Here is a 115,000-nt window from a genome sequence, read left to right on the forward strand (position 1 = left end):
AATTTTTTGTTGACAGCCAGCACATCAAGGTACTTCTTATCTTGTTGTTACCAACTGGTTACACATCTAACTAATAGGGTAATTATTCCTCACACGTTATCCTTTAAACTTAAACACTTGAAGTGTTCGTTGTAAGTGGCAGCATATAATGGAACTATTCAGACATAAAATTCCTGCCATACTTGAACCTGTGACTTAGAATTCTAAACCAAACAATTTCCATTGAAGATAAAATTCTATCTATTCACACATGTTTTGGTTCAGTTGATTTGTATGTCCAAAAAAATTTTTTTTTTAGACAGTCGCGTTTTTTTCATTTATCGCATTCCGCAACCATATCCCGTGCACTGGCCCGGCCCCAGCAGACAGACAGACAGACGTACGGTGTTTTATGAGAAGTGAATGTCCTGCCCGCCGGAACAAAAGATAACCCGGTGCAAGGGGAGAGAAAAAAAATGGGGGTGTGTCATTTCAGTATCTTCACCGCCCCGTTACGTCACCGTGTCTTTGCTTAGTATGCAAGTAGTCCGCGTGTGTCATCATCGCTAAAAATAGCCTGAATGTTGGACTCGTCCATGCGATACGACGGAGGGGTGCTGTACAGCATGGATTAACGCTCGCGTCCGAGTGCCGTGTGTCGGTAGTGTGTGTGTCGGAGCTGTGTGTCGGTGGTGTGTGTCGGTGCTGTGACACTAAGCCACCTGTCCCACGGCACAAAATAAACTCAAATATTTGCATTTTACTCTGTGTCACACATGCTATGAGATAGATTTCGGCCGGCGATGGGTCTTGCGGGATAGATAAGAACAGTGGTTTAAATTGTACCTATATGGAGACATATTGTTTGGTTAGGCTTTCGACTGCGGTATTCACATTGTTCCTGTAGACAGCTATTGCCCTAACCCTTACGATAACCCTAGCACTTGAGTGATGTTCGCCTATCAGTGGCGTAGGCAGGGGGAGGGGGTTCCCCATAGACCCATCGGTATATATATAAAAAGTATGAGGGGGGTGCAAATCGAAAGTTTGAGGGGGGTGCAAATCAAAAGTTTGAGGGGGGTGCAAATCGAAAGTTTGTCCCCGGGTAAAAATTGGACCCCCCCCCCCCTTGAGACGATCCTGGCTACGCCACTGACGCCTATATAGCGAACACGACGAAGTAGGGAAATATTTTTGTAACAAGATACAATCCCAACATACAAATATGGCGTCCAGATTTACAACCGGAAGTCTTTTTTTTTTTTTAAAGTGAGAACAACGCACCGGTCTATAAATAGAAAAGAATAGTTGAGGTACCGGCTACAAGTATTGGAATAGACGGCAATTCGATGGTGTAGATTACGGCTACATATATGCTGGTGGTGGTGTGGGTTTTCTCTGGTGTGTAGAGCATGGCATACAGCCACACACCACAAACAAGCAGAAGAACTCAACTGCTTGAAGGAAAGGTGGGATTTTATCAGGGGAGGTCAGTACCGGGTGATGTTGGTGGATATGTTTTAAAACTAGGGTTATAGTTCCTTGTAAATCATTGGACGTGACTGATCCATGAGCTTCTTATTCTATTGCTGATTTATTTTAAATTACTAAATACTAATTAGCTGTTTAGAAATAAGCTCTAATGGGTACCTGACTCACGTTATGAAAACAAAAGTGGCTGGGCATAGTGCTGACCACCTTGTATTCCGAGGTCATTGAAAGATGTGAACTCTACTTCATCTGCCCCGTGCGTCTTGGGCACTAACGGGGAAAGATGATGATATGAGACATTTTAGTACGTGAGTACAGTTTGTGTATGTTGGGGGGGGGGGGGGGGGGGAGAGGAAGCTTCTCACAGTTGAAGCTTATGCCTCCTATAGCAGCAGGTACAACTACCTACCTGACAGCCAGTCTACACCTTATCAGCCAGCTACCTGTACCACGTGATCTCTCCGATTTCGCTCACATCACACCCCAGCCCTTACTGCACTCATCGAGTTCTCGTCTACCATCGCTCACGTGTCTCAGCCAATCAGAATCTATTATACAGCCTCAGCCAATCAGAATCTATCATACAGCCTCTGTATTCTTTGTCTCATCCTAACCTTCACTTCTACCTCGCCATTTTTTATGGGATTTTTTATATATTTTTTTAATTTTTTATTTTTACAAAGCAGAAAAACAATTTTAAAAAATGATACACCTCTGTCAGAGGCGTAGCGACCCTTCCCGGCGCCCGGGGCGAACTTTCAATTTGGCGCCCCCCCCCCCCGCTTACATATATATATATATATATATATATATATATATATATATATATATATATATATATATATATGTGTGTGTGTGTGTGTGTGTGTGTATAATTATGTGTGTGTGATAGTGTGTTTATATATAAGCTTGTGTGTGGGTAAGAGTGTATTTGTGTGTGTAAGCGTGTGTGTAAGCGTGTATGCTACAGTCCGGACAAGGTTTAATAATTACATTGTATGATTTTCATTCCTTAAAACTTTACGACAATTTAATTCCCATTAAGATGCGTTTAACTTTTTTTGCGAAAGATTAGTAATGTCAGTAAAAAAAAATAAGCCTGATCTGTGTTAGAGGGTAGTTTGTAGCTAACGCTAATATGTTTAGACCAGCCTTTTATGTTCTAGTTTTGAACGATCTCTGTTGTGATATGGTACATAGTTGGATTCGAAGTTTGTTAGAGTAAGGACACACAAGTGACATACAAGAAGAAGTTATCAGAAATATTTATTGTTCACATTGGAATACGACATGGGTATTTCGTTGATTGGTTGATGGTATGACAAAACAAGCTAGAGAAAACAAACTGGAATCCAACGGATGTTAACAGCTCGTAGTCTTGGATTTCGCAGATTTGCCCTGCCTTCTCGCACACAGTTTCTTCCAGGCATCTTTTCGGGGGGACGAAGCCCCCCCTGAAAAATTTTTACGCCCCCCCCGAACGAAATGAAATTTATATAATTTATATATAGAAAATATATACTTTTAACAGTGTCCGCCCCCCTCCCCCCGAAGATTTCAAGTGCCCCCCCGGAGAAAAAAGTCTGGAAGAAACACTGATCAAAAGTATCTGATCTCTCACGTTGAAGTTGAGAGAATCGTAAGAATCTTACAAAGAACTAGTCGCGTCTTTTTTTTTAACAAAACTGGCTATTGAAATTGTACATTACGCGTTAATACACTTGGTTTCTTTACTAAGTGTTAAGAGAGTTATCTACTCACCAATCCAGTACAAATACTTGCGACCCCCACCCCCCACACACACTCATCACAACCATCTTGGACAAAGTTTGTAGAGCGGTTTTTAACGTAACTAACTTTTTTTTTTAAAATGTTACACAATTATACAATGCACAGTACAATTCGTTTCTTTCTGAGAGCTAAAGGTTGTTTACTTAGAATCCTGTGTAATTTTGCTATTTTATTTAGCCTAAAAGCGCCCCCCTGCACCATCTTTTACAGTTCAACAATCGTACAATACGTTTTAATACAATTGGTTTCTTTTAATAGTGGTAACGTTTATCGACTCAACAATCTAGTGTAAATTCTTCCGTTTTAAGTCTCGAAAAAAGCGCCCCCCCCCCCCCCCATCTAGGAAAAGCTTCAAAGCGGTTTTGCCGGTCACTGTTTCTTAAGAGTATATGTTTTACATCAAGAAATCAAGATGGAAAACAGTTAAATCAGTATGTAAATGCGTGTAGCCATTACATTTCTTAACTTAGACAGTTTATAATTCAAAACTGCAGCATAAAATCAGCTTTAAAAAAATTTTCCCACCCCTTTTGGCGCCCCCATAGGGTCGGCGCCCGGGGCGGCCGCCCCCCCCGCCCCCCCCCCCCTAGCTACGCCTCTGACCTCTGTAACTGCCGTCCAGCATACAGGAACTGATGTAAACTGGTAGTTTAAAAACTCCACGGTGCAGGTGTAGGTAGGCATCTAACCACCACGATCATTTGCTGTGGTCAATTAACCGTTGTTTCCTCTCGCTCCGTCGACCTGGTGCCGTGTGTCAACATCAACCGATGCCGTACAGGGCATCAACATAACGCAGAACTTGATCTGTTTTTTTTTTATATAACAGGAGTTTGTTGGTGTTGGCGTTAGTGTTAAGGAACTCGATTCGATTTGGTGAAATCGTTAGACTAGACCACAGCCCCACAATATATGATTGGAAGTGTAGTATCTGCCGGCGTGAATTTGTAAGCTGTGTGAAGTGTATTTGTATGTTGTGTGAAGTGTATTTGTAAGCTGTGTGAAGTGTATTTGTATGTTATGTGAAGTGTATTTGTCAGCTTTGTGAGGTGTATTTGTCAGCTGTGAGAGGTGTATTTGTATGCTGTGTGAAGTGTATTTGTATGTTATGTGAAGTGTATTTGTCAGCTTTGTGAGGTGTATTTGTCAGCTGTGAGAGGTGTATTTGTATGTTGTGTGAAGTGTATTTGTATGCTGTGAGAGGTGTATTTGTAAGCTATGTGAAGTGTATTTGTAAGCTATGTGAAGTGTATTTGTTAGCTGTGTGAGGTGTATTTGTCAGCTGTGAGAGGTGTATTTGTAAGCTATGTGAAGTGTATTTGTCAGCTGTGTGAAGTGTATTTGTCAGCTGTGTGAGGTGTATTTGTAAGCTGTGAGAGGTGTATTTGTAAGCTATGTGAAGTGTATTTGTCAGCTGTGAGAGGTGTATTTGTAAGCTATGTGAAGTGTATTTGTCAGCTGTGTGAAGTGTATTTGTCAGCTGTGTGAAGTGTATTTGTATGCTGTGTGAAGTGTATTTGTATGCTATGTGAAGTATATTTGTATGCCGTGTAAGGTGTATTTGTTACCTGTGTGAAGTGTATTTGTATTCTGTGTGAGGTGTATTCGTAAGTTAAGAGGCACGCTACAATAGTTACATAAATGCTAGACCTGCTTTAAAGAAAACAACATGCTTATTATTGCCGTTAATGAATATAAAAATAAAAACCCATAAAATCCATCCTTTTTGTATGCACGATAAAAGGCCGCGTTCTTAACGTAGTTAACCAACATTCTTCCCATACACTCACCGCGGCTTATAAAAGAAAACTGTCTGTTTATTGCTTTATTTATCTCGCACAACCTGGCGACGTAGCAGTTAGCGCGGCAAAAAACGCGAGATACAGAACATCTTATCTCGCATTCTTCACGATATCGCGTAATGTGAAACACGGTCGTCGCTCACACAATCGCGGGCTGCTCAGTTAATGTGACCCCTGTGAGTCACAGGTCACGTGTGGGGTCAGCTTGACCTGCGGCTGTCTTGGTGAGTTATGGTGACCTTGTGAATGGAACTTGAAATATCCTGACTCGGCGTCATGAGACTCTGTAATAACGGTCGTGTGACGCACATGCATGTCAAACTGTACCTGGTATTATATCATTAATTAGGTCACCGTGTCTCTAATTAGGTGTCGGCTGTGATCTATGTCCGTGTTTACAATACAGACATGTGTTTATAAATACGTCAAGTTTGTTTTGATTGTATCAACATATGGACCTAGCTGCGTTTAGCTGTTTTTACCCACACCAAAGACGCGTTAATTATCAAATATAGAAAATTTTTTTTTTTATATAGAACACCTAACACGTCCTAATATAAATGTTATCACTACATTAATTTTTTTTAAGTTTAAAGACTGTGTGTGTTTGTACCTGTTATATGTAAGTTAGTGTATGTTACTGTAGTGTGTAAGTTAATATATTGTCCTGTAAGTTAGTGTATGTTCCTGTTATGTATAAGTTAGTGTATGTTCCTGTAATGCAGGGGTCTCCAAACTACGGCCCGCGGGCCGGATGCGGCCCGCGAGGTCCTCTTATCCGGCCCGCGGAGATCTTTTGTCCACGGAAAAATGTTAGTTGGTGATGGCTGAGGAACTTCGCTCAGAAAAATCAAAGACATGCCTGGAAGAAATTGGCCCCCGAACTGAAATTTGATAGTTAATGCGGCCCTCGGACTGAAAAGTTTGGAGACCCCTGCTGTAATGTGTAATTTAGTGTATGTTCCTGTAATGTGTAAGTTAGTGTATATTCCTGTAATGTGTAATGTAATATATGTTCCTGTAATGTGTAATTTAGTAAATGTTCCTGTAATGTGTAAGTTAGTGTATGTTCCTGTAATGTGTAAGTTAGTGTATGTTCCTCTAATGTGTAAATCAGTATATGTTCCTGTCTTGACATCCGTGACACACCTCTACATAACGATGACATACAAGCATGTGTCTTGTACAAACATGTGTCTTGTACAAACATGTGTCTTGTACAAGCATGTGTCTTGTACAAGCATGTGTCTTGTACAAGCATATGTCTTGTACAAGCATGTGTCTTGTACAAGCATGTGTCTTGTACAAGCATGTGTCTTGTACAAGCATGTGTCTTGTACAAGCATATATCTTGTACAAGCATGTGTCTTGTACAAGCATATGTCTTGTACAAGCATGTGTCTTGTACAAGCATATGTCTTGTACAAGCATGTGTCTTGTACAAGCATGTGTCTTGTACAAGCATGTGTCTTGTACAAGCATGTGTCTTGTACAAGTATGTGTCTTGTACAAGCATGTGTCTTGTACAAGCATGTGTCTTGTACAAGCATGTGTCTTGTACAAGCATGTGTCTTGTACAAGCATGTGTCTTGTACAAGACACATGCTTGTACAAGCATGTGTCTTGTACAAGCATGTGTCTTGTACAAGCATGTGTCTTGTACAAGCATGTGTCTTGTACAAGCATGTGTCTTGTACAAGCATGTGTCTTGTACAAGCATGTGTCTTGTACAAAGCTTGCATTGAAAACTTTGCCAGGAATTTTGCCTTGGATTACAAAACTAGGTTATGAGACCTACATCACCCACATTCATCTTCGAAAACCTGCCCTTACCCTTCCAACCCTTCAACCCCCCCAGATCTTCATCTTCCAGCACTACCCTCCACCCCCACCCCCTAGATCCCCCTCCCACCTCCCCAACCCCTGTATCCCCCATCAAATCCTAGACGCGTATAATCCCAGTCCCCCCACACCTAGACCCCCCCCACCCCTAGACCCCCCCACCCCCAGCTCCCCACCCTTAGACCTGTATCCCCCATCAAATCCTAGACGCGTATAATCCCAGTCCTCTCCCTATCTCTGTTTTCACAGCTTACACCAGGCTCTTGTTACACACCGGTCACGTGATGTTCATATGCTAATGAGCTGTATCAGCATGTCAACGCGCTCCACGAAGGCCGCACTACACCTGAACCTGGGCTTTAAATTTAATTTGAAAATTTCAACAACGCAATACATCCTCTCCTCACCCCACTCCACATTATTCTTTAGCTCACATTACATTCTCTTCTCTAATACAGCATCCGTGGTTTACCCCTGCCCCCCCCCCCACCCCCACCATTTGTCTGGAATATTTTCCATCTACACCCCTCACCCGGTCCCCTCTTCCCCATCCCTTCCCACTTCATGACACATCTCATAGACCATACAGCATCATTACTGACCATCACTGACCACTGTATTGAGATTTATACACTTAGTTTTTGTTTTTAAAATGATTTCTGCGCTGGTAGCAGATTTGAGAGTTACGTTTGTGCCTTTGATGTCTTTATACAAACACACAAACGCCGATATCAACCAAGACAGCTGGTCTCTGCCCCTAACTTAGAACTGTATCCATCATATATAAACTCTAACCTAAACTTCTCCTGTTTATGGAATTACCCAGCGGGTTTTACTCGGTGATATCGTGGTGGATTGTGTACTGATTGGGGGGGGGGGAGCCTGGTGGGGGAGGGTGTTTCTGGTCGGGTGGGACGCTGAAGGGGGGGGGGGGTGAATAAGGTAGTAGGGCGCTCACGGAGAAACGTCAGTTGTAGGCGGAGCAGTGGGTTGCTGGAGGGGTAGGGATGATGACGGAGGGGGTGAGGGGGTGCAGATGGTTCTGTTGGTCCCCCCCCCCCCACATGGTGAGCCGCCTGCTTATATAAACACGAGCTCCAGATGCGTGGAGCCGAGGATAGAGCGAGGGCTAGAATCAGGTGCCAGAGTTCAATGCATCCAGATTGTTTTGGTGCCGGTCGATGTCGTCATCACTTGATGTTAGTGGAGGGAGGGAGGGATGGAGGGAGTTGTCTTCTGTTCTAGAGTACCTCATGTTCACGGCACTATCTTTTCCGGTCTCAGAACTTCCTCACTGTCTCAAACTCTCGACCCCCCCCCACCCGCGACACCCCCGTTCTTTAATTACCCCCTCCCCCCTTACCCACCACCCCCATATATTGAGTTTGCCCTCCCACCACACACACATCCCAACATGTGTGTACTCAAACCGACATCTTCTCAAGTATGACATGTAGTTTACAGTCACCACAATTACACTGACAACATCACCACAATTACACTGACAACATCACCACAATTACACTGACAACATCACCACAATTACACTGACAACATCACCACAATTACACTGACAACATCACCACAATTACACTGACAACATCACCACAATTACACTGACAACATCACCACAATTACACTGACAACATCACCACAATTACACTGACAACATCACCACAATTACACTGACAACATCACCACAATTACACTGACAACATCACCACAATTAAACTGACAACATCACCACAGTTACACTGACAACATCACCACAGTTAAACTGACAACATCACCACAATTACACTGACAACATCACCACAATTACACTGACAACATCACCACAATTACACTGACAACATCACCACAATTACACTGACAACATCACCACAATTACACTGACAACATCACCACAATTACACTGACAACATCACCACAATTACACTGACAACATCACCACAATTACACTGACAACATCACCACAATTACACTGACAACATCACCACAATTACACTGACAACATCACCACAATTACACTGACAACATCACCACAATTACACTGACAACATCACCACAGTTACACTGACAACATCACCACAGTTACACTGACAACATCACCACCTCTGCCTACGATTGTAGGAAAAAAGTCACAGGAAAAAAAAACACAGGAAAAAAAAACACAGAAAAAAAGTCACAGGAAAAAAAGTCACAGGAAAAAAAGTCACAGGAAAAAAAGTCACAAATATATATTTGCATGGGATTTGTTAATAATTTTATGTATTAAATATTCAGAGAGTGTAAATTAAATTAGGATTAATTAAATGTAATGTAATGTGTGTAGGTTGTATACGCATAGTAATTTTTATAATTCATCTAAAAATATGTAGTATGAATTATGTAGATTTTAATTATGTTAAACATAATATTTATAGCATTTAATGGAATGTTCCAGGTTTTCATTGTGTTTTTTTTTTAATTTAATTACCGTTAAATGGTAAGGTCATCTGAATTACTGCCCTTAACTCATCGCAACAATAGTTATGCTTAGTTCAACCATCTTTACTGCCCACATTGATCACGCTCATGACATAACAAAACTTAGGATAAAAACAGAGAGCCGACAAGGTTCAAAGGCTGTCATTGACACAAAACGTCAACAACACAAAATATGTTCGGACAATGCCTACTGAGGGAAGGCCGACCAGAGAACAGCCTACGGCAAAACATATGCAAAACACAATGATGTGCCTAAATTTCTTTTATAGTTAACTTTTCTACCGCGTATTTAACTAAATACGTAACAAAAGTTGAGATTGTTGTGTAAATTATCTTAGAGTATTTTTACTTACAATTTTTATAAACCGTAATGCTTTTAACGGCTATAAATAATTTGTGCTATAAAAAATACAACCCACATCAATAAAAAAAAGATGTGTGTGACTTTTTTTCTGTGACTTTATTTCTGTGACTTTTTTTCCGATAAAATTTTTCCATTGTGACTTTTTTTTTCCGTGACTTTTTTTCCTAGCAAAAACTGTGACTTTTTTTCTGTGTTTTTTTTTCCTGTGACTTTTTTTCCGTTTACCCTGCCTACACCAGTATGTCAACAGATTTTTCAACGCCATTTGCCCTAATCCACTAGTATCAACAGAAATAACAAAACCCCATCCAATGGATGCGACTTAATCCTGGATATAACTTAAGGTGTGTAACCCACTTTAACACCCCCTCCACCCCACGACCCGCCCTCTCTCCTGAGAACGGGACACCTACAGCTAAAAGTAGGTAATCTTCCACAAAAGACGCATTACATTAGATGTCAGCATGCGTATGTACAGAAAAGGTCATATGTCGACACATGTACAAATAAGGTCATACATATGTCGACACATGTACACATAAGGTCATGATATGTCGGCACATGTACAAATAAGGTCATATGTTTGCACATGTACAAATAAGGTCATAGATATATCGGCACATGTACACATACGGTCATATATATGTCGGCACATATACACATAAGGTCATAGATATGTCGGCACATGTACAAATAAGGTCATAGATATGTCGGCACATGTACAAATAAGGTCATAGATATGTCTGCACATGTACAAATAAGGTCATATGTCTGCACATGTACACATAAGGTCATATGTCGGCAAATGTACACATAATGTCATAGATATGTCGGCATATGTAGAAATAAGGTCATAGATATGTCGGCACATGGAATTATTAGGTTATAGACTTAGCCATAGCTCACCTATAAAGCATCATTTGCTTGGAGAAAATATGCCGTCGTTTTTAAGATTCCGGTTTTTCAAGTGCCATATTAAAACTTTCACAAGAGCCATTGGTCAACAGCGCCATTCCCGGACAACGCCTGCAGTAATTGTAGGCGTCCGCTACAGTTGGGCAAATGAAAGAATTATTTTTTCGGACACTCAAATCTTTGTGATTGATGATACACGTTAGTTAGGGTTAGGATTAAGTTTACGGACAAAATTATGAATGGGAAATTTTATAGATAATTAGCTAGATGAATGAGGGTATGGCTGAAATTACCAAGCTTTTTTATTTTATTGTGCCCCAGTTAGATAAACCTGGATCAAGGCTAGATTCCCCCCCCCCCCACACACACACGTATTACCATCGTCTGCTGAAAGAAAGGATATTTGAGTACCGCATTCAATAATTTAAAAATATAAAAATTTCACAAAACATTTTTTTTCACGAACTGCGCATGTCTGACCTAGTTTCGCAACATATTTCCCGTGATCTGACCTTGACTTTGATCTCCCGAGATTTAACGGTGCCAGAAACACGAAACAACTTTTCCTCCCCCTCACCCCAGCGCCCCCCCCCCCCCCCCCCCATCGCACCTTCCCCTTCTCCCTCGTGCTTGTTCACGTCCCCTCTTCCACAAACTACACCGCTCCTAAAAAAATAAAATAAAAAACTGTATCTTAAAAAATTATTTTAACCAGAGTGTGAGATTAAGCATGTAACTCCCCCTCCCCCCCACATGTCGTAACCCACCCCGGCCGTGTTATCTAGGTCAGTGGCACATGCTGTAGCTAGACCAGGCAGGGGAACGGGGAGCCGTCTCTTGTATGGGGAGCCGTCTCTTGTATGGGGAGCCGTCTCTTGTATGGGGAGCCGTCTCTTGTATGGGGGAGCCAAACTCACAGCTCGTAAACTATCTGGCCAGACAAGTTGCTGCAACATTGTCTTGTCATGGCATTATATCTGTCAGCATAATACTTGCCAGATTTTTGTCTCTTTGACACCGTTTTTAGAGAAACCTGTTAGCACAATACATACCAGATTTTTGTGGCTTTGACGTTTATAGAGAAATCTGTCATTAGAATAGATTTGTGTCGTTGAAACACTATTTTTTTTAGAGAAATCTGTCATTAGAATAGATTTGTGTCGTTGAAACACCATTTTTTAAGAGAAATCTGTCATTAGAATAGATTTTTGTCGTTGTGACACCATTTTTTTTAGAGAAGTAAAACACGAGGAAAAATTAGAGGTGTCGTAGGGAGGGAGTATGTAGGAGTGTGTGAGAGTTAGTGTGTGTTGGAGCGTGTGTGTGTGTTAGTTGTGTGTAATTGTAAGTGTGCGTGTGTTTGTATGTGTAACAGAGAGTTTGTGTTTTAGTCTGTATGTGTAGGTACGTTTGTGTGTCTGTGTTTGTGTTGGTATGTGAGAGTGAGAGAAAGAGAAGTGTAGAGAGCAGGACACGAGAGTGAGAGAAAGAGAGAGACTGGATAATGAAAGACATCAATCGAGCTTGCCTTTGAGTGCAGACATAATTTCCAGCAATCTTTCGCCGAGACTAATTTAAGGATGGCCTTGACCTCCTGGCAGTGCACGTGCCGATGTGCAAGCAACACTAGTGATAGTTGAGACAGCCCTGTCGTGCTCCCCCACCCCCACCTCCTTACCCCCACACACTCGACTCCCACATAACGCAATACTGAAACAACCCCACCGTAATACTTGTCCTAATTATCTCCCCTCTCCCATCCAAGATTTTTTTTTTTAACCCTGGGAATTGAACTTGCGGAGCTCAACAAAATTTACCACCAAGACACCTTCCCACCCCTCTCCCCTACCCCACACAAACACTACGTACACACAGAAGCCGCTCCACACATTTTTTTCTAGAAGCATGTCTCATTTTGTTTAGAAAAAAAAACGTTTAGAAATTTCTGAAAAAAAAGAAAAATTCGCCATCTTGAAAACTTGACATATTTACCTCTCGAGTTCAAATTTATTTCTCCCCAGAGTTCTATAAACACACAAATAGACAGCCATTTAAAAACCAACGTTTCTGTAAATAAATTTAGGGTATTTCAAAACTAAGCATCGAGAAAAAAATCAATGAAAATCTACATTTTTTATTTTTAAAATAAAAAGAGACATTTATTTCTATACCATTTTTTGCCTAAGCAATAAATTAATGCATGTAGGAATGCAAAAACCGAAGCTAGCATTTTAAACTAGCTTTCGCTAGCCGGCTGGTGGAGTGGTGGATGTCTCTGGTGGAGTGGTGGACTCCCCCCCCCCCCAACAAGAGCTACACAGTGTAGCCAAAATTAGCCGGCTAGTGGAGTGGTGGATGTCTCTGGTGGTGGACCCCCCCCCCCCTACAAGAGCTACACAGTGTAGCCAAAATTAGCCGGCTAGCAGTAAGGGATGAAGCATCTCGACGATCTGTTTTCAAATCATGTAAAAATGTCACAAGGGTGGTGCGGGGGGGGGGGGGAGATGATGGATGGGGGGGGGTTGTGTACTGGTCGGGGAGATCCAAACCATCCACAGGATCATGGGACATATCCAACTTTTTTGGGGAGATTGAAACCATCCACAGGATCATGGGACATATCCAACTTTTTTGGGGAGATTGAAACCATCCACAGGATCATGGGACATATCCAACGTTTTTGGGGAGATTGAAACCATCCACAGGATCATGGGACATATCCAACTTTTTTGGGGAGATTGAAACCATCCACAGGATCATGGGGCACATCCAACTTTTTTGGGGAGATTGAAACCATCCACATGATCATGGGACATATCCAACTTTTTTGGGGAGATTGAAACCATCCACAGGATCATGGGGCACATCCAACTTTTTGGGGAGATTGAAACCATCCACAGGATCATGGGGCACATCCAACTTTTCGGGGAGATTGAAACCATCCACAGGATCATGGGACATATCCAACTTTTTTGGGGAGATTGAAACCATCCACAGGATCATGGGGCACATCCAACTTTTTGGGGAGATTGAAACCATCCACAGGATCATGGGACATATCCAACTTTTTTGGGGAGATTGAAACCATCCACAGGATCATGGGGCACATCCAACTTTTTGGGGAGATTGAAACCATCCACAGGATCATGGGACATATCCAACTTTTTGGGGAGATTGAAACCATCCACAGGATCATGGGGCACATCCAACTTTTCGGGGAGATTGAAACCATCCACAGGATCATGGGACATATCCAACTTTTTTGGGGAGATTGAAACCATTCACAGGATCATGGGGCACATCCAACTTTTTTTCTTCTTTTGTCAAATTAGCTCCATGACGAACACATTAGCGCGGCACCGGTTGGCGCATCTGCGCCGGTTTCAAAGGGTTAATCGGGTGGGTGTCTGCAGTCGACCCTGCTGTGTTGGCGCATAATACCCCCACATCCCCCTCCCCACACCACAACACCACACAAACACACATTCCAGGATTTAACAAAATTAGATTCATATTCACATACACACACACACAAACACACAAACACTAACTCTAACCTACTGCTGAATACAAACACCACTGCCACTGTACATTTCTATGTGACTATATATCTCCCTCTCCCCTCTACCCGTCAACCCCCACATACATTTCTCCCTCCCCTTCTACCCCGCCCAACTCTACATACATGTCTATCCCCTCCCCCGCCCATTCCCACCCTTATGTATACCCCTCCCTCCACATGTCTCCCCCTCCCCCCCGCCCCCACACATGTCTACCTCCCACTCCCACATGTCTCCCCCTCCCCCCACATGTCCCCCGCCCCCACACAAGTCTACCTCCCACCCCTACATGTCTCCCCCTCCCCCCACATGCCCCCCTCCCCCGCCCCCACACAAGTCTACCTCCCACCCCTACATGTCTCCCCCTCTCCCCACATGTCTCCCCCTCCCCCCACATGCCCCCCTCCCCCGCCCCCACACAAGTCTACCTCCCACCCCTACACGTCTACCCCTCCCCCACATATCCACCCCCGACCAACCCCACATACACATACACCGCCTACGAAACTATTTTCCCAACTCCTGATGCACCTGTCGGCATATTTAAATTTTTTGGGGGGAAAAATAAAAGTAAGTAAAAAATAAAAGTAAGTAAAAATAAAAGTAAGTAAAAAATAAAAGTAAGTAAAAAATAAAAGTAAGTAAAAAATAAAAGTAAGTAAAACTAAAAAGTAAGTAAAAAATAAAAGTAAGTAAAAAATAAAAGTAAGTAAAAAATATAAGTAAGTAAAAAATAAAAGTAAGTAAAAAATAAAAGTAAGTAAAAAATAAAAGTAAGTAAAAAATAAATAAGTAAAAATAAAAGTAAGTAAAAAATAAAAGTAAGTAAAAAATAAAAGTAAGTAAAAAATAAAAGTAAGTAAAAAATAAAAGTAAGTAAAAAATTAAAGTAAGTAAAAAATTAAAGTAAGTAAAAAATAAAAGTAAGTAAAAAATAAAAGTAAGTAAAAAATAAAAGTAAGTAAAAAATAAAAGTAAGTAAAAAATAAAAGTAAGTAAAAAATAAAAGTAAGTAAGTAAGTAAAAAAAAAAGTAAGTAAAAAATAAAAGTAAGTAAAAAATAAAAGTAAGTAAAAAATAAAAGTAAGTAAAAAATAAAAGTAAGTAAAAAATAAAAGTAAGTAAAAAATAAAAGTAAGTAAAAAATAAAAGTAAGTAAAAAATAAAAGTAAGTAAAAAATAAAAGTAAGTAAAAAATAAAAGTAAGTAAAAAATAAAAGTAAGTAAAAAATAAAAGTAAGTAAAAAATAAAAGTAAGTAAAAAATAAAAGTAAGTAAAAAATTAAAGTAAGTAAAAAATAAAAGTAAGTAAAAAATAAAAGTAAGTAAAAAATAAAAGTAAGTAAAAAATAAAAGTAAGTAAAAAATAAAAGTAAGTAAAAAATAAAAGTAAGTAAAAAATAAAAGTAAGTAAAAAATAAAAGTAAGTAAAAAATAAAAGTAAGTAAAAAATTAAAGTAAGTAAAAAATAAAAGTAAGTAAAAAATAAAAGTAAGTAAAAAATAAAAGTAAGTAAAAAATTAAAGTAAGTAAAAAATAAAAGTAAGTAAAAAATTAAAGTAAGTAAAAAATAAAAGTAAGTAAAAAATAAAAGTAAGTAAAAAATAAAAGTAAGTAAAAAATAAAAGTAAGTAAAAAATAAAAGTAAGTAAAAAATAAAAGTAAGTAAAAAATAAAAGTAAGTAAAAAATAAAAGTAAGTAAAAAATAAAAGTAAGTAAAAAATAAAAGTAAGTAAAAAATAAAAGTAAGTAAAAAATAAAAGTAAGTAAAAAATAAAAGTAAGTAAAAAATAAAAGTAAGTAAAAAATAAAAGTAAGTAAAAAATAAAAGTAAGTAAAAAATAAAAGTAAGTAAAAAATAAAAGTAAGTAAAAAATAAAAGTAAGTAAAAAATAAAAGTAAGTAAAAAATAAAAGTAAGTAAAAAATAAAAGTAAGTAAAAAATAAAAGTAAGTAAAAAATAAAAGTAAGTAAAAAATTAAAGTAAGTAAAAAATAAAAGTAAGTAAAAAATAAAAGTAAGTAAAAAATAAAAGTAAGTAAAAAATTAAAGTAAGTAAAAAATAAAAGTAAGTAAAAAATAAAAGTAAGTAAAAAATAAAAGTAAGTAAAAAATAAAAGTAAGTAAAAAATAAAAGTAAGTAAAAAATAAAAGTAAGTAAAAAATAAAAGTAAGTAAAAAATAAAAGTAAGTAAAAAATAAAAGTAAGTAAAAAATAAAAGTAAGTAAAAAATAAAAGTAAGTAAAAAATAAAAGTAAGTAAAAAATAAAAGTAAGTAAAAAATAAAAGTAAAAAATAAAAGTAAGTAAAAAATAAAAGTAAGTAAAAAATAAAAGTAAGTAAAAAATAAAAGTAAGTAAAAAATAAAAGTAAGTAAAAAATAAAAGTAAGTAAAAAATAAAAGTAAGTAAAAATAAAAGTAAGTAAAAAATAAAAGTAAGTAAAAAATAAAAGTAAGTAAAAAATAAAAGTAAGTAAAAAATAAAAGTAAGTAAAAAATTAAAGTAAGTAAAAAATTAAAGTAAGTAAAAAATTAAAAAATAAAAGTAAGTAAAAAATAAAAGTAAGTAAAAACACAAAAATGTGTGAAGGCCCACCAATCCTAAAGGTAATTTTTTTTTTACTCGGCGATTTTAACATTTTTATACACACAAATCTTATATCAGGTTTTTGTAACAAGTTTTTATAATATGTTTTTCTAACAAGTTAGAAATAGAAATGCACTGGGAAAAATGTGCACACTGGCAAAAATAGCCGACTGTTGCTAGTGCAGATGGGGAATGGTCGGGAGGTGGTGTGGTGAATGGTGGTGTTTGGTGTCATTACTGTGGTGTTTGGTATCAGAAATGGTGGTGTTTGGTGTCGCTGGTGTGGTGTATGGTGTCAGAAATGGAGGTGTTCGGTGTCATCATTGTGGTATTCGGTGTTTGTAGTTTGGCGTTAGGAGTCTTTAGTGTGGTGTTTGTCAACATCACTAACATCAGAACATCATCGTTCACATCACCATCATCACACCATTGCCAGCTAAATCTTATACATGACGAGTATGACGTCACACAGACGTCACACCTACGACATCACAGCCGTTACATATGAACAGAACACCTGCGGCCAACTAGTCACGTGATGGGGTTCTATATCTCAGCATGAATCACGACTATTACGTCATGTAGGGGAAATATTTGTGGTCAGAAATCTTCCTATAGTCAACTATAGTTCTCTCAATGGCCCAGGTAGGCGCTACAGCTAGAGAGGGCTTTAGGGTAGGATGGTGCTCAAGAACTCAATGGGGCTACAAGTACTGGCAGATAATGACAGACTTACACCCGTATGTCAATATCATGTTGAAGTCATTTTAGAGAACCTGCACAGTGGGTCTTTTAAATGACCGCGAGTTTTTACCATCTTGTTCTTTTCTTCAATGAACAAGTCCTTTTCCCCATTTTTTCCCCCTATAAAATAACGTCACAAGAATAATCATAAAATCAACACAATTAAAATGATTAAATTTAAAACAAAATTAGAAAAGTATTTTGTCGAATTTCACAAACTTCTCAACAATGTATATCATCGTCACAACCCTCCCCCCCCCCCCCAACCCTTCCCCCAGCGCCATTTTCGTGAAGTCGTTTATGATTGGAAGGCACAATAAAGTTTACAAACCTGTGTGTATCATGTAGTACAACCCCAATGAAGCTGGTGACGTGTCATTGTGTGAATGTCTGTATGGTGTGTCTGTCGAACTGGGTACATTGTCTTGTGTGTGTGTCTCTGTGTGTGTGTGTGTGTGTGTGTGTCTGCAGGTCACCATGACCTAGACGGACACGTGCAAATACTTGAGCCGCGCTGAGAGTACCGTGGTATTTCCGCTTCCGTTCTTCTCTTACGTCACGTGACCAGGGGTCGCCATGCTCAGACCTGCTGACAGTGTTTACATGACATCAGACTGGTCACGTGTCTTTTGTTAGGGTGGGTGGGGCGGACACGTGAGCCGCGGGCCAGAGTTGATTGGGCAGACATGCCGGGTGTGTGTGTGGGGGGGGGGGGGTCGGGTGTTGCCGGGTCAGACGTGTGGGTCACAGATAGAAGGGTAAGACATCTGTGGGATAGACAACCACGTGGTAAATATGACGGGTGAGCAATAGTAGGCCAAACAGATATGCGGCAGACAGTATGAGAAACTTGTCATACGGGGTCAGAGTTCAATGGGTCAACATCAGGGTCAGACATCATGGTCAAGATCAGGGTCAGACATCAGGGTCAGACATCAGGGTCAAACATGTGAGGATTTTGGGCGGAATTTTGGCGGATTTTGTACTTAAAGATTTAGACTTGAATATATGAGTCGGTCTTTCCCTGTTGATTTGTTTCGTTGTTTCTTATACAGAGGTCATTAAAGTACCCACATCTAATTTTATTACCTGATTAGACTACAGTTTAAATAACTAACAATTTGTTTTCCCTTCATCCTTGTACAGTTAAGTTAGGGAAAGGGAACCTCTCTTCTTCAGTGTAACACTGTCTTGAAGATATATTTATGATATTAGTGTCCTTGATTTGTTTTACAACTTTTGTTTTCACTTATACATAGAATTACATAATCTACTCCCGAAGTTTAAAAAAGAAAAACTTTTACTTTCTCAGATGGTGAAGCCGCAAAGCACATCGACCTCCTGGCTGCCGTGGGTATCCCCGACAAAAAGAACACCCACCTGACCTACACCACGGGGTTGGGCGGCTACCCCACCTTCCACATCAGCAAGGAGGCGAGTATCCAAGCCACCGCCCAGGTCCACTTCCGTGAGGCGCTGTTCGCAGACTTCGCCGTGGTCACCACCTTCAAGTCCCTCACACCGGACGTCGGGTTTATCTTTGCCGTGGTCAACCCGTACCAGACGATCATCCAGTTCGGGCTGCTGGTGGAGGCAGGAGCCAGGGACCAGCAGAACGTGGTGTTGTACTACACGCCCAACTCAAAGTTCGCCGCCTCTTCGCAGGTTATCGCCAACTTCACGATCCCCGACATGAGCGGCAAGTGGGTCAAGTACGGCATCGCCGTGGACGGCACCGACATCCGGTTGTTTGTGAACTGTGTGGAGGCCGAGAGGGTTCAGTGGTCAAGGACGGTCAGCCGGTTGGACTTTGAACCCGGGTCGGTGTTGTATATAGGTCAGGCTGGACCCGCTGCTCCTGATGTTGGCAGGTTTGAGGTGAGTGATGGTGTGTGATGTGTGAGTGATGGTGTGTGATGTGTGAGTGATGGTGTGTGATGTTTGAGGTGAGTGATGGTGTGATGTGTGAGGTGAGTGATGGTGTGATGTGTGAGGTGAGTGATGGTGTGTGAGGTGAGTGATGATGTGTGAGGTGAGTGATGGTGTGTGATGTGTGAGTGAGTGATGGTGTGTGATGTGTGAGTGAGTGATGGTGTGTGATGTGTGAGTGAGTGATGGTGTGTGATGTGTGAGTGAGTGATGGTGTGTGATGTGTGAGTGAGTGATGGTGTGATGTGTGAGGTGAGTGATGGTGTGTGATGTGTGAGGTGAGTGATGGTGTGTGAGGTGAGTGATGATGTGTGAGGTGAGTGATGGTGTGTGGTGTGTGAGGTGAGTAATGTGGTGTGAGGTGAGTGATGTGTGAGGTGAGTGATGGTGTGTGGTGTGTGAGGTGAGTAATGTGGTGTGAGGTGAGTGATGTGTGAGGTGAGTGATGGTGTGTGGTGTGTGAGGTGAGTAATGTGGTGTGAGGTGAGTGATGTGTGAGGTGAGTGATGGTGTGTGGTGTGTGAGGTGAGTGATGGTGTGTGGTGTGTGAGGTGAGTAATGTGGTGTGAGGTGAGTGATGTGTGAGGTGAGTGATGGTGTGTGATGTGTGAGGTGAGTGATGGTGTGTGGTGTGTGAGGTGAGTAATGTGGTGTGAGGTGAGTGATGTGTGAGGTGAGTGATGGTGTGTGGTGTGTGAGGTGAGTAATGTGGTGTGAGGTGAGTGATGTTTGAGGTGAGTAATGTGTGAGTGAGTGATGGTGTGTGAGGTTTGAGGTGAGTAATGTGGTGTGATGTGTGAGGTGAGTGATGGTTTTAAAAACAAGCATTTATGTAATATTGCACTAAAAATGAGAAAATAAATGATTTTCTCCAAATATGCAATAATACACTACTATCTAAATAACTATAAAGACATTTTTAATTAATTCATAAAACATTGATTAGTCATTCAATTAATTCAAATTTGAAGTCTGATTGCATTGTCGCTGGGTCATCCCCAACGTGCCGAATTTCAGAGAAATTAATCTGTTACGAGTGCTCGAAATTTCACTCGCCCGTTTCGATCTAGACAGAAAAGACAGGGGAAGCAATTTAAATGAAATCTTGTAATAAACCGTCAATAACGTGGATTTAATGACACCTACAATTTTAAAATATTTCACGTTTGCTAACTTCACACATTTTTTAACGTCAACTCATCATTTTATCTCAGTAGAGATCTAGTTTCAATATGGTCAACTCAGCAGTTTATCTCAATAGAGATCTAGTTTCACTATCGTCAACTCAGCATTTTATCTCAATAGAGATCTAGTTTCAACATCGTCAACTCAGCAGTTTATCTCAATAGAGATCTAGTTTCAACATCGTCAACTCAGCATTTTATCTCAATAGAGATCTAGTTTCAACATCGTCAACTCAGCAGTTTATCTCAATAGAGATCTAGTTTCAACATCGTCAACTCAGCAGTTTATCTCAATAGAGATCTAGTTTCAACATCGTCAACTCAGCAGTTTATCTCAATAGAGATCTAGTTTCAATATCGTCAGCATTTTATCTCAATAGAGATCTAGTTTCAATTCCGTCAGCATTTTATCTCAATAGAGATCTAGTTTCAACATCGTCAACTCAGCAGTTTATCTCAATAGAGATCTAGTTTCAATATCGTCAGCATTTTATCTCAATAGAGATCTAGTTTCAATTCCGTCAGCATTTTATCTCAATAGAGATCTAGTTTCAACAATTATTTTCTTAATTAAGTCGTAACATATGGTTTCGCATAATTGCCTGTATAATTGGCTGTATGTGTCATTACAAACCTACGCCTACAGCCCGATATCTCCCAGCCAGTATCGACCTGTAAGGTGGGCATCCATTTAACACGTGACCCCATATCAACATGTACCCGTTTACATCCCTGCAAAGGTCACTGTGGACTGACCACGTAGGGCAGTGCGGACTGACCAGGTAACTCCGTTACACAACTTGCCACGCTGCACTTAATTAACAGCTAAAAATAATGACACGGTATTGTCTTACAGCCAATTTATCCTCAGACGTAACATATCGTTCGTTGGCTGAAAACGAGGCCAATATCATTCAAAATGGCGTCGCCTTTGATCATTGTTGATATGAAAACAAAACGCGGGATAGCAGGGGGGGGGGAGTTAATCCTACGGGATCACAACAAACAGGATATCATTGAATGTCGTAAAAAAACGTAAACATGGCTGGTTGCTTGAAAGTGATGACGTGTCTTGTCTTCCAAGTGTTTAGCCCGATACAGTAGAATGTCACCGTGACATGCGGACGAGGGCGTCTCTAGGGGGAGCGGGAGGGGGAGCGGGACACGACCTTAGAGAAGTGTGTTTGTGTGCGTTTGCCGGGTAGGGGGTAGGCAGGGTACACGGCCTAAATGTTGTCGGACATGTAAGTCTTTTTTTAAAAACTCTCTTTTGCGGTGGGTGGGGGGGGGGGGGATGGACTCGACCTACCCTTGTTAGACTGATCAATGCTGACATTGTGTATGTGCGCTTCAGATAAAAGGATGAAAGATGAAGGTGTCCCCTCTCTCTCTCTCTCACTAAAAGTATTAATAAATTGTACCTCTCTATTAAGATATCTGTTATAAAAAATTTAATAAATGTACCTCTCTATAACTTACCTAAACGGTTGTAAAAATTCATCTTTCTATTAAAACCTCACTGTTACAAAAACTCATCTCTCTATAAAATATCTCACTGTTTACCTCACTATTACAAAAACTCATCTCTGTATAAAATATCTCACTGTTTACCTCACTATTACAAAAATTCATCTCTCTATAAAATATCTCACTGTATACCTCACTATTACAAAAATTCATCTCTCTATAAAATATCTCACTGTATACCTCACTATTACAAAAATTCATCTCTCTATAAAATATCTCACTGTTTACCTCACTATTACAAAAACTCATCTCTCTATAAAATATCTCACTGTTTACCTCACTTACAAAAACCCATCTCTCTATAAAATATCTCACTGTTTACCTCACTATTAAAAAAATTCACCTCTCTATAAAATATCTCACTGTTTACCTCACTATTACAAAAATTCACCTCTCTATAAAATATCTCACTGTTTACCTCACTATCTTCACAGGGTTCTGTAGAAGAGATTAAAGTCTTTGCTGACCCAGGGCAGGTCACCGATAATGACGACCAATGTGATGGTATGGTAAGTATTGATGGCTTATCGCCCTTGCTTGTCATAGTTTTTGTTTCTTTCTTAGAATAATTTTATTGTAAGACATTGTTGTATTCATCTCTCCTCAGTTATAATGTTGTATTCCTCTCTCCTCAGTTATAATGTTGTATTCCTCTCTCCTCAGTTATAATGTTGTATTCATCTCTCCTCAGTTATAATGTTGTATCCATCTCTCCTCAGTTATAATGTTGTATTCATCTCTCCTCAGTTATAATGTTGTATTCCTCTCTCCTCAGTTATAATGTTGTATCCATCTCTCCTCAGTTATAATGTTGTATTCCTCTCTCCTCAGTTATAATGTTGTATTCCTTTCTACTCAGTTATAATGTTGTATTCATCTCTCCTCAGTTATAATGTTGTATTCCTTTCTACTCAGTTATAATGTTGTATTCCTCTCTCCTCAGTTATAATGTTGTATTCCTCTACTGAGTGATCATGTTGTATTCCTCTGAGTTATAATGTTGTATTCCTCTACTGAGTGATCATGTTGTATTCCTCTGAGTTATAATGTTGTATTCCTCTGTCCTCAGTTATAATGTTGTATTCCTCTATAATGTTGTATCCATCTCTCCTCAGGCCTACAGTGGTTCTGGTGATGGTAAGGAGACACCCACTTCAGTCACGCCCACATTTACAGTAAGTTTCTGTCAGTGGTCATGTCATATCATACTGTCATGAAATGCCACATCATGTCATGTCATGAAATGCCACGTCATGTCAATATTCTCGTACTGACAAGTCCTACAATATTGTTTAGAAATGAAACACAAGTATTTACCACCACTATTTAAAACACAAAAATGAATTCAAGGGAAGTAATCGAGAAAATGTCATGATCAGGTTTTTGTTGGACTATGTTGGATTATGTTGAACTTAAAAAAATGTATGTAGAAACTGTTTTTCTGGTAAAAATAATTTATACATAGATTCACATTATGGTAAAAGAGCATGGAATTGTGAACATGTTTTAAACTGGTCTAGCCCCAAAGTTTGTTTTTCTTACACAATGAACTAGCCAGACAGTTGTTGATATTACATTGCAATGTAATGGGTTTTAATGCCGGTTTATTTTTATTTTTATTATTAACACTATACTTACTTTATCTAACATTAAAAACGAAAAAGCTAATTTAGTATGAGTTTGTTTCAGGTATATTATTATAATTTATTATAAATTATTATAATTTTATATTATATTTTATATTATGGCTTGATCAGGTGTATCTTGTCAGTCATGCAATAGTTAATGATGTATACCAACAAATATGTGTGCCACCATTGATGTATATCAACAAATATGTGTGCCACCAATGATGTATACCAAGAAATATGTGTGCCACCATTGATGTATACCAACAAATATGTGTGCCACCAATGATGTATACCAAGAAATATGTGTGCCACCATTGATGTATAATTTGTTGGTCAACTCCTCTATTGTTGGTCGACTGCTGTGCTGATTAGGTCCTCTCCTATTGTTGGTCGACTGCTGTGCTGATTAGGTCCTCTCCTATTGTTGGTCGACTGCTGTGCTGATTAGGTCCTCTCCTATTGTTGGTCGACTGCTGTGCTGATTAGGTCCTCTCCTATTGTTGGTCGACTGCTGTGCTGATTAGGTCCTCTCCTATCAATAATCAACTGCTGTGCTGATTAGGTCCTCTCCTATTGTTGGTCGACTGCTGTGCTGATTAGGTCCTCTCCTATTGTTGTGCTGTGCTGATTAGGTCCTCTCCTATCGTTGGTCAACTGCTGTGCTGATTAGGTCCTCTCCTATTGTTGGTCGACTGCTGTGCTGATTAGGTCCTCTCCTATTGTTGGTCGACTGCTGTGCTGATTAGGTCCTCTCCTATTGTTGGTCAACTGCTGTGCTGATTAGGTCCTCTCCTATCGTTGTTCGACTGCTGTGCTGATTAGGTCCTCTCCTATTGTTGGTCAACTGCTGTGCTGATTAGGTCCTCTCCTACCGTTGGTCGACTGCTGAGCTGATTAGGTCCTCTCCTATTGTTGGTTGACTGTTGTGCTGATTAGGTCCTCTCCTATTGTTGGTCGACTGCTGTGCTGATTAGGTCCTCTCCTATTGTTGTGCTGTGCTGATTAGGTCCTCTCCTATTGTTGGTCGACTGCTGTGCTGATTAGGTCCTCTCCTATTGTTGGTCGACTGCTGTGCTGATTAGGTCCTCTCCTATTGTTGGTTGACTGTTGTGCTGATTAGGTCCTCTCCTATTGTTGGTTGACTGTTGTGCTGATTAGGTCCTCTCCTATTGTTGGTCGACTGCTGTGCTGATTAGGTCCTCTCCTATTGTTAGTCGACTGCTGTGTTGATTAGGTCCTCTCCTATTGTTGGTCGACTGCTGTGCTGATTAGGTCCTCTCCTATTGTTGTGCTGTGCTGATTAGGTCCTCTCCTATTGTTGTGCTGTGCTGATTAGGTCCTCTCCTATTGTTGGTCTACTGCTGTGCTAATTAGGTCCTCTCCTATTGTTGGTTGACTGCTGTGCTGATTAGGTCCTCTCCTATTTCTAGGGCAGACAACCAACAAAGGGCAGTAAGGGTGACGCAGGAATGAAGGGTGACAAAGGTGACGCGGGTATGAAAGGTGACCGGGGTGAGCAGGGACCTCAGGGACTTCCTGGATTAGATCGACCTCCTCTAATTACACCCCCTCCCCCTGACCTCGAGGGACTGAGAGGACCTAAAGGTAAGGCTCAAATAAAAAGGTAATGCTCAGAGAAAAAGGTAATGCTCAGAGAAAAGTAAGATACTACTAGTAGTCAAACATATTACTAAATCAGGGGTAAATGTGGAAAAAAATATTTTTATATAAAAGTAACTTGAATTGTAGCCCCATACAAACAGTACCTTTTAAGACATACTATCTCCTAAAGATCAACAGAATAAAAGTAAATAATCACTACTGGTTCTGTAGCAAATTAAAAATACAAATGGGACATTAATTAAAATTCTCAGGAAAACTATGTGCTATTGTGTCAGACATAGTTATGAATGCATACATTTGGACGTATACATATGTATTTTGTAATTGTGGACACATATGCTGTATGTTTATGTAATTGTGGATGCATATGTTGTATGTTTATGTAACTTTGGAATCATATGTTGTAGGTTTATATAATTGTGGATGCATATGTTGTATGTTTATGTAACTGTGGATGCATATGTTGTATGTTTATGTAACTTTGGACTCATATGTTGTAGGTTTATATAATTGTGGATGCATATGTTGTATGTTTATGTAACTGTGGATGCATATGTTGTATGTTTATGTAACTGTGGATGCATATGTTGTATGTTTATGTAACTGTGGATGCATATGTTGTATGTTTATGTAACTGTGGATGCATATGTTGTATGTTTATGTAACTGTGGATGCATATGTTGTATGTTTATGTAACTGTGGATGCATATGTTGTATGTTTATGTAACTGTGGATGCATATGTTGTATGTTTATGTAACTGTGGATGCATATGTTGTATGTTTATGTAACTGTGGATGCATATGTTGTATGTTTATGTAACTGTGGATGCATATGTTGTATGTTCATGTAAATGTGGACACATATGTTGTATGTTTATATAATATAATTGTGGATGCACATGTTGTATGTTTATGTAACTTTGAACTCAAATGTTGTATGTTTGTGTAACTGTGGATGCATATGTTGTATGTTTATGTAACTGTGGATGCATATGTTGTATGTTTATGTAACTGTGGATGCATATGTTGTATGTTTATGTAATTGGGGTGTTGTGGTGCTGACTGTTGTCCTCTGTGTTCCAGGTGACCGAGGTGAGCCAGGTAAACCAGGTGAGACTGGCATCCAGGGTTTCCCCGGCGCCAAGGGTCAGGACGGAGAACCAGGTCTGCCCGGCATCAATGGACAGAAGGGAGAGAAGGGGGACACAGGGGAGAAGGGAGAAGCTGTAAGTTTTTTTAGGTCAGAGGTCATGTGTATTATGGGTCAGAGGTTACAGTTTTCTTAGTTGATCACTGTTGTTTTCTGATACTGGTCAGAGGTTACAGTTTTTTTCTGGGTCAGAGGTTATGTGTATTCTAGGTCAGAGGGTACAATTGTATTCTGCTTTAGGTCAAGGCTTCTGCATCTTGTGGGTCAAATGTGATACTATTTCTGGATCAGAGGTTAATATATAAAAAAATATAAAAATATATTTTCCTTCAACCTTTATTTAGCATCAAGACACAAACTGATGTGATGTAACCTTTGTTTTTTATCATCTGGTTAAACACAAATCTCTTATATTTGTTCCATTGCTAGCAACAAATCTCTTATACTTTTCCCAACTGTAGAATCTGATACTTTTGCAAAATTAAACAACAAAGTCATACTATTTTAATAATTATGAATGGGAATTAATGAACAGAATTGATCTCTCAATGTTATCTAAAACAATTAGATTTTCTTTAAGAATGCAATGTGTCGAAATTTATTATATTGATTTTTTTACTTAGCTTATTATACTTGGGGGTCATCCATTTATGACGTCCACCATTTTTTTAGATTTTGGACCCCCCCCCCCACCCCATCTACAAAAATCCACTTTTTTCCTTATAAAATTCTATATTCGTCCACATAAGTCAGTTTTTTTCGTAACCCCCTCCCCCCCCCTCCGCATGTGGACGTCATAAATGGATGACCCCTTAGCTTTAAATACTACAATTCCATGCATATATATTTACTTCAATCTGTTCCTATTGTAAGTTAATGTTCACGTATTGATGCCTCTTCAAGCACTAATCTAAGTTTGGAAATAACTCAACCATTTGATGAATTTACCTTTATAAGCTCTGTGATTCTAAATTCTCTCCATGACCTATTGACCTGATGTATGTGATTCTGAATTCTCTCCATGAACTATCTGTTAACTTGACCTATCTGATTCTAAATTCTCTCCATGACCTATCTGTTGACTTGACCTATCTGATTCTAAATTCTCTCCATGACCTATTGACCTGATGTATGTGGTTTTAATTCTCTCCATGACCTATCTGTTGACTTGACCTATCTGATTCTAAATTCTCTCCATGACCTATCTGTTGACTTGACCTATCTGATTCTAAATTCTCTCCATGACCTATCTGTTGACTTGACCTATCTGATTCTAAATTCTCTCCATGACCTATTGACCTGATGTATGTGGTTTTAATTCTCTCCATGACCTATCTGTTGAATTGACCTATCTGATTCTAAATTCTCTCCATGAACTATCTGTTGACTTGACCTATGTGATTCTGAACTCTCTCTCTCTGTTGACTGCAGGGAACTCCTGGTCTGAGTGTGGTGGGCCCCCCTGGCCCCCCAGGCCCACCTGGAGAGCCCATAGACATCCCGTCAGATGTAGAGAAGGGCATGAAGGGAGAGGCGGGGGAGAGAGGGCCACCTGGTGTGTCTATCATCGGCCCACCCGGCCCCAGAGGGGAGCCAGGTCCTAAGGTGGGTTATTTATTTATTCAGGTAATTTATGTCTTGTCATATGAACTGGAGTAGACCTATATGTCTGAATAATTTATTCAGGTAATTGAATTCTTGTCATATGAACTAGAATAGACCTGTATGTCTGAATAATTTATTCAGGTATTTAAAGTCTTGTCATATGAACTAGAATAGACCTGTATGTCTGAATAATTTATTCAGGTATTTAAAGTCTTGTCATATGAACTAGAATAGACCTGTATGTCTGAATAATTTATTCAGGTATTTAAAGTCTTGTCATATGAACTAGAATAGACCTGTATGTCTGAATAATTTATTGATGTATTTAAATTCTTGCTATATGAACTAGAACAGACCTTTGTCACATGTGATGTAGTTTGCTTCTTTCTATTTTTTTTACCTTACGACCCTAATCCTGTTAGCGCGTCTAGTCGTGTTAGCTAATTGACTTACTGTCTAGTCGTGTTAGCTAATTGACTTACTGTCTAGTCGTGTTAGCTAATTGACTTACTGTCTAGTCGTGTTAGCTAATTGACTTACTGTTATTGATCTCCCAGGGCGAGTCCATTATTGGTGTGGACCCTACTCCTGTTAGCGCGTCTAGTCGTGTTAGCTAATTGACTTACTGTTATTGATCTCCCAGGGCGAGTCCATTATTGGTGTGCCGGGGACTCCTGGCCTGCCCGGCATGAAAGGTGAACGTGGTCCTGAAGGACCGGTGGGACCACGAGGACCACCGGGGGAGGTCAAATATGTCAATGCTGGTTTTGATGACGTTGGGTCCTCTGGTGAAGGGGAGAAACTGCCAGGACCACCGGGACCACAAGGACCTGAAGGACCAAGGGGCCCAGTAGGACCACAAGGTGCAGGATCTATTTTTAGATATTTTTTTTTGCCTCAAGGCTATCTTGGTCTCAAAAGTTCTTTCTTTAAACTAAACTTGATCTGACTTTTGGAATTTTGAAAACTCATGACTTGTATTTGAAGCTTTGGTCACTTTATTAATTACATTAATTATTTATTAATTTTTAGAAACCGTCCCCCAGCCATTTGTGATAGTATTAATTATAAACATTTGAAAAAAATATGTGTCATGTTTACAAGTCCCATTTAAAGTCTGTCTGCCATTAAGTCTGTCTGCCCTATCTAAAGTTCTGTCTGCCTTATTTCAAGCCTGTCTACCATTAAGTTTGTCTTGTCTATCTACAATTATGTCTGCCCCATTTAAAGTCTGTCTACCATTTAGTCTGTCTTGTCCACCTACAATTATGTACTCCCCATTTAAAGTCTGTCTGCCATTAAGTTTGTCTGCTGTATCTAAAATTCTGTCTAACATTAAATGTCTGCCCTATCTATAATTCTGTCTGCCCCATTTAAAGTCTGTCTACCATTAAGTCTGTCTACTTTAAAGTCTGTCTACCTTTAAGTCTGTCTACCATTAAGTCTGTCAGCCACCTATCCAAGTCTGTCTGTGTTGTGGTCATGTGGTCCAGTGGTCCTGTGGTCCAGTAAATGAGAAACCCTCCTAACAAACTGTCCCCAGGCCCCCCTGGGTTACCTGGCCAGCAAGGGCCACCAGGGCCAGAGCCACGCATCACTGATGAGCTGTTGGAGCAGTTGAAAGGTCCCCAGGGACCTCCAGGTGAACCAGGCAAGCAGGGACCTCTGGGACCTACAGGTTTGCCTGTAAGTATCAGCAGCTGTATTCCAAGACTTGAAATTTTTTTTTATTTGGCAACACACTTAATTATATACAATTTTTTAGAAATGGATCATAATATATTGGCAACATATTTAATTATATCTAATTTTTTTTAAATTGATCTAAAACATTATCCACATCCTACTGAATCATATTTTCTCATACAAGAAAGTATGCATTCTCATAAATAAAAAATATTAATTTTAAGTCAAGAAAAGTATACATTCTCAAACAAGAAAAGTATACATTCTCATACAAGAAAGTACACATTCTCAAACAAGAAAAGTATACATTATCAGACTGTACATCATTATCAGTCATACAATCATTCAACCTTTTAACAAAACTAGCACTAGAGCACACAGTAACAGGTTACAGTATCAAATATTTCTTGTCTGTATTAAATGCTATCAGTCTGGGAGTAAGTAGACCTCTCTATGTACTTGTGTCTATTTATAGCATTTATATTTTCTGTTACTTTTGTGATTTCACTGTTGTATTAAGCACCTGATTTACTTGTGAATTTTCTTTGTAGTTACTGCCCTTTTTTTTATCATAGTGATATTTATAAGACAAGTTTGCCTGTAGTTATTTCCCTTTTTGTTATCAATCTATTTTGTATTGCTATTTTCCTTTAAAGTTGTTGTAAAATCTTAAAATCATTCATTTAAAAAAAAAAAAAAAATCTCCCTTATTTAGCACTTTTTATTGACCAGCTATCAATATTTTAAAACAAAGTAGATACATTTTTATTGTATGTAATGTTAGTGCTGTTGTTTTAGCATTTGATGGTTTTTTTTTTCCAATACGCTTCATCAATATTTATCAGCTGTGGCATTACACTAGAAGAGTTTAGTGTTCTTGGTTTTGTTAATAATTTAGGATGTTGATTTAGAGTAACCTCAGTATCTTAATCTTTTTATCCCAGTTTTAATTTGGGGATAAAAATGATAGACCTTTGACCCTTAGAAACAAGGAGATGTACTTTAGTCCATGAAAAAAAGATTAACTATAATTGTGATTTACTTAAGGTGCATGGAATGAGATGTATAAGGCCCATAAAATAAGATTAACGTAGCTTCTTAGAAAAATGTTTACGTACCTTAGGTCAATGATATATGATTTGTTTTTGCTTTTTGGAATAAGATTTACCTAATACCAGTAGGATAAGATTAACTAGATCCATGAAACATTATTTACCTTATGCCCATAAATAAAAGTATGAAGGGTTCAGTGTATTAAAATTTACCTGAAATTTGTAAACAAACTAAAATTTACCTGAAATTTGTAAACAAACTAAAATGTTCCTGAAATTTGTAAACAAACTAAAATGTTCCTGAAATTTGTAAACAAACTAAAATGTTCCTGAAATTTGTAAACAAACTAAAATGTTCCTGAAATTTGTAAACAAACTAAAATGTTAACTATTGCAGGGAATTCCCGGAGCAGAAGGACCAAGGGGTCCTGAAGGACCATTAGGACCAAAGGGAGATAGGGTAAGTTTTTGAGAATCAGTGAAAACTAAGGTTGTATAGCTCTGAGCTAGTGATTGGATGCCCTCAATGTCAGTATAGCTCTGAGCTACAGCAGTGGTTACTTATCTTCAAGGAATAGTCCAACACCTTCAACTAAGAAATGTAGGCCTTAGACTATGGTTACCCAAAATCCGCAGTAATAGTTTAGCTAGTTGAGCCGATTATATCTGACGAAAGCTTACGCCAGGAGTAATGCAAATTTTGTCTCACTTTATAATAGAAGTCTACCTTGTCACATTGAAACATAAGTTTTTTGGTGAGTGTTTTAATCTTAACTGTGACATACTTTTCATGTTAGTCAAAAAAAAGGTGAAAATATTTTCAAATTTCTCTTAGGGTGAACCAGGCCTCAATGGAATTCCTGGCACAGATGGTAAGCCTGGTCTGCCAGGCAGAGATGGCATCAATGGAATCCCAGGAGCACTTGGGCCCAGCGGACCACCAGGGCCACCAGGCCCACCTGGCCCACCAGGTTCCTCTGGCTCGGGTTCTTTTGTTGAACGTGATGAATTTTTCACGGACACAGAGGGCAGTGGAAAATTCGAGCTCAATAAGGTAACTATTTGCTGGTGGTGTGTAGTTCATGCAGTAAGGTAACTATTTGTTGGTGATGTAGTTCATGCAGTAAGGTAACTATTTGTTGGTGATGTAGTTCATGCAGTAAGGTAACTATTTGTTGGTGATGTAGTTCATGCAGTAAGGTAACTATTTGTTGGTGATGTAGTTCATGCAGTAAGGTAACTATTTGTTGGTGATGTAGTTCATGCAGTAAGGTAACTATTTGTTGGTGATGTAGTTCATGCAGTAAGGTAACTATTTGTTGGTGATGTAGTTCATGCAGTAAGGTAACTATTTGTTGGTGGTGTGTAGTTCATGCAGTAAGGTAACTATTTGTTGGTGATGTAGTTCATGCAGTAAGGTAACTATTTGTTGCTGATGTAGTACATGCAGTAAGGTAACTATTTGTTGGTGATGTAGTTCATGCAGTAAGGTAACTATTTGTTGCTGATGTAGTTCATGCAGTAAGGTAACTATTTGTTGGTGATATAGTTCATGCAGTAAGGTAACTATTTGTTGGTGATGTAGTTCATGCAGTAAGGTAACTATTTGTTGGTGTGTAGTTCATGCAGTAAGGTACCTATTTGTTGGTGGTGTGTGGTTCATGAAGTGAGGTAACTATTTGTTGGTGATGTAGTTCATGCAGTAAGGTAACTATTTGTTGGTGATGTAGTTCATGCAGTAAGGTAACTATTTGTTGGTGATGTAGTTCATGCAGTAAGGTAACTATTTGTTGCTGATGTAGTACATGCAGTAAGGTAACTATTTGTTGGTGATGTAGTTCATGCAGTAAGGTAACTATTTGTTGCTGATGTAGTTCATGCAGTAAGGTAACTATTTGTTGGTGATATAGTTCATGCAGTAAGGTAACTATTTGTTGGTGATGTAGTTCATGCAGTAAGGTAACTATTTGTTGGTGGTGTGTAGTTCATGAAGTGAGGTAACTATTTGTTGGTGATATAGTTCATGCAGTAAGGTAACTATCTGTTGGTGATGTAGTTCATGCAATAAGGTAACTATTTTCTCATTATGTAGTTCACGCAATAAGGTAACAGTTGGTCATACATCTTATATTAACTTATAGGCATATATGCTGCACACACTCAAAAATTGACACAAGAATACACCCAAAAAACATATACACATTCATACATACCAGTTGTACATACACACATATATACAGATACATAAATACATCTATTTACGTCATCCGAAACAAACCCATACAAATTTATCTAACATTCCTAAAGTGTGCTCTCATTTTCTTATCTCAGCCTGGTGCTGTGGGCGAACGAGGCCCACAAGGACCTCAAGGACCACAGGGCCGCCAGGGGATCCAAGGATTGCAGGGACCACGGGGAGACAGGGGGGAGAAGGGGGAGAGAGGCAATGACGGTGCTAAGGGTGATGCGGGCCCCAAGGTTTGTAGAATTAGGTTATTTTAGCGTGAGTTTTTTGCACATTCAAATTTACATCATTCTTCAAATAAACTTAGGTAGGTGAGGTGGTTGTAATATATATATATATATATATATATATATATATATATATATATATATATATATATATATATATATATATATATATATATATATATATATATATATATATATATAGTTCCATGACAAATCATATCAGGACAAATGATCTCAGGACCAATAATCTCAAGGACAAATGATCTCACGGACAAAAGATACCAGGACAAAATATATCAGGACAAATTATACCATGGACAAATGATGTTAGACAAACTATCTCAGACAAAATTTCTCACAGCAAAATTTTAGTAGTGTATTATATATATATATATATATATATATATATATATATATATATATATATATATATATATATATATATATTTACTGTTTATACATAATTTACCGATCTAAGAAATACATTAAGAGTTTTTATGATTTTCAAAATATGAAACTGAAAGCGACACTATTTGGCTATAGACAAAAGCTATAATGTTTTCTATACAAATCCTGTCTACACCAATGTTTTCTATACAAATCCTATCTACACCAATGTATTCCATACAAATCCTGTCTACACCAATGTTTTCTATACAAATCCTGTCTACACCAATGTTTTCTATACAAATCCTGTCTACACCAATGTTTTCTATACAAATCCTGTCTACACCAGCTGCATGTTTTCTATACAAATCCTGTCTACACCAATGTTTTCTATACAAATCCTGTCTACACCAATGTTTTCTATACAAATCCTGTCTACACAATTGTTTTCTATACAAATCCTGTCTACAACAATGTTTTCTATACAAATCCTGTCTACACCAATGTTTTCTATACAAATCCTGTCTACACCACCTGCATGTTTTCTATACAAATCCTGTCTACACCAATGTTTTCTATACAAATCCTGTCTACACCAATGTTTTCTATACAAATCCTGTCTACACCAATGTTTTCTATACAAATCCTGTCTACACCACCTGCATGTTTTCTATACAAATCCTGTCTACACCAATGTTTTCTATACAAATCCTGTCTACACCAATGTTTTCTATACAAATCCTGTCTACAACAATGTTTTCTATGTCTACACCAATGTTTTCTATACAAATCCTGTCTACACCAATGTTTTCTATACAAATCCTATCTACACCAATGTATTCCATACAAATCCTGTCTACACCAATGTTTTCTATACAAATCCTGTCTACACCAATGTTTTCTATACAAATCCTGTCTACACCAATGTTTTCTATACAAATCCTGTCTACACCAATGTTTTCTATACAAATCCTGTCTACACCAATGTTTTCCATACACATCCTGTCCCTGACATGAGCCCACTGACTGTACCAGCCAACCCTTGAATCCACAGGGTGATGAAGGACCCAGAGGTCTGCCTGGGCCACACGGCCCACCTGGGGCTCCTGGCCAACCTGGACCTGTAGGGCCATCTGGTGTTGAAGGCACTCCTGGGAGAAATGGACTGCCTGGTGCAAAGGTAATTTCTTGGTCGCTGGCTGGCAGCTCTCATGACACTCACACACTGTCAGTTAAATGACATATCACAGGCTATCAGCTAAAGTGACAAGTCAAAATGTCACTTAAAGTGTTGTGTCACAGACTGAAGCACAAGCCAGCTATGTTAGGTTTGGCCGCCTCTATTTCCAGGCTTGTTTGTGTTTCTACCAAGTTAATTGTTCATTTAAAATCTGTATTATATGTGACACAAAATTATCATAATATTATTTTATAAATCAAACTAAACATCTTGTGTTTATAAAACTAAAGTTATCATTACCTTTGACCTTGCAGGGTGAAAGAGGTCGAGATGCCGAGTTCCCACCCAACTGGAAAGAAGAGCTCAAGGGAGATAAGGGTGATGTAGGACCTGTAGGACCGCCAGGACCTCCAGGACAAATCATTGAAACCTCTGGCTCAGTGGCTGTAAGTTTGGCTTCACAACCTTATGGCTGCAGCTAGTGATAAGGGGTGTCTTGTTTTTAAACAAATGTAACCACTTCATAGCTAATCATTTCTTCTACGTTTGTAATTGTAATGTTTGACAGGATTTCCTACACCACAGTTAAGTATTACGTGTCAACATGTTATGTGCTATATGGCCTCTTGACTCCGATTATTTTTTCTGGATTTGCTTCCATAGCTATTGTCCATCTAAGAACAAACTACAAGGCAGCAGTTGTTTGATTTTGGAGTTGTCTCTCCTAGATGGGTTGCTGTCCCCAGCTATTGAGCCTCATTTGCTGTGGAGGGGGGGGGGGGTCACTGTAGCTAAATTTTTCTATCATAATTATGACAGTCATGCAATAATTGATTGAAGCTTTCCATATCAAGCCAATAATTTCTAACAAATGCGATATTTTTAACAAATGTGATATTTCTAACAAATGTGATATTTCTAACAAATGTGATATTTCTAACAAATGTGATATTTCTAACAAATGTGATATTTCTAACAAATGTAATATTTCTAACAAATGTGATATTTCTAACAAATGTGATATTTCTAACAAATGTGATATTCCTAACAAATGTGATATTTCTAACAAATGTGATATTTCTAACAAATGTGATATTTCTAACAAATGTGATGTTTCTAACAAATGTGATATTTCTATCGCTAGTCTCTGCCTGGCCCCCGAGGTCCACAAGGTTTACCAGGCCCACAAGGTTTACCTGGACCACAAGGACCACAAGGTTTTGTAGGACCGGCAGGATCTCAAGGTCCTAAGGTGAACTTTGACCCTAATATTTTATCCTATTACTGTGTTCAGTTTGATTCATTACAATTAGTGATATTTACAGTCAATAGCTCAATGCCTAAACAAAGGATTTAAATAGGGCATTCAGTATCTAGGCACAAACTTTTAATAGGTCATTTAATAACAAGAATAAGGGTTTAACATTTTCAAATGAAAACACATCTACAGTGTTTATTTCAGACCTTTTTCTCCCGGGGGGGTGGGGGGGCACAATATTTTTTGGGGGGCATACTAAATCTGGGGGGGGGGGGGGGGGAACGACAGCTACTTTTTACATATAATACTGAAAATGACTTTAAATGTCTAGCTGAAAGACAAGAGGATTTATCCTTGTGATTAGACTAAAATCAACATTGTAGGTTCTAGTAAATGCCATTGGGGGAATGGTGTTGACAATGACTTTGACATTTCAATACACTGTAAACCCAGTTGTTTTATTGGTCTAACCACCTGTTTACAGGGTGAGCGTGGTATGGTAGGACCTGCGGGTCCTCCAGGACCTCCTGGTCCTGCAACTGTGGTGAGCAGCGACACAGGGATTGCAGTTGGTGGCGTGGTGGTGAGTACATCTTACGTTGGTGGGTGGTGTGGTGGTGAGTACATCTTTTGTTGGTGGGGTAGTGGTGAGTACATCTTTTGTTGGTGGCGTGGTGGTGAGTACATCTTTTGTTGGTGGCGTGGTGGTGAGTACATCTTTTGTTGGTGGCGTGGTGGTGAGTACATCTTTTGTTGGTGGGGTAGTGGTGAGTACATCTTTTGTTGGTGGGGTAGTGGTGAGTACATCTTTTGTTGGTGGTGTGGTGGTGAGTACATCTTTTGTTGGTGGGGTAGTGGTGAGTACATCTTTTGTTGGTGGTGTGGTGGTGAGTACATCTTTTGTTGGTGGGGTAGTGGTGAGTACATCTTTTGTTGGTGGCGTGGTGGTGAGTACATCTTTTGTTGGTGGGGTAGTGGTGAGTACATCTTTTGTTGGTGGCGTGGTGGTGAGTACATCTTTTGTTGGTGGGGTAGTGGTGAGTACATCTTTTGTTGGTTGGTGGGATAGTGGTGAGTACATCTTTTGTTGGTGGTGTGGTGGTGGTGAGTACATCTTTTGTTGGTGGGGTAGTGGTGAGTACATCTTTTGTTGGTTGGTGGGATAGTGGTGAGTACATCTTTTGTTGGTGGTGTGGTGGTGAGTACATCTTTTGTTGGTGGTGTGGTGGTGAGTACATCTTTTGTTGGTGGGGTAGTGGTGAGTACATCTTTTGTTGGTGGTGTGGTGGTGAGTATATCTTTTGTTGGTGGTGTGGTGGTGAGTACATCTTTTGTTGGTGGCGTGGTGGTGAGTACATCTTTTGTTGGTGGTGTGGTGGTGAGTACATCTTTTGTTGGTGGTGTGGTGGTGAGTACATCTTAGACTTTTGTTGGTGGGGTAGTGGTGAGTACATCTTTTGTTGGTGGGGTAGTGGTGAGTACATCTTTTGTTGGTGGTGTGGTGGTGAGTACATCTTTTGTTGGTGGTGTGGTGGTGAGTACATCTTTTGTTGGTGGGGTAGTGGTGAGTACATCTTAGACTTTTGTTGGTGGGGTAGTGGTGAGTACATCTTTTGTTGGTGGTGTGGTGGTGAGTACATCTTTAATGTTGGTGGTGTGGGGTAGTGGTGAGTACATCTTTTGTTGGTGGTGTGGTGGGGTGGTGGTGAGTACATCTTTTGTTGGTGGTGTGGGGTAGTGGTGAGTACATCTTTTGTTGGTGGTGTGGTGGTGAGTACATCTGTTGTTGGTGGTGTGGTGGTGAGTACATCTTTTGTTGGTGGGTGGGGTGGTGGTGAGTACATCTTAGACTTTTGTTGGCTGGTCGGGTAGTGTAGGTCAACACATTCAGACATCACTGGGGTGATTCTATCTGTTAACTTGACAGGGACCAAAAGGAGAGCCAGGTCCTCAAGGACCTCCAGGACCTGTAGGACCTAGAGGATTCCGAGGACCTCAGGGAGAAATGGGCCTGCCAGGTTTTGTGGTATGTCCTCAGTAAACATCCTCATGGCATATACTGTAAACCTCCTGATCTTCCACTCATAATATCTACTGTAAACCTCCTGATCTTCTGATCATGACATCTACTGTAAACCTCCTGATCTTCTGATCATGACATCTACTGTAAACCTCCTGATCTTCTGATCATGACATCTACTGTAAACCTCCTGATCTTCTGATCATGACATCTACTGTAAACCTCCTGATCTTCTGATCATGACATCTACTGTAAACCTCCTGATCTTCTGATCATGACATCTACTGTGAACCTCTCTAAAACAAGGTTCCTCGCCTAACTTACTGTAAACCTCTCTAAAACAAGGAACCTCCCCTAACCTACTGTAAACCTCTCTAAAACAAGGTTCCTCCCCAAACCTACTGTAAACCTCTGTAAAAAAAGAATCCTCCCCTAATTTTTTTGTTTCTAATACACACAGGGCAGGAACGGGGCACAAGGTAAAAAAGGTGAGCCAGGTGTTGGCATCAAAGGTGAACCAGGTATCAGCATCAAGGGAGAAAAGGTAAGTTTTCCTCATCTTACATGTAATGCTTACATCAGTTGAAGATTCAACATTTGTTGTGTTTGCGGTAAGGCTCAATATATTTTTTCATGAGACCTTGAATGGGAATAATAACTTTTAACTTGACATTGATAAACAAAAAAAAAAACATGCCATTTTCTTTAAATTGGTAACTTTATAAAGTCATATTTAAATTGAGTTTTTGAATTTTTAAATTATTTGATAAACTTGATTTTGTAATGAGTTATTGATTTTGATGAAAATCAAAATTTAAAAAAATTGATGAACTGTTGTAGGGCAGCCCAGGAGACAGAGGACTGCGAGGTTTTGTGGGCCCAGCTGGACCACCAGGGCCACCGGGGACAGTTGCTGACGGCCTCACTGTTCCCAGCTGTAAGTCGTGCCCTACACTGCTAAACCCAATGCATAGGTCAAGGTCATAACCATCCCACCTGCCTGTAAATTACCCCCTCTCATTTCCCACCACCTTCATAGTCTCAGATCAATCACCCTGTCAATGACCACAATCTGAACCTTAAGCTATCTGTTTGTCTATCTCAGAGGCTTGGCGACCCTTTCGGCGCCCAGGGACACTTTCAATTTGGTGTTCCCCTTGCAATTTGCACCCCCCCTCAAACTTTCAATTTGTCTTTCCAAAACCCATTTGGCGCCCGGGGCATATGTACTCCCCCCCCCTTCGCTACCCCTCTGGTCTGTTTCTAAATGACCAAGAAGTATTTGACAGGGAGTAATGTCCTAATGTTTTTTATTTTGACTTTCACTCATAATTTCTCTTGATATTACTTTTGTTTTAATATTGTTTTTCTACATTAAACAATGATTGCAAATAACATAGTGTTTTCATCAACTCTCTGACCTTTGAACTTTGACCTGGTCAAGTTGACCTTTCATCTGATGTTGTATTTAAATTCTTCAGATCTGCCTGGACCCAAAGGTGATAAAGGTGACCGCGGCAAGGACGGCATGCCTGGACTTCAGGTTGTAACCTTAGGCTTAGTACTCTTAACATTTGGTTGTAATCTTAGGCTTAGTTCTCTTAACATTTGGTTGTAATCTTAGGCTTAGTTCTCTTAACATTTGGTTGTAATCTTAGGCTTAGTACTCTTAACATTTGGTTGTAATCTTAGGCTTAGTTCTCTTAACATTTGGTTGTAATCTTAGGCTTAGTTCTCTTAACATTTGGTGGTAACCTTAGGCTGAGTTCTCTTAACATTTGGTTGTAATCTTAGGCTTAGTTCTCTTAATATTTGGTTGTAATCTTAGGCTTAGTTCTCTTAACATTTGGTTGTAATCTTAGGCTTAGTTCTCTTAACATTTGGTTGTAATCTTAGGCTTAGTTCTCTTAACATTTGGTTGTAATCTTAGGCTTAGTTCTCTTAACATTTGGTTGTAATCTTAGGCTTAGTTCTCTTAACATTTGGTTGTAATCTTAGGCTTAGTTCTCTTAACATTTGGTTGTAATCTTAGGCTTAGTTCTCTTAACATTTGGTTCTAACCTTAGGCTTAGTTCTCTTAACATTTGGTTGTAATCTTAGGCTTAGTTCTCTTAACATTTGGTTGTAATCTTAGGCTTAGTTCTCTTAACATTTGGTTGTAATCTTAGGCTTAGTTCTCTTAACATTTGGTTGTAATCTTAGGCTTAGTTCTCTTAACATTTGGTTCTAACCTTAGGCTTAGTTCTCTTAACATTTGGTTGTAATCTTAGGCTTAGTTCTCTTAACATTTGGTTGTAATCTTAGGCTTAGTTCTCTTAACATTTGGTTGTAACCTTAGGCTTAGTTCTCTTACATTTTTTAAAGTTTCATTTGCGGTTACGAGAACAATATTTAAAATTAAATTTCACACCTAGACTAAGTTTTCGGAACAGTTTTTTTTTTATTAATTAGGCCTACATGTTAAGGCTGTAATTTTTTTTTTTTTAAATTAAGTTTTGTGTTTAGTCTGAGTTATCTGAAAAATTAAAAACCATCAATTTTATGTTAAGAAAATTAAAATTAACAACTTGTTCCTTCTGTACCTGTTGTAACTTAAGCAAAAAATCCTTTATATTCATCATATCAAGCAACAAATTTGTTATACTTGTACCAATTTTTGCAACAAATTTCTAAGGCCTATTTATCATAACCTAAGCAAAAAATCCATTATATTTATCATAACAAGCAACAAATCTGTTATACTTGTACCAATTTTTGCAACAAATCCCTAAAGCCTACTTGCCGTAACCTAAGCAATAAGTCCTTTATATTTGTCTTAACAAGCAACAAATCTATTATACTTGAACCCATTCATGCAACAAATCTCTTATACTTATACCAATTTAGCAAGAAATCTCTTATCCCTGTACCATTACAATGGCTAGTCAGACAAAAGTCCAAGAACTTGATGATGTTGTAAAATAAAATGCCATGTCATCTCTAACACCAAGACTGTCTGTCTTTTTCAGGGCCTAGAGGGCCAATCTGGGCCACCTGGCCCACCAGGATTACCTGGCCGACCAGGGCCACCAGGTCCAGCAAGCTCATCCAGGCTGGACGATGACCTTCTTATGGGCCCTGAAGGTCCACCAGGGCCCCAAGGTCCACCTGTAAGACACCTGTTTGATTTTTCATAATTGTGATACTGGTTACATAACTGACTTAATTAATACAGCAACTAACTTTTGTTAACATTCTTGTTTACATTAAAATATTTCATTTTTGGTTTTAAATTTATGGTGAACATAGTTAAAAGTATGGATTTGATTCAACATTCTAATTTAGCACATGCTAACGTTTAAGTCTTCTGCACTGTATGTTAACATTCAGGTTTTTAGCACCCGTCAACATTCATAGTTTTTGCACAAGTTAGCATTTAGGTTTTTGGCAAATATTGACATTCAGGTTTAAACTCCACAGGGACCTAAAGGAGAACGTGGTGAAGCAGTGGTAGGACCACGAGGTCCGCAAGGTTTTCAGGGCCCACCAGGTCCACCAGGCATTGGTCTGCCGGGCCCACCAGGACCACCAGGGGACGTCATCATTGGCAACAGTGGTAGCTCAGACCGTGTTATTACTGGGCCCCCAGGCCCTCCTGGGCCCCCCGGTCCTCCAGGTTATTCATTTGGATATGACAGTAACCAGAGCCAAATACCCATAGGTCAAACAGTGGGTGCTGGTGGCGTCAAGGTGAGTGGTGACAGTTGGTGTGTGTGGTGTGAAGGTAAGGTGACACAGTGGGTGTGAGTGGTGTAAAGGTGAGTGGTGACACAGTGGGTGTGAGTGGTGTGAGCGTGAGTGTGGTGACACAGTGGGTGTGAAGGTGAGTGGTGACAGGTGGTGTGAGTGGTGTCAAGGTGAGTGGTGACACAGTGGGTGTGAGTGGTGTAAAGGTGAGTGGTGACACAGTGGGTGTGAGTGGTGTGAGCGTGAGTGTGGTGACACAGTGGGTGTGAAGGTGAGTGGTGACAGGTGGTGTGAGTGGTGTGAGGGTGAGTGTGGTGACACAGTGGGTGTGAGTGGTGTGAAGGTGAGTGGTGACACAGTGGGTGTGAGTGGTGTGAGCGTGAGTGTGGTGACACAGTGGGTGTGAAGGTGAGTGGTGACAGGTGGTGTGAGTGGTGTGAGGGTGAGTGTGGTGACACAGTGGGTGTGAAGGTGAGTGGTGACAGTTGGTGTGTGTGGTGTGAAGGTAAGGTGACACAGTGGGTGTGAGTGGTGTGAAGGTAAGGTGACACAGTGGGTGTGAGTGGTGTGAAGGTGAGGTGACACAGTGGGTGTGAGTGGTGTGAAGGTAAGGTGACACAGTGGGTGTGAGTGGTGTGAAGGTAAGGTGACACAGTGGGTGTGAGTGGTGTAAAGGTGAGTGTGGTGACACAGAGGGTGTGTAGGTGAGTGTGGTGACACAGTGGGTGTGTGTGGTGTGTAGGTGAGTGTGGTGACACAGAGGGTGTGTAGGTGAGTGTGGTGACACAGTGGGTGTGAAGTTGAGTGTGGTGACACAGTTGGTGTGTGTGGTGACACAGTTGGTGTGTGTGGTGTGTAGGTGAGTGTGGTGACAGAGGGTGTGTAGGTGAGTGTGGTGACACAGTTGGTGTGTGTGGTGTGTAGGTGAGTGTGGTGACACAGAGGGTGTGTAGGTGAGTGTGGTGACACAGTGGGTGTGAAGTTGAGTGTGGTGACACAGTGGGTGTGAAGGTGAGTGTGGTGACACAGTGGGTGTGAAAGTGAGTGTGGTGACACAGTGGGTGTGAAGGTGAGTGTGGTGACACAGTGGGTATGAGTGGTGTGTAGGTGAGTGTGGTGACACAGAGGGTGTGTAGGTGAGTGTGGTGACACAGTGGGTGTGAAGGTGAGTGTGGTGACACAGTGGGTGTGAAGGTGAGTGTGGTGACACAGTTGGTGTGTGTGGTGTAAAGGTGAGTGTGGTGACACAGTTGGTGTGTGTGGTGTGAAGGTAAGTGTGGTGACAGTTGGTGTGTGTGGTGTAAAGGTGAGTGTGGTGACACAGTGGGTGTGAGTGGTGTGAAGGTAAGGTGACACAGTGAATTTAGTGGGGGGGAATGTATGTGAGTCACGATGTGAAGGTAAGGTGACACAGTGGGTTTGAGTGGTGTGAAGGTAAGGTGACACAGTGGGTGTGAGTGGTGTGAAGGTAAGGTGACACAGTGGGTGTGAGTGGTGTGAAGGTAAGGTGACACAGTGGGTGTGAGTGGTGTGAGGGTGAGGTGACACAGTGGGTGTGAGTGGTGTGAGGGTGAGGTGACACAGTGGGTGTGACTGGTGTGAAGGTAAGGTGACACAGTGAATGTGAGTGGTGTGAGGGTGAGGTGACACAGTGGGTGTGACTGGTGTGAAGGTAAGGTGACACAGTGGGTGTGAGTGGTGTGAAGGTAAGGTGACACAGTGAATGTGAGTGGTGTGAGGGTGAGGTGACACAGTGGGTGTGACTGGTGTGAAGGTAAGGTGACACAGTGGGTGTGAGTGGTGTGAAGGTAAGGTGACACAGTGGGTGTGAGTGGTGTGAAGGTAAGGTGACACAGTGGGTGTGAGTGGTGTGAAGGTAAGGTGACACAGTGGGTGTGAGTGGTGTGAAGGTAAGGTGACACAGTGGGTGTGAGTGGTGTCAAGGTGAGTGGTGACACAGTGGGTGTGAGTGGTGTGAAGGTAAGGTGACACAGTGGGTGTGAGTGGTGTGAAGGTAAGGTGACACAGTGGGTGTGAAGGTGACTGGTGTGAAGGTAAGGTGACACAGTGGGTGTGAGTGGTGTGAAGGTAAGGTGACACAGTGGGTGTGAGTGGTGTGAAGGTAAGGTGACACAGTTGGTGTGAGTGGTGTGAAGGTAAGGTGACACAGTGGGTGTGAGTGGTGTCAAGGTGAGTGGTGACACAGTGGGTGTGAGTGGTGTGAAGGTAAGGTGACACAGTGGGTGTGAGTGGTGTGAAGGTAAGGTGACACAGTGGGTGTGAAGGTGACTGGTGTGAAGGTAAGGTGACACAGTGGGTGTGAGTGGTGTGAAGGTAAGGTGACACAGTGGGTGTGAAGGTGATTGGTGACACTGGGTGCTGGTGACATGTAGCTAATATCCAACTTCCCATTTGGCCAAACAGGGTGCTGTTGTGTACCTTAACACCCAGGCCTTGATGCAGGTATCTTACAACCTGCCTGTTGGCACGCTGGCATTCCTTACCGAAGAAGAGGTTCTCTACCTCAGGGTCAAGGGTGGTTGGAAGGAAATTCAGGTGAGTGGACTATATGAAATATGGACAGTTTTTCTTAAAGCATATCAAGGATCCAACGTAACTATTTTAAAAAACTATTATTAAATTTTTTTAAAATTAAAATCAAATAACAGTTGATCACTAGGCAAATGGACAGTGTTTACATCTAATCAGTGAACAAATGAAATGTTTCATAAGTGATATGTTAGCTGATTTCTCTCATTATTTTGACATCATATGTGACCTTTGAACTTTGCAGCTGGGTCGCACAATTCCAATCAGAGTACCGCCAACAACTGTAAGTAGTCCTGTCTTGTATTTTTAGTTTAGCTGCACCCAATGATATACCACCCCATGTGGTTGTGTCAGTGTTAGCCACACTAGTCTCAATGTTATCTACACAATGTCAGTGTTTCACAGAATGTGGTTGTGCCAGTGTTTCTTCACAGAATGTGGTTGTGTCAGTAAACACATCTGACTTGTTGTTTTATAGAAAAAACTGTTTGTCTTGTCTCTATGTTATAAACAGAGTTTTTTAAAAAGGTCGACTCTTTCATTCAATTATAACACTTAAAGTACATATCACTAAACCACACAAACATCACAAAACCACACACATATCACTAAACCACACACAATCTTTAAACAACAGATGTCTTTGAATCAAATACACTGCACTATACTGCACAAACACATACCTATACATCACAAACACACATCTATACACAACAAACATACATATATACATCACAAACACACATCTATACACAACAAACATACATATATACATCACACACACCTATACATCACAAACACACATCTATACATCACAAACACATCTATACATCACAAACACACATCTATACACAACAAACATACATATATACATCACACACATCTATACATCACAAACACACATCTATACATCACAAACACACATCTATACATCACAAACACACATCTATACATCACAAACACACATCTATACATCACAAACACACATCTATACATCACAAACACACATCTATACATCACAAACACACATCTATACATCACAAACACATCTATACATCACAAACACACATCTATACATCACAAACACACATCTATACATCACAAACACACATCTATACATCACAAACACACATCTATAGATGACAAACACATCTATACATCACAAACACACACCTATACATCACAAACACACATCACTGCACTCACCAAACAGTCAGCCACCACTATCAATAATTGCTTATAAAATTAAAAAAAAATATTTCTCTTTGCTTGAAACACTCATATAGAGTAATTTACACTTGTTAATATATTTTTAAAAAACATGTTTGCTAATATATTCTTTACAAAACATTTACACTTGCTAATATATTCTTTACAAAACAAGTTCCTTTTAATCTGGCATGAAGATGCATTTTTGATCTTCTGGTCACATGATCATGTTAATTTCCATTGAATTTCATAAGACTATTCTGGTTCATTGGTTTTCATGAAGATATTGTTCAAATCTATCAAAAAGAAAAATGTTTGCTCAGTATCAACACTTGAACAGCACAGGAGTGTCGACGTGTTTAATATCATCTGCACAATATTAAATTTAAAACCTGAAACATTTTGATTAATCTTACATTTAGGCTATAGTTCACCATTTCATCTTACAATTAGGCTGTAGGTCACCATTTCATCTTACAATTAGGCTGTAGGTCACCATTTCATCTTACAATTAGACTGTAGGTCACCATTTCATCTTACAATTAGGCTGTAGGTCACCATTTCATCTTACAATTAGGCTGTAGGTCACCATTTCATCTTACAATTAGGCTGTAGGTCACCATTTCATCTTACAATTAGGCTGTAGGTCACCATTTCATCTTACAATTAGACTGTAGGTCACCATTTCATCTTACAATTAGGCTGTAGGTCACCATTTCATCTTACAATTAGGCTGTAGGTCACCATTTCATCTTACAATTAGACTGTAGGTCACCATTTCATCTTACAATTAGGCTGTAGGTCACCATTTCATCTTACAATTAGGCTGTAGGTCACCATTTCATCTTACAATTAGGCTATAGGTCACCATTTCATCTTACAATTTGGTCACCATTAGATCTTACAATAAGGTCACCATCTTACAATTAGGCCATAGGTCACCATTACATCTTACATTTAGGTCACCATTACATCTTATGATTAGATCACCATTACATCTTACATCTAGGCTATAGGTCAACATAACATCTTACAAATAGATAATTTAAAAAAAAAATCTAGCATATAGTTTCCATGACAACCACCCAGAGGTTACCTAGCTGGATTTTTTTTCTTATGAATTCAACTAATCTTGCAGTGCTTTAACAGATTGCCATGGCAACCAAAGCTTTTGTTTACCCAGCAAAATCTGACGACTTTAATTTAAATGAGTCCTGAAGTGTTTGTTTTTTTTTTGAGTGAAGCTAAGAGTGTTTTTTTTTTAATGAAATTACAGTGGGCTTGGGTTTTTGCTATGCTTAAGTTTGCATTGAGCTGGGGTTTTGGTTTAGATTAGCTGCAGCTTGCAATTATCTAAACAGAAAATCTGTACTCTTCTTAAAAATACATTTCTTTGGGATAAAAACAAATTCAATCTTAATATTGTTAAACGGCGACTGGTATTACATACAAAGTTAAGTGATGTCATGTGTTTTGTTTTTATCCTGAACGTTGGGTAGTTAGCGCAACCCTTGAGAACCTCTGTACTCTGTTTGTTGTCCTGTTGCTGAGCTAGCCATACTTCTGCTGGGTTCAGCTGTTTTGTGGTTCTCAAACTTGTCAGACTGTACCCTGTACTGAGTGTAGACGGCCAACTGATGAATGTTACAATGAGACTAGTTCTAGTGTGTGTTGGCCTTCACAGTGGGGTTTTCTCCCTTTAGCCCAGTGGTGTTTTATTTTTTAATAAATACTATTTTATTATGTTAAACTCTTTCACTGGAAACTCATTATTTAATGTGTTTTTTTCAACTCTAGTTTATAAATATGAACTAAACATCTTTGTCCAGATTTATGTGACATTTTTATGCCAATTTGGCCAATCCCATTTTTTAAAATTGTGTCAGGTTTGTATCAACTGATTTGTTTTTGTTTTTCTTTTTTTTCCCTAAACTTTGTATGGGGGAACTTGCTTTGGTTTGATGCATGCAATAGAGCAATATACCAGAGGACAACACAGTCAGAAGGGGGGAGAGTTCCTTGCCTGTCCACAGCAAGACTGGCACCATATATGACACTGATGCCGCAGAACTGGCCAGGTACAAGCAGGAACTTGAGGAGAGGAAGAGAAGAAGGGAGAGGGAAAGAATACGAAGACTAAACGAAAGTAGAGATAACGGAGACGAACGGCGGAATCAGTGGAGGATAGAGGAGGAGAGGAAGAGAGAGAGAGAGAGGGTACAGGCTGAACAGGAGAGACAGAGAGTAGAGAGAGATCGCTTGTTAAAAGAGGAAGCTGAGAGGAACAGAGTCTCAGAGGAAAGGAGAAAATTGGAGGCTGAGAGACAGAGAAGGTTGGACGAGAGGAAGAGACTGGAGGAGGAAAGAGAGAGACAGAGGCAAGAGTTAGAGAGGGCAGAGAGAGAGAGGAGGCTGCTAGAGAGGGAGAGGCTAGAGCGTGAGAGGAGATTGCAAGGGAGACAGGTGCCAGAGAATCAGAGATGGAGGCCGTCCACTAACCAGAACATTTACAACAGACGAGACCAGCAGACGCCGTGGCTTAGTGTGCAAGATAAATTCCGCCTGCCAAACCAAGCCGTGTCTGTGACCCATGTCCGAGTGGTCGGCACTGACCAGCAGGACGAACAGGTCCAAGACAATAAGCCACGGGTAATGACTTTTGTTTCGGTACCCTGCCAGACTGCTTACTGCGTGCTCATAGGGTCAGGGGCTTCATAAAATGCTTACCTTAGAGTCACTGATTTCTTATCATAGTCTTTAGCCTCTGCTCTACTATAGCCACGTGTATACATGGTAGGCAGCGACATATTTATCCTGGTCCAAAGCCACTTAACAATAAAAAATAATGCTGATTATTGTCAATGTTATTTCAACCATTGTTGACAAATAGTATTTATAAAACTCACATGTTTAACATCACAGCCTTAAAAAATGCTTTACTTTAATCTATATATTTTTAAGCGTAGTTTATTTTTTAAGACAACATGGAGTATTAATTTTTTTTTTAAATTTAAATATATTTAAATTAATAAATTTATAAAATGTGTATTTTAAAACAAAAAAAAATTAAATCTTCAATACTACTTAATTGTTAACCAAGAATCTATTCTGGTTTTTTTTTTTCTATAATATATATTTTTTTATTTTTATTTTTGAATAGACCGAAGCTATTTTAAAATTTAAAACAAAATGATTTATTCTGTAAAAGTAAAGTTTTAAAAGTGTTAAAGTAAATGCGAATAAAACTTTGGCTGACCATGAAAAGTGTGCACACATCTCAGCTGCTTTAGCTACTGCATGAATATTCATGACTCATAGAGAAGTTTTCACGTGTAGTTCTGTACTGCTGATGTACAGCTTAATAATTCATTACACATTCTTGTTCGTTTTTTTTCTTTGTACTCTGATTTTTCATTTTAAAAAAAAAACTTTATTTGTTTTAGGTAGAAGAATTTACTCTTGTAACTGTGGTAACAAACTTCATTCTAAGACAACCTTTAACCTTAAGATAGTTATAGACTCACTTTGGTTATGGGCAGTTAACTTTTTTCTTGTCACCACAGTGGTTTCCCTTGATCCTTAGTAACACAGACACACTCAACTAATGAATGTTTTTCTGTTCTTTTTATTATTGTTGTTGTTTCTATTTTTCATGATAACATAAGAGCTTAGGATGCTGTCTAGCAGATGTATGTCATCAGCTATACGTGATAAAAAGCTTTCATCTTTGCTTATCTTTTTCAAATTATATTAGCTAGCAGCCAACCATTCTTAATGAAGTTAGCTAAATAAATACTTTAATAATTTACATCACATATTTCTACTTAATATGCATTCAATATAAATACCACAAAAATATTAATTACAATAATTGATGATAATGTTTAGATAAATTAATTTAAGTTTATTGAATAAAAAAATAATGATTAAATAACAAAACAAAATTTTTAGAAGGCAAATACAAAAACTATTGAGCCCAATGTTGGGAGGTAGGGGACATGGGGTTGCATGCAGACTGTACTTGATGTGTTTTTTCTCTCTTATCTATCTCATAAGCCATTTCCATTTCAGTCCAACCCAAGTTCTGAGACAGTAAGTTTATACCTGGCTATTGGCCAGGCCACTGGCCAGGCGGCCACAAACTTGGTGTGCTCTGCATGCTAGCTAGATCCAGTGCAATCCATTAACACCAGCCGATGTTTTACAATCTTTTTGGTTTCCATAACAGATTTAATTTAGATTAAATTAGAGTAGGACCCAAAGACTACTACAGCCATTCTGACAGCTACAGCAAATCTGGTACCTAAAGTTAACTGGCTGTTTAAAATTATGACAATCCTTATAAAAACAAACATGAATGACTGCTGAAATTGGCTCCCAATTAGCAACTGAAAAATTTGATTTAGTTTTTGATTATTTTATTTGTTGCACCGGTACACTTTTGGGTTTGAAATTTAATTTTTGTTTTTTTTAAACACAAAAAGTTAAAACATTGTATGTGTTACTGTCAGTTGTCATTAAATATAGGCTATATTTAACCTTAAACAACCTTCATTTAAATAATTGTGATAATCAATGGCTTAAACTTAAATGTTAAAATTGCTGACTATGTTTGTTTTAATCTAATTAAAAAAAGGTGTTTTTGGCAGCGATATTTCAATAACAATTGCTTTATGTAAATACTTAACATTATTAAAATGTGAACTGGCAATTGAATTTCTCTTTGTGCTAACTTTATTTGGAAACTAACTTTTGGCCAGGTTTTTAACAAACCAACAACTAACTGCTTTTAGCTAACCAAATTTCCCGTCTGCTTTGAGTGAAGTGTTTCTAGCTGTAGACCTCTTGTCATCTCTGCATTATGACAGTGCCAACTGTAGACCAACAGTTTTTATTTGAATTCTTATAAGTGTAAATTTCAAAACATTTTTTTAGAAATCTGTAACAATTGCATTTTTAAACATCTGCTTACATTTCTAAACTGAATTCTTTAAAATCATTTGTCTTTTTCCACAATATCTTAACAAATTCATTTTAAATTTTCTAGAACTGTACTTTGTAATTTGTCTATACCAATCATCATTATTTTAATTGTACTGGGCTTACTCCAAGTTACAATTAGTTTTGATTATTATGCTGTTACTTTCCGCAGACTACACCGCTACCTTCAATAAATGTTCCCATTGCTGCATCACTTGTTCAAGGTCCCATGGTAACTGACTCATTTAATCTCTTATAAAAGTTTTGTAAAGAGTTAAAGCTGTTTTTTTTTTAGTAAAAGAATAATACAAAATACGATGAAAAGAATGTAAACTTTTCTAATAAAAGAATAGTATAAAATGCTATGAAATAATGTAATTTTTTTTTCTAATAAAAGAATAACATAAAATGCTTTTGGAAATCATGCAAACTTTTCTTGTACAAGAGTAATATAAAATGCTCTAAAATGATGAGTTAACTTTTCTCGTACAGCTCCACCTGATAGCACTGGATAGGTCCATGTCTGGTCACATGAGAGGTTTAAGTGGTGTAGACCGCGAGTGCCACAAAGAGGCACTGCAGCATAAGCTCAGTGGATCATACAGGGCGTTCATCTCAACCACAGACCAACATCTTAGGTCTATCATTCATTACCAAAGGGACAGGCAACTTCCCATAGTTAATCTCAAGGTAGGCAGACCATTGGTTTAAGGTAGGCAGACCATTGTTTTAAGGTAGGCAGACCATTGTTTTAAATTTCTTTTTCAGGAGATGTTTTACTTTACCAACAAAACACCACATTTTTTGAGTGATGATTTTAATTTATTTTCACTTAATAATTGAATTTTTGTTTTCATATGTCTAATAGCAGCAGTATAATATTTTATTGGCCTTTAATTTAATGTTTTTATTGAAAAAAAAAGAGTTGTAACCTACATCATAAATAACACAAGATCATTAGGCATCATGAAATATGGTATAGCACATATGACTGAGTTTTAAAATTAAAAGGATTGTTGTTTTAGTTGCAATATAGTTCTAAATGAAAAGTTTGATAGATTATGTAGGTGATTTCTGTCAGTGTCTGAACTTGTGTTAATAATTTTCCTGTCAACCCCCAGAATCAGATTTTGTTTAATTCCTGGGAAGCTTTAACTGACGGCAATGGCGCAGTGTTCAACAGCGAGACGCCAATTTACTCTTTTAGCGGCCGGGATGTCATGCTGGATAGTACATGGTCAGTCATTGGTCAATTTTTAACCAACTTTTTGTCTAATACTAATATTAGCAGTCATTGGTTAACTCCCAACACACACTTTATATTTAATACTACTGTTGTTACCGTTATTGAATAAATTAAATAAATAAATTCAATATTAGTAATATGTCAATTTTAATATATATTTCATATTTAATACTAATATTAATATTATCACTTATTGGTAAATTTTTAAAATAATTTTATATTTAATACAAATATTATCAGCGATTGGTCAATTTTTAACATAAATTTTTGTTTAAGGGGATACACTCTGTTTATTTCTATTTTTTAACAATTTAAGATCTTACGCCTTTTGAATATTTTTACATTTTTACCATGTTTGCACATGGAATTAAGAATTAAACAGAAAAAAAAACGGTTGAAAACAATTACGGTTGTCATGGAAACCCGAAGAAACCTCTACCAGTTTGAATTTTTGGTTCTTTTAAAAACGCTACGGTTTTTCAGTATATATAAAAACTTTTGTCACTACTACTTTTTGATAGAACTACTCTTCAGAATTCCACAAAGTCCAAAAAATTGCACCCATTTTAGTATGCAAAAGTTTTAAAATTTGCATACCATTTGCAATTATAGTTACTGCTGAAGCTATAAAATAGTTGGTTTTCTTATATATTACTACTTTAAGTTAGTGTTAGTTTATTAAATTTTTAAACAAAACATATTGCTTCTTCGTGATTTAATAATTGTAAGGTAACGAACATCAAACATATTCCAGCTGTAAAAATATCTGCTTATGTTGTTTTTCAAGTGCAAAATGTTTTTTGTTCTTTTTGATATAATTTTTTACTTTTTTCTCAAAACTTTTTTGAAACTGTGATTAAACATTTTTAGACATTTAAAACTAACTGCTTGCTGAGTTTACACAAAAGTTTTTAGTAAAGCTACATAGTATATACCATGTTCGTGAGGCAAGTAGTGGGGGCTTTTTTAGTTCTCTGATTATTTTTAGACAAAAGTGTAGGCCACACGGGGTTAAATTTTGTAAAAAAAAAAAATGGCCACTAGAAGAAATTTCATAACTAAAAAGATTTTTTAAATCACTAGTTTTTCATCTAAAGTACCTTCTTACAGACAGTTACTAAAAATGTGAAAATCTGTGCGTAAACATTTACTTTTCCATAAAAAAAAGTGAATTAGCTGACAATTGTTAAAAGATTCTTCAAAAAAGTACACTAAATAAACTATCTAAAATATTTTTTATTTTTAGAATTATAGAAAATAAGTTCTCTATCAGGTGCCCCCCCTCCCCCTAAAAAATAAGTTAAAGCAAATGAAAATATAATAATCTTTAATCAATAAAACAAAATAATACTTTTGCATGCAATATTTTCAATTGGTGAACAACGTTTGAAAAACAGCAAACTACAAGTGTGGTTTAAATTCAAACTATACATTATTTATCTGACAACCTCACTTATGTGTATCTAACCATTTCCATGTTTAATTTAGGCCACAAAAGATCATCTGGCACGGCTCAAATGAGAGAGGAGAACTTTTGACAGATAAAATCTGCAACAAATGGCACACAAGGTCCAACTCAACAGTAGCCGCGGCCAGCTCGCTAATGAAGCACAAGCTGCTGAACCAAGAGGAATACACCTGTAATAATGCCTTTATTGTTTTATGTATAGAAATCTCATCCAGGCGAGACTGAAGTGTTGGGGTGGGGGTGAATCTGGTCATGTGAGGTGTGTCTGGTCTATCTGTGTGAGCCGTTGGGTGGGGTTAGACTGCTCACTCTCTGCTTGGTGTCTCTGCTGTGTACATGACATACTCTCCCTTTGTACACTTTGATGTACACATGAGAGACTGACAGCCATAAAATATCTTGTGTAAAATAGCTTTTGAAGAAGTTCACGGTGTGGTGTACAGCTGATATGGACTTGTTTGTTTTTTAGAACAAAAGTGTCAAATATGAAATGAAGGATTTCAAATCCCTAGCACTAAATGAAGATACAACTCTGTCTTTGCCAGTATTATGTTTTAGTCTACAGAGTGGGTACAAAATGTTGAGTTAAATAGAGGGAAGCACAAAGTTAGATGTTTCTCTTTAAGTATTTCAATTATTGAGGCGTACTTAGAAAAATGTTTTATTTTTTTTATTGCATAAAAATTGGAACAAAATGTATATCTATTATAAAAAAAGTAATAAAATTAAATGTAATAATGTGACTAATTACCAAAGATAATTAAAAAAGATAAAGTAATGTATCGAAGATAAGAAAACTGAATGGGTTAGTTTGTTTGTGAAATGATTATAACTGTTATCATGTATTTTAACGAGGTGAGAAAAAAGAGCGGTTATAGTCCTGCGCTCTGGTCTATTTATTTTCATGTGATTAGTTGAGCTTTTATTTTTTTTTTCAAAATGGTTTTTATGTGTGCTGTTTCAAAACTCCTGTTTCATCTGTGTGCTAAGTGTGTGTACATTCAGTCACATCTTTTCATGTACTAAGCTGTTTGTGTGTACATAGTCCTCCAGTGTACAAGCTCAATGTGTACAATCTGAAGTAGAGGTTGGAGTGAGGGCTCTTTAATTACATGTAAATACATCTCTCTCTGATCACTAGAAGGTGGGGGACTGCCTGAATGGGTTCTTTTAGCTGCTGGCTTTGAGCTAAAGCTGCCTCTAAAACTGAGCTTAAACTGTATCCAGCTGTGAGCTAAAGCAGCCCATAACTGAGCTTAAGCTGCCCCTGAGCTAAAACTGCCCCAGCTGTGAGCTAAACTTGCTCCCAGCTTTGAGCTAAAATGCCCCCAGCTGTGAGCTAAACCTGCCCCCAGCTGTGAGCTAAAGCAGCCCAGTGTCCCCAGCTGTGTAAACCTGCCCCCAGCTATGAGCTAAACCTGCCCCCAGCTGTGAGCTAAACTGCCCCCAGCTGTGAGCTAAAGCAGCCCATTCAGTGTCCCCCAGCTGTGTCAACCTGCCTTGTGAAGTGAATGTTGAGAGAGGCCAGCTGATGTGATACTTGTTAACATGGCATAATCAATCAATTCTTGGCAATACGATGTTCTAGCAAGTCATGTTTTTACCCACCGTTTTGTTCCTAGATGGTCTCTTGTTCTTTTGTCCACTACAGTATATGCCATTTGTCCACTACAGTGTTTGTCATTTGTCCACTACTGTGTTGGTCATTTGTCCACTACTGTGTTGGTCATTTGTCCACTACTGTGTTGGTCATTTGTCCACTACAGTGTTGGTCATTTGTCCTCTACTGTGTTGGTCATTTGTCCACGACTGTGTTGGTCATTTGTCTACTACTGTGTTGATCATTTGTCCATTACTGTATTGGTCATTTGTCCTCTACTGTATTGGTCATTTGTCCATTATCATATTGGTCATTTGTCCATACTGCATGCCATGTACACAGGATATTTTCTGTTTTCTTCATGTAAGACATTAGCTCTGTATTTATCATCCTCATAGAGAAGACTTTAGTAGCCCATACTGTTCATGTTTGTTTTAGTCATTTTTTAACTACACAATTAGTACCAAAACATTGTGATAAAGTATTTCATTTCATAAAAGAGTTCTCTTGTTTTTTTTAATATCTGCTTGTGGTCAATTGTCTAAGCTGGTCTGAAGTATGTTGCCTTGACCTTCAAACTTGGTCATGTGACAAACAATTTTCTCTTTCTTTCCATGCCGTGCTAGAGTGTATATTAGCATAACACATTCAAATGTATATTATTGCCTAACGCTTTGTTAGATTAACCTCCCTTATGTTATAAATTAACTCCCTTACAACTGAGTTACTGTACCTATCAGAGAATATCTTTTATATTTATGCCCTAACATGTTTATGTCTCTGCTTCATACTCTTACAATATGTTTTTGTTTTATAGCTTCACATTTTATTCAATGAAGTAAACTGAATGTATATTTTTAACAAAGATAAGATTAGTTATATAGTTGGCTTTAGTTGATTCTATTTAACTATTGACGTTCAAATAATTCGATTTTTTAAGTTTTTCATTTATGTTAACTGTATTTTTAAAAATAATTATGATAATTTTTAAACAAGCATGAATAGATGACTAGATCTAGATGTATTTTTTACAAACCATAGTAAGCAGTGGTCCAAAAACATAAAAAACCGAATATATTTGTCTTTCCAAATCCTGGATTGGCAGTATATTGATGGTTCATCTTTTGTAACTAACTTCCCTGCTTTATCAAAGAAACATTTCAATTATGTCATTTACAGCTTCATTTTTTAATATATTAAACTATAAATTTGCTAAATCTAACTAAATTATTAAATTATTATGAAATGTTAAACACTTGTCTAATTTAGGTATGTATGAAATAAAATCGTTAGTGTACCATAAATGAAAAGAGTGAGAAACATTTCCTCTTAGTATTTCATTTTTTTTTCAGTTACTGATAGATAAGAAATGATTTTTTATGTGGAGATGGTGACAAATGTAAACTGGTAAATCATTTCAAAAAGCTGCTTGTAGTCGAATGCTCTCCCTTTAAGAAAAAAGGTCAACCTCATTTCTGCGATTGTCAAATCTGTAATGTTTCTCTAGCTGTTGTTACTATATTTAGATTATAAGTGAAGAGTTCTGTGTAAACTTACACCACTAAACAGAACTGAAGATTTAAATAAAAACCAAAAAACAATGGTGCTACAATTCTATCATTATATATAAAATATGCAACAAAATTTTAATTTGGCTTGGCGTTAATTTTTCTTGTTTCTTATTGTAATTGTTGTGATGTTGTTAATATGTTTACATTGTTCAATCAAAGCTTTTGTCTAGTTGATGAGTGTGGTATTTCTTAGGTAAACTTCCACACAACTGCCATTGGCTCACAATAGCGAACTATAGGAAGTCTTGATGAGTACCCATCATGCTAATGACGAATACACTTTAACGTTTTATGCATCTGGACTTCATGCTTGATGTAAATGTTTGAATTTGTCCAAGGACGACAAAAAACTAATTATTACTTCTGCAAAATCTCAACCTCACAACTGTAAACACTAGACACACAACTCCAGCTCCTCTGTCTGACTAGAAAGATATTCATCTCAATGCTCTCTTTACTCTTATATATTATTTGGAATATTTCATAAGTAAGTAAAGTTCCCTTACAAACCTGATGGTATATGGTGCAAGTAAAGTAGATTTCTTCGTTTCTGTGACCTTGGCAAATTAATGGATAGCGTGGTTAGATACCCATTAGAGCTGGGTGAGCTCAGGGACGAGATTTTACTTAGGTCACAATCTCTGCTTACTATTTTATTTGCCTGTGGGTTTACAGTCTAATTATTGCTCATGAGGCAATTTCTTTGATACTTTTCAGATGTGTGCATTAATTTTGGAATTAAGAAACAAATTGTGACATTTAGAAATGGTTATAAATTTAGTTACAAGATACTTGATAACAGACACAATTTATTCACATTTTCTGAGTGATTGGGGTGTGGTTACATAGGAGCTTACATTTTGTATTTCTTAAACAATGTAATACTTATTACGTGAGAGATTTGTTTATCGGTAAATAGCACAAACTTCTTACTTATTTTACCCAATCCACAAAACTTTACAACGTTGGATGCAACTCCCTTTGTATACGTTCCACACAATTTGTTACCATAAAAAGATTATGAAACTTATAATCTGAACACAAATCTATTACAACACTACTAAAAGTAAAAATTAATAACAATGACTTAGACTTAGATTGAGTTCAAATAAAGTGTAGGAAAGCCTCGGCAAACTATTCACAAAAATGTACAGAAACTAGAAATGCTGCAACAGTAGAAAAAAAAAAACTTTAAAAAATTAAAACGAAGACATCAGAAGATAATAACAATAGATATTAATAATATTAATTAATTTAATTAATAATTATAGATAGATTATATAATATTATAATATATATTATATTTGGTAATCTATCGTTTTAGCGTAATCAACTCACTACATAAAAGACGACGGCTATTACAATTTAACAAGAAAACAACAATACATAATCTTTCGACCTAGAACAGGCCACAACAGACTAAATCAACACACGCACAAAAAACTGAAGGTTGGGTGTAGCGAAATGTGCCCTTGTGGCAAGGCCCCGGAAAACACGGGGCACGTACTCCAGGAATGTACTCTGTATAGCCAGGCAAGAGTCAGACACTGGCCCCAGCCCACCCCACTCAGGGAAAAATTATATGGGACACCTGACAAACTGGAAACCACAGTCCGGTTTGTCCACGAAGTTGGACTTGTTGTCTGAATCCTCCACCATATTCAAAAATTAAGAACGAAGAAGAAGAAGAAGAAAGCGTAATCAATTCGGCTGAAGTAGTAATGTAGTTGTAAGGTAAAGATTACCCAATTATCTTTAGTATTTTAGTACAATATCCAAAAATAATTTAAAATATATTAATATTTATTATTTAGCCCATATTCACTAGGAGCCTTATCCCTACATTACTTGTGCCGGCCGAATTGATTAAGCTTAAACAATAGATTACCATGACATGAAAGAAACTAGCCAATTTATTTCTTGTCTTCATCAGAATACAAAGTTTTTGATGAAGACATTCAAGTCTTGACACACACACAAGTTTAATGGAGGGAGGCGCCATTTTGTTTGTTTACATTAGACAAGGGGAGAGAACTAACAGTTACAGATGGATCACCACAAACCCTCCCCACAATAATTTCCTTCAGAGTCTGATCCACTGTGGAGGTGTGCTAACCACCCCACATACCCTAGCATGTATACAGTAGCTCCACTGGAGCCTGGACATGTACATGTGGTGTACGTGTACTTGGACCAAACTCTCCTCTTATGTTTGTGAGTCCATTGTCCTACAGAGACCTGTTTAGAACAGCCATGAGGATGTGACACTATAACGGTTAACTTGTCCTCTTCAACAAATCTCCTGTATTTGTCCCTTACCTTCCTCCATAGAACATCAAAGTGCTGACACATCTTGTCCAGTTCATTAAGCAACTTCAAGTCACATGACACACATATAAACAAACACCAGTCTCCCTTAATGTCTGACCAATCATGCACCATCCAGCCATCAAGACTGACCCCAGGACTTTTATTGTCATCAAAACCTACAACACAATTGGCCTGTGTCGCCTCACTGTCATCAAACACCAAGTGTGTGGCTGTTACCACACAAATCACCCCCCACACTTTGCTGGGTGTGTCCGAGTGTTGACACTTGCCACATTGACAAGTGCCCTTGTTGTGTCTCTCTGTGTACTTGAACACACGCCGCACCCTCCCCGTCCCTGTCCTCAACACGTCACTTCCTCTGGTGTTATAAAATGGATACTGACCACTGAAGCATGGAGCAGACTTTGGTCTCTCTAGACTGGTGTACTTGACCTTTATCAGGACCGTTAGGGCAGACAAAGCTTTGATTACCTCCAACATGATGACGTCACGGTAGCGTGAGGGGAGATGACCCAAGTTAAAATCATTAACAGGTATAAAGTTGACATGACCTGGATTTTTCTTACAGCCGATACAGTGCTTGTGTAAATCAGCTTCACCTCCATAGCAGATCTCAGCTAATTGAGATAAAGGGTAAATAATTATATACATCGATAATGTTTTTCAAAAACAGTCTACACTGTAGTATATTTTTAAATGATCAATATTTAAGCTAATATTATTATCAATTTAAAAGTAATCATAAATGACTATAAAAATGTTTATGACATGAATAAATAAAAAAAATTTAATAGCTAAGGAATATTACCAGATTAAAATAACACATCATTTACACAGTGAATGTTTACATAAAACATTTTAATAAACATTTTAGTTGCTTACCTGGGACTAAGCCAGATTTTCTTTGTAGTGTCTCCATTTTTAGATCTTTTAAAGTTGTTATTTTCTGAGAAAGAAAATGAATTTTAGACTAAAGAATTTACCAGCTGTTGTTAAAATGATGGTAATACATTTCTACAAATTAAGATAGAGTTGCAGAATTTATATTTTGATCTGTATGTTATAATTTTCTGCTTTTATATTACATTTATTATACCTTCAAGATCATTTGAAATTTAATTTTTCTTAGAAGTCCTTGCATTGACAATGTAAATAAATGTTAATTCTAAAGTAATGTTTGACACCATAGATAATCTATTTTTGCTACAAACACACAACATAATGCTGCTGTTGTGAACAGAAGATTACAATACTGGTCTATGAGGGCACAATACCATCACACATGATCTATTCAATGTTTACCTTCGTTAAGCTACAAATAATATTGTTTATCCTTACCTAGAACAGCAGCAACAAATTATCTTTCAGTCTGTTGTCTCAAATTCTAAACATTCTGCAAAACTCAGGGACAAAAATATAAAAATAAAAATCTTTACACAATTTCATAGTCTTTAGCTCAACAATAACCATAAGTTGCTTAATTTCTATATAATTATTTTTAAGTCATTTTCAATATCTGATGGTTTGTACTTCAATATGTGGTGTCACTGATTAGTAATGACATATAGAGAAACACACAAATGAAAACTCACCGATGGTCGTGAAGATATGTGGGTTGAATTTAACAATTTTTTTATATGCTGTCTAATGTTGTCAGAGTCTTTGTAACATACCGTCAATTATTTGATTGCGTGCACATATACTTCTGTTTACTTTCTAATATAATGAGGATTATCCTAAAATAAATAACAATAGTTCAGGCTAGAAATTTTGAAATTATATCAAGTTCCAATTTTGTAATGAATACACACTTTTAAATAGTCCTACTTATTTCCACATTATAAGTTGAACACATCAAATACCTGTAGCTAGTGACAAACAAATTACTAAGCCTTAATTTAAGGTTACACTAATTATCATCTTATATGAGATAAACAATTGGTTATTTTTTTAGTCAAGTAATTACTAATGAGTTTGGATAATGTTTACAACTATAAGAACTTAAATATTTACTATTATTTACCTATATACTATAGTATATAGTATATAGTATATAGAGATCTATAACTTCATAAGCCTACATTAGGCGTGGTGCAATGTTTAAAAGATGCAGTTCAACAAATAGCTTTTAATAATGCTGATACAAAATGCAAACTGTATTATGGTAAATATTATCATGACTAGCTGATCATTAAATTACATTTTTTTTAAATTGCATTAATCATAATAATAGTCATAATAATAGTAATAGCTCTGGTTAAGTTTAGGCCAGTTTAGGGTCAAGAGCGGACCCTTTTGGTTCCCGGTAGTCTTGCACCTCCACTTCCCCACGCCATCAACGTTATATAAATAAACTAAACTATTCAATAATGTGCTTTAAAATTTGGTAATCCCTTAGTTTAGCGTCGGTTATTATTCCGGAATCGTATAGCAGTAAAAAACAGTGAAACAATAACAAAGTCTGTGACACACTTCCGGAATTCACCGGAAGTACCGTAAACCATACTTTATTTGGCGTCTTCTTTTATTTTTTAACAGAATGTTTAAAATTTGAATAGATTTATTTTTGTAATCATTTTTACATTTTGTAATCATTTTTACTATTTTCGTAATCTAGATTTTTTTACTTGGCCTAGCAGCTAGATATCTAGCTTGATCTAGATTTAATTAATTAATGGTCGCAAATCCGCTGCAAGCCAAAAACATTAAATTATTACATTTGATACATTATTTATATATATATATATGTTTTTATTTTTAGATCTACTAATTTAAATCTACTATTATATTTATTCTTGTTTCCTTTAGTCGATTAAACTTAAAAAATTAAAACATTAATTTACTACAATCGACTTTCAATTTATTTATATTTCAATGGTCAAATAAACCATGGTTTACCGTAACTCTAGTTACCGAAACTCAACAAACATTACCCGATAATTTCCGACGCTAAACTAAGGGATTACCTAAAATTTATTTTGATTTGAAAAAATGTTAGGCTTATAAGTTATATAGGTCTAGAAAATAATTCTGTTTTAATTATGGCTTACCCTTTTTAGTTACGAGCTTCGTCTCTTTTCCCTGTGAATGCTGGGATATCTAGAATTTCCGTTTGCGTGGATATAAATATCACTTCTTAGAAATGTATTTTTAGATTTTTTTTCTTTCCAAAATGAAATAACTCGCCACGTCATTTGGAGTGGTCTTCACACACAAAGAAGGAAAGGAATAAAGATGCGCAGATTTAGATCTATTATATTATAATATATAGACAAATGGGGACAGCATCGCCCAGCGCTAACCCAAAAGTTTCTAGTTCGAGTCCGGGTTCAAATCAATAGAACGACCATGAGTCTACCAAGCTCTGATGGGCACTCAACTAACTTTGGGGGAAACAAAAGGCGGCTGTGCATAGTGCTGACCATATTATTTCACTGTATATAGAAATTGTATGTTTCTAGTAATTTATTTTAAATTAAAAAAAAAAAAACAACAACAACAACCTAATAGCGTTAAAAGAAAATACAGTTCTCGTGTTAGTCATCATAAAAAAGATACAATAGGTAATGTAATAAATTATAGCTATACTTATTATTATGTTAATATTATGCATTATATATGTGTGTCCTTTTAAATTTTGTTTGTACCAAGTGACGCTGTGATTTGTGCTTTAAAGGTTATAAAGTAACATGTGTATGTGCTATTACATAATTCCTACTTGTATCATATCCGAATGGCACGACATAGACAATAAATTACGGGGATGTTTGCCTGAAAGTTTCATGTTCACATCGGAGTCAACCCAGCCCTGATGGGTACCTGACTCACCTTAGGGAAAGGAAAATTGGTTGAGCGTTGTGAAATATGAAGTGTTTTGTATGAGTATGAGTGTATCTGAGTGTTTACTTAATTATACGTTTAGAGCCCTTATGAAGCAAATGGCTCACTACTGAACTCGTTGGGCAGCTCTCTTTAGTTAGGCCTACATAAGCCCAGCAGCCCTTGTATGACCGGCTTTTCTTTTCCCCTGGGGATTCCTGTCTAACGCTTGACTTGCGATGGGATCCTCTTTTGTTCTCAGATCATGCAGGGTCCATCCTCATTTGCGGGATTTGCCCAGTGGCGGAACTAGAAAAATAAGGCTCCCCCGCAAAAATAAAATATTAGGGCTCATATATATATATATATATATATATATATATATATATATATATATATATATATATATATATATATATATATATAATCTATATCCTTACTGAATAATTTATTCTATTTAATAGCAATATACAACCATTCTGAGACAACAAAACAGACAAAATTAGTCCAAACTCATTTTGGGCCAGAAATAATTAAGTCTATATTAAGTTATGCTGGTCAAAAGTATATAAAGACGTAAGCTTGATTTGTGAATGGTTTCTCGCGTTATGTTTATTTTTATAGTTTTTTGGGTTTTTTTAATATTAAGTTTGAAAACATTGATTTTTATAGCTATACGATTGTTTAGTACTTCTTATTTAAATAATAATTGGGTGAATCAATTGCTTTTTACTTTACAAAACTATTTAAATGAGCTTCATGGAAACCCTTATTTTAAAGGTAAGTAAGTCATGGAAGTAGTGTGAACGTTTGCCTTCCTTTCAAACTATAGCTCTTGTAGATTTTAAAATATTTTTCTACGCAACAGTGTGTGATAGTAAGTTTAGATCAATATCTGCTATAGTAGATTTTTTTTTACTAAACCACTTTCAAGTTGCATGAAAAACATATTTTATGAAAAAAAGAGTGTTTTTTGGTCGGAACTGAGCCCCTAAACGACCTGCCCCCCCTCCCCCCACCGCATTGCGGGGTCTGGCGGCATGGTGGTTCCGCCCCTGATTTGTCCCTGCTAATTCATTAGATGAGTACTAATGCACTTATGGAAATAAACAAAGAATTATGGAAAAATGACAAGTTATGAAATTTAGTAACTTTTTGTATTGTTTAGAACCGTGTTCCTGTGAAAAGAAAGTTTAGTCTCGTCCAGGTTGTTGACGGGAAATGAAGTCCCATCTAGGTTTTTAAAACCAGGATGTAAGCTAGTCATATTTAAGTTAATAGATAGGATATTAAATTGATCGTGTCTGAACCGTGAATGGCGTTTTTTAAGTGATTGTGTTAGTCATGCTTAAAAAAGGATAGGAGTGAAACAGCATCAGTGATCTTGTTAAGTGATTTGACCAGTTTTGTTTCTAAGTTGTATAGAAAGTGTATCTGATAGGGTAACCTTAACAGGGAGATAAACGAAGTGGTATAGATAGTGTATCTGATAGGGTAACCTTAACAGGGAGATAAACGAAGTGGTATAGAAAGTGTATCTGATAGGGTAACCTTAACAGGGAGATAAACGAAGTGGTATAGATAGTGTATCTGATAGGGTAACCTTAACAGGGAGATAAACGAAGTGGTATAGAAAGTGAATCTGATAGGGTAACCTTAACAGGGAGATAAACGAAGTGGTATAGATAGTGTATCTGATAGGGTAACCTTAACAGGGAGATAAACGAAGTGGTATAGAAAGTGTATCTGATAGGGTAACCTTAACAGGGAGATAAACGAAGTGGTATAGATAGTGTATCTGATAGGGTAACCTTAACAGGGAGATAAACGAAGTGGTATAGAAAGTGAATCTGATAGGGTAACCTTAACAGGGAGATAAACGAAGTGGTATAGATAGTGTATCTGATAGGGTAACCTTAACAGGGAGATAAACGAAGTGGTATAGAAAGTGTATCTGATAGGGTAACCTTAACAGGGAGATAAACGAAGTGGTATAGAAAGTGTATCTGATATGGTAACCTTAACAGGGAGATAAACGAAGTGGTATAGAAAGTGTCTCTGATAGGGTAACCTTAACAGGGAGATAAACGAAGTGGTATAGAAAGTGTATCTGATAGGGTAAATTTAACAGGGAGATAAACGAAGTGGTATAGAAAGTGTCTCTGATAGGGTAACCTTAACAGGGAGATAAACGAAGTGGTATAGAAAGTGTATCTGATAGGGTAAATTTAACAGGGAGATAAACGAAGTGGTATAGAAAGTGTATTTGTTAGTGTGCCGCTCACTGGGACATAGGAACAGAGAACCCAGTCTTAAACTAAATCTTACCAAACTATCCTTTCATATGCCGAAGGCACAGATAAACTTTACTCTAACTACCCTATGGACCTAGATATTGCTAGTTTATAAATGGTTTTAAATTAGATTTCATAATATTTGATATCAGACATAAATTATTCACATTATGGGAGTGGGTTTGTGTGATTTAAAAGGAATATATTTTGAATTTATTATTAAATGAAATGATTAAATTACGTGAGACAATCGAGCCCATGTCTATACGTTGTTAAAGGTAAGTTTCTCTAAATTTGTTGTAATGTGCTATTGGGATTATTTTCCCACGTTTTCTTTAACTTGCTTTCGTCTCTGTCTTTCCAATCAAATCTTGCGATCGAAATTTCTGGCACTTCCCAGTTAGCTAGCGCGCTGAAATTTTCAGGGAAGCTTTGTTTTGGATGACAATAGAATATTAAATTGTTATTATTACTTAATTGATTACTAAATTTTATTAAGCATTTTAGACCGCTATATAATCTATCTATCTATATATATAATTCTCTTCTGGGAGCCGCTAGAAAACAAGCTGTAAACGCGCTCCCTACCTCCCCACCCCTACATGGTCTTAGTGAGCTGTGTTCACTCAAATGTTTACAAGCAGAGCCAACGATTTTAAACGTAAGGGGGAAGAGGGGGGGGGGGAAAGGAAGGGGGGGTTATGGTCCTTAACGAGCTACTTATAGTGTTTTAAAGAAATATTTTCAGTGGCAGCGTTGGTACTGACGAATTCACAAATTATGAATTACTGAAAAGTAGAAAATAAAACAACTAAATAGCGGCGTATGTTATGCCGCAGTCCGGCTCGTATATATAATTCTCCCCTGCGAGCCGTTAGAAAACAAGCTGCAAGCGCCTCCTTACAGTCCCCCCTCTTTCTCTCTATCACTATCACTACCACCCTACCCCACCCCCACATGGTCTGCTGAGCTGTGGTCACGTTAATGTTTACAAACCGTACAGCCAGGTTTAGTGACGGCTATTAGGGGCAGATAATTAAGTTTGAACCGACTTTAAACTTACAGGAGGTAACTAAGAGGAGGCTGCTTTCACGGGGGGGGGGGGGGGGGAGGGGTGTAGGGTCGGGGTTATGGGAAAGGAGGGGGTTAGTGTTTTAAAGCAAATATTTTCAGTGGCAGCATTGGTACTGTCGAATTCACAAATTATGAATTACTGAAAGTAGAAAATAAATCAACTAAATAGCGGCGTATGATACGCCGCGGGTCGGCTCGTTGTAGTAAAAACGTGGGGGAAAAGGGACATAACCCAGTAACTGTAATTTGTGTACAAACAACCGTAACAACTGGTGGCCAGTATGGGGGAGACGATATGGTCGAAATGTTGGGCACACGATTGCTATCCCACTCGACACGGGTTCAAATGTATGTGTTCTAGTCAGTAACGTATTCACACAACGTGTTTTTTACGAGTTGTCTTTTTACGAGTTGTCTTTTTACGAGTTGTCTTCGTTTACCCAAAAAAAAAGTGAAAAGATGCAATCGATAGCAAGATTTTAATGCAAACTAACAGACAAAGACTAAAAAGTAGAAAATAATAATCATTTAAAAAGTTTAAAAAAACCCACGTTTTCTGATTGAACTAAAAAGTAGAAAATAAATGCTATACATCACAATAATGCAAGCGATCACTCTACTATAAGCGATCAAAAACGTGGGGCGCCGTGATTTTCTTACAGTTTCTAATACTGTTGACTCTCTACAAGCTCCCTAATAAAAGTCAATAGTAATATAACTTTTACTTCGGCGCCCCACGTTTTTGATCGCTTATAGTAGAGTGATCGCTTGCATTATTGTGATGTATAGCATTTATTTTCTACTTTTTAGTTCAATCAGAAAACGTGGGTTTTTTAAAACTTTTTAAATGATTATTATTGTTTATTTGTTGGCAGTTTTTTCCACCAGCTCAAATTAAAATTGCTTTAACAGAATTAAATGGTCCGGTAAGAAGTAAAATATGCGACTATGTAAAATGTTTGTCAACACCAGTCTTTCTTCCAGACTTTTTTCTCCGGAGGGTGGGGGGGGGGGGGGGAAGGACTAAAATTTCCGGGGGAGGGGAGCGGACACTGTTAAAAGTATATATTTCATATTTAAATTCAATTTCGAAGAGATGCCTGGAATAAACGCTGGTCAACACTATAAAAATTGTGTGACGCGATGTTTAAATAGTTTATTATATAACAACTCTATGAAAATAGCAATCAATGAAAACGCTGTGCCTCAGCTACAAACATGATGGTTTTGACTTTTGTGAAGTGAATGGTTATTACGGGTAGGGTACGAGAGTATGTGTGTTGTGAATGGTTTTTGTATCAATAAAAGATGGTGTCATTGTGCCGCGGCAAGCAAGGTATGTGACGTCATAATGTAGTATCGTTGTTTCAGGGGAAGAAAAATAGGGCAGTCTGCGTCTTGTCGTGCTATCATACAGGTGTATTCGCTGCGTCTTCGGGAATGTAGTCAAGTCTCCGTTAAGTTTGTGAAAGTCGTCCGAGTCTAATGACTGTGATGTAGTGCAATAAACCATACAATAAAAACTATTCGGTTCTGTGAATTTGTTTGTATTTGATTAGTTTGGGATAAAGAATCAAAACTCTGTGTATATCCAGTAATGTTACAAAAGTGCCGACATTAAGACTCAGCTACAAACTTTCTACCATCATTAAATATCAGCTACAAACGTGGCATTCATACCGACGTTTCTCTTCATTACTATCGTTTTTCTGTAGTACCACTACAAAACATTAAGACTATCAACGATAACAAAATGAAAGAAATCCTTGGAATCTCATAAAACTTTATTGACATAAAAATAAAACAATAGACTTTAATACAAAAAGCATAATGGTGTAAGAAATAAAGTAATTACAAGTTGGCACACAATAAAATGAAATTACTTAGAGGTTTTAGCATAACACTCACACACATACACTCACACATGAGTAGACAATTGGAGAGAACCAACAGAGAAAAACAGCTGGATCATCACAACAACACACCATCCTCCCCACAATAATTTCCTACAGAGTTTGATCCACTGTGGGGATGTCTCCACCCCCAGCCATACATCGGTATGTAGACATGTGCTCCACTGGAGCCAGGACATGTACATGTTGTGTACGTGTACTTTGTGTACAATCCTTCCCTCTCATGTCTGTGTGTCCATTGTCCTACAGAGACCTGTTTTAGACATCCATGAGGATGAGACACTATAAAGGCCAACTTGTCCACATCACCAAATCTCTTGTATTTGGACTTAACTTTCCCTCGTAGAAATTGAAGCGCCGCCTCATCTTGTCCAGTTCATCAACCAATTCTAAGTCACATGACACACACGTAAACCTACATCGGTCTCCATAAATGTCTGCCCACCTCACCTTATAGCCGTCAAGACTGACCCCTGGACTATTTTCGTCATCATAACCTACAACACACCTGGTCTGTCTCGCCTCACTGTCATCAAACACCACGTGTGTGGCTGTCCTCACATGAACCTCCCACCACACTTTGCTGGATGTGTCCGAGTGTTGACACTTGCCACATGTACAAGTGCCCTTGTTGTCACTCTCTGTGTACTTGACCACATCATGCACCCTACCGGTCCCTGTCCTCAACACGTCACTTCCTCTGGTGTTATAAAATGGATACTGACCACTGAAGCATGGAACAGACTTTGGTCTCTCTAGACTGGTGTACTTGACCTTTATCAGGACCGTTATGGCAGACAATGTTTTGATTACCTCCAACATGATTACGTCACGGTAACGTGAGGGGAGATGATCCAAGCTAAAATCATCAACAGGTATAAAATTGACATGACCTGGATTCTTCTTACAGTTGATATAGTGCTTGTGTAAGTCAGCTTCACCTCCATAGCAGATCTCAGCTTCATGATGTCCTGGGGACAACACAGCCAACATTTAAAGAATACTTTTTTACAAATAATATTAACAGAGATAGCCAAAATAGTAAAATCAGTATTATCAGCAATTTAAATGTGTTCATTAACTATAATCAAAATGTGCTTGCTATTTAACATAATTTGGATAAAATCCTATCATTTTTGTTTTGCAAATGTTGAAATAAAAATCTTATAATTAAACATTTTATTTTCTTACCTGGGACAAAGTGGGATTTTTTTTCTACTGTATCCATTTTTAGATATTTTGATGTTATTATTTTCTGACAAAGAAACGTCAATTTAAATACATACGTTAAGAATTTACGAGCTGTTGCTTAAAGAATGGTAATAAATAACTTTTCGATAAATTTCCGGTATTTATATTTTAAAATGTGTTATATTTTCCTGCTTTTATTTTACTAAATGAGTTAATGTCACAGTGTGGGTAATGTTAGTAGGCCCTATTTGAACATTGTAAATTAATCAGCACGGCCCAATAACTCTTAATTCTATTTTAAATTTCATTTTAAATGTTATATTATTTAATCTCAGCATTAGAAAATAATAAATATTGTGTCTATACACCTCCTATATATATATATATATATATATATATATATATATATATATATATATATATATATATATATATATATATAATATTTATGATATTTATGCACTATATAAATAGAGGCTGCAAAAAATAATTAAGATTTTTTGTTGATAGTCTGTAACGATAGCAGATTTCTGTAAAGCTGTCTTACACATTGGAGGTCACTCAATATTCGCGTACCTTAGGTGATATTTAAAAAAGAAACCGTTGTTTCTAAACATTTTTAAAATAAGCTATGTCAACATGTTATATACAACTTATCAATAGAAAAAGCTTGACACAGTTTGGTTACTGCTGTCATCTTCTTCCCATTTCAGTCTCTATCCGTTTATTTTTAGATATTAATTTTTCCATCAGAAACTTCCTTGTCTTTTTGGGTAAAGGGCTAAAGACATTTTAAAAATTTCAACTCAATCATGTAACGTGGATGACAAAATTGTATTAGTGTGTAAAATATATAAATATATTGTGACCCTCGATTATACATGAAAAGAAGATTATAAATGCGTAAAATAGAAACTTTTTTGTTTTAAATATAGTTAAAATTTACATTCCCATTTAAATAAAACCCATTAGCAGTTAAAATAAACTTCCACTCAAAAGTATACTAAATTAATAATTTAAATACAAATCTTGAAACGTTATCTTCAAATTTGGCCAACAACAATTAATCATGGAGCACTTACTTTAAATTTGCCTTTCAGTGCCCAGGAATGTTAAATACGTATGTAAGCCTACATTGCTACAGTAGTGAAACACTTCCTGTCCTGTTAACCCTATATTATGGCTACAGTATGCTAAATAGGGTTAGGGTGACGAAACTCCGGCTTGTACACCCAACCATCCGAACCTACAGCCTTTTTTATACAATAATTAGAGCGTAACCCAAGATATAACAAGTGTGCTATTGGTTTGACAATGTTATGAATTAGGTGGCAACATCTCAAGGGAAAACTTAACGAAACAATTATTTTCTGAAAGTCGGTTTACATTATGACAATATTATTGATGTCAGTAACGGCTATGGTTTGATTTAGGGTTACATTATGGGTCAAACCAAAAGAATATATTCATGATAATATTTAAAACTTTAAGTGATATATAGTATAGTGTTAGGGTTTTATTTTAGGGCTAAAGTTCGTTAAATGTAACTCCGAGGGGTAGAGGAGCAGATTTGTGCTTCATTAATTTACAAAAAATATAATACAAGTATTTAAAAAAAATCTCCATGAGAGCGTCTTTTAAATTAAGTTTAACATATAGGATCTAGTGCGGCTAAATGTTGGTCAAAAGTGGCGTCAAATGCTGAAATTGGTGAAGTAGATATTGATAATTTCAATCTGCGTGTCTTCTTAATGAAAACTGTAGGGTACCTACACATTTAGTGGGAAGCTTGGTACGGATTGTGATTGTTCAAGCTTACAACTAACTGTGATAATATTATCAGATAGTTTGTATCTGATCAGCTCTTTTATAACTTGATATAGGGCTGGTAAGTAGGTCACCAACCAGTTCTATGGCTCATGCAGGTTCTATTGAGCCATAGAACTGGTTGGTGACCTACTTACCAGCCCTATACCCGTTACGTGTTAGCGGATACGGTGTTAGTTGGCCGTATGTGTGTTTTTAACTTTCCACTATTTATATGGAGTATAGTCTGCAGTATAGTGGGTTGTTTACTCTATTGTGTTATAGTCTGAAGTATAGTGTGTTGTTTACTCTATTGTGTGTTGATAGCTCTCTGTATGTTGGGTTCATAGATATACGTTAATTCTACTTCAATTAACCTTAAAACATATTTTATTCCCATTAATGTTTTGTGGATATGAAACAGAAGGTTTGAATTTTTGGAAGTTAAATGTGAAACAATATATATTTAGTTACTATAAAGCATTAGTAAGACAAAACAAATATTTAACTAAGTAGTGATATTGTATAATATATTGAAAAGTTTTATACTAAGCGCGACAACTGCAAATAGCTTCTTGGATTTTCACTTTATTGATCAATTTCCTTAGACCACAATTTGGCTGGAGACTTATTCTATTATTGGAATTCCCCCAACATAATTAAGTATTACAAGACAAGATTGTTACGCCCCCTTTAATAGTCCTTTCGAAATTACTGTGGTTTCGTAAACAAGAACAAGAAACGAATAAACATAATTAGCAACTATTTCTACAGTTTAATGCTATGATAAAAATACAACAATTAACATTAACCGCCACATCTAACACAATGAGAAAATGCTTCTATTTACAGCTGAAATAAAAGGTCCTTAACGTGACTACCCTGCTTGTCTCTAACGGTCAATTCTAGTCTACGTCTACAGACATCCCGTGGCGCCACCAGCTCTCTGAAAGCGTCCCCGTTAGTCTACTATGTCTGAACATTCCGTCCACTGTCCTCAAATTGCACACACGATCCAACACAACAGTAACAGCAGCCAGTTCACTAATGAAGCACTAGCTACTGAACCTGTAGGAATACACCTGTAATAATGCGTTTATTGTTTTATGTATAGAAATCTCATCCAGGCGAGACTGAAGTGCTGGGGGGGGGGGGGTGAATCTGGTCATGTGAGGTGTGTCTGGTCTATCTGTGTGAGCCGTAGGGTGGGGTTAGACTGCTCACTCTCTGCTTGGTGTCTCTGCTGTGTACATGACATAATCTCCATTTGTACACTTTGATGTACACATGAGAGACTGACAGCCATAAAATATCTTGTGTAAAATAGCTTTTGAAGAAGTTCACAGTGTGGTGTACAGCTGATATGGACTTGTTTGTTTTTTTAGAACAAAAGTGTCAAATATGAAATGAAGAATTTCAAATCCCTCGCACTAAATGAAGATACAACTCTGTTTTTGCCAGTATTATGTTTTAGTCTACAGAGTGGGTACAAAATGTTGAGTTAAATAAAGGGAAGTACAAAGTTAGATGTTTCTCTTTAAGTACGTCAATTATTGAGGCGTACTTAGAAAAATGTTTTATTTTTTTATTGCATAAAAATTGGAACAAAATGTACATCTAATTATAAAAAAGTAATAAAATTAAATGTAATAATGTAACTAATTACCAAAGATAATTAACAAAGATAAAGTAATGTATCAAAGATAAGACAACTGAATGGGTTAGTTTGTTTGTGAAATGATTATAACTGTTATCATGTATTTTAACGAGGTGAGAAAAAAGAGCGGTTATAGTCCTGCGCTCTGGTCTATTTATTTTCATGTGATTAGTTGAGCTTTTATTTTTTTTTTCAAAATGGTTTTTATGTGTGCTGTTTCAAAACTCCTGTTTCATCTGTGTGCTATGTGTGTGTACATTCAGTCACATCTTTTCATGTACTAAGCTGTTTGTGTGTACATAGTCCTCCAGTGTACAAGCTCAATGTGTACAATCTGAAGTAGAGGTTGGAGTGAGGGCTCTTTAATTACATGTAAATACATCTCTCTCTGATCACTGGAAGGTGGGGGACTGCCTGAATGGGTTCTTTTAGCTTCTGGCTTTGAGCTAAAGCTGCCCCTAACTCTGAGCTAAAACTGTATCCAGCTGTGAGCTAAAGCAGCCCATTACTGAGCTTAAGCTGCTCCTGAGCTAAAACTGCCCCCAACTGTGAGCTAAACCTGCCCCCAGCTGTGAGCTAAAGCAGCCCAGTCAGTGCCCCCAGCTGTGTCAACCTGCCTAGTGAAGTGAATGTTGAGAGAGGCCAGCTCATGTGATACTTGTTAACATGGCATAATCAATCATTTCTTGGCAATATGATGTTCTAGCAAGTCATGTTTTTACCCACCGTTTTGTTCCTTGATGGTCTCTTGTTCTTTTGTCCACTACTATGTTGGTCATTTGTCCTTAACTGTGATGGTCATTTGCCCACTACTGTGTTGGTCATTTGTCCACTACTGTGTTGGTCATTTGTCCTCTACTGTGTTGGTCATTTGTCCTCTACTGTGTTGGTCATTTGTCCACTACTGTGTTGGTCATTTGTCCACTACTGTGTTGGTCATTTGTCCACCACTGTGTTGGTCATTTGTCCACCACTGTGTTGGTCATTTGTCCATTACTGTATTGGTCATTTGTCCACTACTGTGTTGGTCATTTGTCCACTACTGTGTTGGTCATTTGTCCACTACCATGTTGGTCATTTGTCCACTACTGTGTTGGTCATTTGTCCACTACCATGTTGGTCATTTGTCCACTACTGTGTTGGTCATTTGTCCATACTGCATGCCATGTACACAGGATATTTTCTGTTTTCTTCATGTAAGACATTAGCACTGTATTTATCATCCTCATAGAGAAGACTTTAGTAGCCCATACTGTTCATGTTTGTTTTAGTCATTTTTTAACTACACAATTAGTACCAAAACATTGTGATAAAGTATTTCATTTCATATAAGAGTTCTCTTGTTTTTTTAATATCTGCTTGTGGTCAATTGTCTAAGCTGGTCTGAAGTATGTTGCCTTGACCTTCAAACTTGGTCATGTGACAACCAATTTTCTCTTTCTTTCCATGCCGTGCTAGAGTGTATATTAGCATAACTCATTCAAATGTATATTATTGCCTAACGCTTTGTTAGATTAACCTCCCTTATGTTATAAATTAACTCCCTTACAACTGAGTTACTGTACCTATCAGAGGATATCTTTTATATTTATGCCCTAACATGTTTATGTCTCTGCTTCATACTCTTACAATATGTTTTTGTTTTATAGCTTCACATTTTATTCAATGAAGTAAACTGAATGTATATTTTAACAAAGATAAGATTAGTTATATAGTTGGCTTTAGTTGATTCTATTTAACTATTAACGTTCAAATAATTCGATTTTTTAAGTTTTTCAATTATGTTATCTGTATTTTTAAAAAAAAAATTTGATAATTATGAAATAGCATGAATAGATGACCAGATCTAGATGTATTTTTCACAAACCATAGTAAGCAGTGGTCCAAAAAAAAAGAACCCGAAAATATTTTTCTTTCCAAATCCTGGATTGGCAGTATATTGATGGTTCATCCTTTATAACTAACTTCCCTGCTTTATCAAAGAAACATTTCAATTATGTCATTTACAGTTTCAATTTTTTAATATATATTAAACTAAAATTTGCTAAATCTAACTAAATTATTAAATTATTATGAAATGTTAAACACTTGTCTGATTTAGGTATGTATGAAATAAAATCGTTAGTGTACCATAAATGAAAAGAGTGACAAACATTTCCTCTTAGTATTTAATTTTTTCAGTTACGGATAGATAGGAAATGATTTTTTATGTGGAGATGGTGACAAATGTAAACTGATAAATCATTTCAAAAAGCTGCTTGTAGTTCGAATGCTCTCCCTTTAATAAAAACATGTCAACGTCATTTCTGCGATTGTAAAATCTGTAAATGTTTCTCTAGCTGTTGTTACTATATTTAGATTATAAGTGAAGAGTTCTGTGTAAACTTACACCACTAAACAGAACCGAAGATTTAAATAAAAACCAAAAAAACAATGGTGCTACAATTCTATCATTATATATAAAATATGCAACAAAATTTTAATTTGGCTCGGTGTTAATTTTTCTTGTTTGTTATTGTAAATATTGTGATGTTGTTAAATGTTTACATTGTTGAATCAAAGTTTTTGTTTAGTGGATGAGTGTGGTATTTTTAAGGTAAACTTTCACTCAACTGCCATTGGCTCACAATACCGAACTATAGGAAGTCCTAGTAAGTACCCATTATGCTAATGACAAATACACTTAAACGTTTGATGCATCTAGACTTCATACTTGATGTAAATGTTTGAATAGGTCCAAGTGGGAAGACAAAAGATAATTGTTGCTTCTGCTTAAGTTTAACATCACAACTGTAAAAACTAGACACATTACTCCAGCTCCTCTGTTAGACTAGAAAGAAATTCATCTCAATCCTCTCTTTACTCCTATATGATTGGAATATTTCAAAAGCTAGTAAGTACATTTACCTTTCAAACCCGACGGTATATGGTGTAAATGATTGAGATTTCTTCGCTTCTGTGACCTTGGCATATGAAGTGGTAGTGTGGTTAGATACCAATTAGAGATGGGTGAAATCCAGTGGCGTAGCCAGGATCGTCTCATGGGGGGTGGGGGGGTTGAAGTAAATGAGTGTAGGGGGATTAATGGGGGTGAATGTTGTCGTTACTTGGTTACTGTTATTGTGTTCTGTAAAGATCATTTTATAACCTAATGATAAGGTATGGGTTGGATGACTGTATTGATCACACACCTCTTTACTGGTAATTGAAAAACAATATTTACTGAGTTATACCTGTTTCAAAAGTTATGATTCTGGCGGCATGGTACTTTGGTACCTCATTACGCGTTTTCCCAAATATACTTAATAGATCAGCTCGGGGTGGGTTGGAGGAGGGGGGTGTTCAACTTCATTCATCACTGTCCGGTCACTTTAGGTCAATTATCCTACCCAGCGTATAACTAGGTGTGGCATTAATGTCGCTCTACACAATAGCCTGTCCCATTTTAGGTGGTGAGGTTTTTTTTTGGGAGGGGGGGAGGGGGAATAATCAACTCAGAGTGACTATAGCGTCAGTTTTTCATGACTGTTTCTGTCAATTGTACATGTATACTGATTCAGGATTGGATTTAAATTAGTAACAGTGGTATTATGACTATGAGGGTGGTGTAATTCCCCCTTCCCCCGCCCCCCCCCCCCCCCCCCCCGCCTACAAACTTGACTGCTGACATTAAGTCTCAGCTACAAACTTGACTACCGACATTAAGTCTCAGTTACAAACTTGACTGCCGACATTTCTCTTCACTGCCACCTAGGGGTGCCGCCAGAACCCGTAATGCGGGGGGGGGGGGGGGGGGGGGGGAGGGCACGCCATTGAGGGGCCCACAGCCGACCATAGTCAATTTTTTATAGTTAAAATAATTCATTTTCTTGCATTTTTTACTTGATGGTTGTTTTGTAAAAATGCTGTAGCTGTGGTTGGATTATCTTTATTCTATAGGCACTAAGACACCATCAAACGCTCGTGTATTTTTTTAACCACTCTGAACGCGAATCCTCTTTCTTCTACAATCAAACACACGCTGTTGTCGGCAAAATTATTTTGAAATAAAATCAGTCCATTGCGCGAGAGGCCGTTAGATATTAAAGACGACTTTTGCTTCTTGATAGCGTTGGTTAGAGGCCCACAATCCTTTGTGATTTTACAATGTAAAATGTTCTTATTTTGTATTGGTAGAGCTACTATTCTGTACTATCCTGTAATATATATATATATATATATATATATATATATATATATATATATATATATATATATATATATATATATATATATATATATATATATATACATGAGCTGTAGTATGAAATATAGGCAAACGTTCACACCACTTCCATCACCTTATTACCTTTTTTTAAATGCTTTTTTAAATAGTTAATTAGGGGTGCTCATAAGCTCCTTTTAATAGATTTGTACTAAACAAAATAAAAAGCAATTACTTCTCTTAATTATTTGTTTTTAAATGCATATTAAAGAATGACAGTTTAAAAAGGAAATGTATTTAAAATTAATAATGTAAATACAAGAAAAAAACAACCCACTAACACGAGAAACCATTACACATACAAAGCTTTCACGTAGAGGAAGTATTATGGAAAACATAAAATGAAATAGAGATTTTTAAAACAGATTAATGTACTCATACACATGACATGTTGTTGTAATTTGTTTTAATTTAAAAAAAAAACAAAAAAAACGAAAGACATTTATTTAAAAAGCCTAACCAGTCCGTCATCGCTATAGATTTTGGAATCATAAAACTAAACAAACCACATGTGCTTTTTACTTGCATTGCAGTCAGTGTCTTATTATAAATAGATGGGTAGAGTTTTTTTATACAATGACTAAAAACTTGTGTAAACCCTAACCCTAACCCTATAATTGGCACTGTTTTTTACTCTTTCGCATAACGTAAATAAAATATTAAATAAACGCACATTGCAAAAACATATTAAACAGATCAATGTCAAATAATAGTTTCGCTTAGATAACTAGAAAAATTGGATAAATTGTAATGACAGTAAGGTAAAAAAAAAATTAATTAAAAGCTCTTATAATTTTACCAGGGGAGAAAATTCAACTCAAACTAATAAAAAAAAATTGTGAATGCAAATTCTCCGGACGTGAAAGATGACATTATTGTTAGAATATTATAATTAGCATGGATGGCTAAAATGCACCGTGGTAGGTAAAACACGGATATTTTAAATATTGCTTTTTTTAATTTTATGGATAAGTTGGGGTATTATAGTCGTTTACTAAGTTGAATCAGGCGGTTCCGCCAGTGCCATGCCGGTTTCGATTTAGCTCCAGGGCTAGACTCTGAACATTATGTGTTTATGTTTGCATTTAAATTGTGTTTATGTTATACGTTTGCGTTTGCATTTGTTTTTTCTTTAGTGTTTGCGTGTTGTGTTTGCGCTGTGTCTGTGTTTAGTTTTGTTCTGTTCCCAAGTTGGTACTTTTAAAAAAGATTTACCGTGGCGCGCAGCAGGCGCTTCAAATTTGGCATGATTTTGCCTTGGGGCGATAGAACACGAGAGCCATTACCGGTTAGCCGAAAAGTCCACGAAGAGGGGGTTAAAACTGACCTTGACTGACCGGCGCCTTATATGGATTATTTTACGAAAAAAACTTTTGCCTGACGACCCCCCCCCCTCTTGATATTTTGTCAGGTGGTAGGAGAACACCTAGAGGTGTCACAAAAAACTCGCCATGCCCGGGAAAAATCTGGAAATGGGTCAAAACTGACCAGTCTTATTTCCCTACATAATCTATGTGAAAAACAGGGTACTTTCAACACAAAATTTAGGGTACTTAAGCTCTGTATATCTGTCTAATTTTTTGCATGCAGCTCTATAGATGACTAGACCGCATTAAATATATAAATAAATTAACGAACGATCTCCCTAATATTTTGTGAGGTCGTAGACCGACCCCGGAGGATAACAAAAACACATTATTCCCGTCGAAAAAAACCCTTAGGGTAGTTAGCTTTGTCCAGATGACGTATTTTCTTATAAAAAATTGTTTGTGCAAAATAAACAAAGACATACGTCATTCGTTCAAATTTCAAGGGAGGTAGCTTTTTTAAAATAATTATTTTTCAAACAATTGTATACCATTTTAAACATTAACAGAAAATGACAAAGTATAGCATTTGCTTCAGTAAAAAATTAAGTTTTTAATTCAGATACGTATCCTAATTAAATAAATAAATTTTAAAAGTTAATGTAATATAAATTATGAGATATACTGTTCATGGAACCTCTGTAGATAATTCCATTTTAGTCATACATTGCGAACTTTCCAATGTTTTCTCTGAAAACGGACTTTAAACAACAAACACATCATTTTCTCTAAAATTAGCATTACTGTTTAAATTTAAACACTCCACACCTCAGCCATCACTAAATAATTAAGTATAGAAATTCTCAAATGTTCTGAAAACCTAAGCGAAGCTAGGCAGAATGCCTAGTATATATATATATATATATATATATATATATATATATATATATATATATATATATATATATATATATATATATATATATATATATATATATATATATATATATATATATATATATATATATATAGGGGGTCCAGATTTTTTTTTCTAGTTCCGCCACTGCTACCATCGTGTTTCGTTTATCATCAACACAAAACGTTAAGATTATCAACGATAACAAAATGAATGAAAAAAACTTTGAACATTTCGAAAACTTTATTGACATCAATACAAACAGTTTTGTAAACAAATACAAACATGAATTCAAGTATAAATAAAGTATAAAGGCAAAGATGGCGATGACAAATCTAATGTGGAGGTTTAAACAAAACAAAGATACAAGTGTAGCCTTTAATTATTTCATTTCTCAACAATAAACATTTGTTTACAATTTTTTTATGTGTCTAACAACTCTAAACAAATGATGTGAAAGAAACTTAACAATTTATTTCCTTCCTTTACCAGAATACAAAGTTGCTGATGAACACATTCAAGTCTTGACACACACGTTTAATGCAGGAGCTGCTATTTTGTTTGTTTACATTCGACAAGGGGAGAGAACCAACAGTTACATTAGACAAGGAGTGAGAACCAACAGTTACAGATGGATCAACACCGCCCTGCCTCCCCACTATAATTTCCTTCAGAGTTTGATCCACTGTGGGGACGTGATGCCCATACGACATATCCCAGCATGTAGACATCTGCTCCACTGGAGCCTGGACATGTACATGTTGTGTACGTGGACTTGGTGTACCAACCTTCCCCCTCATCAGCGTGTATCCATGGTCCTACAGAGACCTGTTTAGGACAGCCATGAGGATGTGACACTATAACGGTCAACTTGTCCACAGCAGAAAATCTGCAGTATTCGTCCTCTACTTTCTCACGCAGATCACCGAAGTGCCGACACATCTTGTCCAGTTCATCAAGCAACACTAAATCACAAGACACACATGTAAACTTACACCCGTCTCCCTCAATGTCTGACGCCCACACTCTCCAGCCCTCAAGACTGACCACTGGACTTTTATTGTCATCAAAACCTACAACACACCTGGTCTGTCTCGCCTCACTGTCATCAAACACCACGTGTGTGGCTGTCAACACACGAACCTCCCCCCACACTTTGCTTGGTGTGTCAGAGTGTTGACACTTGCCACATGGACAAGTGCCCTTGTTGTCACTCTCTGAGTACTTGACCACATCAAACACCCTCCCTGTCCCTGTCCTCAACACTTTCTTTCCTCTGGTGTTATAAAATGGATACTGTCCTCTGAAACATGGAACAGACTTTGGTCTCTCTTTACTGATGTACTTGACCTTTATCAGGACCGTTAGGGCAGACAAAGTTTTGATTAGCTCCAACATGATGACGCCACGGTAACGTGAGGGGAGATGATCCAAGTTAAAATCATTAACAGGTATAAAGTTGACATGACCTGGATTCTTGTTACAGCTGTTATAGTGCTTGTGTAAGTCAGCTTCACCTCCATAGCAGATTTCGGCCTCATGATGTCCTGAGAGGTATAATTGAGATAAAGGGAAATTTTTATATAAATCTATATTTTTCCCCCAGAGCAGAATATTTAAAAATAATGTTTACAGAAATAGCTAAAATATTTAATAAGATAGAATTATTACATATTTAAATATAATCATAAATGACAATCAAAATGTTTATGACATTAAAAAATATAATAACTAATAAATATTACCAGGTTAAAATAACAAATATTTTACACAGTGATTGTTTACATAAAATGATGTGATTTAAATTTAAATTTGCTTACCCGGGACAAAGACAGATTTTCTTTGTATTGTATCCACTTTTAGATCTTTTAAAGAGGTTTTTATGTGAACTTTTAACTTCGCAGCTGAGGATGGACGACAGTAAACTCAGCAGTCAAAAGAAACCGAGTTTGCACACCTTATTTTAGTCTAATTCTTATGCCATTATATTTTCTCCATTTAATTACTATATATACAATTGATGTTCATGGTTTGAAGTTGTATAAAACCATCAAATAAATTATTATTACTATTTTAAATGTTTAAAACAAATAAATAAATTTTTTTAAAAATATGTTTAAAAAACTGTGGAAGGACTGCTATAGATACGGAAGTTTGAAAGGGAAGAATTTTTGATTTAATATGTCTCATTGTAATCAACATAACTTTTCCTGTTGCTTAAAATTTTTATCATTTTATTTTTCTGTTATCCCAAATTTATTTCAGCTCTACTTAAAATAAGTTAAAAGCCCAAATCCCCCTCAGTCCAGCAAGCCGATGGAAAAAAAAATCCATTGAATCATCATTTAATTACACATATGCATGTTTAGGTTGTCTTTTAAAAAAAAATTGTAATTAGACGTTTTGTATTAGATCTATGTATAAGTAAACTATCTTAAATGAATGAAAGTAGGCTAAAAAGTAGAAAGAAGTATTACTATTGTAAACCTGTATCAGTCCTCACAAGCCGATGATGAAAACTGTAATACTAAAGCGAACATGCAAGGCAAACTTAGGCTGTAAATTACATGTCTGAGGCCAACAAAAAAAAATTAAAGTTGTTATGTTCTGAAAATAAATTTTAATTTTAGACTTAAGAATTTACCAGCTGTTGTTCAAATGATGGTAAAAGATTTCTACAAATTATGATGATGTTGCAGCATTTATATTTTGATCTGTATGTTATACTTTCCTTCTTTTATATTAAATCCATGATGCCTTGAAGTTCTTTTTAAATGAATTTTTTCTTAGAAGTCCTTGCATAGACAATGTAAATAAATATTAATTTTAAAGCAGTCTTTGACACCATAGATAAACTATTATTGCTGCAAACACACAACATAAACATTCTGTTGTAACCAGAATATCAAGATGCTGATGGTGCAAGTGTATTAGTGTACTTGCCTAAAAATGAAGGCACAATACCATCTCACAATATCTATTCAATTTTTACATTTGTTAAGCTATATATAATATTGATTATCCTTACCTGAAACAAGCAGCAGCAAATTTTCTTTCAGTCTCTTGCCTCAAAGTCTAAATATTCTTCAAAACACATGAACAGAAAAATAAAAATGTAAGCATTTACATAATTTAATAAAGACTATAGTTCAACAATAACAAAAACTTGCTTAATTCTTTATTTATCTCTAAGTAATTTTAAATGTATCATAGTTTGTACTGTCATATGTGGTGTGACCTTGTGACTGAATGTAGATATTATGAGTGGGCTAAGATATTCCACTAGTAATCATATATAGAGAAACACACACATGAAAACTCACCAATAGTCGTGTAGATTTTTAGGTTGAATGTAACAATTTTTCTTTATATGATGTTTAATATCGTCAGAGTCTATGTAACATCCGGTAGATTATTTAGTTGTGTGCTCATCTAATTCTGTTTACTTTTCTGATATGAAGAGGGTGGGCCTAAAATAAATAACAATATTTCAGACCGATATTATATCACTTTACAATTTTATAGTGCATACACAATTTACAAAAAAACTTCTTGCCACTGTATAAGTTGGCTACTACAAATACCTCTGTCAAGCAAAATTGAATATAATAGCGTGTTTTTACAACATCAACACACATATATGTGCTATAACTTAGTCATAGGTATTAATATATATATATATATATATATATATATATATATATATATATATATATATATATATATATATATATATATATATATATATGTATATAGGGGGGCATCTTCCTCTTGAGTTGGCCCCGGGCATCTACAAAGGTCTGCACACCACTGATCACGTAGGCCTACTTAGTGGTCGCCCATTAATTTGGGTCGGATAGTGTAACGAAGGGTAGGGAACTTTTTTTTTAAACTGTGAAGTCGCACTTTAACAATAAAAAAAATAAACAGAAATTCAAAATTTAAAAAAAAAATGCGTTCTTTTTTCCTGGTAACTTATTAGATTTGACCGCCGAATCTAACTAAATCTAGATCTAATATTGGAGTGGATTCGCTTACATTTTTAGTATAAAATAGAGATTAGAGTTGTTTTTCTTTTCCAGCTAAATCAACGTAGTTAGCATAATTGTCATCCATTTATGACGTCATCCCAAATTAAAATTTTTTGACCATCCCAACACCCATTCACATGCATCTACTTTTGACGAACCCCAAATCATGGTTCCACAAAAACGTAGTAGATGTCTCAAAACTTACTTTTAATTCACTATTTCAATAACAGGCAATACGTAACTATTATATTCTAGCTGATATACGGATAAAGACAACTAATAAGTTTAAACAGTTTAGCAATTAGTATTTTAGCTCTTCACTCTATCAGAAATATAGTCAAACGGACTCAAACGGTAAACGCATAGAGCGTTATTTAAAACAAATGTAGAATGTTATTTAAGCAGATCTATAATAAATGTAACTATTATGTACATTACTGAACTTTTCAATAAATAGTTTTTGTAATCTATCGTTTTATGTACGTAAAATCGCCCGCGATTAGTAATATGAAAAACAGGTGACTCCTTAAATTTTAATAATTATTTCACATTTTGAGGAGGATTAATGTTTTGAAAAATATAAAAATGTTTTCTTGTTTCATTTATAGTTTTAACATAGATTTCAATTTGTAAAAATGTTAGGCCTAAAAACATCTAGATCTAGACAACAATTATGTTTTAGATGGCTTACCCTATTTAAGTTTTTATTTACGAGCTTTGTCTCTTTCCCTGTGAATGCTGGGATGTCTGGAATTCCCGTTTGCGTGGATAAAAAAATACACTTCTTGCAAGTGTATATTTAGATTGTTATCTTTCCCGAAATGAAATAACCCGCCACGTCATTTGGAGTGATCTTCACGCACAAGGAATGAAAGGAATAAAGAAACACAGATATAAAGATATAGACTTATATTATAATATATAGACAAATGGGGACTGCATCGCCCACGCTAACCCGAAGGTTCTAGTTCGAATCCGGGTTCAAATGAATAGAACGAACACTCGTCCAATAAGGTCTAAATGGCACTCAACCTACTTTGGGAAAGACAAAGGCGATTGTGCCAGAGGCGTAGCGACGGGGGGGGGGGGGGGGTACATTTTTAATAATAAATATAAAAAATATTTCGGGGGGGGGGGGGGCGCCTAATTGAAAGCTTGTCCACGAGCGCCGCGAGGGGTCACTACGCCTCTGGATTGTGCATAGTGCTTACCATATTATTCCCCTCTATGCAGACATGTTCTGTTTCTTCTAATTTATTTATAATCATTTATATCTGGAAAATTTAAACAACAACAACCAAATAGCGTTAAAAGAAAATAAAGTTCCCGTGTTATTCATTAAAAAAAAGATACAATAGGAAATGTAATACATTATAGCTACATTTATTATTATTATTATTATTATTATTATTATTATTACTATTATTATTATTATTATTATTATTATTATTATTATTATTATTATTATTGTTATTATTATTATTATTATTATTATTATTATTATTATTATTATTATTATTATTATTATTATTATTATTATTATTATTATTATTATTATTATTATTATTATTATTATTATTATTATTATTATTATTATTATTATTATTATTATTATTATTAGGGTCTATATATTTGTGTCATTTTAAATTTTGTTTTAAAAATGTTCTGCTGTGATTTAAAAAGTAACATGTATATGTGCTATTATATAATTTCTACTTTTATCATATCCGAATGGGACGACATACGTGTGTGGATGCTTGCCTGAAAGTTTCAGTCAACCCAGCTCTGATGTGTACCTGGCTCACGTTAGGCAAACAAAAATTGGTTGAGCGTTGAGAAGTATGTATGTGATAATGTGAAGTATGTAGTGTTTTGGAACTCAAAAGAAGCAAATGGCTACGGTCAAACCTCTCCTCTTTTGGCAGCTCCCTTTAGTTAAGCCCACATAGGCCCAAGAACCTTTGTTTCTCCTTCCACTGCCCACCTTCAGGATTGTCATGACCGGCTATTCTTTTCCCCTGGGGATTTCAGTCTAACGCTTGTCTTGCGATGGGATCCTCTTTCTTTCTCAGATCATGCAGGATCCATCTTCATGTCAGGGCGGAACTACAGTGCAGCAAGACCCCGCAATGCGGAGGGAGGGGGGACGACGCCTTTTAGGGGCCCACAGCCGACCATATACAATTTTTTTAATAGTTAAAAAAATAACTTTCTTGTTTGACTTGATGGTTGTTTTGTAAAAAGAATAATGTAGCTGCGTTTAGATTATCTTTATTCTATAGACACCATTCCACGCTTTTGTATATTCTTTTTCCCTTTGTTTTTAAACAACTGTGAACCCGAGTTCTCTTTCTCCTACAATCAAACACGCTGTTGTCGGCAACATTCTTTTGAAAATAAATCAAAGTCTATTGCGCGAGAGCCGGCTAGATATTAAGCCGACTTTTGCTTCTTAATCCGTTGTAATTTTACAATGTAAAATTGACGTTTTTTGTAATGGTAGAACTACTATTCTGTACTATCCTGTATTCTACGAATAATGAAAAAGAATATAATTGCAATAATTTCAGCTTTATGTACGTTTACTTATTTTTGTTTTACAGAAAAATGTGATAGTAAATGTGTATAATTTAAATTATCTCTCTTGAGTGTTCTACAAGAAGGCTTTAGCAAAAGTAGTTGAGACAATTCCAACTTCGGTACTGATGGATAGAAGCACATCGGCGCTTTGATGTCCCTTTTAAGTTACTTTCTCAGACCACCCACCCCCCAACACCCCTCCGCGTAGGGAGGTGTAAAACGTCGAAATTTGTTAAAATATCGATTTTGATTTTTTGCAAGATTACAATAGGTCTTCTATACTTCGTATACGAGAAATAAAAAAGCTATAAATCGAATATTTTATCAGCAGAGGTTGCCAACGCCAGATGTTGTGACAAATGTGCATTCAAATAATTAATTAGTCGCATCATTAGTTCGGGTCTGACTTAGTAAGAGTGCCACCCCGTTGGAGGGTGCTAAAAATATCTAGCTTCATAAATGCAATGACGACTGTTTTTTCTGTTAGATAGCGAAACTTGTAGTTCTTGGTATCGCAAAATCGCGCGGCTTACCCCATCTTTTATGCATTACTACCCCCTTCACGCTATCGCAATAAAAATGTTATGAAGTTTTTGAGTACACCACAGCAAAGGTTCTGTCATAGGACATATATTTGTTTCCTACGGAGATGTTTAGTTGAGCATCCCGAGATCCCCAGCGCTATCTTAGCACCAGAGGTCCGCTTATTGGGTGGCCTGAACAGGGGGATAGGTGTACTACTTGAATCGTCAGTCTCGCTGGATTAGGGACCTTCGCCGGGGGTCGTCTAAAAAAACCCGCGACGCCCGAGGGGTGTTTCTTTCACCATCAGCGTAAACCGGGACGTGTCTGTGGTAGTGTTGACAAACTAGCGCCCCAACAACTAAGCTGGGCGTCTCGGTGGTAGGCGGACAAACAAGCGCCCCAACAATCAATGGCGTCGCTAAGTAGTGTCAACTGGTGCGGCAGTTTGTGGTGTCACACCCCCCCCTCCCAAGAAACAAAGTATATATATGTGTGTGTTTGTGTGTGTGTCGGCAAACATAGGCATAACATTTAAATATATGCCCATAATGGTACATGTATGTGTATAAGCTTTAATCACTGCAGACTTAATAGTAACGATGTTTATCTATAATAAGTTCATAATACAGTTGAATGTAGCATTGTTTTCTTTATAGTTAGCACGTTTACGTCATTGTGTCACCCCCTCCCTCTTGTAATAATTGTCGATTTGTTCTTAAAAGTCTATTTAACTTTAATTAATCACTAATGGATCTGACAAAAAGGCATTTCATACTATACATTTTCCAATATTTTGCCCTGGTGTCATCCCCCTAAATGGTGTCACCCGGTGAGGTACGCACTCCCCCCTCCCCGCCCCGCCCTCGCTAAGCATCTGCCAACAACGTAGCTGTTACGTATCGGTGATAGTGCGGATAAACTAGCGCCCAAACAACTGAGATCCAAGAAATAAAGTGCCGACAATGTTTACATTAAAATACCACTGTTCTAGATAAGGCAAACGTCTCAAATAAATACACGATTATAAGCGTGTTATATATATATATATATATATATATATATATATATATATATATATATATATATATATATATATATATATATATACATATATATATAATAGCCGTCCCGGCCAGGCCCTGCACTGGCATCTCTGAAAAACGTATCTGTAAAGGACCATAACTTGTGTGTTTAGTAATCAGCATTTACCCGGCATTGCCCACCCTAACCACAACCAACCAAAACACACAAAAAAAGCAAACATAACACTAACACAAAACAAGCACAAACGTAAACACAAAATCAAACGCAAAGACAAACCCAACCACAAACACACAAAAAACACAAACACTAACGCAAATAAAAAGCAAACAAATCCAAACGCAAACACAAACCCAACCACAAACAAACAAAACCAAAACACACACAAAAAAAGAACAACGCAAACATAACACAAACACAAATACAAACACAAACGAAAACAAAAACGCAAACGCAAACACAAACACAAACACAAAGAAAACACAAACGCAAAGAAAAAAAGCAAACTAAAACAAACCCAAACCCCAAACCAAATCCAAATGCAAACACAACCACAAACGCAAACCCAAACTCAAACGCAAAGAAAACACAAACGCAAAGATAAACTCAAAGTGTCCACAATCTAGCCCGGGGCGCCAAATCGCACCATGACGACGTGCGGCGTAACCGCCTGATTCAACTTAGTAAATGACAATAGTACCCAACTTAATCATAGTCTTTTGAACTCACTTACGCGAACGTAGGTACCATAGCGAACTCTGGAAGGCCCGGGGCGCCAAATAGCACCCTGTCGGGGTGCCGGAGGACGCCCGGATTCGATTCACTTAAAGACTATAGTAACCTTTCTTATCCATAGTCTATCGCACTGTTTAAAACGAAATAATGCACTATAGTGCTCACATGATAGCCCTGGGCGCCAAATCGAACCGTGCATTATCCGTAAATTGAAAGAAATAAACATTTAGGATTTGTAGGACCTGGCTTATTAAATGTTATTGATTTTAAAAACATAATTAGTAAACAGTATGTTCAGTGTATAGACTAAATAAAAGGCAGTATTAAAAATACCAACGACATTGCACTTAATCAATCCCTGCTAATTATGTAATTGTTTAAGTGAGTGCAAAAGACTATGAATAAGTTGGAGTATTATAGTCCTTTATTAAGCTGAAACAGGCGATTCCGCCGGCGCCCCAGCATGGTGCAATTTGGCGCCCCGGACTAGACTGTGAGCACTTTGCTTTTATGTTCTCGTTTGTGTTTTCTTTGTGTTTAGGTTGGGTTGCGTTAGTGGCTGGGTTTACGTTTTGATTTTGTTCGTTTTCGTTCTTTCTTTTTCGTTTTCGTTTGTGTTTTTTTTCCTTTGGGTTTGTGTTTGTATTAGTGTTTGTAGTTGGTTTTGTGTTTGTGGTTGGGTTTGGGTTAGTGTTTGTATTATCGTTTGTATTGGTGTTTGCGTTTATGTTATGTTTCCTTTCTTTATTTGTGTTTTGGTATTGGTTGGTTGTGGTTAGGGTGGGCAATGCCGGGTATATGCTGATTACAAAACACAAATGTCATGGTCCTTTACAGATAGGTTTTTCACAGAGGCCAGATCAGAGCATAAATAGAAACTAACTAGAGATTCTCAGAGTTTCTTCTATAATTCCATGTCAAAGTTTTAAATTTTTGTGTTAATAAAGTATTTGTTCAGAACTTTTGTAATAAAAGAGATGTTTCTACAAATGAATATATTAATACATTAGTTATCGTTTTGAAATAAATTTGTGTATAACAATTTTTTAAAACAGAAAAATATTCTCTAAATAAAAACGTATGTTACAGCTCTATACTTATTGCAGATACTCTCATCTAACGGAACAGACAAAGAAAACAAACAAACAAACAAAAACAGATTAAAAAATACAAACTTTTTACATATAGTAGTCTATAGATAAGAGTTAATTAGCAAGCAAAACGTTTGCTTGTCTGGCTCTTCTCGAGTTGTCATTCACATCAATTACCACAAAAAAAAAACCCGGGTACGTGGTCGGCAAATAAGGAAATCGGCTATGATGTTAACAGAAACAGTTATAATTACACACCACTCTCTTTGATTTTACAATTTGTTTAGTTAGCTATTATAAAGACATTATAAAATCTATAGGTAGGCTTCAAAATTTATTATTTTAATTATAACATTTTAAAAATGTCAAGGATCCACACCACTCAAAATATTTGCTTTAAGACATGCTCAGTGACTGTACAAAAATTCCCGATTACGTGGCGTACGAAGCTATTTTCTTTTTCTTTCATTTCATATCCCGTTCGAATTAGGTTCGGGTTCAACTAATGTTTAACGTTAACTTTATGCTTAAGCAAATGCTTAATGTTATGGAGACGTATTTTGATTCAAATAGAGATAGAACAAATAGTAAGACATGGGCTGAATGATCACGGAGGAAAGGGGTGATTGACTGGGGTTGTGTGAAAGGGAAGGGGATGTTATTGGGGGTAGGGATGTTGATTTGGGGCGATGGCCTTAATGTTTTGTACTAGGTATGCAAGAAAACCTTACAAATTCTACTCACAGCTCTTTTGTGTCCCTTGTTTTTGAATGACGTAGGCTAAGTCATTGTCGAACTTGTAATTTATTATATATCGTAAATTAGAATTAGTCCAGTTAGTTAATGAATGCACGCTTACTTTTGACCCTAATTTGTACAACGCAATTAATGATGTATGCTGTTGACTTTGGGATTCAAAATATATTCTAGTTCCTCCTGTTATTTTCTAAGTTAACAAAGGCACAAAGACTTGGAAACAGAAAAAAACATTTTTCTTCAGACAGTTTTGCACTATCAGCTATGTAGTAAACATAGTTAACTACACGATGTTAAACTGTTATAGGAGATTAAAAAGACTGCCAATCTTTCCTTAACCAAATTTTTTTTTGCACGATTACAATACTCTCGCTATATACTTCGTATATAAGAGAAAGTAAAAAGAACAACACACGACATGGCCGCCATATGCCCCGCCCACATCCTCCACATTCAAATGTTCTGAATTCCTCATTACGTGTTTGCTATTTTAAGAATACCAGAAGCTGCGCCATATTGAACGTGTGTTTTTGCTCACGATTTAGTATACTTTTTGCTCATCCGTCTCCGAGGCAGGTATGATTGATTTTTGCAGTTTACTTTTGACTGTAATGTTAAATGTGTTTTTGAAGTAAAAGTAATGCACCATTAAGACCTAGACTATATAAATTTTAAAACACAATTGCCCACTTACTTAAATTCATGTTACGGTAACTACGCAAAGCTGACAGATAGCACGTACGTGACTTCTGTCACTCACCAAATGCACGAACTTTGTCCCATCCCACATCCTGCATACTTTTCACCAGATAATTCTTGATTGTTCTTTTTGCGTTGTTTCCTTATTCTAAGAATTACAGAATTTGCACCATATTAAAAGTGTGTTTACTCACGATTAAGTATATATTTTCTATTGATCCCTCTCGGAAGGATGTAAGATTGCTGTTTCAAAGTTTACTATTTTAAATGTGTTTTTTTTAATTAAAAGTTATGCACCAGCGACACTTACTCAATATTAAAATATGCATTTGCATGTAGGCTATATATTAAAAATTTTAAAAAATAATTTAATTAAAATGAAATGAATTGCATAACCATTCAAATCAATTCTTTACAGGTAATTTAAAATTATCTATGCAAAATATTTTTAGTACAATGTGTTTCATTTAGCGTTCGCCGAGATTCCCTTTCAAATGTTAATTTTTAGTACGTATCTCTTAGCCAAACTGACTACAATTGTGTCTATGCCGAAGTGTGAATGTCTAACAGATTACTTAACGCGTCTTATAATAACGTATATTGTAGCTCGTTCTTCCCATGGGTGGTGTGGCAAATGGCTACAGGACATTACCCCCCGGACATTCCCACCCCTCGTATTTCCCCCCGGAGCAATTACCCCCCCCCCCCTGGGGAATTACCCCCCCCCCCCCCCCGTCATCCGCAAAATAGAATCCTGATTCTAACTCCAACTCTATACCTATATATTACCTTAATCCTAACTATAAGACAAAGACAAAAAACCTAAGAATTCATTTCACTTTAAAATAAACCCAAAACCAAAACCCAACTCTAGACATTGATTTAAGCCTAACCCTGATACTGACACTAGCCCTTGCCCTATATCTGACCCTAGCCCTGACCCTAGCCCTGACCCTAGCCCTGACCCTAGCCCTGACCCTAACCCTGACCCTAGCCCTGACCCTAGCCCTGACCCTAGCCCTTACCCTAGCCCTTACCCATGACTACGCCTCCAACACATGTAAGTATACTCATATTTCAGCCTGTGTTTCTTTTTGAATTTCCTTCTAATAGCCTTTGTCCAACCAAGATCAAGCAGTAGTTTGATTTTTAGAAGAGTGGCTGTCCCCAGCTTTCGAGCCTTATCTGCCCGAGGGTTCGAACTCGAGACTTTTCGACCACACCGGCCCCTTGTCTCCTAGTTGATCTTACTCTCTATGTTATTTCAGACAAGCTTCTCATTTGAAAAACAGACCTTTGTGGGAAAAGTAACATGACATTATAACAAGGTGTTTGTTTAGAAAACTTGATTTACTCTAAGCCAGGGGTCTCCAAACTGCGGCCCGCGGGCTGGATGCGGCCGGCGAGGTCATTTTATCCGGCCCGCGACGATCTTTTTGTCCACTGAATAAATGGTTGTTGGAGGTGGCTGAGGAGCTTTGTACAGAAAATTCAAAACTATTTGAAAATGTAGCTTTGGGTGCAAATACAATTACTCGCCGTGTTGCTGACATTGGTGAAAACATTGCAACTCAAATAGCGAAAAATTCAAGCAAGTTTCACCATTTTTCAATTGCAATGGATGAGTCGCTGGACAGCTGTTCCACCTCTCAACTTCTTGTGTTTATTATAGATGTGGATGAAGACCTGAACATAGCGCAAGAGCTGGCTTCCCTACATATAATGTATGACACTGTTACCGAAGAGGATATCTAACCATTGATAGTTCAGAGACAAACAGAAAATCGCAAGATTTACCATATTTCACATCAGTAAGATTGCTAATTTTGCGAGAAAATTCCGAGCAGAGTATCTAAGAAAAGAAATAGGTGACTTCCTGATAGTAAAGGCAAGTCACAGCCATTATTGTCTGATGAATAGTGCGTATAGAAATTGGCCTATGCTGCAGACATAACTAGTCTTTTAAATTTTCTGAACCTAAAACGGCAAGAGAAGGAAATTTAGTTTCTTATCTATGCACCCACCTATAGGCCTTTAGATACAAACTTATCATGTTTTTGGAACAAGTACAGGCTAGCAATTTGACACTTTTTCAGCAGTGCAAGGCCTTTACGGCTGAACCAATCACTGAGTTCCCCACGTCATTTACATACGAGATCATTAAAGACCTCCAGCTGCAGTTTCAGTAGTGGTTTTCTGACTTGGATTCAAAGGCAGAAGAAGTGAGACTGTTTCAAAGCCCATTTGAAACAAATGTGGCCAGTGGCAAAGATGAACTGCAGCTGGAGGTCATTGAATTTCAAGAAAAGGACTTCCTTAGAGACACGTTTAAAGAAGAGCGGATGGGTTTTCATATGTTTTTGCACAAGGGAGTCTTTCCTAATATTAAAACTTTTGCACCAAAATACCTTTCACATTTTCGAACAACATACCTGTGTGAACAAACATTTTCAAGAATGAAATACGTGAAGAACAATTTGAGAACAAACGTGGACCTCGGGTGGGGGGGGGGGGTGGACACTTGAAATTTGTATATATTTCTATATAAATTATATTTCGTTGGGGGGGGGGGGGGATGGGCGGTAAAGTTCTTCGGGGGGGGGGGGGGGGAGGGGGGGCGCCACGACCCTGACGAGATGCCTTAAAGAAACTCTGGCCCCCGAACTAATATTTAATAGTTAATGCGGCCCTCGGGCTGAAAAGTTTGGAGACCCCTGCCTAAGCTATTACGTGACGAATGCAGAAAATTACGATTGTTGAACACAAGAGGACAATGTTATCAATTTTGAATTTTAATTAATCTAGCAGCTAAGATTCACACAACATTATAAAGAAATGGTTTATAATGAACGTTAGCAAGTATAAACGATATGATAGCTAGACTTAGTTTGGCGTTTAGAGCGACCTGGTTTACTGTCACATAGCCAGGACGTGGTGAATCTACTTGCTAGAGGTTAAGTGCATTTAAGTAGATACATTAAATGCTGCGGCTGACTTTTGAAACCAGCTCTATATATGGGTATATTAGGTTTACAAATAATTGCTTGCTCGACCTGAAATAACATAGAGAGTTAAAAGGACGCGGGTTTGCCCATATTACAGCCCAGATGCCCCAAGGCGAGCTGTATTAAAGCCATGATATTGCGTTAACTACCCTCCGTAATAGTAAGGTTGAAAGTCCCTCGCCGAGGTGAAAGGGGCGTCGCGTGACTCTCTATGGAGCCAAAGGTTACACTACAGTACGGGTGCCAGTTAAGACCACTGGTAACTTTTATTTATCGAGTGACGTAAGCTAACGTGTCCCAAGTGTAGGGTGCTCTTGAAAACAAGTAAGGGCATCGGAGATCGCCCCTCTTGCAGTTTAAATGATGAATCATGTTTTACTCCTGACCCCCACTGCAGGATGCCCAATTTACCGACACCATGTGATCAGGTAGCCACTAGAAAACGCAATAGTTTACTCCTGGAAAGCCGGGGTGCAAGAACATTGGAAAGCCTGCGTATGCGCCTGTTTCGATGTAGTCGAAGTTGATAGTAGCCCAACGTATTCCTTAAAATACGGCGCACTTTAAAACAGAGCCCCTAGCTTGATTTAGCCATTAAGTCATTTAAAAGTGGTCCCACCGCTAAATAGGGTTGAACCAGCTTGAGTGGCCAAGGAAAGTAAAACAATGAAATTCACAACAAATGTTTTGCGTAATAAAATAAAAATACCAAAGTTTGGTTGAAAAATAAGTGTGTGTGTGTGTGTTTGTGTGTGTTGATCGTAGTTAAGTTTTATATTATTTAAGACTGCAACCCCTATTTACCAGGAAACAACCATATAAGGCTAAGTTGAGAGTGGTATCTGTTTGCGTCATGTTTTAGCTACCGACGCCATACTGACCTAAATTTTGTACTCCACTCGAATCTTAAACACTCCTTAACGCTATTCAGTAAACAAAACAGGACAATACAGCATTTCTTATTTAATGTATGCGTCAAGTTGCAACATCTTAATACTTATCATCCAGTAGCGGGAAGGTTAGATTGTTATTGTGTTGGTTTTTTTTACTTAATTAGTTTTAAAATTGTAATTAAAAAATGTATAAAGACATCGAAAGTAATATACAATTATTCTATTCACCTTAATCTTTAACGTGTTATGTTGGTAATTGTTTTTTTTTTCAGATAGAAAGAAACTGATGCACTTTACACATGTTAACTTTAGAGTATAATGTTTGGTTGTTGTTGGCCGTAAAACATTGCCGGCCCAACTTAATTATTTTACTCAAAAAAAAAAAAAAGAATACGTTAAAAATACATTCCGGAAGTATAACTGTACGACTTTGTAAAATGATTCAACTATGAACCGGATCTGTTAGTTAGAAGTGCCCATAATTTCAAGCTAGACAGACTGACGACAGACCGACAGACAGTAAGTTAAATAAAATTTGTAAAAAGTAAATTTGATAAATGTTTTTACTTGTAAAAGTTTTTTAAAACTACTAGTTCTTTGCTGGGTTTTTAAAAAATTTAGAAAAAAGTTGGGATTTAATTTTAGTCTACGGCGTGTAAACTTACTGTGATAGTGTGAGTATGCAAAGACTATCTAAAAGTGTTCTTTATTGAAAGAGTGATCGCGCACGGCTTTTTAACACACTATTTTTCATAAAGATAGTCAGACATTTTTATTGAAGATGCTGTAGACCGAACATTTTCCTCTCATTTGTGGCTGTCTAGCTATTAACGACTATACGGGTTAGGGTAATTTTGGCTAATCAACGTGACGTCATTATATTACTTTTACTCAATTTTACGGTGTTTCCATAACAAACAACCTCTCCCCTTCCACCCTCCCCCTTTTGTCGTAGTTGTGCTAACCGTAAGCCTGAGTAGTTTCCGTTGACCGGAAGTAGTAATTTACGCAATTTCCGATTTCTCAAAAACTCATGTGAATTTATAAAATACTAATAATTTTCCGCACTAGTATGTACATTTTTATTTGGCGTTCACTTGGTGTGCAATTCTTTTTCCTGCGAGATTTTATTATATTTTAAAAAGTTTAAGTATTTAGAATGGATTAAAAGTCATGTCTCTATTCCGGTTTAAAACTTTCTCGTATACTAAGTATAGAGAAAGTATTGTAATAGTGAAAAAAAATCGAGATTTTACTGTGTGTGTGTGTGTGTATGTAAACACGATAACTTGAGTTCCGTTACAGCCAGGTTGATGAAATTTCATATAATATATAAGTATTATATCAACATTATAGATCCGTATCGTATCAACTTTTGAGCGATTTCCGATAACCAGAAGTGGAACTTTTTCTAATTTAAAATTTTCAAAAGCCTATAACTTGAGCACTATTTCAGATAGATAAATGAAATTTCACATATAAGTTACAGATCTAATTTATTTTCTGCCTTCTAACAAATTTTGAGTAATTTCTGTTGACTGGAAATAGTACTTGTCTAACATGTTTAGGTAGGAGTTCGTTTAAAATTGTTTTTAATGAAAATAAAAATATTAGGCTTAAATGGCTAAACATACAGGAGAATAAAATTCAAACTTTAGCCTCTATTACTTGAGGAGTTTCAATCCAGGATAAATTTTGTTACAACCCTGATATTACAACTACAGTACTTTTAAAATCGTGCTTGATTATACATTATCTTTTAAAATCGTAACTATACGAAAATTTGATTCGGATAACACAATTTGAAAACATCACTCCATACCTTTGTTAAATAGGCCTAGTGTTGTAAACATGTTAGAGTTATAGTGCTGCTTGTGATCAGCCATTTGAAGATCTGTCAAAGTAAGCTAACCTGATGTAATACACTTACTGCTCGTCTTTTATAGGCTAATCAAGATCAATCAGAAACACATTACTATTTTAGAGAGAGCTAAAGTTAAACAAACATTGTTTGATATGAAGCGATGACAGAGCGTGGGCGTTGATGTCCCAACTATGAGATACACGTATATTTCATGAGAAAAAACTCTCATATACTTTCGTATTTGTAAATTAAGTGGAAAAAAGCTTATAAGAAAATCTATAGGAAAATTATTTTTACTGTTGTTGATAAGAGTACATTTTGGGGCCCCCGAAATTGGGTGTCTCCTGTTCAACTCCATAATCCACCACTGTTAATGAGCTATGACTTACAACAACATTTTCTATACTCTTGAGATAAACTTTGCCATATACTTTGTAGATCCTACCTGCCCTGTAGTTTCGGTTTTAATTCTGATTTATTCGGCAAATTAAGCAATTATATTAACCTACCTTTTAGTTCAATAACTAATATTCAAAACATGTTACTTCCCCCCCCCCCCCCTTTTTAAAAATGTTTGGATTAAAGCGCCATAGACGGATTACTCATTACCGTTACATGGTGAAGTATAACATATATTTCTGTCTGTTTTGTCAAGCTACAGTATTTTCCCCACGTTTTCTTTAACTTGCTTTCGCGTCTTTCCAATCAAATATTGCGATCGAAATTTCGGGCACTTCCCAGTTAGCTAGCGCGCTGAAATTTTCAGGGAAGCTTTGTTTCCGATGACAATATAATATTCAATTGTTATTATTACTAATTTGATCCATGGAAACATTTTATTGATCATTTTAGACCGCTATATAATTGTACAAAAAACGTGGGGGAAAAGGGACATAACCCAGTAATTGTAATTTGATGAAAACAAGGTTCGGTACTCTCACTCTTGTTGCTTACTGAGTAGTTGTCACGCGGTGTTTGTGTACAAACAACCAGAACGTAACAACTGGTGGCCAGTATGGGGGAGATAATATGGTCGAGTGGTTGGGCACACGATTGCTAACCCACTCGATACGGGTTCAAGGCCCATGTTTTTTACGAGTTGTCTTCGTTTACCCAAAAAAAAAGTGAATGCGAAAAGATAAAATCGATAGCAAGATTTTAAAGCAAACAAACAGACAAAGACTAAAAAGTTGAAAATAATTATCATTTAAAAAGTTAAAAAAAAACCCGTTTTCTGATTGAACTAAAAAGTAGAAAATAAATGCTATACATCACAATAATGCAAGCGATCACTCTACTATAAGCGATGAAAAACGTGGGGCGCCGTGATTTTCTTACAGTTTCTAATACTGTTGACTCTCTACAAGCTCCCTAATCTAATCAATAGTAATATAACTTTTACATCTTATATTAACAATGACCGATAAAAAACTTTTACTTCGGCGCCCCACGTTTTTCATCGCTTATAGTAGAGTGATCGCTTGCATTATTGTGATGTATAGCTATTATTTTCTACTTTTTAGTTCAATCAGAAAACGTGGGGTTTTTTTTTTTACTTTTTACTTTCTCGTATATACGAAGTATAGAGAAAGTCTTGTTATCGTGCACAAAAAACATAATTTTGCAATCTTGTCCGTATGTCTGTGTGTCTGTCTGTCTGTCTGTCTGTGTGTGTGTCCGTGTGTAAACACGATTACTTGAGTACAGTTACAGCTAGGTTGATGCAATTTCATATATAAGTATTTTATCAAAATCGTAGATCCGTATCAACTTTTGAGCGATTTCCGATAACCGAAAGTGGTACTTTTCCTACTTTGAATTTTTCAAAAGCCTATAACTTGAGTACTATTTCAGATAGATAAATGAAATTTCACATGTAAGTAAAAGATCTATTTCTCTACCTTCTGTTAAATTTTGAGTAATTTCCGTTGACCGGAAGTAGTAATTTACGCTACTTCCGATTTCTCAAAAAACTATTGTAAATTTTACAAGTACTAATAATATTGCGCACTATTATGCGCTTTTTTATTTGGCGTTCACTTGGTGTGCAATTAATTTGTCTGCGAGATTTTATTCTATTTTTTAAACTTTAAGTATTTAAAATGGATTAAAAATCATGTCTATAGCCCGAGTTTTCATCCCCTGTTATTTTATATATGAATATTCGAGAAAGTTTAGGGGAGATCACTCCCGGTTTATTAATGATAATTATTATTTCCTGAAACTAGTTAATCAACCGAATTGTTTGCCAGAAAAAAGTATAATATGCCTGGGAGCATCGCTTTATGTAAACATTTTGCGAGCAGAAAGCAACGACAGCAGATGACGGGCAGGGTGTTTTGAAGTTTTTTTTCATGGGAAACAAATCATTTTTGTGGCCTTTGTTTGGTAAATAAAATGGGTAACACAATTTAAAGATGGTCAGGAATTTTTCCATTAATTGCTATGGCTAGTCTAAAAATCTGATTGTCTGAATGCGAGTGATAACTAATTCACAGTGTAAACCCAAGCGATCCGACAAAATAACTTTTAATTGCTGGCTGTTTTTAAGATATGGGTCAACCATTAATCACAATTCGGCTGCTGTTTTTTTAACGCAAAAAAACAACAACACTATTTTAATTGTCATAAGCGATTGCTGGTCCGGTCTATGCTATTTCAAGAAGCGTCGGCTTTATATAAACAATGTCTGGGTAGGAGGTGATGACATTTAGGAACTATTCTTAAATTAAGTATGTGCTCGAAGCTTCTAATGCATGCATTAAAACTTTAGTTTTTAAAGTAAAAACCAGCAATTAAGCGGTGAATTTGGGGCTACCAAAAATCGGAGGCATATGACTGCAGCCCTTTACCCCCCCCCCCAACTTGATCCGATATTGATTACAATTCACCTATTCCATTTTTAAAATTTCATTCAAATATCATTTAAGGAGATAAAATGCAAGATAAAGAAAAGCTTAGAGAAGTTAAAACAAGGAGCTGTGAGGAGACGTTTATTGAAGGTGGGTGACTTTTTTATTTTATTACAGTTTTTTAAAATGTTAATAAACATCTTTATTTATGTGTTAAATTTTCACAATGAGAAAACAATAAAGAGTTAACATGTTATTAATCTTGTGAGTTGTCTGTTCTTGTACCTCTCCAGGACATCATGAATGTGAGATCTGCTACGAAGGTGAAGCTGACTTACACAAGCATTGTGTAGGCTGTAATAAGAATCCAGGTCATATAAACTTCACACCTGTTAATGATTTTAACTTGGATCATCTCCCCTTTCTTTACCGTGACGACAACGTATTTGAGGTAATCAAAGCTTTGTCTGCTTTAACGGTCATGATAAAGGTCAATTACACCAGTCTAGAGAGATCAGAGTCTAGTCAGTATCCATTTTATAACATCAGAGGAAGTGACGTGTTGAGGACTGGGACGGGGTCGTTGTATCGTGTGTACAGGCGCACAGAGAGTGAAGGTTGGAGGATTTGTTCATGTGGCAAATGTAAAAACTCGGACACACCCAGTAAAATATGGTGGGTGGTCACTGTGATGACAGCGTCACACGTGGTGTTTGATCAGAGCGAAGCGGAAAAAACTAAATGCACTTTAGATATTGATGACAGTAAAAGTTCTGGGGTCAGCCTTGAAGGCTGGGATATGTGGTGTAACGGCGAGTTTTATGACAGGTGTGAACTGGCTTATGAGACATGTGACGAAGCGCTGGCTGATCAACTGGACAAAAAGTGTCAAAAGTTTAATGATCTGTGTAAAATACTAAAGGAAAAATACCCAGACGATAGTTTACTGATAATAGTGTCACATCCACATGGCTGTCCTGAAATGGTCTCTATAGGACAATTGATTAATGAATATAACGAACATGGTTGGTATCAACGCACGTACACAACCAGCACATGTCCAGGTTCCAGTGGAGCATATGTGTACAGGCTGGGAACTTATATGTGGTCTCTTCCTCACAGCGGAACAAAATGTGGATTAAACTATAGTGGGAAGGCTTTACACAATTCTTACAAAAACTTAATGCATTGAAGCATAGTTAATCCCAATTACATTACATTATGTTTATTTTTACAAGCTTTTATTCAACTCACTTTCTCGTCAGTCGTCAGTTTGTCTGTCTGTCTAGATCGAAAACCCGAGCAAAATTTCAGACACTTCTAACTGACAGATTTGTTTCAATATTGACACGTAGGTCAAGACATGAAGACTTTGTAACATGACTTTAAATTTGACTTACTTTGATGGGTAATTAATTTTTTATGATTTAATTAAAATTTTGACCAAATTAGTAGGCTATCTCATCCAACTATTTTGCACGATTATATACGTGTCATCATGTTCAATAGCACGTGATCACGTTCAATAGGTGCGCAATGGTTTTTAGTCATGCAACTCTAGTGTAAATAAAACATGTAAAGTACAAAAATAAATTTCATAATCAACATTTTAATAACAAGCTTTTATGTAATAATGCACTAAAAAGTAGAAAATAAATTATACACTATTTAAATAACTATAAAGAAAAAAGCGTTGGTCTCTTCCTAAATATCAGTAAAGGTATTCAATAGATACTAAAGTGACCCGAGCATATCTTTATAGTTATTTAAATAGTAGTGTATAATTTATTTTCTACTTTTTAGTGCATTATTACATAAAAGCTTGTTATTAAAACGTTTTTTATGAAATTTTTACAAGCTTTTATTTTTTAACTCACTTTCTCGTCAGTTGTCAGTCAGTCTGTCTGTCTAGATCGAAAGGCCCGTTTAGGTATTTAAATAACGTTTGAGAATTTGAATGATTAATTTATTGGCGATTGGCATTTTTTTACAAGGACTAAAAAAACGCGAATAGAACAGAATATATCTAATATATAAAGTTCAATTCTATAGTTCAATTCTTTTATATAATATATCTAATATATATATATATATATATATATATATATATATATATATATATATATATATATATATATATATATATATATATATATATACTAGCTGCATCCCGTGCTCCGCCACGGTAAATCTTTTTAAATGTACCAACAGAACAAAACTAAACACAAAACAAACGAACGCAAAAAAAAAAACAACGAAAAAACAAACACAACACTCATAACATAAACACAATTTAAATGCAATCATAAAGGTCGGCACCCGGGGACATATGCCCCCCCCCCCCTCGCTACGCCTCTCCTATAAAATCCGAAAGATAGAATAATAATTAGAAAACAGTATAAATAATAGGCAGTATCTATAATATATACAATATTTCACTTTATCCATTCACGCATTTTTTTTCCAGTACTTTAAATTTTAAAAAAAAATATACAATAGAGTTTCATAACTAAAACCATTGCGCACCTAATGAACGTGATGACGCGTCTATAATAGTGCTGAATAGTTGATTAAAAATTATAAGTAATAAACAGTAGGGCCTACATTCAGTGAATAAAATAAATAAAAAAATTCATAAAAAACGTTTTAATAACAAGCTTTTATGTAATGATGCACTAAAAAGTAGAAAATAAATTATAGACTACTATTTAAATAACTATAAAGAAAAGCGTGGGTCACTTTAGTATCTATTGGATACCTTTACTAATGTTAAGGAAGACACCCACGCTTTTCTTTATAGTTATTTAAATAGTAGTCTATAATGTATTTTCTACTTTTTAGTGCATCATTACATAAAAGCTTGTTATTAAAACGTTTTTTATGAAGTTTTTTTTCAGTACTTTACATGTTTTATCTACAATAGAGTTACATGACTAAAAACCATTGCGCGCCTTCTGAATATCACGTTCAGTAGGCGCGCAATGGTTTTTGAACGCAGCCATTACGTGGTCGTGATGGCGCAGCTATTGATGACGCGTGTGGTGTGGTTGGCTAGACATGCCTAATAATTCGGTCCAAATTTTAATTAATTCATAAAAAATCAATTAGGCATCCAATTAAGTCAAATTTAGTTTCAGATTGCATTGTCTTCATGTCTTGACCCACGTGCCAACTGTGAATCGTGTCGGTCAAGTAGAACTGTCCGAATTTTCACTCCTGCGTTTCCGTCTAGACAGACTGACGACAGACTGACGACAGACTGACGAGGAAGTGAGTTAAATGAAAGCATGTAAAAAGATTGATTTTTATCAATCCATGCTAATTATAATTTTCTAACAATAATTTCCTCTAACACATCCGAATAATTTGCATTCACATTTTGCTAATTATATTATTGCAACACTAATTCCTTCTATGACGAACGTATATTTGCATTCACATTTTTTATTAGCGTGAGTTTAATGTATTTTTAAATTACCTCCTTTGTCAAAATTAGAAAAGAGTTAAATTAATTTGATTTTTCCTACCGTACTGTTATTATGTTATTAAAATGTATCCACTTTTTCTAGGAATATAAACGAAAACAATATTTGACATTGATCCTTTTAATATGTTTTAGCAATGTGCGTGTATTTAATATTCTCTTTACGTTATGCAAAATTGTACAAACAGTGGAAATTATAAAATAGCTCTATGCCGTTATATAAACCAACCCTACTCAATTACTTATAATAAGACACTGCAGTGCACTGAAAAGCACAGCATGTTGCGATGTTTACTTTTATGGTTTCAAAATCTATAGCGATGACGGACTGACACACGCTCAGCACGCTTATATTATAGACTAGCTGCATCCCGTGCTCCGCCACGGTAAATCTTTTTTAAATATACCAACTTGGGAACAGAACAAAACTAAACACAACATAAACGAACGCGAAAAAAAAACGAAAAAACAAACACAACACTCATAACATAAACACAATTTAAAGGCAATCACAAAGGCATATTGCTCACAGTCTAGCCCGTAGCGCCAAATCGCGCCCTTTCCGGTGATTTGCACCCCTCAAACTTTCGATTTGCATCCCTTTCCCCCCTCCCCCCCCCCCCCCGCCCTAAAACTTTCGATTTCCACCCCCCACCCCTCGCAAATTTTTTCCAACCCACTTTGGCGCCCCCTAAGGTCGGCACCCGGGGACATATGCCCCCCTCGCTACGCCTCTCCTATTAAACCCCTAGCTTGTCCGCAAACCGAAAGATAGAATAATAATTAGTAAACAGTATAAATAATAGGCAGTATTTAAAATATCCGTGTTTTACCTACAATATTTCACTTTATCCATTCACGCATTTTTTTTTCCAGTACTTTAAATTTTAAAAATTTACAATAGAGTTTCATAACTAAATCCATTTCGCACCTAATGAACGTGATGACGCGCCTATAATACTGCTGAATAGTTGATTAAAAATTATAAGTAATAAATAGTAGGGCCTACATTCAGTGAATAAAATAAATAAAAGATTGCCTTTTATCAATCCATGCTAATTATAATTTTCTAACAATAATTTCCTCTTACACATCCGAATAATTTGCATTCACATTTTGCTAATTATATTATTGCAACACTAATTCCTTCTATGACGAACGTATATTTGCTTTCACATTTTTTATTAGCGTGAGTTTAATGTATTTTTAAATTACCTCCTTTGTCAAAATTAGAAAAGAGTTAAATTTATTTGATTTTTCTACCCTGCTGTTATTATGTTATTAAAATGTATCTACTTTTTCTGGGAGCCTAAACGAAAATGATATTTGACATTAATCCTTTTAATACGTTTTAGCAGTTTGCGTGTATTTAAAATTTTCTTGACGTTATGCGAAAGTAAAAACCGTGGCAATTATAAAATAGCTCTATGCCGCTATATAAACAAACCCTACTCTGATACTTATAATAAGACACTGCGGTGCACTGAAAAGCACAGCATGGTGCGAATGTTTACTTTTATGGTTCCAAAAGCTATAGCGATGACGGAAGGAAGGACTGACACACTACTTGCCCGCTTATATTATAGACTAGGCATGCTGCCCAGCTTCGCTTAGGCTTTCGAAAACATTGAGAATTTGAATGCTCAATTAATTCGCCCGAGGGTCGGTCTACGACCTCAGGAGTTATGAAGAGGTTCCTCCGTGGACATTTTTTTTTCGATTTATAGCTCATATAAGGCGCCGGTCAGTCGAGGTCAGTTTTGACCCCATCATCGTAGACTTTTCGGCCAACCGGCCCCCGTGTTCTGTCGCCCCAAGGCAAGATCCTGCCAAATTTGAAGCGCCTGCGGCGCCGGGAAGTGCCCTATCGGGCACCCGACAACTTTGCTTTATATATTATAGAGATTAGCAAATTGCATAGATAAACAAAGATTTCAATAAAGTAATTAAGGCCTGAAATACTTTAGTATAGAAATGTATTATTTGAATAGATGAATCTAGAATATCTAGATCTAGAATCCAAATAAATAAAAAAAAATTTATGAGTTTAGGCCGGAAAAATTGTATTGTATACATTTCATAGTGTACGTAGATCTAAATCAAATTTGAATGAAATAGTTCATTTCTTTTTATTCTAAACACGGCAGATGACGTCATTAGTTAATGTATAAGCAATAGTGACGTCACAGTTTTATGCGTTCTTTTTCACATATATTAATGCTTTTCCGGTTGCATAAATAATACTGTTTCTCTACATTCGAATACGCCTTTAATTTTTATTTTTATTCTTTAACTAAAATTGTGGTTATACATTTAAAACATCTAACATATTATTTTCAACAAAAGTCCGTAAAAAGTTCTTCATATATCGCTGCCGATTCTGACGTGATGTCCGGCGAAAATATTTTGCGGACAGACAGAGAGAGAGAGAGAGAGAAAGAGAGAGAGATGTGCGAACGTGGGGATTTATATATTAGGATTATATATATATATATATATATATATATATATATATATATATATATATATATATATATATATATATATATATTTAAATAATAATAACAATTTATTTTGTAGTTTTATACAGTTTTAAAGACATGATCAAAAATCTAATTTATAAAGTTAAATTCTGTTACTTTTCTTTTTTTTTTGCGCGCTGGGTCATTGTTTGTTATCTGCATATATGTACGAGACTGATCTGTCTGGGTTCAGGATATACAATGATTCCTTGTCCTTGAGGTGATTTTTTATTTCACTTTTGGTATATAGGCTTGTTGGATATTATCGACATTTGAGGACAGCGATGTCGGGGTGCTTTGCTGCGTGATGTTTTATTGAGCCGGCCTCTCTCAACATTCACTTCACAAGTCAGGTTTACACAGCTGGGTGATGCTGACGGAGCTGCTTTAGCTCACAGCTCGGGCAGTTTTAGCTTAGAGCTGGGGGAAGTTTTAGCTCACAGCTGGGGGAAGTTTAAGCTCAGTTTTAGGAGCCCAATGTTTTTAGGAGCCCAATGAGACAGGCCTATGCCTTCCAGTGATCAGAGAGAGATGTATTTACATGTAATAAAAGAGCCCTCACTCCAACCTCTTCTTCAGATTGTACACATTGAGCTTGTACACTGGAGGACTATGTACACACAAACAGCTTAGTACATGAAAAGATGTGATTGATTGTACACACAAACTGCTTAGAACATGAACAGATGTGACTGAATATACGTACACGTAGCACATACTGTTCATGTCTGTTTTAGTAATTTTTAACTACACAATACGTACCAAAACATTGTGATAGTATTTCATTTCATAAAAGAGTTCTCTTGTTTTTTTTTTTTTAATATCTGCTTGTGGTCAATTGTCTAAGCTGGTCTGAAGTATGTTGCCTTGACCTTCAAATTTGGTCATGTGACAAACAATTTTCTCTTTCCTTCCATGCCATGCTAGAGTGTATATTAGCATAACTCATTCAAATGTATATTATTGCCTAACGCTTTGTTAGATTAACCTCCCCTATGTTATAAATTAACTCCCTTACAACTGAGTAACTGTACCTATCAGAGAATATCTTTTATATTTATGCCCTAACATGTTTATGTCTCTGCTACATACTCTTACAATATGTTTTTGTTTTATAGCTTCACATTTTATTCAATGAAGTAAACTAAATGTATATTTTTAACAAAGATAAGATTAGTTATATAGTTAGTTGATTCTATTTAACTATTGACGTTCAAATAATTCGATTTTTTAAGTTTTTCATTTATGTTAACTGTATTTTTTAAAAATAATTATGATAATTATTAAATAGCATGAATAAATGACCAGATCTAGATGTATTTTTCACAAACCATAGTAAGCAGTGGTCCAAAAAAAAAAAAAAAAGAACCCGAAAATATTTGTCTTTCCAAATAATGGATTGGCAGTATATTTGAAGGTTTATCTTTTGTAACTAACTTCCCTGCTTTATCAAAGAAATATTTCAATTATGTCATTTACAGTTTCATTTTTTAATATATTAAACTAAAATTTGCTAAATCTAACTAAATTATTAAATTATTATGAAATGTTAAACACTTGTCTAATTTAGGTATGTATGAAATAAAATCGTTAGTGTACCATAAATGAAAAGAGTGAGAAACATTTCCTCTTAGTATTCAATTTTTTTCAGTTACGGATAGATAAGAAATGATTTTTTATGTGGAGATGGTGACAAATGTAAACTGATAAATCATTTCAAAAAGCTGCTTGTAGTTCGAATGCTCTCCCTTTAATAAAAAAAATGTCAACGTCATTTCTGCGATTGGAAAATCTGTAAATGTTTCTCTAAATGTTGTTACTATATTTAGATTATATGTTCTATGTTCTATTTAGTTCTATGTAAACTTACACCACTAAACAGAACCGAAGATTAAAATAAAAACCAAAAAACAATGGTGCTACAATTCTATCATTATATATAAAATATGCAACAAAATTTTAATTTGGCTCGGTGTTAATTTTTCTTGTTTGTTATTGTAAGTGTTGTGATGTTGTTAACATGTTTACATTGTTGAATCATAGCTTTTGTTTATTGGATGAGTGTGGTATTTTTAAGGAAAACGTCCACACAACTGCCATTAGCTCACAATGCCAAACTGTAGGAAGTCCCAATGAGTACCCATCATGCTAATGAACTATACCCATGAACGTTTTATGCATCTGGACTTCATGCTTGACGTAAATGTTTGAATACGTCCAAGGACAACAAAAACTAATTATTGCTTCTGCAAAAGTTCAACATCTTAACTGTAAACACTAGACACACAACTCCAGCTCCTCTGTCAGACTAGAAAGATATTCATCTCAATGATCTCTTTACTCTTATATATTATTTGGAATATTTCATAAGTAAGTAAAGTTCCCTTACAAGCCTGATGGTATATGGTGCAAGTAAAGTATATTTCTTCGTTTCTGTGACCTTGGCATATTAATTGATAGCGTGGTTAGATACCCATTAGAGCTGGGTGAACTCAGGGACGAGATTTTACTTAGGTCACAATCTCTGCTTACTATTTTATTTGCCTGTGGGTTTACAGTCTAATTATTGATCATGAGGCAATGTCTTTGATACTTTTTAGATATGTGCATAAATTTTGGAATTAACAAAGAAATTGTGACATTTTAGATATGGTTAAAAATTTAGTTTTAAGATGCTTGATAACAGACACAATTTATTCACATTTTCGGAGTCGTCGAAGTGGTTGGGGTGTTGTTACATAGGAGCTTACATTTTGTATTTTTTAAACAATGTAATACTTAATACGTGAGAGATTTATTTATCTGTAAATAGCACAAACTTCTTACTTATTTTACCCACTCCACAAAACGTTAACTCCTTTTATATACGCTCCACACAATTTGGTACCATAAAAAGATAACGAATCTTATAATCTGAATACAAATCTGTTACATTACAACATTACTTAAAGTTAAAGTAATAGCAATGACTAAGACTTAAATTGAGTTCAAATAATGTGCAGGAAAGCCTTGTCAAATTATTCATTAAAATGTACAGAAACTAGAATCTAGAAATGTTGCAAAAATAGAAAAAAAACTTTAAAAAATTAAAACGAAGACATCAGAAGATAATAACAATATAAATTGATTATATAGATGTAGGCCTAATTACTTAAATTAATAATTATAGATAGATATTTCTCCGTGGCATATCAGTAAGCGGTAATCTATCGTTTTTGGGTAGGTAAAATCGCCCGCGACTTGTAATGTGAAAACCAGGTGACTCCTTAAATTTTAATAATTATTTCACATTTTGAGGAGGATTTATGTTTTTTAAAATACAAAAATGTTTCCTTGTTTCATTTATGTACCTGTTTTTAAACAATTGAATTAAAACTTTTCCGTAATAAATGAAGATTAGCGATGTTTCGAACAGATGCAACCATGCTCATTTACTATAGCAGCCATTTTGTTTAAGTTTTATTTTTATAAGCTTTTAGCGCGAGATTCAGGGAGAAGCCACTCTATTTTACAAATGGCTGCTGTTTATATATTATATAGTTAATATAGCAAATCTTGCTCTCAGACACTGCTGTTTAAAGTTAATTTCTGGCCTATAAGTATATAGAGATATTTAGCTATTGATTTAGATCTAGATCTAGGTTTATTATTCATTTATCTATAATATTTGACACAAACATATACACTATACTTCTATTAAAGCCTTGACAATAAGGTAATGTTTTCGTACATTTTAATAGCCGCGGGCGATTTTACGTATCCAGAACGATAGAATACCCAGTAAGCTTAGCTCTAGATCTAGATCTATATATTATAAAGATATTAGACGATGGTGGAGTGATCCACCTGATGGTTACATTACTTACACAGACACAGTTTTCCCAGTTGGACTTTGTACTTTATTCTTATACATAGACGGCTCAGACGACACGTCTTATCTGCGGCTCTATCTTTAGTCTTTAGGTAACTACTGAATAAATACACAGCAGATACACATCACGGTAATTACACGGAACACTCAAGGGACGTAACCAAGATATTTACAATACAAGGGACGTAACAATCACAAACAAGATTATAAAGTAACACTGAATGGTACTTGTAACGATTATTTTTAGCATTTCCTTTTCTTCTTCTTCGTTCTTAATTGAGAATATAGTGGAGGATTTAGACAACAAGCCCAACTTCGTGTATGAACTGGACTATGGTCTCCAGATAACCAGGTGCCCCATATAATTTTTCCTTGAGTGGGGTGAGTAGGGGCCAGTGTTGGGCTCGCGCCTGGCTATAATGAGAACAATCTTGAAGGACGTACTCGGTATTCTCCGGGGCCTTGCCACAAGGGCATATTTCGCCACACCCAATTTTTAGTTTTTTATGCATTTGCTAATTTAGTCTGTTGTGGCCTGTTCTAAGTCGAAAAATTATGTGTTGTTGATTTCGTGTCAAATTGTAATATCCATCATTTTTTTATAGTGAGGGTGTGTGTCAGACCACATTTGTGTTTGCTTGTTTTTTATTATTCTTTTGATTTCTTTTAGATGTAGCGAGATTTCTGGTTGTTTTTTCTTTCCCCTATTTTTTTTGCCAGCTGGTCCGCAATCTCATTACCCTGTATCTGGCAGTGGCCCGGGATCCACTGCAGCACAATCTTGCTGCTGGAATTTTTTAGCCTTTCTAGTGCTGTCCAAAGTAATTCAGTATAGCACTGGATTTTTTAGGGCTTGCAGGACAGATTTAGCATCTCTAGGTATCTTAATAGATTTGGGAACTGCAATAATATTAGCTATACTGGTAAGATGTCACTAAAGAGTACATGTACACGTGTCGACAAAGTTTGGAGCGGCTTGTGATTTTTCTAGCGTAAACATACCGTTACCACGTAGACAAATATTTTCCAGTAACCGCTAGTGACCAGATATCTCAGCACTTGATTCGCCCTGACGTGTGGACACACACAGTGGCGTAGCGAGGTCGGGTGTCACCCGGTGCGGCACTTAATGGTGTCACCCCCCCCCCCCCCAGAGGCGTTGGGACCCTTCCCGGGAATAAACTTTCAAGTTTTCAATTTGCACCCCCCTCACGTTTTTCTCTATATATTTTGCTATTTTTTGCCTTGGTGTCACCTCCCCCCCCCGTAAATGGTGTCACCCGGTGCGATCCGCACTCCCCGCCCCCCCCCCCCACTCGCTACGCCCCTGGACCTAGACGTTACTTGGTGTTTTCAGGGTCACATAATTAATGACTTGGGTTGGGTGGGTAAAGCCAATGTAATAACTTTTACTGATTCGTTTAATAAAAAATTGACGAAAAACAAATTAGTTATGTTCTATGTAAAAGATATGAATGTATAGTGTGATTTTTGACACGTAAATAAAAAGATTATCAGCGCTTAAATGTAGTAATTTGTTTTGAAATATTTTGAAATATTTTTTCGTTTAAAAGTAATCCTTTAAAAATTAAAATAAAACTCCACTCAAAATTATACTTAACTAAAATAATATGTAAGTAAAGGTACAAATATTAAAACACAGAAGCTAAAAATAGGTTCAAAGTTAAAAAAAAAAATTAAATAAATAAACTAGTCATATAGCACTTACTTTAATTTTGCATTCAAATTTTTTCTGAATGTTAAACACGTAAATAGTCTACATAGCGAACGCGCTGAAACACATCCATAAAATGATCGTCTCTAAACATTGATATTCAATCTGCATGGTGTCATTGTACTCAGCACTAAAGTTTACCTGCACTTAAGGGGATCAGTGTTTCTTCCAGACTTTTCTTCGGGGGGGGGGGGGGGGCAATAGATATTTCGGGGGGGGGGGGGCAACATTTTTCGCCGGGGGGGGGGGGGGGCGGACACTAGTAAAAGAATATGCTCGATATCTCGATATATAAATTCCATCTCGTTCGGGGGGGGGGGGGGGGCGGTAGACTTTCTTCGGGGAGTTCCGCCCCCGCAAAGAGATGCCTGGAAGAAACCCTGCAGCGGATAATATTTGGTGCAGCTTGTTATTGTTCTAGCTTAAAACTATTATAAGTTGGTGAGTATAAACATCAGCTCTTTTACAACTTCATGTGCCCTTTACGTGTAAGTTGGCCGTATGTATGTTTTTAGCATTCCTAATTTCAATTTTTTATATGGCGTATAATGTGTTGTTTACTCTAATAAATATTAGTAGGTCGATGAGGTTTAGTAACCCATTATATTACTAAATGTAAGTATGTATATCAGGGGCATACATATACTTTAATTCTGCCTCATCTAACCTAAAAAAAATATTTTAAAAAAATGTATCACCATAATTTTTTGTTTGTATGAAACAAAGATATTTTAATTTTTGGAAGTGAAATAGGTTACAATACATATATTCATTAACTGCGGCATTAGAAAGATAAAAGTAAACAGGACACTAAACCGTGTTTCATTTAGTATTAAGGCGTCACTACACCCTGTAAACCAAACTAGCCCACAGTAGAGATATACGAGTAACAATATACTATTATTAAAAGCTTTAAAATAAGGGCAGCAACTGCAAAAAGCTTCTTGAGGTTTTTATTTTATTGATTAATTCCCTTTGACCACAATTTTGATTAAAACACATTTCAGCTTTCTTTTTCGTTCTTAATTATTGCAATATTGGAGGAATTCCAAAAAAAAAATCATCATTATTACATGTCAAAATATTATACCCATATAGCCCGACTACGCCGATTTTAAGCCTACTTGTCTTTTTGGAATTGCTTCCATAGCCTTTATCCACCCAAGATCCATCTACTACAATACAAGGCAGTTGTTAGATTTTGGAGTCGTCTCTCCCACTTGAGATGGTTGTCTCTATCTAACGTGCATCATCAACCCGGAGGTTCGAACTCGGGACGTTTGGAGTTAGCGACCAGACCACGCAGTCAGTTTAACCCACAACTTACTCATGACAATCCTATTTAAACAAACGGGCCCTTTATTGACCAATACTATTTTATGTAAAGTAATTGATAAAAAGTTAATGGAAATAGTAACTTGTTTAATATCTTTAATTATTTAGACAAGGAACTTCATGTTGAGCGGTAGATGACAAGGTGGACACCTAACCTGAAAGTCCATATGTTGACTATAATATAATTTATCCCAGTAATCCAGAGCATATAACTAAATTAACTCGAATGTATCAACCTTTTTACTTTCTCGTATATACGTAGTATAGAGAAAGTATTGTAATCGTGCAAAAAAAAATCGAGATTTTTACAAATCTCGACGTTTTACACCTCACTGATACGGAAAAACATAATTTTGCAATCTTGTCCGTATGTCTGTGTGTGTCTGTGTGTCTGTGTGTCTGTGTGTCCGTGTGTAAACACGATAACTTGAGTACCGTTACAGCTAGGTTGATGAAATTTCATATATAAGTATTATATCAAAATCGTAGATCCGTATCAACTTTTGAGCGATTTCCGACAACCGGAAGTGGTACTTTTTCTACTTTGAATTTTTCAAAAGCCTATAACTTGAGTACTATTTCAGATAGATAAATGAAATTTCACATGTAAGTAAAAGATCTAATTCTCTACCTTCTGTTAAATTTTGAGTAATTTCCGTTGACCGGAAGTAATAATTTACGCTACTTCCGATTTCTCAAAAAACTAATGTAAATTTATTAAGTACTAATACTATTGCGCACTATTATACACACCTTTATTAGGCGTTCGCTTGGTGCGCAATTGTTTTTTACTGAGATTCTATTCTATTTTTAAAAGTTTCAGTATTTAAAATGGATTAAAAATCATAACTATATCCCCAGTTACCATCCCCTGTTGTTTTATATAAGAATATTCGAGAAAGTTTAGGGGAGATCACTACCGGTTTATTAAACGTTAGGTTTAAAAAGATAATAGATCTACATCTGTGCAGAGAACTGTAATTAAAAAATGTCTTGCCATTATTATTTGTACTTAAGAAATGTAGAGGGCTATGAAGGACGGGGGTAAAATGTGTTACAATAGGGGATTATATGATCTCTTTACATTGCAGTGTTTTGCTGTTGTAAAAACACAGTTGGTAGAATTTTGTGTGAATTATGTTTATTTTCCGCAGATCAAAGGTGTGGATATTTTAAAAGCTTTGATACGGTAATAATACTAAAGATGACAACCAAGTTTATTTATCTCAGAATTTTATCGGCTACACTTTAAATGCGGTCATTAAAATCTAAGATTCACTGACATGATCAGGTAATTCGGTAGACTTTTTAGTTTGGAAAACATTTTATAAAACTTGTTATGCGATCTTTAAACCGTTTGTTTACAAAATCATATATAAAAACAAAGCAGCTACAAACTTGACTGCCGACATTTTTAGATACAAACATGACTTCTGACATTATGCCTCAGCTACAAACTTGACTGCCGACATTAAGTCTCAGCTACAAACATGACTGGCGACATTAAGTCTCAGCTACAAATTTGACTGCCGACATTAAGTCTCAGCTTCAAACATGACTGCCGACATAAAGTCTCAGCTACAAACTTGACTGCCAACATTAAGTCTCAGCTACAAACATGACTGCCGACATTTAGTCTCAGGTACAAACTTGACTGCCGACATTTTTAGATACAAACATGACTGCCGACATTCAGTTTCAGCAACAAACTTTACTGCCGACATTAAGTCTCAGCTACAAACTTGACTGCCGACATTCAGTCTCAGCTACAAACTTGACTGCCGACATTAAGTCTTAGCTAATAAACTTGACTGCCGACATTAAGTCTCAACTACAAACTTGACTGCCGACATAAAGACTCAGCTACAAACTTGATTGTCGACATTAAGTCTCAGCTACAAACTTGACTGCCGACATTAAGTACAAACTTGACTGCCGACATTAAGTCTCAGCTAGAAACTTGACTGCCGACATTGAGTCTCAGCTAGAAACTTGACTGCCGACATTAAGTCTCAGCTACAAACTTGACTGCCGACATTAAGTCTCAGCTACAAAACTAGACTGCCGACATTAAGTCTCAGCTACAAACTTGACTGCCGACATTAAGTCTCAGCTACAAACTTGACTGCCGACATTAAGTCTCAGCTACAAACTTGACTGCCGACATTAAGTCTCAGCTACAAACTTGACTGCCGACATTTCTCTTCACTACCATCGTATTTTGTTGATCATCAACACAAAACATTAAGATTATCAACGATAACAAAATGAATTAAAGAAACTTTGAAATCTTTTGAAACTTTATTGACATCAATACAAACAGTTTTGTAAACAAATACAAACATGAATTAAAGTATAAATAAAGACAATGATGGCGATGACAAATCTAATGTGGAGGTTTAAATATTATAAAACAAAGATACAAGTGTAGCCTATAAATATTTTATTTCTCAACAATAAACATTTGTTTATATTTTTGTTTAGGTGTCTAGCAACTCTAAACAAATGATTGAAAGAAACCAAACAATTTATTTCTTGTCTTCACCAATTTACAAAGTTGCTGGTGAAGACATTCAAGTCTTGACACACACAAGTTTAATGAAGGGAGCCGCCATTTTGTTTGTTTACATTAGACAAGGGGAGAGAACCAACAGTCACAGATGGATCAATACAACCAACCCTCCCCACTATAATTTCCTTCAGAGTTTGATCCACTGTGGGGATGTGACCACCCGTCATATCCCGGCATGTAGACATCTGCTCCACTGGAGCCTGGACATGTACATG

The 115,000-nt window shown here is 36.7% G+C and overlaps 6 protein-coding genes across 8 annotated transcripts in view; 2 read left to right on the forward strand and 4 right to left on the reverse strand.

The window, feature by feature from the left end:
• The first annotated feature begins 19,128 nt into the window (after positions 1–19,128).
• LOC131945832 (collagen alpha-1(I) chain) lies at positions 19,129–56,701 on the forward strand. Of its 2 annotated transcripts, XM_059306442.1 has the most exons (28): positions 19,129–19,446; positions 22,643–22,717; positions 23,324–23,383; positions 25,270–25,444; positions 26,546–26,688; positions 28,044–28,217; positions 28,861–29,080; positions 29,761–29,903; positions 31,353–31,415; positions 31,791–32,009; positions 33,287–33,433; positions 34,869–34,994; positions 35,309–35,440; positions 36,139–36,246; positions 36,737–36,835; positions 38,180–38,278; positions 38,733–38,816; positions 39,113–39,209; positions 39,754–39,815; positions 41,281–41,421; positions 41,732–42,001; positions 44,423–44,554; positions 44,793–44,831; positions 49,829–49,849; positions 50,910–50,969; positions 51,230–51,427; positions 51,859–51,974; positions 53,472–56,701. In XM_059306442.1, exons 1-28 carry the CDS (start codon positions 19,261–19,263, stop codon positions 53,674–53,676), a joined length of 3,594 nt encoding a protein of 1,197 aa, XP_059162425.1. In that variant the 5' UTR covers positions 19,129–19,260; the 3' UTR covers positions 53,677–56,701. The 2 variants fall into 2 exon arrangements, with proteins under 2 accessions (XP_059162425.1, XP_059162426.1); XM_059306443.1 differs by lacking the exon at positions 49,829–49,849.
• A 1,545-nt stretch (positions 56,702–58,246) lies between these two features.
• Positions 58,247–62,041, reverse strand: LOC131945838 (uncharacterized). Of its 2 annotated transcripts, none has more exons than XM_059306449.1 (5): positions 62,004–62,041; positions 60,546–60,689; positions 60,292–60,346; positions 59,836–59,899; positions 58,247–59,570 (listed from the first exon to the last, which is right to left on the reverse strand). In XM_059306449.1, the coding sequence occupies exons 4-5, from the start codon at positions 59,870–59,872 to the stop codon at positions 58,675–58,677; spliced, it is 933 nt and encodes a 310-aa protein (XP_059162432.1). In that variant the 5' UTR covers positions 59,873–59,899; positions 60,292–60,346; positions 60,546–60,689; positions 62,004–62,041; the 3' UTR covers positions 58,247–58,674. The 2 variants fall into 2 exon arrangements, with proteins under 2 accessions (XP_059162432.1, XP_059162433.1); XM_059306450.1 differs by lacking the exon at positions 62,004–62,041 and adding an exon at positions 61,154–61,217.
• A 5,933-nt stretch (positions 62,042–67,974) lies between these two features.
• Positions 67,975–69,302, reverse strand: LOC131945839 (uncharacterized). Its single transcript, XM_059306451.1, has 2 exons — positions 69,245–69,302; positions 67,975–69,024 (listed from the first exon to the last, which is right to left on the reverse strand). The coding sequence occupies exons 1-2, from the start codon at positions 69,279–69,281 to the stop codon at positions 68,336–68,338; spliced, it is 726 nt and encodes a 241-aa protein (XP_059162434.1). The 5' UTR covers positions 69,282–69,302; the 3' UTR covers positions 67,975–68,335.
• A 10,188-nt stretch (positions 69,303–79,490) lies between these two features.
• On the reverse strand, positions 79,491–81,680 carry LOC131945840 (uncharacterized). Its single transcript, XM_059306453.1, has 3 exons — positions 81,672–81,680; positions 81,015–81,098; positions 79,491–80,741 (listed from the first exon to the last, which is right to left on the reverse strand). The coding sequence occupies exon 3, from the start codon at positions 80,590–80,592 to the stop codon at positions 79,831–79,833; it is 762 nt and encodes a 253-aa protein (XP_059162436.1). The 5' UTR covers positions 80,593–80,741; positions 81,015–81,098; positions 81,672–81,680; the 3' UTR covers positions 79,491–79,830.
• Positions 81,681–94,592: 12,912 nt separating this feature from the next.
• LOC131945834 (uncharacterized) lies at positions 94,593–100,572 on the forward strand. The gene is made up of 3 exons (XM_059306445.1): positions 94,593–94,675; positions 99,345–99,416; positions 99,560–100,572. The coding sequence occupies exons 2-3, from the start codon at positions 99,353–99,355 to the stop codon at positions 100,456–100,458; spliced, it is 963 nt and encodes a 320-aa protein (XP_059162428.1). The 5' UTR covers positions 94,593–94,675; positions 99,345–99,352; the 3' UTR covers positions 100,459–100,572.
• A 13,938-nt stretch (positions 100,573–114,510) lies between these two features.
• LOC131945836 (uncharacterized) overlaps positions 114,511–115,000 on the reverse strand; it is a 6,243-nt gene continuing 5,753 nt past the window's right edge. The window contains exon 5 of the mRNA XM_059306448.1: positions 114,511–115,000. This exon is cut by the window's right edge and continues 780 nt beyond it. Coding sequence (XP_059162431.1) covers positions 114,879–115,000 — 122 coding nt within the window. The 3' untranslated portion in view covers positions 114,511–114,878.

This window comes from Physella acuta, unplaced genomic scaffold (genome assembly GCF_028476545.2).
Source record: "Physella acuta isolate Inbredline_101_S28 unplaced genomic scaffold, ASM2847654v3 ptg000537l, whole genome shotgun sequence".
Classification (NCBI taxonomy): Eukaryota; Metazoa; Mollusca; class Gastropoda; family Physidae; genus Physella; species Physella acuta.

Coding starts and splice junctions, on each gene's coding strand:
- LOC131945832 (XM_059306442.1), top strand. CDS start 19,261: ATGAGCGGCAAGTGGGTCAAGTACGGCATCGCCGTGGACGGCACCGAC. Junction 41,422..41,731: donor CAGGGCCCCAAGGTCCACCT/GTAAGACACCTG, acceptor TAAACTCCACAG/GGACCTAAAGGAGAACGTGG. Junction 51,975..53,471: donor GTCATGCTGGATAGTACATG/GTCAGTCATTGG, acceptor TGTTTAATTTAG/GCCACAAAAGATCATCTGGC.
- LOC131945838 (XM_059306449.1), bottom strand. CDS start 59,872: ATGGAGACACTACAAAGAAAATCTGGCTTAGTCCCAG. Junction 59,571..59,835: donor AAAATCTGGCTTAGTCCCAG/GTAAGCAACTAA, acceptor TATCTCAATTAG/CTGAGATCTGCTATGGAGGT.
- LOC131945839 (XM_059306451.1), bottom strand. CDS start 69,281: ATGGATACAGTAGAAAAAAAATCCCACTTTGTCCCAG. Junction 69,025..69,244: donor AAAATCCCACTTTGTCCCAG/GTAAGAAAATAA, acceptor TGTTGTCCCCAG/GACATCATGAAGCTGAGATC.
- LOC131945840 (XM_059306453.1), bottom strand. CDS start 80,592: ATGTTGGAGCTAATCAAAACTTTGTCTGCCCTAACGGTCCTGATAAAG.
- LOC131945834 (XM_059306445.1), top strand. CDS start 99,353: ATGCAAGATAAAGAAAAGCTTAGAGAAGTTAAAACAAGGAGCTGTGAG. Junction 99,417..99,559: donor TGAGGAGACGTTTATTGAAG/GTGGGTGACTTT, acceptor GTACCTCTCCAG/GACATCATGAATGTGAGATC.